A 118,262-nucleotide genomic window follows, 5' to 3' on the forward strand; every position below is an offset into this window, starting at 1 on the left:
TATCATCTCAAGACCTGAGAGAAAAACTGGGCAAAACATCTTGCCTTTTTGAAATACTATATGACGGGGGCGGGGCATCAAATATTGCCTTTAAAATTTCATTTGTCCAGAAAGAGCAAATGCTTAATAACTCCCATGTTCAAGCTCCAAAAAATCTCAAACTTCTCAGGCAACGTAATAGTCACGGCCTGAAAACATCTATATGATAAAATTCAGTTATACATATAGCGCCACCTAGTGGTTACAATAAATGTCATACTTTACGTTTTTAGCTACTGTGCTGAGCTTGTTGAAGGGATCCATTTGAAAATTGGTCAGAAAAGCCTTAAGATGTTGATCATGCCCCACAACGAATATTGTAACTTTTCGCCAAAGGGCGTGGCCGCTACGGTGACGCAAAGTCTGAAGATTTTTCGTGAAAATAAAAGCTGCATTAACTTGACCGAGATGATCCTATCTTCTCAAAATTTCACACATTTGATGAGAGTCCAGCCCTAAAGACATCTACTGACTTATATTTCATCTAACTGATAGCGCCACCTAGTGGCAATTTTTTTTCTTACGAATTTTCTTCTACGTTTTTCTCCAAACACGTTAACTGGACCTACCTCATATTTGCTCAGATGAGGGTTTCGGCCTTCATAATGTCACAACACGAAGTTTGTGAGTTTTCGCGAATTGCTGTGGGTGTGGCTAAGCGCTGTTCGCCAAGAAAACAACGCCAGTTTTGAGGGTCTAAACATGCACAGAAACTCCTGAAACTTGGCACACACATCTGGCCTGGTAAAATGAGCCATATTTTATTGTTGATTGTGCTATTTTTTACAAAATTGACTCAATAGCGCCCCCTAGAAGTTTTTAACAAAGCAGCCCCGGTTGTACGTTTAAGCAAGAACGACGAATATTTTTAGGTGTATGAGGGAGCCCAAGTCCTACAAAAAAGTCTCTTGGACCCATATGCTAAAATGAACAGGAAGTGAGCTATGAATTTTTGAATGTCCCATTTTTTACGATTTTTGCACATTCACAGGGGGCAGACTTTTGCCCACTTCTCCTACACGTTTCATCCGACTGAGTTAAGACTTGGCCTGGACCATGTCAAGACCTGAGCCAACGACAGGGGGAAAATTTTTGACTTTTCGAAATACTATATGATGAGGGCGGGGCATCAAAATTTGTGTTTCGCAATGTAAAAGGATATGCTTGATAACTCCCCGGGACATGCTCCAAAAAATCCCAAATTTGACATCTATGTTTATCGTCAAGGCCTGAAGTTATCTCTATGACAACATTCAGTTATATATGCAGCGCCACCTAGCCCTTGAGGAATGAAAAAAAAATACCCCACATACGGTATTTTGTACAAAAAATGTACACTCATTCTAAGTGTGATAACTAAGTCATTTATGAATATTCTTTTAGTTTCCACCACTCAAATTGTTCACTGGCTTCACACCGATCCAAACGTATGTACGTTTCCATTTTGTTTTATTCATTTTTGATTGCCCCTTTTGACAATAAAAGTAACATTGTGCAATGAGTACAACGAGCGATGATGTGTATATACACTTTTACAAAAAAATACCAATCAGGGCAACTCATTGCCTAAAAATAAAAAAGGACGCTGATTTTTGCAGGTCTTAACAATCACCAAAACCCGTTGAGCTTGACACACACACTGGCAAAAAAATATTCTACATGTAAACGTTTATTATGCCATTTTCAAAGAAATTTTGCTTCCAATATGCCAGTACCCCAATGTGCCAGTACCCCAACGTGCAAGGACCCCAACGTGCAAGGACCCCAACGTGGCCCGGGCTGCGAGGGCCCTTTATAGCTGCTCGCAGCTCTAGTTATTATTATTATTATTATTCTTCTTCTTTATTCTCCGCAAACGATCGCGATTTTGGGTACCTAAACATTCACGAAAACTCACCGAACTTTGCACACTCCTCAGGCCCGGCGAAAAATTTGATATTATTAAGTCGTCCTAACAATGCGACTCGATAGCGCCCCCTAGCGTAGAAAAATAAAAACCAAGCCCGGCACGTTTGAGCTAGAGCAACAAAAATTGGCAGGCACGTGTAGCACCCCGAGACGCACAAAAAAGTCTATTGGGACCATGGAGTTAAAATGTACAGGAAGTGAGCTATGAATTTTTTAATGTCCAATTTTGGCCTATTTTGGCACATTCTCTGTGGTCATGCTTTTTCCCCCTTTGCAAACATTTTTCATCCAATTGACTTCAAACTTGGCATTTATCATCTCAAGACCTGAGAGAACAACTGGGCAAAACATCTTGCCTTTTTGAAATACTATATGACGGGGGCGGGGCATCAAATATTGCCTTTAAAATTTCATTTGTCCAGAAAGAGCAAATGCTTAATAACTCCCATGTTCAAGCTCCAAAAAATCTCAAACTTCTCAGGCAACGTAATAGTCACGGCCTGAAAACATCTATATGATAAAATTCAGTTATACATATAGCGCCACCTAGTGGTTACAATAAATGTCATACTTTACGTTTTTAGCTACTGTGCTGAGCTTGTTGAAGGGATCCATTTGAAAATTTGTCAGAAAAGCCTTAAGATGTTGATCATGCCCCATACCGAATATTGTAACTTTTCGCGAAAGGGCGTGGCCGCTACGGTGACGCAAAGTCTGAAGATTTTTCGTGAAAATAAAAGCTGCATTAACTTGACCGAGATGATCCTATCTTCTCAAAATTTCACACATTTTATGAGAGTCCAGCCCTAAAGACATCTACTGACTTATATTTCATCTAACTGATAGCGCCACCTAGTGGCAATTTTTTTTCTTACGAATTTTCTTGTACATTTTTTCTCCAAACACGTTAACTGGACCAACCTCATATTTGCTCAGATGAGGGTTTCGGCCTTCATGATGTCACAACACGAAGTTTGTGAGTTTTCGCGAATCGCTGTGGGCGTGGCTAAGCACTGTTCGCCAAGAAAACAATGCCAGTTTTGAGGGTCTAAACATGCGCAGAAACTCATGAAACTTGGCACACACATCTGGCCTGGTAAAATGAACAATATTTTATTGTTGATTGTGCTATTTTTACAAAAATGGCTCAATAGCGCCCCCTAGAAGTTTTTAACGAAGCAGCCCCGGTTGTACGTTTAAGCAAGAACGACGAATATTTTTAGGTGTATGAGGGAGCCCAAGACCTACAAAAAAGTCTAATGGACCCATATGCTAAAATGAACAGGAAGTGAGCTACGAATTTTTGAATGTCCCATTTTTGACAATTTTTTCACATTCACAGGGGGCAGACTTTTGCCCACTTCTCCTACATGTTTCATCTGACTGAGTTAAGACTTGACCTGGACCATGTCAAGACCTGAGCCAACGACAGGGGGAAAAATCTTGACCTTTCGAAATACTATATGATGAAGGCGGGGCATCAAAATTTGTGTTTCGCACTGAAAAAGGATATGCTTAATAACTCCCCGGTACATGCTCCAAAAAATCCCAAACTTGACATGTATGTTTATCGTCAAGGCCTGAAGCTATCTCTATGACAACATTCAGTTATATATGCAGCGCCACCTAGCCCTTGAGGCATGAAAAAAAAATACCCCACATACGGTATTTTGTACAAAAAATGTAAACTCATTCTAAGTGTGATAACTAAGTCATTTATGAATATTCTTTTAGTTTCCACCACTCAAAATGTTCACTGGCATCAGACTTATCCAAACATATATATATTTTTATGTATTTTTGATGGCCTCTGTGGACATTAAAAGCAATATCGTGAATGAAGGATATGCTTAATAACTCCACGGTACATGCTCCAAAAAAAATCCCACACTTGACATGTATGCTTATAATCAAGGCCTGAAGGTATCTCGATGACAACATTCAGTTATAAATACAGCGCCACCTAGCCCTTGAGGCTTATATAAAAAAAAAAAAACACATACGGTATTTTGTACAAAAAAATTTAAACTCATTCTAAGTGTGACGACTAAGTCATTTCTGAATATTCTTTTAGTTTCCACCACTCAAATTGTTCACTGGCTTCACACCGATCCAAACGTATGTACGTTTCCATTTTGTTTTATTCATTTTTGATTGCCCCTTTGGACAATAAAAGTAACATTGTGCAATGAGTACAACGAGCGATGATGTATATATACACTTTTACAAAAAATACCAATCAGGGCAACTCATTGCCTAAAAATAAAAAAGGACGCTGATTTTTGCAGGTCTTAACAATCACCAAAACCCGTTGAGCTTGACACACACTGGCAAAAAAAATATTCTACATGTAAACGTTTATTATGCCATTTTCAAAGAAATTTTGCTTCCAATATGCCAGTACCCCAACGTGCCAGTACCCCAACGTGCCAGTACCCTAACGTGCAAGTACCCCAACGTGCAAGGACTCCAACGTGGCCCGGGCTGCGAGGGCCCTTTATAGCTGCTCGCAGCTCTAGTTATTATTATTCTTCTTCTTCTTCTTCTTCTTCTTTATTCTCCGCAAACGATCGCGATTTTGGGTACCTAAACATTCACGAAAACTCACCGAACTTTGCACACTCCTCAGGCCCGGCGAAAAATTTGATATTATTAAGTCGTCATAACAATGCGACTCGATAGCGCCCCCTAGCGTAGAAAAATAAAAACCAAGCCCGGCACGTTTGAGCAAGAGCAACAAAAATTGGCAGGCACGTGTAGCACCCCGAGACGCACAAAAAAGTCTATTGGGACCATGTAGCTAAAATGTACAGGAAGTGAGCTATGAATTTTTTTATGTCCAATTTTGGCCTATTTTGGCACATTCACTGTGGTCATGCTTTTTCCCACTTTGCAAACATTTTTCATCCAATTGACTTCAAACTTGGCATTTATCATCTCAAGACCTGAGAGAAAAACTGGGCAAAACATCTTGCCTTTTTGAAATACTATATGACGGGGGCGGGGCATCAAATATTGCCTTTAAAATTTCATTTGTCCAGAAAGAGCAAATGCTTAATAACTCCCATGTTCAAGCTCCAAAAAATCTCAAACTTCTCAGGCAACGTAATAGTCACGGCCTGAAAACATCTATATGATAAAATTCAGTTATACATATAGCGCCACCTAGTGGTTACAATAAATGTCATACTTTACGTTTTTAGCTACTGTGCTGAGCTTGTTGAAGGGATCCATTTGAAAATTGGTCAGAAAAGCCTTAAGATGTTGATCATGCCCCACAACGAATATTGTAACTTTTCGCCAAAGGGCGTGGCCGCTACGGTGACGCAAAGTCTGAAGATTTTTCGTGAAAATAAAAGCTGCATTAACTTGACCGAGATGATCCTATCTTCTCAAAATTTCACACATTTGATGAGAGTCCAGCCCTAAAGACATCTACTGACTTATATTTCATCTAACTGATAGCGCCACCTAGTGGCAATTTTTTTTCTTACGAATTTTCTTCTACGTTTTTCTCCAAACACGTTAACTGGACCTACCTCATATTTGCTCAGATGAGGGTTTCGGCCTTCATAATGTCACAACACGAAGTTTGTGAGTTTTCGCGAATTGCTGTGGGTGTGGCTAAGCGCTGTTCGCCAAGAAAACAACGCCAGTTTTGAGGGTCTAAACATGCACAGAAACTCATGAAACTTGGCACACACATCTGGCCTGGTAAAATGAGCAATATTTTATTGTTGATTGTGCTATTTTTACAAAAATGACTCAATAGCGCCCCCTAGAAGTTTTTAACGAAGCAGCCCCGGTTGTACGTTTAAGCAAGAACGACGAATATTTTTAGGTGTATGAGGGAGCCCAAGACCTACAAAAAAGTCTCTTGGACCCATATGCTAAAATGAACAGGAAGTGAGCTACGAATTTTTGAATGTCCCATTTTTGACGATTTTTGCACATTCACAGGGGGCAGACGTTTGCCCACTTCTCCTACACGTTTCATCTGACTGAGTTAAGACTTGACCTGGATCATGTCAAGACCTGAGCCAACGACAGGGGGAAAAATCTTGACCTTTCGAAATACTATATGATGAAGGCGGGGCATCAAAATTTGTGTTTCGCACTGAAAAAGGATTTGCATAATAACTCCCCGGTACATGCTCCAAAAAATCCCAAACTTGACATGTATGTTTATCGTCAAGGCCTGAAGCTATCTCTATGACAACATTCAGTTATATATGCAGCGCCACCTAGCCCTCGAGGCATAAAAAAAAAATACCCCACATACGGTATTTTGTACAAAAAATGTAAACTCATTCTAAGTGTGATAACTAAGTCATTTATGAATATTCTTTTAGTTTCCACCACTCAAAATGTTCACTGGCATCAGACTTATCCAAACATATATATATTTTTTATTTATTTTTGATAGCCTCTGTGGACATTGAAAGCAATATCGTGAATGAAGGATATGCTTAATAACTCCACGGTACATGGTCCAAAAAAAATCCCACACTTGACATGTATGCTTATAATAAAGGCCTGAAGGTATCTCGATGACAACATTCAGTTATAAATACAGCGCCACCTAGCCCTTGAGGCTTATATAAAAAAAAAGCCCCACATACGGTATTTTGTACAAAAAATGTAAACTCATTCTAAGTGTGATAACGAAGTCATTTATGAATATTCTTTTAGTTTCCACCACTCAAAATGTTCACTGGCATCAGACTTATCCAAACATATATATATTTTTATTTATTTTTGATAGCCTCTATGGACATTAAAAGCAATATCGTGAATGAAGGATATGCTTAATAACTCCACGGTACATGCTCCAAAAAAAATCCCACACTTGACATGTATGCTTATAATCAAGGCCTGAAGGTATCTCTATGACAACATTCAGTTATAAATACAGCGCCACCTAGCCCTTGAGGCTTATATATAAAAAAAAAAAAATACCCCACATACGGTATTTTGTACAAAAAATTTACACTCATTCTAAGTGTGATAACTAAGTCATTTATGAATATTCTTTTAGTTTCCACCACTCAAATTGTTCACTGGCTTCACACCGATCCAAACGTATGTACGTTTCCATTTTGTTTTATTCATTTTTGATTGCCCCTTTGGAAAATAAAAGTAAACATTGTGCAATGAGTACAACGAGCGATGATGTGTATATACACTTTTACAAAAAAATACCAATCAGGGCAACTCATTGCCTAAAAATAAATAAGGACGCTGATTTTTGCAGGTCTTAACAATCACCAAAATCCGTTGAGCTTGACAGACACTGGCAAAAAAAATATTCTACATGTAAACGTTTATTATGCCATTTTCAAAGAAATTTTGCTTCCAATATGCCAGTACCCCAACGTGCCAGTACCCTAACGTGCAAGTACCCCAACGTGCAAGGACCCCAACGTGGCCCGGGCTGCGAGGGCCCTTTATAGCTGCTCGCAGCTCTAGTTGTTGGTTGAAACCTCTTGCGGCTTTTCTGCGATGTCATTTTTTCCCTTCTCCAGGTTGAGTTTACATCATTGGCACGAGCCAGTTCCGAATACTGTAAATTCCAACCAATTGGCAAATTGTGATTTTGTCATTTCATACACCACGGAACTGGTTACATTACAGTGTGTGCGTATCAACTTGCGTCAGTCCCGAATATTTCCACTTTAATTTTATACCCACACAGTGGTATAAAATAATATTTAATATTGAAATTAATAAAAAAAATACCCCCAAAATGTTCTGCTCGCATATGTGAGTCTTCAGCATGTCCACTCCAAAAACTCACCACTCGCCACTGGACCAGCTGCCGGGAAATTACCATTTATTTATTTTTTAAAAAATTATTATTATTATTTTTTATTTTTTTTTACACAGTATAGACAAAATTTAAAAAAAATATATGTATGTGTCTATGTATTTAAAAAACATTTCTTCTTGTTTCTTAAAACTATTCATACTTGCATTAAATACACAGTATTCTAACCCTTATTGGTAAGTTGGTGCGTGGGTTCTTCTCTTCGGCCTCTCGGCTGTGATGGTGCGCGGCTCCCGTTGTTCTCCTGGCTGCAACGTAGCACCGTGGAGACCGCCGCAAGGTCAGCCAGAACGTTGTACGCAAGCTAATGCCAAATCTACCCACGTAGCTCGCACATATCCAGCAGATTAATGAAACCTTATCGAAGAAGTCACAACACCCGACGACGCCTGCTTGTGATAAATTAGAAAGTAGATGTGAATTTGGACTGGAAAGCTCCGCTAGCTAATGGGAAGGTGAATGTGACAAATGCTTGGTTAATAAGAAAAATTGAATGCATAAGCAACTGAGAGGTGAGGTGTTGCTGTTGGAACCATTCCGCTTAGAAACATGTCCAAAATATAGTGATACCTTGATATACAAGATTCATTTCTTTTGTGACCACTCATAACTCAAAACACTTGCATCTGACATAAGTTTTCCTCATTGAAATGAATGGGAGTGCCATTAATTTGTTCCAGATAAAAAATAAAATAAAAAATAAAATAGTTTTTCATAATAGCACTGTCTTATATTAAATTAAACTTCCATAATAATGTTGTTATATCAGATGAATCGTGAAAGAAGTTTGTAGTTCATTAGTAATAAGAAGTCAAACTATATAATTTTACAGAAAAAAGTAAAAATGCTGTAAGAAAAAAGTAAGCATAAAGTATAAAATTGTAGTAGCCATTTATTACAATAGATAAATACATTGTTTTATTCCTATAATGTACATTAAATATTATATTAAGACATATCATCATAATATGCAGTACTTGGAACAATGTTGGTGCACTTAATTATAGAGGGGAAAATATCAATTAAATTTTATTGATCATGAAAGTTAAAAAAATTACCTAAACAAAATATTTAAACAAGCACTTCTTAAAGCTTAAATGCAAACGTTTTCGACTAAAATATTTAAACAACTGAAATTAAGTTGTATTCAACTTTGAAGTAACAGGACAGTAGAATATATTTTCAGTACAGTAAAACTGTAATCTTATCAGCTGTTTGTTTTTAAACATTCAATTATGGTACAAATTTTATGTAACTTTTATGTGCTTTTTTTTATGTAATTGTTACTTTAGTAGGGTTTTTTTTTCTTTTCCTACGTTTAAGCACAATATGAATGTTCTACTAAATACTGTATGGGAATAAAATTGTATATTTTATGATGAATGCTTAGGTATTACTGTATTTCTAAGTTGGTCATCATGAATGTGATACTTGGTGTAAAAAACTACTTTAGATGTTTACTGAGCTGAAGTTACACACAATTTACTGACTTACTACTTACTTACTGCTCAGTGAATTTTTGAAATCCAACATTTGTTTGATTTTTGAGACACGTTTTTCACTTTGGAAGGTTCCGCTGTATTTGCTTAAGTCCCCTGAAAAGCAAAGTCAATAGTGAGCAAAGTAAGAAAATGAAAAACAAGTCTGGTTCATAAATAAATCATGACGAGGTCTTTTGTGCTCACTTTGTAGCCGCTTCTCTTTCTTTTGTTGTAGGAGCTCTCGGCGTGTCGGAGGACAACGCTCCCTTGTAAAACAAAAAGTCTCTCGGATGGACTGAATCTGTATGACTCGCACTCCCCGTGACCTTTTTGTGTCGGGCGCGTCGATATGGTCTAACTGCTGTTTCCCAGGCGCGTCCCCCGTGACACATGCTGCTCTTGACAAGCGGCGCGTGGGGCGGCATTAAGTAGCAGCCATTGATTTGACATGTTGCGAGACGGATTGGAGATGGGGTACACATATCGCCTTACTTGTCAGCTCTCCACCTTCAAACACCTTTAAAACACCGGTGTGCTCTATTCGGCTCCGTTTGTGCGCTTAACTGCGTGTCGACATCACCCTGGTTAGCAACATTGGGTATTTTTTTTTCAAACCAATATATTTGTAGCATGTACAACCACTGAAAAGTTTAGGGTCATTTAGCAATGACCTTTTTGAAAGAAAAGAAGTAGGCATATCGCAGGGATGCTCATTATTCAGTCACTATTTGTAGCTCATAAACTGTTACGGCTTTTTCCAAGATCAGACGAGATTGGGTGTTGTCATAAAAGGATGGCCTCTAGCCACACTTGACTTTGCACAGCTCAGTGCACATTTCACCGTTGAATGTGTACACCGTTGAATGTGTAGGTGAGGCTTGCAAGCACGAGGTAGGCACCAGTCATGCGAGTCCAAATTGAAAAATGTTTTGGGACTTGTCTCAGTTTGAATTACCATAATTTCTGGACTATAAAGCGCACCGGATTATAAGACGCACCCACTACATTTCCATACATAGGCTAAGCCGCACCTGACTATAAGCCGCATGTGCCCACATTGAAAATAAGATATTTACAAAGAAAGACGGTACTATGTAAGTGAGGACCACTTTCGTTATTGTAAGCAGAAGCTCTCGCTTACCCACTTTCAACTTGCAGAATGCAGGCAAGTCATTCGTCCCCATGTCCTGTACAATCACGGTGTCACGGCAAAATTAAATCACCATGTAGCAACAAACTAGAAAGCACTACCAAAACCAATACAACAACTAGACCACTAACTAGTGGAATAATTATCACAGAACTTCAATCGCCAGTGCCACAAAGCATGCTGGGAGCGCCTCCAAGCTCCCAGCGACGCTACACATGGTAGCATGCCATTAGCAGTATGCTAAAACATACGCTAGCACATGCTAGCGCAAGTTTTTAAAAAGGCAGAGAGTAATAACAATGTACTCACGTTGCTTTTGATCAATCACAAATCCCTCAAAGTCCTCGTCTTCTGTATCCAAAACGAACTGGGCAAGTTCTCCATCAAACACACCAGGCTCCGTCTCATTGTCAGTCAGTCTCGTTGACGTGCGCTCTTCGGAAATCGAAGTTCCTTCCTCGTCGAACGTCACCGTCCCCCTCTCTCTCTCTCCCTCCCCACGCTCGCTGATCACGTCTTCTTCGCATATCAGTGTCAATTAAACAATTAACTTTAAGTGTCTCGTTAAGCTCTAAAACAAGCAAAAAAGAAAAAACAAAACAAAAAGAGGACACATGCTCACTGAACATGCATGCTTTAACTTAATGGCAGAATTTCCCCCCTTCTTTTCATGTATCCTTCCGCCAATGGGCTCGTTCACAGTACAAAATAGATCCCCAAAGATATCAATGTGAAAATAAATCAATTTGTCGATGGGAAATCCTCCCACACAGAAAGAGAAAAAGATCAAATATTCTCTCACTTCCAGTGTTAATTCAATTAATTTTATGACTACAAATGCTTGTTACGGTTCAGGTTGAAAAATTCATATATTAGCCGCTTCATTGCATAAGCCGCAGGGTTGAAAGCGTGTGGGAAAAAAGTCGCGGCTTATAGTCCGGCAATTACGCTATCAGGCTTGGGGATAATACAGTCAAACCTTGGTTGGTTTTGCTCGTGTTTGTTGTCTTTTTTTTCCTTTTGTTTGTCATGATGTTATGTTTTCCTTGTGTCTAACCTTTGTCTCATCAAGTGTTATCACGTCCACCTGTGCTCATCTTCCCTCCCCTTTGTCTCAGCCAATCAGTTCCCTCAGCTGCGTGTGTCTTGTCTTGTCCAGGTGTCCCTAGTTGTGTAATCAGTCAGTGTTTATCGAGGCCCCGTTCACACAAAAGCCCACTTCAGTGTATCCGCACAAGTTTCTTACCGTTTGGGCAGTCCGTCCACATGGCGGCGTGGTTTCGGAGCTTGAAACCGATAACTTTTGGAAATGGGCTGCGGAGTGGAAAGATTTTGAAACACACCCTGTACATTCCAATATGGACACCATAGCAGGACAGCTACTTCTCCCGTGACTGTGCACGAACCGCCAGTCTGTCAACAACAATGGCGGATAGCCATGTCTTCGTTGTTTTGCACAACCTCCTTACCCGGGATTTACACCGGTTGCGTGTGCGGTGCGGCTGCGGTGCGGTGCGTCTTGACTGCGTGCTCCGGACGCGTCAATTTTTTGGCCAATCCACACCGGCTCCGCATAGCTGCGGTCCGGCAGCTCCGTCGCCGACCACTTCCCGCCGTGTCTCGCGTGACCGCGCGCGATCATGTGGCATTAAAAACAACGACAAACACACAAAGTCTGTGCTCAACAGAGAAGCAAAAAGAGAGGTGGACTTTTATTATTTTGTGGCTTTCTACCTCCAATATAAACCTCTCCTCGTCCATGTTCGCTGGTGTCTAAACCGTGAATGAGCACCTCGCACATTAACTCCAGGCCCGTCTACGGCCACATCACGTTTTGCTAGCATGCTTGCGAAATAGGAGCTGGCGAGTGTTTTATCTTCAAAGGTAACCGGAAATTTATTTTGAAACTGCGTCGGTCTTCCTGTCCCGCTCGATGTGTTTTGTGCTAGCTTGCCATTTGCCGGAGGCCTACCGCTGCGGCGTCCGGCAAAAATAGAAAATAGGTCTATCCTTGCGGAAGGGCTGCGGCAAATTTCTGGAACAACTGCAATTCATGTAGCTCATTATACTCTAACAGCATTTTTTCTTTTTTTTTTAGTTAATATGTTCATTTCATGTAGACTTTTATTTTTCTTTATTTCATTTATTCACTTTCATGTACTGTACCTTACGTTCATTGGCCAATGAAGAATTCCTTGTCATTGCAAGCATTTATAATAATTCTCCAGGCTTTTGATGTTTTACATTTCTGGTCATGTAAAATAGTGTTAGGTTAGGTGTCGAATGAACACTGCATGTTGACGGCAAAGGAAATAGTATTTTTTAGTTATTCAAAATGTACAAATTAACACACAACAACAATATACAAGTTATACAAACTACAACAACAAGTGTCAGACATGGACTAATTATATGCCAGGTAAAAAAAACTTTGTATTGTCCTCGAGGATCTGGGAAAGTGTCACTTATTTGCCACAAGTCACCAAGGTGCTGCAGTCTGGGATCCAGGTACAGGAAATCATGGTGGTGCTGATGTGTCAGCAATGTGTCAAAAAGTATTTCTTGGTGTCAGTCTATCAGCTGGACTTGGATATCTTCATGTTCCCCCATGGTCATTTCCTGTACGAGTCTCTGCAAGAAGGTAACAATTGTATGTCAGATGAGGTACCAAACAATGAACTGAAAGTCACTGAGCCAATGAAGTACATTATTACATGAGCAAGACTATTTGTGAAAGCCATGTAAATTCCTGCACATCGAAGTACAAGGAAGCTGTTGTATCTTCAATCAAAACTAATTAAGTTGCTTAGTGATATTTATTAGGTAAAATTGTTCAACATGGTGACAAATCGATATCTGAGTAAAAGGTTTCAAATGTTTTTGTAAGCAGCACTTTTCTGAGTGGTTAGTAGCAACAAGACACGAGTCTGAGTTGCATCTGTGTAGTTCAGTTCACACCATTATTTTGTACGATATACTAAACATATCAGCAAACGATGTAATCTAAATACCACATATTCCAAGCAAAGGTATGTTTTGAGCCATTCACATGCATGCTCGAATGGATTATTTTTCAATGCTGACATAATTGTACGTTACATGACACCGCGTTCTCTTTCCTCGTCGTCTCCCTCGCCCCCTCCACGCCCTCGTTGAGATGGTCCAAATGTCTATAAAACATATAACATAACTGTGTGTTCTCTGTTGCATGGTTTAGTTGCACTAACAAATGTGAACATAGATACCCAGATAGCAAAATGTGGTTGAATCAACGTTGAAATATAGTTCGGCTTAAGTGTTGAATCTACGTTGAGATCTAACGTTTAAATTATACAGAAAGCGCAAGGTTGATAAAATGTTGAGTCAACGTTTGCTTTCCAACCATATATCACTCAATATCAATGTCGTTTCAACCATAATCTAAATGAGAATCTACATGCATCTTTGGTTGATTTTACATTGAATTCTAACGTTTAAATTAAACAGAAAGCGCAGGGTTGATAAAATGTTGAGTCAACGTTTGCTTTTCAACCATAAATCACACAATATCAATGTCGTTTCAACCATCATCTAAATCAGAATCTACATGTATCTTTGGTTGATTTTACATTGAATTCTAACATTTAAATTATACAGAAAGTGCAAGGTTGATAAAATGTTGAGTCAACGTTTGCTTTGTAACCATATATCACACAATATCAATGTCGTTTCAACTATCATCTAAATCAGAATCTACATGTATCTTTGGTTGATTTTACATTGAATTCTAACATTTAAATTATACAGAAAGTGCAAGGTTGATAAAATGTTGAGTCAACGTTTGCTTTGTAACCATATATCACACAATATCAATGTCGTTTCAACTATCATCTAAATCAGAACCTACATGCATTTTTATAGTGAATTAATGTGAGGAATAAATGTTTTAAGTTAATCATCATTTACATTGGAATTTACATCTAAATGTACATTATTATTATTACTATTAGCATGCACATTAATATAGAACTACTTTTTTAAACTAACAAAAAATATTGGGTTAGTCCACTAGAAAAAAAAAAAGTTATCGTATGTTTTTCACCTAGTGTTTCTGCAGATGTCTTACAACTTACTTGGATGTATTATTAGCTTGTTGATTTCCTTAACCATACTTCCCCATATGTATGAAAATCTTAGGACAGAAAATATGTTTAATATTCAAACATTTATTAGAAATCAAAACACAGTACTTTGTAACTGAATTCTGGGGAGAATGGAGGCAAAGAAAATAACAACCGTTTGGTTTCTGCCTCAAATAATGTTTGTTTTTATTGTATTATTCTTTTTCTTGACAAAGGAATGAAATAAACATGAAATGAACTGTAGGAACATCAGTGTATAAAGCGGTAACCATTTCACTTTGACTGTACGTCAGTCCATAAAAAGACACACTAAATTTGACTTGCGTTCGCAGTTGCGTCCAAGGCACTAGCATTGCTTGGGATGCCACCGTTACACTCATGAGCAAAACGCAGCCAATGCTTGACAGTAACACCAAAGTCCTGCTGAGTCAGTGTACGGTCAAGCTGTCGAGCAGCAACTGAAAGACAAGATTACAAAAGAGAAGAGAGTTAGTATCCAATACAATTTATTGTTTTAGAAAAAAAGCTGTTCTGTTGTTACAGTAACTATCAGTAAGTATTAAGTAACACTTTTTTGTTGAATTTGACAATGTTGGTAAATACATGCGATGTCAATATAAAAACCACTGTAGATTTATTTTAGTTAATTAGGACAATTACAGAATGTTGAATGTGCAATGTAACTAGCTACTAGCATGAAAGTGTGTCGTGTATAGTTATGTACATTGTTTATTTTATTTTCTAGTTTTACTACGACTTAAAGAGGGTAATGGTCAGAGGCCATTGTTCAAATTAATAGCACAAAAGAAAAATGAAGTCTGGTTATTTGGAACGTCGTTAACTCGCTGTCTAGCTGGTGAAATTTAGAAGCTTCGGAGCGAGGACAGCATAAAGATGAAAAGGTAAGGGGAGTAGCGGTGAAGAAAAAAAAAATACTGATTTTTACTGAGCTAAAGAAAATAATGTTGACATAATTTATTAGAAATGATTGACTTGTTTTGATAGCCACTGCTGTTGCAGGCAAACCTTGTGTTCCAATAAAATATTTTGCAAATATATCGAGTTGCGTATGCCTAAGCCAGGTCATGCTGCACCTCCACAAATAATGGTGCGACTAAATCCTGTGCTGTGCGAGCAACCAAAAATGTTACTCGCACCAGTGCTAGTAGTGGAAAAGTTAGTGTAGAGCCCTGGCCTGATGGAGTCCATCTTGACTGCAATATATTAATGAAAAGACAAAGATACATATACTAATTGCTGTTTTTGTGAAGTATCAATGATGTGTTTTTTTTTTTCATTGATTTCGGAATTGACCATTCTCTAATTAATAGATAAATAATGTCTATGTGGAGCCGCACTTTTAAAATGTGTCTTTTCTTAGTGTTTTTTTTTTTTTAAAGCTTTTTCTGGGAATTTTCAGTCATTCAAAAATATTTTTGGACAATTCAAAACAATTTTTCAGTTATACAAAAATGTTTTCGGCGAGTCAAACCCTTATTACGAGGTTTCGGGTATTGGAAGGATTCTGACTCCATACCCCAGGTTGAGTGATTTTACACAACAAAAGAAAGCAGCTCAGAACATTCTGCTCAAAAACAACTCTGTGTTGTAATAAGTAGTTTACATAGGCGATAACTCACCAAACATACAGTCTTGCATCACTGTCTCCTTGAATGCCTTCTTGCCAATGCAACACTTGTCTTGCTTCCCTGCCCAGTTGTATTCATTTAACAGCCCAGGGCATTTGTCATCACAGTTGCCATCATCCGTCTGATTAGGTTGTCCAAATTGGTGCCTTCAACGACAGCCAGGTGATTAATCTATGAGAGACGACATTATTATTATTATTAATTTAATTTTTGCACTCAACTTTTGTTGATAGAATTCTCCCGATGCCTGAAGATTTTACTTTTAAGTAAATTACATAGCCTTTACTAAATTTTGCAATATTCATATACATCACCCCCTCTCCACCCCCCAGATGACTAACTAAATAACTAAATGACTAAAACTGAAAATAAAAATAATACATTTGTATTTCATTTTTGAATTGTATATTTTTCATCCGTTTTTACTTTCACTTTTAGTAATTTACTTATTTATTTAGTCATTTATTTATTTAGGCATTTATTTATTTTGAATTTTGGCAGTTTTGGTCCTCCATAATTATGCCTTACAAATTGGTAAAAAAATAAAAATAAAATAAAAAAAGTGTGCTAAGATTTATGATGATTTGGTTCTACAACAGTGACCTTTGAAAAACTTACCAACTACGAATACAGTATTTCCCTTTCTTCCGGTTGGTCCCCAAGCACCGCAAAAAGGGTTGCCTGAAACAAACAGAAGACCCTGTTCAACATTTTTTTTCACAATGTGATTGTGTTCTTTCATAATCATAGTAGTTATTATTACTCACAAGTTAAATTAACAATGGGTCTAGGTACCTGTTGTAGAGCTGTAATTGTGTTTGTAGTCTTGAAAAAGTGAGTTGTGCACCTAAACAATATCAACAACACAGCATGTAAGTTTCAAACTTACTGTACAAGTCAGCAATGTGTTACCGCAATAATATCATCACAATCATGTAGTACAGTGCGCAGAATCATTTACCTGTCTTGCGCTACTCCTCAGAATGGATTTTGTGGACAGAACATTTTGAAGAAACACTCAGAGCCTGAAACCTGAGCACAACCGATATTCTATTAATTATTATGTTATCTTATATTATGAATTCTGAAAACATACCAACATTACCTTAAAAAAAATTGCACTTTGCCCTCTTCCTCCTTATAGGTAAGACAGACCTCTGCATGTTATCCTTCCCCATTAAACCTGTGCCAAGTTATATTCTCTGTCACTAATTTCAACATTTGGATGTGGTGAAAGGTAGTTCACCTAAGCTTTCTTCAGATTCTTAGAAATGAATATTTTGAGTGTTTGTTCACTTGTTTACTTACCAAAGAGGTTCACCAAGCTCTGGCCAAGGTACAACATGCCGTCTTAGTTTGAATAAGTAGTAAATTACTAATTAGCCATCTGGTTTCGAAGACGCTGGCACCACCTGTACGCCATGTGACTCGTCAAAACAGCACAAGTAACCTGTACATCAACAGACAACAAATGATATTAAAAGCAACAAAGTACAACATTTACACCTTTGTTTTATTACAGTGTGAAAAATATGTGTTCATTATAGGCTCAATAATTAGTAATTACTAAAAAATACTTTTACTTCCCTCAACAAATAAATATCCTGAAGCATGATTCGACTAGATTTCGTGATGAATTAAGTTATATACAGAAGTTAAACAAATTACAGATAAACCTTACATTACTATACAAGTGGACTTAATTTACTTTAAAAACTAAACCTAAAAGAAAACGCTATTCAATGTTCTATCTTCAACTGTTAAACCAGCCTGTTAAAAACGACTGAAAAAAGATACATTCTTCATGTAAACGCTCCTGTAGCGCTTCAGTGCAGTTCGTTAGCTTACTAGCATATCAGCAACATAGCACACAGATAGGCTTGTAGTAACTCTCATTGTTAAGAGGCCGTCGGAATTAGCAACTTAGCTTCAACGTTTAGGATCATTCGAAACAATTTCTTCACTAAAACCACATCTAAAGACCAATATGCTTAGCGACCCAACTGACAATGGACATGGTGATACATATTTGTTTTATTTAATGTAACTTTTACCGACCTGAAACACAGAACGTCGACGTTTGGATTCCCGCTCTTAGCACGGCTGTCGGCAATTTGAAATTCTTCTTCTTCTACGCTGTGTATGACTGTGTGTGTCAGTCTGGTTAGTAGCATGTCCCGCCATCTGGTGGCGTACTGTGGAACAGCGATCCAATAACGTTAGAAAGTACAGTAGATATTTAAATCAACTCGATGAAATTAAAATTGTATGAGATATATAATAGATTTTTAAAACATAACCTGGGAAATGTGTGTAACGCATAAGTCATTCCTCTTTTGTATTTTTTTAATATAATATTATGCACACAATGTACATATCACACAGCACTATAAAAAATACATAATTCAAGCTCTGCATATTTTACAATACAAGCTGAATATTATCCCAGAACAATGTAATATTTGGTGCTAGTGATAATTTGGTACCTTTTTATATGATTATACTCGCAGAGTTGCGTCTCAATAAAATAGCTTCATTACAATATTGCCCCCTAAAAGCTTTACCTCTGAATCAGATTTCCACTAAATGTAAATAATTATCTCTTTCATATGAATATTCATAGTTGTTTTTATTTTAGAATTGTTAGACTTAAAGTTTATGCGTTGCAGGTTGAAACAAAACTGGTCAGATAAAATGAGATTTTCTCTGATCAGCCAGTGAGTGCACCTAACTAAATATTATGGCATTGAAACTATTAACGGGAAAATTTAGATAACCACACACGCACGCACGCACACACCAATGTCTGTGAAGTCAATTCAGTAGTTGTGTCAATATGAAGCCATAAAATATCAAATGTAAAACATAGGAAAATTAAATACTTACCCTTGAATCGCTACAAAGAAATGGTGAACGCACGTTCGAAGAACTTCTCTCTGGAAGCTTCATGAAAGTTCGTTCACAGAATTCACACACAAACTTTGATTGTTTGACCAGAAACATATTGAAATGTCTGTGTGATGATGTATTAAAATTCTTCTTAACATCTGTTATGCAAATAAGTATGTGTAAAAAAATGTGTGTAGAAAAAATAAATAAATCTGAAACTGCATTTAAGAGTGGGACAAGACTGGCTATACATATGTGGCTCAGAGTTGTAAATTGATAGCTGGGCCAGATGCGTCACACAGCAACTGGCCCACATCCTGTTTGCCAGAGTCAAGCCAGTGCCACCTTTGCTGCTCCTGGGCCATGTTCGGCCCACATGCCTTATGCCAGTGTCGACTGAATGCCACCTGTGCCGGACTTATGCCGGATGTGGGCACATATTTTTGATGACTGGGCTGAAATGCACAAACTAGAAACTCTAACGTGTACAGTTTATTTGGTGGAAATGCCAGGTGTTTCGAGTACATTCAAATAATTTACAAGTTTTGCAAATACAGTGTTCCCTCGTTTTCCGCTGGGGTTAGGTACCAAAAAATACCCGCAATAAATGAAATCCGCAAAGTAGTTAGCTTTATGTTTTATATTTATTATAAATGTTTAAAGACTCTAACACCCCCCACCCACCAACCTGTCCCCAAAATACTTCCCCTCCCCCTCTCCTAGTCAATTTCTCAGCTGAAGGGGAAAAAAAACGAGAAGGGCAAACATAGATTCAACGTTAATTAAACATTGACCTTTCAAACGTTTTAATTCAACCAAAATACAACGTTGATTCAATGTTATCTTTTAAACACAAACTTCAATGTTAACATAATGCTGTTGAATCAATGTTGATTGACCAATCAATCTTCAACCGTAACCAAAAATCATCCATTTTAACCCTAATTCAACGTTGAATAAACATCTTTTGCTATCTGGGTAGCCATTAGCATTAGCTGACGTACAGTATTTCCTAACAATGCCACAAAAATATTAATTCTGAAATTAAATGACTACATCACACATTTCGGGATCTGTACAGTATGTCTCAACAAATGCAATTCACTTACGTCATCACATTTGCGCTTCTGTTCTGGTGAATTTCGGTGGTAGGCTGGCGAAGTGTGGTCTCTCTGGGACACCGTAGTTCGTGTGCTTAAAATCATTGCATTCTCTTGTTTGACCGATAGATGGCGCTCGTGAGCTACACACTGGGGCTTTAATAATATTAAGAATAGTCATGTTTTCTTTGTGTCTTGCAAGACCTTCAAGACACTGTAAATCAAGCAGATAAAATAGAACCAAAATAAATAAAAGGGCAGTGATGGTGTTCACGATACTGAAAAGATAAGTTTCGACTTTGGGTTTGAATGTAATGAGAGTCTGGGTTGCCGAGGTCAGGTGGTAGAGAGTTCCACAGCTGGTTTGCAGAGTGGCGTAAAGGTCTGCTCCCTATGGTACAGAGACGAGCAAAGGTTGCAGTTAGATTGGCGGAAGAGGAGAGGAGACAGTGGCTATATGGAGGAGGTCAGATAAATATGGAGGGGTGATTTTGTGAATGGCCTTGGAGATGTAACACAGGAGTGTGAAGGTGGATCCTTTGTTTGACCGGGAGCCAGTCAAGTTCCTGGGCGGACACTATTGATGTTGCTTAGGTGGAAGTAAGCTGACACCCTCCCAGACTTAACCTGAAGGGAAGTGGGTGACTAAGGAGTGATCTACTGGGATGGTAAAGCTATCAACTTTGGATCATTGATTTGGTGCCAATTATGAGAATTTTGCTTTTCTTGTCATTTAACACATTCACTGCCAGCCCAGCAAAAATGCCTTATTTGACGTCTTTTTTCCGTCAATGGAAGTCAATGAGTTAAGATGAGATGTAACCAAAATTGACGGATTTTTAAGCAAAATTTACCTTAAAAAAAGAAAAAAGGAAAAAAGGATGCTGCAATATAATCACAAAATATATTGGCACATTGTGTTTAACACATTCACTGCCAGCCCAGCAAAAATGCATTATTTGACATCTTTTTCCGTCAATGGCAGTCAATGAGTTAATTTCCTTAAATTATATGAGACCCAGGAGTTAATATCTGATACGCAGGAGGTAAGGGAAGAGGGTGGAAGTGAGACATTGGGTGTACAGGCGAGGAAGAGCTTGGTGTCATCCGCGGAGTGAAAGAGAATATTAAATTTATAGGAAATAGTGCCAAGGGGGAGAAGGTGTCGTGTACTGAAAGGTTTGGATCCCAAATGCAGACACAAATAAGATTTTCTCCATTTATTCACATCGAGAGGCAGAAACTCAGAGACGCTATGCACAGGACAGTTGGACAATAATCCGGCAAACCACACACAATTCCCAGACTGCACCCACAGACAGTGAATTGTAAAGGACTAAAGAACGACATCACATAGGTCCAGGCATCACCTAAAGGATTAAAGGTTGACATCACGAACATCACATTTTGTAAACAGACACTTGTTACATCAGTACCTAAACAGACACATAACAGGTCGATCTCAGGTCATGAACTCTGGCGCTTGCAACCCAGGCCATGGCAGAAGGTAGATGAACAGTTGGGACCCCAGGACAGAACCCTGGAACACACCTGAAGTGCCTGGGGAGGGGACAGAGGAAAAGTACTTTATCTGGATGGGCCGGAGCATTGTTGTAGGGATTCGCTGACTACATCAATGACCGCACGAACAGCGATGTGACGTCGAAAGATAGGATAGTTTCAACTGTAGCCGGTCTCAGCTTTACATCCATTGTTGACAAAGTCTGTAGAGGATTGAACATGGTATGGGGTATCGCCAACAAGTCCACCTGCCTCTCAAATTTCATGTTTTCATAACAAGTAGACCAACAAAAGAAGTCAGTGAACCCATGCCCAAAAATACACACTAAATCTATCATTTTGTGAAATGCTTTTCACAATTCCTTTCCTCAAATTTGTCCTAAACTCTGATCATCCATCATGTCCACTTGTTGCCACTTGTCCCCATCCAACCTGATGGCACTTGATACAAACCGTAGGAATGGGCAAAACTACCTAAAGCTAAGTGTGCTAAGCTTGTGGCATCACACTCAAAAAGACTTGAGGCCATAATTGCTACCAAAGGTCATCAACAAAGTACTCAGCAAAGGTTATAATACTTGTAGTATATATGGGATTTCTTAGCATTTTTTTGTAATACATTTGAGGGAAGAAAAAAAAAAAGCTAAATAACTTTTTTTAATGTCATTATGGTGAATTGTGTGTAGTATATTGAGGAAAGTATAAAGTCATTATATCATTAATACTTTGTGGATGCACTGTACATAAAAGAATGTATTGATGCATGTTTATACACTATAGTGAAGCTCATTTGCGTATTGTGTTTACTCGCCGGAGGCAACAATGCCACTTTGGAGATGTAAATGGAAGCATGGTTTTCATTTGTAATTTTGTCAAATGATTGAAGTGATGAAAGGGACCACTAATGACTTAACCGACTGGTGCCCTTTGTCGTGTTTGCCGAGTTGTATGTTGGAGTTCCTCTGAGATTCAACTCATGCGTTTGGAAAGTCTCCAGACAGAAAACTTCTATTACTGCATGCCAACATCTTTTTCGAGCTTCTGGCTCGAGTAATGCCCTAGATTAGTGATTCCCAACTAGTGTGCATCCTGGTATGCCATGACAGATTAGTAGGAGTGCTGCAAGAATTTAGCCAATTTCACTTCATTTGTCAGAAAATCATTACCGGTATTAATAAATGACAAATATATCTTTATTTTTTGTGTGTTTAGTAACAGGCAGAATAATTATATGCTCTTCCATTAGCTGGCAGAGACAGAACAATAAGACAGGTGTATCCACCTGTTGCTGTTGCACACACACCCACACACACACGCCCACACACCCCAATCAATGTTTAAAAAAAAAACAAGAATTTGAAAATATGACTACATGCTGCTAAACCAATTCTTCATTCTACTGCAGGAGTGATGTTGACAAAACTTCCAAATTTGAATGATTACAAAATTGCAAGGATGTAAAATCATACTTCTAAAAAGTGATAAATCAAGCCACTGTCACCACTCTCGAATGTTGTGGGCGTGTCCTCTGAATGCACTGAAACCACCCCCTGCTCAACTGTCAATCAAGTACAACACCTTTTTACATCCCTCAATATTTGAACTGTGAAAATATATCCACAAAAAGCTTCCGGTTGCCTGAATAACACAGCGGATCGTCGTGGGATTACCACAATGCGACAACGAGGCACTCTATTAGCGAGGGGGCACAAAGCCTCAGTCACATCAAACTTTAAAAATATTTCACCCATCGCTCCTCTTCCTTCTTTCTGCGCCATGTGTGCACTCGTAGCCAACAATGACGCACTCTGAAGTGTCAATGTCAGCCAGAAGTCCCGAGCCACACATTGAATTTTTTTTCCCTCCCTTCAAGTCCTTTCTGTTCCACCTTTTGCAGCTGTATTTTCTCTGCCAAGTCATACTTTTAATATTGTTTTTGTTGAAGAAATAGAAAATGATGTGTGTTTTCCAAACAAAAGGTTTCATCTCAAAATATGTCTGGAACATGTTTTGTTTTATTTTTATTTTTTTCAATTCATACTAACATATTGATTTTTTTTTTCTTTCTTTTTTGAGGGGTGCACCTCAATTTTGGCAGAAACGCATCCTGTACTGACCTGACATTACTGCTCAGTGGAAACGTGACGGCAGGATATGTTTCCCGGTGGTGCTAACAAAAAGAAAAGTAATTTGCCAGCCAACAAGTGTGGGCTGACACATCACCTCAAAGTGTCTCATCTGTGCGAGTACGGCGGGTAATCAACGGAGTTTTTCCCGTGGGTGAGCCGCTTCCTCGTTTCCACCCGTCACACGGCGCACACCTGAGCTAGCGGAACAAACTCTCAGGAGACCACCGGGAAAACGCTTGACAGCTTTTCAACATGGCCATTGTGAGTCATTACCGCTAAGTACCCTTCACCCGTGATCTGGGCGCCCGCCGTCCGTTTGAACGATGACATTTTTCCGGCATAATTCAGCCGTTTTCCGGGCCTTTCTTGGGGGCGGCGAGGCGGCCACATAATTTGCTGTCAGGTGGTGTGAAGCAAGCGCGAGATTGACGTCTTTGTGGTGAATGTGTGAAAGCAAGAGTGGCGCCATTTCACGGCAGTATTTCCCCTTCCCTAATATGACAGGGAAGGCACTCGGGCCGTAACTGCAACGCTGAAGACTGGACCGGGAAATCAACTTTTGCACTCATGCTGGGAACAGATGATGATGTCCAATACAGGGAGTACCACAAAGGTGAAACATTTGAACATTTGGAGGGAAATGACTGGATATGAAAGAAAGGTTTGGATGTTCTTTGACTACTGTGTTACTTTGTGCTGTTTGACAAGAAGGTAAAAATGCAGACTGTTAACGTTAGCATCTCATACTCGAAATATATACCCTGAATGCAGTGGCGAGCGGTGACCTTTTCAAGTGGGCATGCTGGACTGAGAAAAATGCGAGCGCCCGTAAGGGCGAGCGCTGAAACATTTGGGGGTATTTTTTATTGTTAATTTTAATATTAAATATTATTTACCAAAACAGTTGAACTATGGTATTGTATTTAAGAGGACACTGACAGAAATATTTCCAATGATTTTATTTTGAAGGGGCTTGGGCAAGCGCCGCATTAATATCTTTTAAGACCACACGCCACTACCTGAATGTTGTCCGTTTCTAATCTGATCTTAATTTTTTTTTTTTATAAGCAGTGGTGCCTTGGGAAATGACTAACCCAACGACTTGTTTTTCAAGACACAAGCTTTCGATCGGCCAATTTATGCTTTCATGAAAGTGCAAACTTGAGATACAAGTGCTGTATGATGGCAAGTGACTCAACTGACTTCACACAATGAGCAGCAGTTTGGAAAAAATAATAAGTATTCTTCAAAAAAGGTGATTTTTACCACAATAAAAGTTACTGTTACACTGAAGATCATGGAATGTATTTGAAACAACCACATAGCTTCCACTGCCTTAAAGCTAACGACACAATGGGAAACTCCATAGGCACACAGGCTACTGCTATTGGTCTGCAAATCTTTTTCTTATTTTCTTTTTTTTAAAATCAGAAATGTAAGTAACTATATATATATATATATATATATATATATATATATATATATATATATATATATATATACAGTGGCATGAAAAAGTATCTGAACCTTTTGGAATTTCTCACATTTCTGCCTAAAATCACCATCAAACGTGATCTGATCTTTGTCAAAATCACACAGATGAAACAACAGTGTCTGCTTTAACTAAAACCACCCAAACATTTACAGGTTTTCATATTTTAACAAGGATAGCATGCAAACAATGACAGAAGGGGGAGGAATAAGTAACTGAACCCTCTGCCTAAGGATACTTAAAGAGCAATTGAAACCAATTTTTACCAAACAATTTAAGTCAGGTGTGTGCCCAATCACTGATGAGTGGCTTAAAGCTTCCCTGCCCACTATAAAACACACACCTGGTTAGAATTGTCTTGATGAGAAGCATTGTCTGATGTGCACCATGACTCGCTCAAAAGAGCTGTCGGAAGACCTGCTATCAAGAATTGTTGGTTTGTATAAAACTGGCAAAGGATACAAAACCATCTCTAAAAGTCTGGATGTTCATCAATCGACAGTCAGCGAAGTTGTGTACAAATGGAGAGAGTTTGGCACTGTTGCTTCTCTCCCAAGGAGTGGCCGCCCACCAAAGATGACGCCAAGAGTTCAGCGCAGACCACTCAAAGAGGTAAAAAATAACCCTAGAGTGTCTGCTAAAGACTTACAGAGATCACTGGCACAGTCCAATATCGCTGTGCATGCATCAACTATATGTAAAACATTGGCCAAGAATGGTGTTCATGGGAGGACTCCACGGAGGAAGCCACTGCTGTCTAAAAAAAACATTGTGGCTCGTTTAATGTTCGCAAAAAGGCACTTGGGCACGCCACAGAAGTTTTGGCAAAATATTTTGTGGACTGATGAAGCCAAAGTTGAATTGTTTGGGAGGAACACACATCGTCATGTGTGGAGGAAAAATGGAACGGCTCACCAACATCAACACCTCATCCCCACCGCGAAGCATGGTGGAGGGTGCATCATGGTTTGGGGCTGTTTTGCTTCCTCAGGGCCTGGACAACTTGAAATCATTCATGGAAAAATGAATTCAAAAGTTTATCAGGATGTTTTGCAGGAAAACCTGAGGCCGTCTGTCAGACAGTTGAAGCTAAAAAGAGGATGGATGCTGCAACAAGACAATGATCCAAAACACAGAAGCAAATCGACTTCAAAATGGTTTCAGAAGAAGAAAATACACGTTCTGGAGTGGCCAAGTCAAAGTCCAGACTTGAACCCCATTGAGATGCTGTGGCATGACCTCAAGACAGCGATTCATGCCAGACATCCCAGGAATCTGACTGAACTACAGCAGTTTTGTAAAGAAGAATGGGCCAAGATCAGTCCTGATCGATGTGCCAGACTGATCTGCAGCTACAGGAAGCGTCTGGTTGAACTTATTGCTGCCAAAGGGGGGCCACAAAATATTAAATGTGATGATTCAGTTACTTATTCTTCCCCCCTTCTGTCATTGTTTGCATGCTATCCTTGTTAAAATATGAAAACCTGTAAATGTTTGGGTGGTTTTAGTTAAAGCAGACACTGTTGTTTCATCTGTGTGATTTTGACAAAGATCAGATCACGTTTGATGGTGATTTTAGGCAGAAATGTGAGAAATTCCAAAAGGTTCAGATACTTTTTCATGCCACTGTACATTCTATTTAAATATGTCATCATGATATTTTTAAGTATACTGTATTACAGAATGCGATTTTTCTCATTAAAAAAAAAAAAACATTAGAAAAACTCATAAGTCAGGACACTCATATATCAAGGTCTGTATACCACAAATAATAATAATAATGTTGTTTTACTCACATTTGGTGTGAAATATATGCCTGTTTATTGAACGCAAAGCTATTCTGTTGTAGGTAGATTAAGCTGTGAAAATAAACTAATGAGCAAAGATACATTGTTTGTAGTAAATAAAGTGAAATTGAATAATTTTCTTGCACAATGGATGGAATTCCTAGCTTAGTCTTTTTCGCCAACATTAAAATGGAGGAGATGAGCGGTCGCTGTGACTATGAGGTCAAAATGCCGGATGCAATTTTCACAGTGAACAAAAATGTCAGTGGTACCGTAAATAGCCTTCAGCTCAGGGTTGCTTGTCATTCAAATCCACTTCCTATTTTGGATCGGTTTGTATCTTGACATCACACATTTAGAACCAATGACTCAGAATGAGCAACTGTCCTGTCAAATGAGCCGCGTGATTTGGAAAATGCTTATTTAAATAAATAAATAAATAAAAAAGTCAAATGCACGACATACTGTGATGTATATCTGGGTTGTTGACACTGGGATAACCTGTTTACAGCGGACAACAATATTGAAGCAAAACACCGGCAGCAGTGCGCGGGGCTATCGTGAGGGTGGTGACAACCATCAGATAAATACAAGAGGCCATTTTGTGACGATGCAGCGAGACGGCACAACCGATCCGTCTTCATTGTAAAGGTTGTCTCGAGTGGTAATTGTGTCTGGGAGGGAAGGCCTCAGCTCGGGCTGGATAAGAGTTCCCGAAGCTGCTGGAGGTCTCAGTGGACGCGCTACAGTAAGGGGGGGAAAGACCAAAGGGCTTTTTCGACCAACCAGTAATAAGGCTACACTGCAAAGAAAACTACATATTTTTTCCCCAAGAAAGTAACTTGGAATCTTAGAATGGTGTTTTTTTCCCTTTATTCTTTTTTTTTTTTACTCCTTTGTGAAAGCTACCATTGTTTTCATAGTGCACATATATAGTGCTTTCTACGGTCGTGGTAATGATTGATGTTGACCAGTTGAAGGGGTGTGGTTTCAGCACTTTCAACAGACACGCCCACAGCATTAGACAACGATGTGATTGTTCACCATTTTGAACCCACATTTTATATCCTTGGCAATCTTTTAATTATTGAATTTTATCAGTCATTAACAACACTCTTCCCTGTGGTGTGTCAAATTAACATCACATCCATCCATTTTCTTGACCGCTTATTCCTCACAAGGGTCACGGGGGTGCTGAAGCCTATCTCAGTAGTATGGGCAGTAGGCGGGGGACACCCTGGACTGGTTGCCAGCCAATCGTAAAATAAATAAAGTTAAAAAACAGAGACGAATGACCATCCACATGCACAAGCACACCTAGGGACAATTGGGAGCGCCCAATTAACCCGCCATGCATGTCTTTGGAATGTGGGAGGAGACCGGAGTACCCGGAGAAGACCCACGCGGGCACGGGGAGAACATGCAAACTCCACCCAGGAAGGTCCGAGCCTGGACTCGAACCGGAGTCCTCAGAACTGGGAGGCGGACGTGCTAACCACTCGACCACCCTTAACATGACATCTTTTTATTTATTTATTTACTTACTTTCTCTACAGGGTATGCAATTAATGAAGCACTGAAGTCTGATTCACTCTGCCACTAATCCTTTAAATCAGTGCTTCTCAACACACGGTGCTTTAACTATTCAGACGTGGTGACACTTTGCTCCGTGTGCCTCCTCATCACCCCCCATCTGGCCCAAGCAGATGGCGGGAAACCTCCGTAAGTGTCCCCTGGCTTTGTTTCTAATGTTTGTAGTGTCCCGTCATACGAAAAGTAATTCCCTCATTATGAATAAAACATAGTTTAATAGCTTTGTACAGCATGAAGTAAAATGTTTGAACCACATATATTCACAAAGAAAAATGCTAATGTTTACTGCAGCGAGGTATTTTATTTATTTATTTATTTTTTAACTTTATTTATTTTACGACCTTCCTGCCAGAGATCATGTGTTGCCGGGGCCTTATGTATTTTTCATCAGCACCAGCGTCTCCTTGATTCATCGCACAGTAGCCCCCTCCGGCATCAAACGGCTGACATTATCACAGTCCTGAGGGTGCCGGGGGGCATTACAAATTCATGCGCCCTATTGACTTTGCACGCTACCGCCTTAGAGGAGAAAAAATAAAATAAAAAATCACCTGGAGACGGAAAAGTCACAGAGTTCACCGGTGACGCGACGCTAATGAGATGGGGACAAGTTTGGAATTTTTGTAGGTGACAATAAGGCTGATGTTTCTCCCTGTATGTAATCATTACCTGCCGGAAAGAAAGGGCAATACCTCCAGGTCCAATTAGTACGTGTCACTTTTTCCATATGATGGCAGGTGGAACTCTTTTTAATTGCTTTATTAAAGTGTCAAGTAAAGGAGATGTTATGCTTTTTTCTTTTTTTTTTTTCAATTTGAAACAATTCCCCAGTGTCTGAGTAAAATCATGCTTGCGTCAAAATTCACCCAAGGATCAAGAATTATAGTACAATTTTTAGCCCTCTGTTTTTGGTTTGAGCAGTCTTTTCTCAATCAATCATGTTTGTTTTGTTAATTCACTTTTATTAATTAAATATTTATTTCATACTTTATCGCTTTGCATGCGAAGTATGTCCTCACCTCGGACATCTCTAGATGGTAAAAGTCTTTCCAAACAATCATCCATGCTCCTGCCAGCGCCACTGTACACTTAAATCAATGACGCGGAAGTGGAAATCTTTCATTCCCCTCCAATAATAACATTGCATTGTTTTGCAATACATAATTATATTCATGTTATTAATATATGTGCAGGGTGTTCCAAAATGGTTGACCCCATTCTAAATGCCCATATCTCGGAAACTACTTCATGGATCATAATGAAACTAAATACACTTTATGTTGAAGGTCATAAGTTTTATTGGTTAAATTTACACAGAAAAGAAAATTTGTGAAGAAGGCACGCTGCACTGTCTTCGGTGACTGAGTCCGAGCATACTCTAACATGCAAAATGCCTTTTCTTTTGAAGTGAACGGCATTTCTTAACCTGAAAAGATAGAAATGCCAAACGTTACACACGAAAACTTGAAACGTTTCTACACAAGCTGTGAAAATTTGAGGTCATTCCAATGAAAATTGTCGAAATTATTGGCCTACGAAATGGGGTCAAAACATTTTGGAGCACCCTGTATACCGTATATTCACTAAAAGTGAATTAACAAAACAATCGACGTGTTAATGATAGCCAAGCCTGTTGCAAATGACCCGGAAGTGGAATCTCTGGTTCTCTCACACACAGTTTGCGTTATTTTGCAATATATTTTTCAAAAGTCATTTCAAAACCAAATAGTATTGCAATATAAGGCAATAGGATTGTGTTTTTTTATTGCGAACTATTTGGTGGCGGCGTGGCTCAGTGGTATGGTGGTTGTCTCCCAACCCACAGGTTGTGGGTTCAATCCCATGCCATTGTGACCACATGAAAGTATTCTTGAGCAAGATACTGAACCCCCAATTGCTCCTAATGCTGCGTCATCAGTAGGTGAATGGGTAGTCAAAATGTAAAGCGCTTTGAGGGCCTTGTAAGGTGGAAAAGCGCTATATAAATGAATGAAGTGCCAAGTGCCGTATTGCGTTTCTTAAATGTCAGTCATGGAGTTCCAGCAAGAAATTCTAACCACTTTCACCCCTGGATACTTATGACCCGACATGAGTTTTCAAGGTACAAACCGTCATCCTGCAGATTCTTTTTGGTTTAACTTGCTAGAGCAAGACTGAGATTCAAACTTTGTATGGTGGCAGTGAGCTCAACTTAATTCATAGTAAGTAGCAGTTTGGCAAATAATGACCAAATTTACTTTAAAGTTTATTTTCAAAATAAATATAAAAGAATTAGCTTGGCGCTATCTTAACAAACAGTGCAAAAAGCCGTTGACATGCTAATGGTAGTGTTGGGTCCAAATGTGACGAGGTTTCGAAGCCTGTGCCGAGAAATCCAGGGTGGAATTTCTGAAGCGTGTATCAAAGCGTGATTCAGTTTCGGGAAATTATGTCGTCATTGATGATGTACGAAGTCTTACTGTCTTGACAAGTGGGTCACATGTCAGGAAAATCTGCTGAAATTATGTTTGTCTTCTTGAACCTTGGCCAATATTCTATGACTAATATGTTTATTCATGGAGTAAAAAAAAATGTCTTCCAATGTGTGACAATGCACTGAGGAAATCTCCAAGATATCAGGCAATAATGTGTCTTTATACTGTGAAACATGTTAACATGTAAACAGTAAGTGGTGCGGAGCTCCATGTTACTCATAGTATCACATTTCATAACTTACTAGACTCAGAAGCTCTTTTAAAAATCCAATTTCAAGTTTTTGTTCTTCCCCAGGCGACATGGTGGCTGACTGGTTAGCACGTCCGCCTCCAAGTGCTGAGTGGGTAGAGTTTGCATGTTCTATACCTGTGTGGGTTTTCTCCAGGTACTCAGTTTTCCTCTCACATTTCAAAGACATGCATGTTACGTTAATTGGGTGCTCTGAATTGTCCTTAGATGATTGTGAGTGTGAATGGTTGTTCGTCTGTGTGTATCCTGATTTGAATGGCAACCAGTTGAGGGTGTACCCTGCCTACTGCCTGAAGCTAGCTGGGATAGGCTCCAGCACCCCAGCGATCCTTTTGCGGAATAAGCAGTTAAGAAAATGGATGGAATGGATCTTCTTTCCCAATCATTTTTGGAGTTATAACCTCATTCTTAAAATATTTTCTTCCTCTCAGGTAACAAACAGGTTTCATTTAGAAGTGGAAGTGGAGTAATACCTCACAGGACCCAACATTTCCAAAATTGGTTACTAGGAGTGTAGTAATAAGTAAGCATTAAATACAAAAATAAAACAATTGTTTTCAAAAAATCATAGCATGTCATTTGTTTATATCAAACCACAGAATTAACCACAAATTAATCATAAACACAATACATAAATGAACCTCAGAAGACCTAATTATGTTGTTTTGATTCCAGTTATTATGTTCATGTGGACACTGTTGAAAGACTGAAAATAAAACAAACAAACACACAGTTCAAATGACAAGCAAGGCTTTGGCCACCAGAGGGGTTTGTGTGCACATGAAGTGTCATGAGCTCAACCTTTTTGTGAACAAGTACATGGGATGCTTCAAGGGTTCAGAAGGATTCATCTGCCCATCACTTGGTAACTCTTAGGATAATCACTGTTTTATAAGCAATGGCTATTTCAAGACAAATATACATAGATTATGTAATAATACTGAGTTTATATTTTATTCTCTATTAAAAAAAATATTACAACAGCATCTTAGTCCCACACAGAAGTAGTAGAAGGACTATTCTTCTTTGTTTGTGTCTGCATACTTGATCATGTTATTAATCTGTGTTTTGATGAAGTAAAGTATTATAGAGTGCAAGTTTTCCTCATAAAAACAAATACACTACAAAACATGTTTTCTTTTTTTGGAGGGCTGGCTGGAACATATTGATGTCACTTCCATTCATTTCTATGGCAAAAGCCAATTTGGCATGCAAGTGTTTTGAGTTACGAGTGTGGTGATGTACTGAACTAAATTTGTATATTAAGGCACCACCTGTTGTCTGTTTGGGGTATGGCATTTCTTTATATTGTGAATGCATGCAGTCCTTGGCTTTTGATGGTGTTCCATTCTTCCAGCAGTGACAGAACCTGTATTTATATATAATTAGGAATGTGCCATAGCATATTCCTAAGTTAGGCTAATGCAGTTGTAAAGTCACAATTACAGCGTTTGTAATAGAAACGACTTGTAGGCCATGTGACACAATTAAAAGTGTGGTCGTAACTGATCGTGTCTATCTTACATAATCATTGTTAGCTTCTGACGAATATATAAATCCATTGTGGCTTAGAAATGAACTATATGATAGCTTTTCAAACTGTTAATATTGCGAACTGAGATAATACAGTACTGTATTTAACGTCTATTCAAGTTTAGAAACCTAGTTTCTGTAATTATAAGTTTCATACTGTATGTGAGTATAGAATACAGCATGATTCAATTTTTGCATTACCCCCAGAGTTGCTAAATGTGGTCTTATTCTGATTATAATATACTGTACATTCACATTTCATCCCGATACACAGCAAACGCAAATTGTAAATCAGCAAAATCATACAGGACTTGAAATGCGGCAGCCGCCCGTTTAGTGCATAAATTACTCCTGGCTACTTGCGACAAAAAGCGCTGCGATTCTTTTTGAATGGAAACATCAAAGCAAATCTTCATTTAGCTGCGTCACACTGGCATTCATTAGAAAGCAAGCTCATGCGCTGATTAAAATGCCAGAGTGTCTCCCTGCTAGAGCCAACTGATAGACATAACCTTTAAGTGGGCCATTAGGAATGTATTAAAAAAAAAAAAGACTCATTTCCTGGGGACATGTCACTGGTGAATTATTAAAAAAAACAGAATGGGGCAAACCGATCCCCTCCCAAAAAGACATGGACCTGTAACTAACCTTTCAAACTAAATCATCCCTATTAGTTGGGTATGGATGCGGGTAAGCCCCCACAATCACCTCAATGCCTTTGATATCACTTGAAATATTGATTGTAGGGGAGGAATGCTAAAAGTTCACTGATTCAGGTGAGTGAGCTGTCGTCACACCGGTGTGTTAGACAAACATCACTTGAGGCCGACTCAGAGCAAGGTTCCAAATGATACTCCACACAAGGGTTGCCTTTCTTTGTTTTACTCGAAATTCCTTGTCAATTCACTTCAATTGGTACAGTAGTTCTTCAATCTTCATACATATGTTCATTGTTTGCAGCTTTTGGTTTTAGTTGTTTGTGTTTGTATGTGTGTGTGGGTGTGTGGGTGTGTGTGTGTGTGTTTGTGTGAGTGTGAGTGAGAGTGAGAGTGTGGTTTCCTCAAGACCTACAGAAAATAGGCCAATAAGTATATGTATAAAACGTTGGTTAAGCCACTCACATTAAAAACAAAGCAAATTAAATTAGCGCAGTTAAGTTAGCGACATTTAGAACATCACTTCCGGTCCTCGCTCTTATTGTGAAACTAAATGGTGACACTTCCGGTTTCGGGCTTAGCAGCGCAACATCAACTTACGAGTGCTATGTGGTAACGTGCGGATGAGAAAACACCGCCCAAACATTCGGAACAAACATTTTTAGAAGGAACAAGCTATGGCTGATTCTGGCAAGAAGTTTACAGACAAGAAATAAGGACAACAGGACCCACCAGTCATTGACGCAGACCACTGGACAAACGCACAACACGGCACACGCTAGCGCCAGACTTCTGCTATCACTGCTGGCAAAGACTGATTCTGTTCAAGCGGCCACGCGCACAAACGCGAGGGTAAGTTGTGTCACGTGAACTCACTTTCCAATGAACAGAATACAAATTATGCAAATTAGGATTCGTCTCTTCCGCAGTTAACAAAGTTGAACATATCAGACTTAAGGAATAGACAGCTTTGTAGCCTTTTCTCCATTGATTAATGGGGCGTCTGACCCTTTGACCTGAAATCGATGCAGCTGAGCAAAGCCATGTATGAGGGGAACAAGCCAGACCTTGTAATGGATGATTGGGCAGGAGGGGGTGGTATATTAAAATGCTGCTACTTAAATCAGCGACCAATCAATGTGTGCATCTAAAATGTAAATGTGGGGGGGGATTACTGTCTTGGGAGCCGATCAAAAAAAGAATTCAAATGCAAATTTGGGACAGCCGAAAAGTCGTGACGACTCGAAAAAGGTGTGCCAAAACATTATGCAGATGAGAATGCAAAGTCACAGTCGGGCCTGATGAGTTGCTGTCGCTCCTTTTAAAGTGATTTGCCCAAGTCCTAATGAGGACTTCCAAACAGCTCGCTACATTTCATTTCCAAAACACTCACATAAACCTTCTTACAAGCAGCCTTCACACTGCCTGAATAACAGATGATCAATCAGGAAACAATTTATTAGTTATGGGCATGTCCAAACATGTTTTTATATTACCTGCAATGCACACCTCTTGCATGTTAAAACCAAGCAGTGTATTATATTGATTTTTGCCTGTGATTAGCATACAAAGCACTCAGAAAATAATACCTAGAAGTTTTTGTGCGGTTGGATATTCCATCCATGACATAATGGACACTAAATTATCATTCCATGTTTTTCAGTAGTGTTTTTACAGTAGTGAGCACTTAAGAAACGTTTTTAAGTGTGAGAAAATGTATTACAGGATTTTGTTTTCCATATATTACAGCCATTAACCAGCTTGCATTATCTATTTAAACAGAGTAAAATCCCTCTGCTCTCCTTGGACACTTTTTCTTAGCAGCAGGAAGGCAAACATAAGTAAAAATAGGTGAAACAGCACTCTAATCACCCGAATCAAAATTGAAATAATTGACGCAAATGACCTACTCTTGATATACAGTATTGAAAGCCTGTAGAATGGCTGGCTAGGCTAACTCACCAAACCACCAGAGCTCTGTGCTAGCTAACGTGCCATATGCTATATAGTCTTTTGACGTTTTAGCTCACACATTTTAATTGTTTATGGAGCAGTTATTACATTATTAGCATAATGTTTAGATGACCTAAGAACTAAATTGTGTACATACATGGTTTTGAATCGTTCATTTGTAATAATGTCATGACGTATAAGTGCCTCTTGGCTTTTGTAAGGACATTCATCTAATTGCGTCCAATTTCTTTTCGCATCACACTTTGTAGTTAAACGACATTTTATCACATTTTGAAATCAAAAGAATCCTCTCTAATCAAATTGCAGCAATCCAAAGTTCAATGCTTTTCAATGATCAGAGCTTTCACCGAGTAAGACAGCCATTTTGATTCGTGACGTAAGCCCAGAATTGCCCATTAGTTTGTTGTAGCATTTGTTAGGGGATGTACAGTGGTACCTTAACTTAGAAGTTTAATTTGTTTCTTGGTACAGTAATATGGTGTTTAAATAGTAGAGCTGTAGGTGATTCATGACGTGAATTAGTGAAGTATTCACATATAAGTTGTAGATATCGGGCTAGCTTGCTGCTCCATGGTAACCAGCAGTCTCGATGATTTTGACAGGTTTCTTTGAAAGTGTTACTTCAACAGACCGCTTTAAAACCAAAACATATCCAGTGATCTGCGTCCTTTTGCTTGTTGACCAACAAAAACCTTACATGGCTCCAATAAAGCTTGTTTGGCCAACTAGTTTGAGAGCGGACTCGACTCTCCACATTAGAAATGCAATCCTGCAAAAATAATCTACATTACCACTAAATGCACCTATAATCTGATTGTTTTTTGTTTTTTTGGTATCCTGAATAACGTCGGTACATGTATTCCATTACTCTGCAAGCCTGCTTTTGACCCAGCAGTTAAACGCTTCTAAGCAATTACATGACAAACTGGTACAAGCCTATTTTTAACCTTTTGTCATGAGAACAAAGCCTCATGTGATCGCGTGGAAAATAACTCCCATATATGCGGCAGCCAGCTCGTAGGTGCGTGTCCACCTGCAAATGTTTGCGCTGCGTGAGCTCATAGCAGGGATGCGGGCGTACCCACAGGCAGGTGGAGATGGCGAGGGGAAAAAGGGAATCCAGGCTCGAGCGTCGTGCTTCCTTGAGCAGCTGTGGCTTGGAGGAGCGTGAGAGAGGCCAGCGAGAGGCCCGTGGGGGCCCGCAGATGGAGCCTGTGAACTAGGATGCTGGCGAGGAGGAAGCAGGAAAGCCCGGTCAAGCATTTCAGATGACTCACGCGCCCTCGGCATCCCATACACCTACTACTGGTCCTCCTCTGACGCTCGGCCTTGACACGCAGCTCCCAGGCTTATTGACGTGCGGGACATCGAGACACGGAAATCGTTAGCTCCTTTCACCAACTCGTTGGAGTCTCTCCCGAGATCTTGCAGTGGCACGTTCCGTTTATATTGTCTAATTATGGGATTAATTCATGTTTGCGTTCAATTTAGATTCAACACACTCAAGGAGACGCGTTCAATGTGTTTGGATTTTACAAGATACTGGCCTGAAGATGTCATGGAAATGTATGAGCGTTTGCTTCATGGTACTTTCAGTTATGGGGATTATGAAGTTTATCAAATTTTGAGAGATACGAGTCAAATCAAGATGCAAGTCTTTTGAGGATAAATGAGTATTTCTTAAATACATTTGTTACACGTTGGAATATTTCAAGAAGGGGGGGGGGGGATTCTAGTTAGTTTCAGTATTAGTTTTAGAGAAAATTGTTTTCAGTCTTTTCAGAATAAAGTTATCTTGAAGTGTCATTATTCTTTCAGGAAATAAAGTCATAAACGCTTGAGAATGATGTTGACAATTTTCAAGAAAGTATTTAATGCTTGAGAAATAATTTGGGATATTTGAAAAGAAAAAGGTGAAACATTTCAATGAAAAAGTCATAGCACTAACAAGTCAGAACAAAAAATAACACAATGCTTTTTCTGAGAATATTTCTTCATCTTTGAAGAATATAGTAATAATTACGAATAACGTAGTTTGTACATGTAAAAAATAATAACCTTTTAATAAATGATTTTGAGAGACAAAGACCATTTTCAAGAGAAAAAGCTGCAGCATAGCTGTGGGGGAAAAAAATCATATTCTGATTTTGTTAGGAATGGGATAATGCTACAAATAGTCAAAATTTTTCAACAACAAGAAAGTAACATACATCATGAATGATAAATTGTTCATATCTGGTGTCAGCATCAGGAGTTGTGTATGATGCTTTATTTTCTTTATAAAAGACAAAGCGGCTGTTTCTGATTGACAACGACTCACCAGGCAATGATGACAAGCATATTTGAACGGCGTTTATTTGACCAATGAAAGCTCTCTAATTTGACCAGCATAGATTTTCCGAGTGTATGTCACTGATGCATTTTTGCCGCAAACTGCGACCATGATGCTAAAATCAATATTCATATCTCCTGCTTGTTTTCTGAAATGAGTGTTCCTTTCTCACTCCCTTGTGGTCGTTATAACTCCCTGCTTTGTGCAATAACTCACACCCACCTACACTGTGTATTTATATTCCTCTCACTTTGTCACATAGCGCACTAACAATGCGGACTTCATTCTCCAATAAACACACAATAGCAGGAATCACTTTGGAATTTAATTACAACAAGAAAACAACAAGGATTACAATGTCCATGCGTAAAAAGAGATGTGTAGCACGTAAATATGTTTTCATAATACGTATAGCTCAGAGGTCACCATTGGGGTGCCCGCGGTAGCCTCTAAGAGAACCTGTGTGCCTGTTGTAAAAAATACTACCGGTGAGGGGACATTGTAATTTTCTGAAAATGTTGTTGAAATGATCATTTGAAAATGCAAATACTGCTGGATAGTGTGCCCCCAGGGATCAGGGTTGATAAACACTGTACTAGGGGTCGGACTCGCACCAAAAATTGCCACTCGCACTGTGCACAAATCAAGGGTGATTGGATTGGAAAGGTGAGTATCAAATCCAAATTTTTGCACTTAGATCAGAATCTCATGCTGTTGTGTGCATGCAATGTCCCATTAATGGAGAGCTCAAAGTGTATGACGGCGAAGTGGGGGAGTGCGCATGCGGCGTGTCGGAGCAAGTGGTTTCATCAAGCTGGTAACACATCAAGCTGAATGTATAAGGCACACACACTGTAGATGATGTGTGTCTTTAAGGGGCGTGGCCTAGAGCGTGTCAACAAGAGCTCTGACTCCAGCAGTTTGCTCAGTGTGAAGGTCTCCTGTATGCTTCTTTCGAGTATTTCCATTTTGTATTTATGTGTTTGATTGTCCCATGCAATAAATGACTAAAAGAGCATGAGTGACTTTAATTTATTTATTTATTTATTTATTAGCACTTCTAGTAGTGGCACATCAGAAGCTCGCTCTTATCTTAAAGTTTGGCTCACAACTCAATGCAAACCTATCAAACTCAACCTTGTAACGCAAACGACTCTTTGTCTGGTCTGTCTCCCCTTGTCTCATCACAGTTAACCTCGTCCACCTGTGTGTGTCTTCCCTTCCCAGTATGTCTAGCCAATCAGTACCCTCAGCCTATTGTGTTCCCCAGGTGTGTCATGTTAGTGTCTCGTTAGTGTGGTGTATTTAGTCTGTGCTGTATGTTCATGCTGTGTGGGAGCATTGTTTTGGTCTGTCTTGTCTTGTCTTGTCTTGTCTTGTCTTGTCTTGTCTTGTCTTGTCGTGTCTGGTCGTGTCGTCATCGCTGTTCCCCTTGTCAAGCCAAGTCTCCCCACCACGTCGAGCCAGGTCTCTATGCTCTCTATGTTCACACGGTGTGGGAGCTTTTTGTTCCGTTAGGTTCTGTCTTGTGCGGTCCTGTCGTGTCGTTGTCGCTGTTCTCCTCACCAAGCCAAGTCTCCCCACGTCGTCCAAGGCAAGTCTTCCCACGTTATCCAAGCCAAGTCTCCCCTTGTCTAGCCAAGTCTCCCCACCACGTCGAGCCAAGTCTCCCCATGTCGTCCAAGGCAAGTCTTCCCACGTTATCCAAGCCAAGTCTCCCCACGTCGTCCAAGGCAAGTCTTCCCACGTTATCCAAGCCAAGTCTCCCCTTGTCTAGCCAAGTCTCCCCACCACGTCGAGCCAAGTCTCCCCACGTCGTCCAAGGCAAGTCTTCCCACGTTATCCAAGCCAAGTCTTCCCACGTTCTTTGCCCACGTTTCGTCCCTCCTTTCTCATCCCATCCTCTTGTCTTATTTGTTAACAATAAAGTCCTCATGTTCCCCTCTCGATCATGTCTCTGCACCTGGGTCCATCCATCACAGTCCGTGCACCCCCCATCCTGACACAGGGTACAACTGTGTTTTTTTGTCTTACGGTGTATCATTGCAACGTTTTCCTCAGCATAATTACCTGACTCTAGGGGTGTGAATTGCCTAGTACCTCGCGACTCGATCCGTATCAAGATTCATAGTTTGAGATTCGATTCAATACTGATTAATCCCACTAAGAATTTACAAGTCGATTGTTGCGATTTTTTTTACTCAAATTTAGAAAATACCATTCAGTAAACTTGTACATGTACAATGTAAGATTTGTATGAAAATTTATTATTTATTAATCTGAAACTTCAGTTTTATAACTGTGAGCCACTGTATTTAACAAACAGGTTGTAACCTTTTTCATGTTAGAACAGCATTGAAATAAAATATTAAGGCTTAATGTTCCATTAATATAACGTTCTTCCATGCTTAAGGTGTGAAAGTTAGTCGTTTTGTTGAATATTTTTCCATCAAAAATGGATGTTAAAAAAAATCGATTCAACTGCCCATTGAATCGATTCAAGAATCGCGTGCTGTAGTATCGTGATATATTGCCCAATCGATTTTTTTTAACACCCCTACCTGACTCCATCTAAAAAAAAAAAAAATCATTAAAATTCTGACTGCTTCCTAGAAATTTCTCGGCTTTCCTGCTCTCAAAATGTCTATTTAATTGTCATACAATTTCGACTTTTCACTTGGTAACCACTGTTCAAACAAGCTTGTCATTGTTGCCTAGTTGCCCGTAGCCAGTTATGAAATTTGATCGGTAGTTTATATGTTTAATGGCTCGCTAGGGAAATGCAACATTTCTTTTAGTCAAGGAGTCTTTTATGTTTTAAAAAATGTAATCATCATCATAAACAACTCCTCTGATGCAGGCTGCATTTGTTCTTCGCACTAAATTCTCCCCAAAATGTGCATTAATATTTCACGATGTAGTCCTCTAAATACTCACACTTTTCACTTGAGTGTAAACAAATCAGCCTTAAAGCCTTAAATGTTAAGAAATATGGAAATAAAATACAGAATGAAGCTGAGTGGGCGACTAAAAGCCCACCCATACACAAAGACCTCCATCTTGACTTGTTCCATTTTGTGTGTCCATTGTGCGCGAGGGAAGTGGGGAGGCATCAAATCCTTTATAGACACTTCATGCATATTTCAGCATGCGGCATAAATAGTGGCGCAACTTAAATAATTGACAAAGCATTTGCTGAAAATGTATAAATAGACGTGCGTGTTCAGCATGGCGGCCAGATGTCTCGCGCTCAACTCCATTTAAAGCTTTTCCACTAACAAAGCCCACTTCAAATATGACGTAACACGCGCTTTATTATTATGCGTTATCAGCTTTTGTGGTTCCAATGTTTTTGAGACTTTTTGCTAACACTTACTCTAAGACTTTATTGAGATACAATCAAGCAACCCCAAAAACGATGAGATTAGGATTCCAGCCAAAAGTCCTCTTCCCAACGCAGGTAAATGGCCTGTTCTTAAAGCGTTTTATAAATAAAGTTGAGTTGAGTCTCTTGCTTAAAAGGTTGTAAGTTGTAACACAGCTACATCGATGTAAATCAATGCCTGAGTTAGCATTAAGCTAGCAGACTGAAAGGCTTCAAGAGGGTCAAGGGAACGTTTAGGTTTTTTGCCTTACTAGAATAAAGTGTAATTGAGGATCCAAAACAGTAGGTGGCAGTGGCGAATCCAATACAGTCGGTGGCAGTGGCGATCTCATTGTCAGAGACTGCACAAGGAGTATTAGCGCCTATGCAGAGGTGTACTTGTAACAATTTTATCGACAGATGATACTAATTATTCTCTATTTGCCGAAGTTCTGCTATTTTGAAGTGAGTTCAGTTCATTGCCATTATAAAAGTCTCGTATCTCAAGTCAATTCAAAATATTGTTTGAACAACAGCTCTTATCTCGTGCAGTATGAGCTGCCATTCAGAAGTGGAGGTTCCTCAGGCAGCTGAGAGGATTCGTAAGTGGAATCAGTAACATTTCACTTGACAGGTAAAGTTTTTAGTTTTTAATGACTACTTTCCAAAAAAGTAACACTTAAAAACGAAAATGTTTGGTGCTATAGTGAGATTCCATTATGAAAACGCGACCAAGGAATTAGCTAAAGAGGGCTTGCTGAACAGTGCAGTTTAGCAGCACTAATGCTAACGCAAATTGGCCTAACGATGGCACGCCCCTCCCCGCCCACTAAATGCGACAAGCAGCGCCCTCTGACATTTACCGGTCAGTAATGGCAAAGTTGTCATATCTTCCTTGTGCTTTCTTGGTCAGTCATTTTCAGGATGCTGATATTTCTCTTCGAAGCAAGCAAAGGGGGCTTTAATTTTTTTACTGAAGTGTATCTTCACTCCCTCACAATGCAATTTTGCCCAAAAACAAAATGAAATACGCATCGCTGTCTGGTGCTGCAGAAGTCAGGAAAAGACTCCTCACTCACTTTCGACCGATTGTCGGCAAAACCAAAGTTTTTGGACATTATTCCTGTTCAAGCAGGGTAAGAATGAATTTATATTGCCTCATATGTTCAATGTCTTGTTAGCATTTATAGTAAATAGTAAGTCAACAAATGTGTGGACGGTTAGCGACCCGGAGCTATCATTAGCCTTTGGCTAAAAACAATAATGGAGAATATTACCTTAGTGCAGATGTAGTAGTTTTTGGTCATTTTGGAGGGATTCGACTGGTCGTGTGTGTAGTCTTCCACAAAGTTTGATCCAGTGCAGATATTATTCGTAGTTGTTTGAGGGTTTAGTGAAGAGAATAAACCGGACAGGGGTGTCCAAACCTTTTCATGTGAGGGCCACATACAGAAAATCAGAAGGACGCAAGGACCAAGAAAAGGAGACGCAAGAGAAATTGTGTTTAGTCCTAAAAATTGTACGAATAATTTATTTGTGCTTTTGCATATTTAGAAAAATGCTACAGTATACCAATATACAGTAAACCAATTTGTAATATGACAGTCAGGTTATTATTGGAATTTTTTGTTTTAGTTTTTATTTTGTTTTGAGTTACGTTTTTTTAAATGTAGTTAGTTTTAATTATTTTTCAGGATGGTTCTGTTAGTTTTTTTTTAATTAGTTTTAGTTCTTTAATAAATGCTTAGTTTTAGTTTAGTTAGTTTCAGTATTAGTATTAGTTTTTTTTTATGTGTATTACTCGTGTACAACATTTAAAAAACACTATGGGCGCGACGTCATTATTCCAGTTTATATCAAACTAAATCTACTAAAAGTCACACTTAAAATCATCCCCAAAGGCTCATGTATTAAATTAATTACCAAAGACTAAAATGAAGGACAATTTTATTGTAATTAGTTTTGGAAACCTAAAATGTAGTTTCAGTTAGTTTTCTTTTTTGTTAAAAGTATCTTCATTTTTGTTTTATTTCGTTAACCTAATTGTTTTTCTAATTTTAGTTTTTTCGTTAGTTTTAGTTAACTAAAATAACCTTTAATAGCACCTGTGTTTTTCGACACCTTCCCTTCTTACTTTGACCATCTCCAAACATTTTTGTTTTTATTTTATTTGAACTGAGTCAAATGCCATTTTTAGCATATGTCGCGGGCCACTAAAACATGGACGGCGGGCCGCAAATGGCCCCCGGGCCGTAGTTTGGTTTACTAGGTAATGCGGGCGTGGTTTACGGTAAGGTCAATTGGTAGCACTGCTGTTTTGTCAAACTGAATATGTGTTTTCTGTGATTTTGCCAATCCCGTTCGTTTACGTAAAGTGAAGGCTGTGGCTTTGGTCAAGAGATTCAATGGGGGGTGGGGGTTCGGGGGGGGCGGGGCTATTGATGAAGTGGGGCTACATTCAAATTTTGCATAGGGTTTTAACACAGCAAACTCCTCCTTTCAAATCCCAAGAAATCTGAGGTCCACCAGTATATGACTCAAGTGCTGCCCAATTCATTTCTGGAAATCGCACTTGCGTGCATCTGTGGCCGACTGATTTGAATAATGAAGAGGTTACAATAAAAGGCAACATGCGATGGGTGTGGGGAGGAAGAGGAAGAGCAAAGGGCCTCAGGTGAGCATTGGTTGCAAGCACATGAAGCAACGCACGTCAGCACTCACTTACTCTCTCTCTCTCATAACAGCTGGGTGCCCTTCTCCTTCATCGTTCTTTTCTTTGAGACCGCTCACGTCATACATGCGCAAAAGCAAATTCAAGCCCTTTTGACGCTGGTGTTATGAAACACGGAGAGGGACACAAATTTCGAAGCCACCTAAGAGCGAATAAAAGTGACTGATGGTAATATATCGATTCTGGTACATCTTTTATTCATCTTTCATAATTGTGTATCTGGGTGTTGATGGTTGTTTTTGTAGATGTGTTATGAAATTGGCTTGTGACCTATCTTTTTGAGTATTTTTGCTCAGGCAGCTCTCATGACGCTACCCTTCTTCTTTTTTTTTTTTTCTTTCTAAAAATTAATACTTGATTCTCATTAGATTTCAACTTTTTTTTCTGGGAAACATGATTTATTTATTTATTTTTTGTCCTGTGCCAAACAATTTCTCCAAAAATTAAAACTTTTTCCCCCCTAAAAAAAATACTAAAGAATTCTCTAAAATTACACTTTTTTTTCACAGAAATCTCTACAACTTAATTTTTGTAGTATTCCTACTTATTTTCCTAGAAAACCCATGACTACAATGTTATTGTCTTAACATCATTATCATCATCATCTTTTTTTTTTTTTTCTTTTTTTTTTCTTTTTTTTTAAACCAAAGATTACGGGAAAAATTATCATGCACAGAGCAAGTCTGATGATGTTAAGTTGAAGACCATTTGGAGATCGTCTTCCATTCCCAATTGTAGTGGTCCCAACCACCTGGCCGCGGACGGGTCCCGGGCCATGGGCCACTTTGGATCAGGCCGTGATGGGCCGCACAGTTGAAAGAATAAAAAAACTTACTGTACTTCCGGTTAATTGATTAGCCTAGGCTTAAAAATATTTTATTTTGAAAAGTGACCGGATTCTCTCTGTTTACGATGGACTCTTGTACCTTATTCCTCTAATATTATGACTCTGCTTCATAACTGTACTATAATAATTCACCCGGTGACTTTCTATTACTTATATTTTTTATATATATTTGTTTGGAACCATGTTTTTTTGGGGGGGGGGATTTTGGATGCTTATCAGTAGGGGTGTGAATTGCCTCGTACCTGACGATTCGATTCGTATCACGATTCACAGGTCACGATTCGATTCGATACCGATTAATCCCGATACGAATTTATAAGTCGATTGTTGCGATTTTTTTTCATTCAAATTTAGAAAATACTAATCAGTAAGCTTGTAGAGTGTAAGACTTATATGAAAATGTATTATTTATTTATCTGAAATTTCAGTCTTATAGAGGTTGTAATCTGTTTCATGTTTGAACAGCATTAAAATAAAATATTAAGGCTTAATGTTCCGTTCATATAACATTCTTCCATGCTCAAGGTGTGAATCCTAAAAAAAAAAAAAAAAAAAAACATCGATTCTGCCGATTATTGAATCGATTCGAGAATCGCGCGATGTAGTATCGCGATATATCGCCGAATCGATTTTTTTTTTTAACACCCCTACTTATCAGGTTACATGCGATTGCTAACCATGTATTTCCAGGCATTGCTGTTTCCTGCATCATCCTAATATTCCAGTCACTTTATTTAGTAACATGAGCGGGTCAAAATATTACAAAACACTCTCTGAGGCCAAACCCACACGTAATGATGTGTGGGCTCTCAATAGAAGAGGACGGTATTGTATTTATGTCTCTGGGTGTGTGCAGTGTTGACGTGGTAGTTCCCAGTATGTGCCAGCTGTTCATGTCAAGTCGTTCTGTCAGACAGGCAACCCCGCACTGCTGCATTATTCATGCCATGGAGATAGAGTGTTGGGGGGGAGGGGGGTGGGTGTATTTGGGGCGCTGGGATCGGAAATCCCAAGCAGCACTTTGACATGCAAAGAAGTGAGGCTGCGGTGATGTGAGGTTAAGACTTGGTGCACCGCCTCCATCTGCTCTGTCAAGTGATGCTGAGATTTACACACTCTTATTCAGTCATGCGCGTTCATTCTTCATTTGTTGCTGAGCACAATATGGAGTTTTTGTTTCACTAGTTTCTTCCCTTTGGCTTTGACTCTGCACCCACGGAAGCTCACTGATCAGCGTCACCCTCTGTACTGTAAATATCAGTATACTCATACGGGCCTCATCCCACCCTCAAGGCTTTGTCTGACTAATCTACCCACTTCCATACAATATGTGCATTGTCAACTAATTACATAATCTCAACCTTACTTTATCATCCTTATATTAAAAGCTGCAAATACAAGAATAGACACAAAAATGGGAACACCAGATATTTATCAAACTTTTCAATATTGCCCCATTTCCCCATCAATACCTTGAAATGGGGTGTCGGAGGTAATTTTTTTCTTTTTTCTCAACTATATTTGTCAGGGTTTTTTTTGGGGGGGGGGGCAATGTCCAAACAAAAAAGGGTTTTATTACATGTATAAAAATAAGGTTGTGCACAAGTTGCGGACAGGAAACAAAAACTAGTCCTAAACCAAAGCAAACTCAAATAGCAAGGCAAGACGGGAGAAACTGCAAAACATGGAATCGACAATGGACCAACAAGAAGTGAACTGAAAACATGTGACTAAATACACACAAACTAATTACACAACAAGGGACACCTGGACAAGACACGTGGGTGAGGGAACTGATTGGCTGAAGGGTGTGGGATGACACAGGTGAACATGATCACACTAAAACGAGACACTGACAAACAAGGAAAACAACTGAAGTGATCAACAAAGACAAACCATAACAAAAAACCAACCTAAACCATGACAATATTGAAGTATTTTTCCACACTTTGTGTTTCTGTAAAGCGCTTTGTGACAGCTAAGGCTGTTTGAAAGCGCAATATAAATAAAGATGACTTGACTTTTTTTTTTCTAGACTAGCGCAGTTATAAGTAGTGGGGAATACCACGTAGTGTGAAATGCAATGACTTACACCACACACGGTTGCAAAACCGTGAATATGTCTGCCTGTGCCTCAATCAAATCTATCCAGCAAAACTGCATCACACCACCTGCACCACAACTTAGACCTGTTTTAGCTGGTCTAAATTCTAGTCTACTTTCTGCCCCCAAATTGTCAGGTGTGCCGTGGCTTGTAATAACAAACACCCTCAGTCCACCAGAACGCACAGCATGGCTTAACGCCAAATTCCCAAACATGGTTGGTAGACTACACTTGTTCCAACACAAAAATGAAGACACGAAGATAAGATCTTTTTTTGTTTTTTTTGTTTTTTTACGCCAAGCACGTGTGCATGTCTACGAAATTAGGGCACTTTAACACTATTCTTGTAATATTCTGATTTTATTCTCAGGCATGTTTTTCTCTAAAACATGATTAATTTATTCCAGTGGCAGGCGGTGACTTTTTCGAGTGGACATGCTGAAGTGTCACATATGTGAGTGCCCGCAAAGGCGTGAGCTTTAAAATTTTGGGGTATTTTTATTATTAATTTCAATATTAAATATTATTTTATACCGCCGTGTAGGTATAAAATTAAAGCAGAAATATTCAGGACTGACGCAGGTTGATACGCACACACTGTAATGTAACCAGCTCCGTGGTGCGTGAAATGACAAAATCACAATTTGCCAATTTGTTGGATTTTACAGTATTCGGAAGGGAAAAAAATGACATCGCAGAAGAGCCGCAAGAGGTTTCAACCAACAATAAAGTCTGCTCACCTGTAACTGCAACTAGCCACTGATGTTTCTCGTACGTCCTTTCTTAAAAGTGAAGGACGAAACTCTTCCCCGTTTTTGTGATGATTACTTCAGTAGGACAACCAGCGGAGCTTCCTCTCGCGAGAGACCCATTTATCGCGATGGTTTGCGCGTGCCAACTGTCCGCTGTCAGCTTTCCACATCTCCGCAAGGAAAACAGGACAAATTACACAGGAGACCAAAGCAGTAAAACTAAGGTATTGTATAACTATAATTATTTCAATGATTTTATTGAAGGGCTGAAGGGCTTGGGCATGTGGGCATGCACTGCATTAATAGCTTATTCTTGTAACATTACGACTTGTTTTTAATGGGAGAATTCAGAATTTATTTTAGTGAGATTACTTTTGGAAATCATACTACTTCATGGAAGTATTTCACCTTTTTTTCTAAAATTATGAAGTTTTTTTTATAAGATAAAAATATGTACAACTTAATTCTTGTTGAAAAATAATACACCTTTATTCTCGTATGATTGTGACTTTTCTGATGGAAAAATTTGACTTCTAAAAATCAAACTAAAAAAAAATGACTTTATTGGTGTAACATCTCAACTTTTGTAATATATTTTTTGTTCTTCCAACATGTATTTTTATTGGGTTGCAACTGTTATCATAAGATAGAATTTTTTGTCATTTTTATCCCATTACTACTTCCTTCCAGTAAATTTAAGATTTTAAACAAAAATCTGACTTTATTTTTCGAAAAATTACTACTTTATTATCATAAGATTACAACTTTTTCCTTGAAAGAGATTGACATTTCAACTTTGCTAACAGAAAATGATAACCTTGTTCTTGTAAGATTACGATTATTCTCAGAAGATAACACAAAAATTACAAACATCATTCCAAAAAATATCATGACTGCCGAGCAATCGACTGAGAACACTGTAAATCTAAATATCAGCTATATATCTGAAAGGAAGATGGTTCCTATTTCCAAAATTAGTCTTTGCTCCATTTTTGTCATCGTGCTGGCCTAAAAGAGGTAACGAGGCCAAAGCGAACAATCCAGCTTTAGCCTGGCGGGATGTCAGGAGTGGGAATCTAAAGGAATGAGAGCTGCTGTTTGCAAGATGGTGCCAGTCAGCTTTGCCAGGGTGTTGACTCAGGATGATTGTGTTGGAGACGTGAGCGCGCTTCGCCGCCGGTTCTCCATTTGTCACTATCTCAATCCACGAGATTGGCCGGCGGGCGCCGGTCGAGACCGCCCGCGGTCGCACCCGCCGCGTTCTAAGCTGCTTCTTAGCATGCGCCGACATGCCCAGCGGCCGCCGAGAGCTGCCCGTCTCGTGAAAACTAATCCATTGATCCTTTCAGCGGAGCGCAGGCAGTTAGAGCTCGTCGAGTGCGGGCCCTCCAAGCTCGGGAATCAATGGCGTGAAAGTGATACGCCGTGCAAATTGTCAAACGGCGTCCCCGCGTTTTAGGTGCTGTTGAAACGCGAGCCGCTAACCTGTTGTGTCGAACACAGCCGCCTCCATTTCATTCGAGACTTCAAATACCTCGGCGGCCATTTTTAGTCAGTGCAAAGGAGAAAAAGTCTTTTCTGTATTGTGCGCACGTCAGTGATGAACACTTTGGCTTTTTTTTCATTTGACCAGTCAGTTACATACAATTTGTTTACTTACATACTGACACTGTTTTGCGAGTGGACTTCAACCACACTTATCTCTCATCAGTGCCTCACACACAGGACAGTTAAAAGCAATCTTGGATGCCCACCTTTTTTTCTCTTTTAGTCATCTTTTTGCCCTGTTTAGAAACCCCAAACCAATAGCAAGCAAAGAAAATTAGTTGTGAAAAATTAGCTTTGGCTAGTTAGTGGGAAGGGTCTTCGACTTACCAGTCACAGTTTCATGTCTCCAACTTATTTAGTGTGTGTGCATGCGTGGGAGTTTGTGCTCTTTAATTCATCTTAAAACGATAACCTTCACCTTAATTGGATATTTCAGAGTCCCGCCAGAGTCGTGAAGTTGTCAGGAAACCAGAGGAAGGATCAAAGGAAAGGAAGATGAAACATTACTTTTCCATTAGCCCCGCACGGCACGCTACCACACCACACTGCAAGGAACAGCACTACACGGCCTTCATTGCATTTCCATTACAGCAGGCGTGTGGTGGGAAGGGGGCGGGATCTTGAACTGTCCATGCCAAGCTTGCACTCCCACAGTACTTGCGGCTCTGCCATAACATTTCAAGAGTGGCAAGTTGCGCCAACATTGAACCATATTTATAATTTCATATGGACCACCATGGATGAAATATTACGATATTGATTTCACGACCGGCTCGCGAAGCTATTTCTGAATGGAGAGCTCAGCCTTATTCATGTCACTGCTGCAGGAGCTCTCATTCAAGTGAATGCATGGGAACACATGACCAGGTGAGCAGTGTGCGCTCGTGATTTTTTATTTTATTTATTTTTTTTATCCACAATCATTACAAATCCATCCACAAGTATCTTTTAAATTGTAAATATAGTTCAGCGTTGCTCTAAAATGTGATTATATTTATTGTATATACTGCAATTTTTGGTGTGATGGATCTGGCATGCATTAGAACCTCCCCCAAAGAGGGGAGCCATCGACCTCGGCCCGAAAAGGCAAGCACAGCCCCCCAGGCCGCGGCAGCGCCATGGCACAACCCCCCAACTTTGTGCGCATACTTTGAAGATGGCTCAATTCTTTAAATGACGTGATGTTAGTGAGCAGTGGAAAAAGATTCGGAACCGGCTTAAATGCCCAGTTTGAAAAGGGGATTGAATTTTTCATTGACCAATAGATTTGTTACAATTGCTTTCGTCTGACTTTTTGGAACAGATTCTCTTGGTGACCATATGTCAACTTTTTCTCCTTTTTGGGACCTGAAGCCAACAACAAGAACAATTTGAGGCCGATTAGTCCCCCCCCCTGGTGACCAGATGTCCTCCTTGTTTGAGGAATGTAAAGAGATGTGAAAAAAAGCCAGTATAGATCCATACTATAAAAGGGGCTTTGGTCTATTAACTCATTTGCTCACAATAACGTGTAAATACGTTTTTTTTTTTATATATTCTGTGTCCCAAAGACGTACTTATATGTTTTTTTTTGTTTTTTTGTTTTTTATGCTAGAGCATACAGAAGGCTTTGATGCAGCCTCTCAACTGCAAAGAACGGTTACTGAAATGGTAGTTATTACACAAACGGCCAGCAGGTGGCAGCAGAGCAAAGGAGATCAACCAGGGCCATGTAGAAAAAAAGCTCAATTACTTACAATTTTGAATAAATTTGTGAAAACTGATGAAACTTAGTTCTCTTCTAATGCTAATTGCTGCAAAACGGAAACAGATAGAAACATACTTTTTTCCTTGATGAAAGAAGAGACTTTAATTTTTCTTTTGATAGGTTCCATGTTTTTATAGCAATAGGACACAATATTCTGTGGGCCTTGCAAAATCAGTCAAAATCCAGTAAAACAGCCGGGAGCGAACGGAATTGCTTCTGTGAAAATGGCTGAGTGTGAATGAGTTAACAGAATTATAAAAATGGCTTTTTGAGAATAGTTTGGGGAAGGCTCTTTCTACTTCATGACAATTTCAGTAATGCATTTCAACCTGGTAGGGACCCAAAGACATACAAAATATATTCAATAGAGATTTACAAAATTATTCCGGATCCTTTCACTCACTGACTGACTTGAGATTCTCCATCCGCCCCGCCTTCCTGCGACATAGCTGCGACGTCACTGGCCGCCTTTGGCATTGCTCAAGCTAGGTGCAGCGGTTTCAGCCATCTCGCTGACAATCTTCCCCTGATCAAGGAAAGCCAAACATGATATACACGTAATTGTGGACAAGCGCATGCAGACTGTCTAGGAATGAGATGGGGGATATAAAGTGATATAAAATGATTTATGAAAGAGGCTCAGCGGAGAGCGGGGCAATGAAAATGCCATCCTCCTGAAAATCTAATAAGCTTCCTGTGTGTGTGTGTGTGTGTGTGTGTGTGTGCGTGCGACATTTGTGTGTATGAGAGAGAGAAAGAGAGAGAGGCGTTGGCATGTACAGGAAGCCTTTTCACAGAGCGATCATGTATTAAACAGACTCCCCCTTCCTCCCACCCTCCTCCTTCTCAAATATTCATGGGCAGAGATTTACTCATTAATCTTTCATTATCTCCTATCTGGCTCTTTTGCATACATCAGGCGTTATTGGTAACGCTCACCTCCATTTCGGTGGCGCTTTGCACGTTTGCGCTGACTTGTTGACTTGCGCATGGGCGCCATTGTGGTGACCGCAAGCTCCAAAGTGGTTCCAAAGAGCATTTTCGCTGCACTTTGTGCGGGATTGCATTAGTGCATGTTGATGGTGGCAAGCTAACAAAGGGAAATGCGTCAGGGTGACTTTCGAAACTAAATTTCCCTTGGTCTCTGATTGCACGAGACGCTAGTTTAGCGGTCTACAAATTCACTCACTACTCTATTTTTGCCAAGCGACACAAACAAATGGACTCAAATGCACCACACCAGTCATACAAAATTCAAAACGACAACAGTTCACACAAAGATGGTCAACGCTGGATCTCGATCTGGTCTAGTAGCACTAAAAACAGATGGACTCAAATACACCTAACAGGTCACAGAGGATCCAAAACACATTACCGTATTTTCCGCACTATACGGCGCACCTAAAAGCCTTCAATTTTTTCTAAAGCTGACCATGCGCCTTATAATCCAGTGCGCCTTATATATGGATCAATATTGAGCCACAACAGGTCTTGCTGTTAAGACGCTATCGGTGACCCTGCACGATCGGTGACGCGCATGCGCAGAAGATCGCGCCGTCTTGGATCGCTAGCTAATACTAATACTTTACCTCAGAGAAAATAATAAAACAGCTGTTTATTCATTTTGGGAGTGAATGGAGTTGTCAGAAAGCTGGTTTGTAATCTATTAATAAAGTTGGACTGACCTATCTGACTGTTTTGTTGACATTCCCTTTAGCGCAGCACCATCTAATGGATAGAAAAGGTTTTAAAATATGTCATTCATTGAGGGTGCGCCTTATAATGCGGTGCGCCTTATAGTGCGGAAAATACTTTACGTTGGTTGTCTGAGAGTTCAGTCAGATTAGTGGCAGTACAATCAGCTGAACTCAAATGTACTGTCACGCCATTCAAAGATTCAAATGAAAGGTCTAAACAAAATGATGGTCTGCTGAGTGTACTGTTAAAAGACAGCTGTAAAGCAGGATGTAGACAAAAACAACATAAAACCAGTAACGTCACAAACAGATGGTCACAAATCCACCACACAGTCTGCTGAGAGTTTTGTCAGGCAAACAACAAAGATGACATGGATGAAATTGAGCTTTGCAGTGTCAATTTGCTTCACAGTCCTTCATTTACAAAAAACAAAGGTCTGTACTATCTCTGGGTCCTATCTATCCAAAGGAAATGCGAGCACAAACGTACAGGAAGTAGATCCAAATATGGTGATGTTGGTGAAGCACCAACATAAGAGGAAGCATTCAAATACATTCGTCAATTTTGTTTCGTTTAATAGTCTTTGTGCCAAAGTGTTTTATCAAGCTGAAGAGGAGCCGAGCATGAAGGCCAATAAGAAAGCTGAAAAGCGCATATATTTGCATTGCTCGTATACATTTCAACAGGGAGCTCATGATACATCCCCGCTGCCGCATACAAAACGACAATCAGAGCAAAGTTTTCCCCGACCGGCTCCCAATTGAGCCTCAAGTGTGTTATTAGCGGTGCTTACTTGCTGACTCCGTCAAACATGCTGATTCCGTCTTAATGGACGCATTTGATGACGCCAGTGCGGGTGGAACTTTTCAACTTGAGTCATTTGTAAATTTATCTACTGATGACATAGAAGAAAAGTTATTTTTTGCCCTTTCTTTGACTTATATGCCCTTGAAAAACGGTTCCTGACAGCAGAACTCATTAAAGGTATGTTTGGCAACTTTTGGCAATAGTCTTTTATCAATAGTCACTACTCAACTCAACTTTATTTATAAAGCACTTTAAAGGTCCCCTCATATGAAATGTTCACTTGTTGGGGTTTTTTGGTCATAAATAGGCCTTACTATAGCCTGACAAAGTCCCCAAGTTGTAAGATAAACGATCTATGTTTCCCCTTTCTATGGCCGTTTGTATCAAAGTAGGTCAAATAGCACTTTCAAATGGGCTGTTTTAGCAGGTCGGTGTTACACGTCACTAACCCCACCTTTTTTGGTTTTACACATCACTAGCTTAGCGGGAACTCCACCCTCACAATTTTCAACCCCTCCCGCTGCCGGAGATTTCCAACCCACGAACAAACAGCAGCAGCAGCAGCAGGACAGCATGGCAGCTAAACAACCCCATAGGAACTGCTCTGAACCGGATTGTACAGAGGACAACAAACACATTTTTCTTCTGCTACAGAAAGTCTTGTGGTTTGGACTATATTTATGTATTAAATATGCCCAAGCAACTCCCAAAACGTGTTAGTTCCCGCGAGTGGGGTGGGCGATTTCGCGGTCCTGTATCTGTGGCCCAGATGGTCGTGAAGGGCCGGCACCGACGCCGATGGAAAGCCGAGGTCGACCCGGTTCCGGGGATGTGTTAATTTTTTTAATTTTCCCCGTAGGACTTATGCTTCGACCAGTACAGGGGTGTCAATCCCAGTAGCTATACCCGGAAAATGTGCATCGTGAGGAGGGTTAGCAGCCATGACAGTTTGTGCCAAACATTTTACTGACGACTGCTTCAGGAATTTGGGAGAATACAAACGTGGATTAGCAGAACATCTTTCACTTACCCTGTGATCGGTACCAACTGTTGAAAGTAAAGCATGCAAAAGTATCGCCAATATTCCTTCAGGTGCACACGTGAAGAGTGTTTGTAAACTGGAGCACAAGGAAAAAGATGAGACTTGGCCACGCCCAATTCATTTTGTAGTTAAAAACACACGGAAGTCTAGCGAGCCTTGGCCACGCCCACCAAAATCCGCTCTTTTGAAGCTCGGCTAACAGTAGACCTTCCTAGTGGAGACTGCAACTCTACAGCAAGGTACAATTTTGTGAACATTTCTTTTGATACAGTATTGGGGCGTCCAGAGGATGATGGGTGTCATTGCGGCAAAGCTCATATCAGGTGATCTTTAAAACAAGTATTGCTGTATACAAAGTTCTGTACATGGAACAGAATTCGGTCATGCAGTAAAGAATAAGAATAAAACAAGAACAAAACACACATTTTAAGTGAGTATACAAGTTTACATCAATAAATTAATAACAAGAAGTAGGTGATGAGGATTTTACTCAGATCAGAATTGGCGCAGTCATTGGGATAGAAGACATTACGTCAACAAACTCCCATTCAAGTGAACAATGGCAGCTGTTGTTTACGCACCGGATACGTCATCATGATCACATGACCAGGATAATGGCGTTGCGCACGGTATGTTCTTATTTTGATACTTAATTGGTTTAAAAGAAAATTCAGGGAATAAGATGCCAGAAATATTTGCGCTTTTATTCTTTATACACAATGCCTAATGCAATACTGGGGAAATTAGTTATTAATGAGTCTTAACCCAAAACATTAATCTCTCAAATTGTCTTTGTGGAAGTATTGGCATGAATGGAGGTGCCATTAATCGGTTCCAGCCTTCCCCCCCAATTTTTTTTTTTTTTTTAAACCATTATTATTATTTTTTATTTTATTTACTTGTGCAGTTTCACAGTTTCACTTGATGGCATTTTGAGTGTCTCACTGATCTCAATGTCCTCTTGAATAAAGTGTGTCTCTTTTGCAGAAGTAAACGCAGGTAGCCTTAGTTTTATGCCATTGTTTGTTAGGGTTTCATTCCAGCATATTTTTTCAGTTCTGTTTTGCACTATTTCACTCCTCAGCCTCCACTTGGCCCTTTTTTTATGCTCCCCTCAGCCTTTTCATTATTGTCTCCTTAGTAATAGCCACATGCAGGTAAATAGAGGCGACCCACGTTACCCATTCATTGCCATCATCTAGTCATAAACCACACCTTTAAATGTGTCTGTAAAGGTTTTTTTTTGTTTTTTTGTTTTGCCCAAAAAGCCAAGAATGTATGAATAAACCATGAAGAGTCAGCAGAGTTACGGAGCTGACAGAAAACCTTGACCGGTGACGCTTCTCTGGTAAGCTTCAGCAGGATCAACATCCGTACATCACAGTTCTTTCTCACGGCGTTGGATTTTGTCTGTAAATGCCAAACGCGCTTGACGCAAATACTCTGCGTATCCTCCCCCTTGCTTTCCCATCCTACCAACTCGCGACATGGGCTGGCTTACGAGAGCTAAACAGAACCGACGTTTGTCTCACGGTTGATATTGTTGCGAGTGTACAAATAACCATAAAAAAAAATATCTTTCATTTTCATGACATTTTGACACACTGCCACCGTATGTTTCTGCCTCTAGGGTGGGAAGGGAAAAGTACAAAGTTGCAGAGGTCCACGTTTTTTCTTTTGCCTTTGCACAACCGCCTCCGCCGTGATTAAGGCTGTTCTGTGATCCCAGCGATTAGCCGGCAACACTATAGGAGGCCAAACGCTGCGAGATGATGTGTAGGACGTCACTAGGGGTGGGCGGGGGGAGACACTGGTGGGCAGGGGCTCTTATATCGACCTGTTCCCTTTGGATCCTCGTTAATAATATTCAGCGGCTTAACGCCCACATGTTTGGACAATGTGCAGACAGGAAGTACACGGACAAGCGCCCAGGCGAGGCATCAAAACACACTACAACAATAACACACAGCTAGCGTCCAATCAGAAAAGACCATCGCAAATCCTGCTTGCAAGATGTTAAAATGAGGCAGAAGTCGATGTTTGCCCTCTTTTTAATGAGTCTTCTTAAAGCTTGGCATCGTAGAGCCGACCCTGCTATCCCTCTCTGGCTGTCCCTGTGCTCTGACTAACTTATAATGAAGCAATGCATCACAAGCGCTTGTTAGTTCATTTTATGCAGATGTTATTATTGTTGTAAACAACAACATGCTTGTGACAAAGTTTGCCTTCAAATGGCCATTTGGCACTTTGCTAACACCTAATGAAAAAGTGATGCAATTGCTCAATCGCTCATTAACTTGTAGAGTTAGTGTTAGAATGTTGGGTCATTGGTGGATAAGTTTGTCCGATGATGCCTGCTTTATGAATTATCATGTGGTGCGACCAAAAAGAAATAAATTTGGGACTTTTCAGGGTTTTTCCTGGCTCAAATTGAGGCAGAGTGTTATGGATTTTCTGAGGTTGGACCCCGGAATGCAGAGGCAACAAGTAGTAGAAAACGAGTAACAGTTTATTTTGCTGAGGTCTGGCAAAATCCCAAAACAAAAAAATCAGGCGGCAGGCAATCAGGCAGAATCTTGGTGAAGAAGACCGTAACAAAAAAAAACAAAGATCGAGGGCAAAACAGGTTAAAAAGGCTTCATGGTCACGTAAGGCAAAATGCAAACACGCTCTAGCGTGTTACTAACACATGGGATGGAATTCTCTGGCACCAGCCTGGGCTTCTTATTGAGGATGGTTGATGATCTAATTGAGCCCAGGTGTCCTTTCAGCTGCCAGCCACACCCACCTGCCTGACCTGCCAAGAGAAAAAAACAAAACAAAGACCTGCCATGCACAAAACCCAATCATGACACAGAGTTGGTATCACCCTGACTTTGATGGGTGACTACCGATACCAGGTATCGGTATTGGTGCCAATCTTATTTTATGGTATCGGTATTCACGGAAGTGACCGATACCATTATGGGCTGCATCAGGGACTAGAAATTAGAAATTATATGAATCCAAAGTTGCCATTAAATTTTGCAATTTTTCAACTACAATCATTAAAAATTCATCGACTCGTACATGTTAAATTGTAAACATAGTTCAGCGTTGTTGTAAAACACTGTTATGTTTATTGTTTATGCTGTGTTTTTATGACTTTGGCGATGACTGGAGCACGCCACCTCGCAACCAGGAAATGGGCGTGTGCAACGGTTGCCCCATGATCTGTTTCTCCTTCCGTACATAAAAAAAAAGGGGGGGGGGGGGGGGGCTGTTTCTTCTTCTGTTGTTGCTTCAGGTCTTTCGGGTGCACTGCTGTTGATATAGCGCCTCCAAAATGGCGCAATACTGTTAAAATGTGCTCCTGCCGAGCTCAATCAACACAGCTGGAACGCTGTGCTGAGCGATATCAGTAGCTCAGGCTGGAGGTGGCAAGCAAATTAGGTGAAGGTGGCCGCCTCAGAATTGTGTACACAGGAAAAACCCTAGACTTTTATTTTGAAATACATTTAAACACAGTAGTTTTCATCATCCGCAAGACAGTCAAGAACCAGATGTGTACTGTCTCACAGCTATGTAAAAAAAAGTTGCTGGTATGTAGTGGTCATCTGGACATCATGATAACGACCTGAAAAAAAAACATATATTAAATGTGTTCAACAAATATATTTGATTATAATTTTACTTGTGTGGCTAATTAGCTTGTTTTGTTTAGATCCCTAATTGCTAACTTTGATTTAAAGAGTAACTCAGCAGGACTCACTAAGATTTGAGATGGGATAATGTCTAGCTTACCCATGAACCATAACAAGATCACCGCTTATAGAAAATGGACGGCTGGACGGTTTGTCCGTTGTTCTTCCAGCTCGCTGACTCATGTGACAATGAATCAGTCCAGTCCTCATGCTGTTCCCACCACTCGTCCGGCTTCGAAGAGGTATACGTGCCGCCCATCTGTTGTTATTTGAACACCCACTGGCATCGCCGCGCATCCATTACGTTGATTCGCAATTTAGTGCTGCCAAAGCTCTAATACCCCACGTAAACGTTTGCTTTTGCCATTCCCGGGAACAGGTCGGCGTCTCTCTGGGGGGAATGATCAAATTGGTGTGAAACACAAGTCGAGCTAATGGAACATGTGACTTTGACCTAGCTTGACGAGCGTCCCCAGCGGAGAAACTGCAGCGAATCACAATTGACACGCACCCTAATGAGCCCCCCCCGCCCCCCTCCCACAACAACTGCCTCTCTGACAAAACAAAGAGAGGCCTGGAAAAAGAAACTTGTACCCTGAAATGTGCAATACTGGAAAGACTGCAAGGATACACTTAGCCAAACACTTGACATGAAAACACTTGACTAATAGAGTTGTCAGCACAAACAGATGTGCACATGAAGCACTTGTGCATCTTCATTATTGTGCGCTGGGCATAACGAGCTGACAGCCCTTCTCGACGGACAAAGACTTACCTGCTCACGAAACCTCATTATTAGAAAACAATACAAGTCATGTCAAAACAAGATGATATGACAATCATTATAATTAGAACATTTCTTATCTTCTAATCTAGGAATATGAAACAAATTCAAAGAAAGAAGTCGTGTATATATACAAACAGCATATTTATGATTTGGCTTTCGCAAAGTAATGGAGGAGAAGAATAAATAGGATAAAAACAGATTTACAAAGGACATCTGTCTTAATCCAATCCATCTCCATGTCATGCCATAGTTTGGCTTTCATCACTTGCTCGACATAGAATTCTGGTCTATCTTGAACCATAGTGATGAATTCATCTTCTCGATCTTCTGTCCAGAGAGACATTATAATTACGTCCAAATGTGAAGTGTGATAATGTGCAAAGTGAACGAAAACGTTAAGGCTTTCCATCACTTCCTGTTTATCCGCATTCGTCATGGCTAACAGCCAATCAAATGTCACGACGGGCCGGCACAGATTAAACAATGTTTAATCCGTCCAAAACACAACCCAGACGTTCCCCAACAGCTGCGATGTTACAACTGTGATTTTATATATTCATCAGACAACGCATACCGACTTTTAGATGGCCTTTACACGAGTTCATGTGTAATGGTAGTCCCACAAACATTTCCTGTGCTGAGAAAAGTGCAGTCGGGACTTCATGTCACGCCGCATTGTGTGTTTGTGTACCCTTTGACGATACACATCAAAGTCACGGATCATCGCAGTGATTCCAGGACTCACCCACACTTCGGGGCTTGAAGTCTGTGTTGCTGGTTTGCTTTGGCAACTTGTCCGCAGGCATCTTTGTCTTCCTCTTCTTGGCTCATATCAGTGTCATTGTCATCCGTTTCCTTCTTAAAATCACTTTCTCCATTTTGTATGGCAGAAGTCTGAAGCTTGGACCTCTCTCTCTTTGCTGGCATTCTCAAGTCGAGACTCTAATAAGTAAATAAATACATGCACATTAATAATGCACGTTTTTCACTTATAATAGATTACTTGAAGGAAATGGAGGCTGGTGGAATAAGTGTTCATTCTCTCCGGCGCAGCCTATTCTCATACTAAAAAGAAATGCATGTACCATCTCTTTTCAGATGACAATTCAACAAGCATCTGAATTTCTCATCCAATACTGTCTAACTTAGCTGCTTACTATACGAAAAGGAATACTCACAGCCTACATGCAAACCAATGCAACAAGCATCACGTCACACAATCAATAGATTTCTTGTGACGTCACTCGCCTGTGAATACAAACGTGGCTGACATGTTGGTGGTTGACGCATTGATTAGTGTCCGGATGCTTATCGAGTCCATCCATCCATTCATTGTCTTGACTGCTTATTCCTCACAAGGGTCGTGGGGGTGCTGGAGCCTATCTCAGCTAGCTTTGGGCAGTAGGCGGGGTACAACCTGGACTGGTTGCCAGCCAATCGCAGGGCACACAGAGACGGACAACCACCCAAACGCACACCAAGGGACAATTCGGCGTGCCCAATTAACTGCCATGCATGTCTTTGGAAGGTGGGAGGAGACCGGAGTGCCTGAAGAAGACCCACGCAGGCACAGGGAGAACATGCAAACTCCACCCAGGAAGGCCAGAGCCTGGACTTGAACCCGAGTCCTCAGAACTGGGAGGCGGACATGCTAACCACTCGCCACCGTGCCGCCCGCTTATCGAGTCTTTAAAGGGGCTGTCTGCCGGATTCACTCAGGGAAAATGCACTTTTTAAATACAGGATGTACACACTTTAACTTTCTCTCAGTCTACACATCTGTGTTTATGTTAATCTTTGGTGGTGATTTCGTCCTAAACCCCCACCCACCCCAGCCTGTATTTTGACATTTTGTGTTTGTTTTGTAACACAAAAGAAACGTCCCGCTGTTTACAAAACCAACACAAAATGGCAAAATACAGGCTGGGGGGGGCGGTGGGGGTTTATGATGAAATCACCACCAAAGATTAACATAAACACAGATGTTTAGACTAAGAGAAAGTAAAAGTGTGTACATCCTGTATTTAAAAAGTGCATTTTCCTGAGTGAATCCGGTGACTGCGCCTTTAAAATAAATTAATAATAATAATAATAATGTCCTGCGATTGGCTGGCAACCAGTTCAGGGTGTACCCCGCCTACTGCCCGAAGCCAGCTGGGATAGGCTCCAGCACCCCCTGCGACCCTTGTGAGGAGCAAGCAGTTAAGATAATGAATGGATGGATTAATAATGTCACATGATGAAGAAAAATAAACCTTTCAAAACTATGTTATCTGTGATAAAATGCACTTGCTCCATTCACGGATCAGGACTAATAGCAAGTGAACATTTGCCGCATTATATTTAGCATTTGTCCCTCTGTTGACTTTGTGCTGGTGTGTCTCCAAGCGCAATCTCCAATCTGCTGAGCGTCGATGTTATGGCAATGTTTTCTTCATTTGCTTGTATAAAATCCTGCTGACAGAAAACAATTTAAAAAGGGAGAATTACACTGACCGTGTGATTTTATGCACGTCCTGTTCGACGGAATTATACAAAAGACCATTCTGAATGTGATCTGAATGTAAATTCTTATTATTTTGCTCTTGCTTGCAAGACAATTGGTGTGCACGAGCTCCTGAGACGTTATTTCCGACAAAGAGAGAAAGCCAATAATAGGTGTGCTGCGACCCCTTCCAAATAACACACACAACAAAAGTCGTCTATCTGCCTGGTATGCTAACAAGCTTGATGTCTTAGAAAGCAGCAGCAACAGTAACTTTATCTTGTTGTTCTAATTGTTTTTTTTGTTGTTGTTGTTGTTTTTTACTAGAAATACCAAACTATTTTGTCTTAATTATGATAAAGGGGTGCATTAACAGTAGGCCTCATGTTTGTTGCATAGCATTAGCATTTGGAGCTAACAACGAAATAGCATTATTGTACCGAAAATGCAATTGCGTTGTTAATCTCAGAGCAGACACCGGTGCTCCTGCTCCTGTCTGTCTGTCCTGTAATGTGTCTCCGCATTTGGGTCCACGCACCACCGACCGTGACAGCAACGGATTTTTGACCACAAACGGTGCAGTCACACATGAAGACAAACAATATACTCACACGCATATAATGACTACTATTAATGCAGCCTATGGGTAAGGTTATTATAGTTAAAGAAAACTAACAAGAAATCTACAACTAAAATTGAAAAAAAAAAATAACATTATAGATGAGCATTCTAGGTTAATTTTAAAAGTATTATTTTGGTATTGCTGTACGTTCGTACAGAAAAATGAAGGACAGTTAGAGAATTGTGCTTAATGACTTTTTTTATTTTTTTATTTTGCGATCGACAAATATTTCATGAAGTAAAAAAAAAAAAACTAACAAAAAGTCAACCAAAGTGAAAAATAAAAGCCTAAACTAATAAAACTTGTTCTAAAAATGAATTGACAGTAACTGAATTGAAAAAAAAGTCAAAGCGCAACAAAACAATTTTGAAAACCGCCACTTTCACATTCAAATGGATATGCAGACAACCGCAATGCTTTATTATGCTTTATTCAAAAGTTAGACACCTTTTTTTTTCGTGAGTCAGTAGTTTCTATTTCTGACAAGAAAGTGAGCACATGAAACGTTTTGTGACCACCTGCTGACATCCCTTGAGTGCGAACGTGTATTTCCATACCATTCTCCTCTTTCTTCCTTGCTTGCAGCAATGTGACCTCCCAATATGATCGCGCGCGTCCTCCTTTTTCCCCCCAAAGTAGTGTTTGCACCCTTAGATGGTGTCCTCCATTGACAAAGACTCTCTTTGTTCCTAGCACAGGTTTGAACCCAAACTCTCCGTGTGCTGTTTTGACACTCTTGTCACTCACGCTTTACTGGGCTATGACTTTTTTTTTTTTTTTTTCAAGGGGAGTTGGAGCTCCGCGGGAATAGGATGTGTCACCAGGTTTGACGACGCCTCGCCGTCTCCGAGGACACCGAGCATCTGACATGTGCGTTCGATGTCGTCTGATGAGTTTTAATTAGGACTGAAACCTTGTGGAACGTTTATGACTCAACGCAATGCAGGGGTGTCAAATACCAAACCTGGCCTCTCAGGGGGTTCAATCCAGCCAATTAACATTAACTGCAATTTTTCAATGCAAGTGTCTGTTACTTAATTGGTCTACTGGAGGTCGAACTGATGACCACTTAGTTTTTTTCCCCCACTTTGTTTTACCATGTAAGGCAAAATAACAGTTATTCATTTACAACTATTCTGACTTTTTTCAATTGATTTGGTACGTTACTCAGATCAAAATTGAAATTCACAACCAATTTTTAACTCATTATGCACATCAAAAAAAAAAGAAAAAGTTTTTTTTTAATAACTTGCAAAGGGTTTGTTATATTCATGTAAATCAGGGGTGTCAAACATAAGGCCCGCGGCCCGGATCAGGCCCGCAAAGGGGTTTAATCCGGCCCGTGAGATGATTTTGTAAAGTAAAAAAAAATATAAAAAATTGTAATGTCGGAGTAATTAATCAGTCAGCCACAATTAAAATATCTAAAATTTGTAACTTCACAAGCAGTTCTCAGATGAACAATGCAACTTGTACGGGGGAATCGTCCTGGATGTCATTATTTTACACACAACTTAAAATTAAGGATTAGCGTCCTTATAACGTCATTAACTGTGCCACGCAATGCATTCTGGGAACAACATATATATATATATATATATATATATATATATATATATATATATATATATATATATATATATATATATATATATATGTGCAAAACGGGTAGAATTAACACATCCAGGACTCAGTGTTGCCGCGTACCATTTGAAATTTGAAATTGCTGCACCTAGGAGCCTCCACCCACCACATACAGAGGCGAGACTGTGTACAGAAGGAAAAGCAGACAGAAGCTCCCTTGGTTTATCCTTAGCCCACATTCATCTGGGTCACATTTCACAAATGTTATAAAAGTCACCTTTTCGGGGATTGGTGTAGATTCTTGACAAGTTGCTATCTATTCGGAGAGCTTCAAAGATTTATCAATTGTCTGCATGTATCTACGTTTGTTAAATTGATTGACAGATTCAGTTGACCGTGTTGAATGCCGCATAGCTTTATCCACATCACACGTTGATTTTTGAAAAAAGGTGTGCATGTCTGCATTGCTTTGACCAGAGGTTTCATTCATGTGCAATAGTTGCGATGTTTGATAGATTTGAGTGATGATGTAAACAGTCACATACATTTAGCCAGGGCCCACATTATTCAAGTTTAGGTAGTGTTAAATAAATGACTGAGCGGGACGAACGCATAGCTTTATCCAGAGCTCTTGTTTGTTTGGGTCAGTTCTGATTTTTGACAGATTCACTTGACTAAACAGGTAGCTACATAGCTTCAATCAGAGCCTACATTATTCTGGATCTGTTGTCTCAACTGACTTTTACTATATAAACCACCAAAACTGGATTAACTTGTTTTTGCACTAACATGACAATTATGCTAAAATGTTATGTTATGTTGCTCGTCTCTGTGTGCCCTGCGATTGGCTGGCAACCAGTCCAGGGTGTACCCCGCCTACTGCCCAAAGCCAGCTGAGATAGGCTCCAGCAACCCTTGTGAGGAATAAGCGGACAAGGAAAAAAATAATATATATATATATATATATATATATATATATGGGGTGTTAAAAAATCGATTCGGCAATATATCGCGATATTACATTGCGCAATTCTCGAATCGATTCAATAGGCGGCCAAATCGATTTTTAAACATCCATATTTGATGGAAAAATATTCACCAAAACGTCTTAATGTTCACACCTTAAGCATGGAAGAATGTTATATTAATGGAACATTAAATATTTTATTCCAAAGCTGTTCAAACATGAAACAGATTACAACCTACATAAGACTGAAGTTTCAGGTAAATAAATACGTTTTCATACAAATCTTACACTGTACAAGTTTATTGATTAGTATTTTCTAAATTTGAATTTAAAAAAAAAAATCGCAACAAACGACTTCTGAATTCGTATCGGGATTAATCGGTATCAAATCGAATCGTGACCTATGAATCGTGATCCGAATCGAATCGTCAGGTACTAGGCAATTCACACCCCTAATATATATATATATATATATATATATATATATATATATATATATATATATATATATATATCTCAGAGGAAACTGCTGAATACAGTTACCAATGGGAAATAACATAATTGCTGATGGCAGATTTTTGATCGTGCAACTTGTTCAGTTGTACGAGGCTTTTCCACCCTCGCTGTGATGGAACAAGCAGTGCTCAGACTGTAATGAGGTGCAGGTATTCTCCACCTTGATGTCTCTGCTTTTATTTCCTCTTAGCGTGACGCTTAATATAGACTTGACTCCTTTATTTTCCCCATGCCTTTTGAAGGCATACTTCTATACTACTGCCAGTAGCCTTTGTTATCGTTTAGCCGTGCGAACTTGCAACCATTCTGCATTCGATGAAAGTCAGACGATGGAGCTCAGTATTACTCCAAAGGCGGAAAATTGTAGAATTGTCAACCCTCCATAATTCATTGCACACCACTGGTATAATGTCTCTGCAGGATTGGGCTAATACTACCAGAAACCAGAAAATTGCCAGATCCTTTTTCTCTTCTCATTCTGTCTTAGTGGTGGTAAAATCGTATTATTTTTCCAGCTTCTAGCAATATGGGATGAGACTAATGATGTCTGTCATTAATGACACACCAGATAACAGATGTCGTTCACAGGAATGTAATCTTTTTCCTGCTCTGGAACTCTTGCTCTAATACGACCTGTGAAGGCAGAAGATTGCCAAGTCTACTGACGTCCCCCCATTCTATGTCTTTGACGATTATATAGAACAGCAACACAGTATCAAGCAAATACAATATCTTGTCGGATGCAGCTCTAATATTAACTCAAAAGGCAGAACATAGGTCGACGTTTTCCCCTTCCATTTTACGTCATTGCCGTTCATAAGAGCACATAAAAAAAAAAGAAGAAGAAGAAGAAGGTAAAAAAAAAAGGTCAAGGATTCTTTTTCTGTCATAAAAATGTCTTTTCCACCATCTTGTGTCAGTGGTGGTAAAATGATATTCTCTTACAAGGGGATGTCTCAGCTTTTAACCAATGTGGCATTGGACTAATGATGTCACGAAAGACCCAATGGCCAACAGATGCGCTTCACAGGAGCTTAACCTCTTTCCTGTAGGCCGCAGTGCAAATAAATCATCGTATCTGATCAATGCTACACCTTCATCCATCAGCGTGAACGCTCCCATGCACGGGCGGTCATTAGAGCCATTTCCTGTGTGGCTGTTAGCTCCAGCTGACTAAAGACTGGAAATGCTTTAATAAAATCATTTTGCTGCCGCGTGCTCACTTGCGCGCCGTCTCCACATGTGGCCCGGCGATATGGAGGTACAAATGGAACGCCTTCCTTCCGTCTGATTCATCCGTCTGACAAACTTATGGATCACATCAAGAGAACTGGGCTATGAGGGGCACCATCTGATGCTTATTTTTAGATGAAAAGGGGAGCCGGTGGGGCGGGGGAACCCTCATAAACGCGCTGCACCAATGCCAACAATCAGCAGTCCTGTTTTTCCTCCGCGTTTGGCTGCCTCCTGCGAGGATCTGTTTGTCAACTCACTAGGGAGAGGCGATATCGACTCTGATCTTTCCTTCCGAGTGATGGAACAGCGGCGTTGCGGGGAGGCTTGAATGTTCCCGCTCCAGCACCAGCGACAAATGTGCTCTTTGATAAGAACCAGCAGCGCTAAAGCGGCAACATCTGGAAACAGCTGTCGGCATCATGCAGCGGCTCTCTCAATGGGAGTGGAGTACTCTACTGGGTACCTGTATGACAATCTACTACCTTTGAAGACCGAAAACAGAAACCAAAGCATTAAGAATTACAGTGAAGGCTCTGGAAAAAAAAAATTAGAAAAAGGGTTTAGGTTCTGATACTACCTTCGAAGACAGGAACAAATGGTGAGGGTTAGGCCTCTCACACTACTTCTGTACATGGAAACAAATCATTAATATAAGGTCCAGATTCTACTACATTATCCCATGATAGAAACATTAAAGTATTAAAGTTTTGATGCTGCCTTTGAAAGTGAAAACAAATTGTTATGATGCTACTAAAGGTGGGAAGCAAAAGGTTAAGACCTCGTTAAACTTTTGTGTCAGGCTACGACGGAGGCGGAGAGTTAGCTCATCACCATGGTTTTATCTTTGTATTTTTTTATTTTTTTTTTATCTTTGTATTTTTCAAATTTAACTGTAATTGTCCTGGGTCTGGTCCTCCCAGTTTCCCGTTTGCCAGTCCGATACACACGCTCCAATTCTATCTTCTCCTGAAATTGTAATTTATCTCTGAATAGTTTCATTACTTTATCTTCGGTGTCAGTCCATGTTTCTCCTGGTGATTCTTCAATTCCATCAATAATCAGATTGTTTCTTTTACACTGTCCTTCTAAATATTCCATTTTATCATTTAAAATAATTAAACTGTCACATATTTTGTACATTTCAGTTTGCATGGTTTTACCGTTTTCAATGTGATTAATTTGAGTTGTTTTAAGATCATCCACCTCCTTTTGCGTATATTGCAGACCCCTTCACTTCTTGTAGTTCTCTGGTGATATTGTCAATGCGTGCATTAGTTGAATCCAGTATTATTTTAACGAATCCTTTAAATTGTTCCTGTTGTTGATTTAGGAGTGTATTGAAAAGTTTGTTTTGTTGTTGTAGCATTTTGTTTACCTGTGTGAGCGTTAAGTAGTCCTCCTCCGGTTTTGAGTCCTGTTTCTGTTTTGGTGGCATGTTGTTGTCCAAAGTATCCTGAGATTGAGGGTTCCCCCTCCTTCTCTTCCCCCTCGCCGTACTGCAGTCACGTGTAAATGGCGAAAAACAACGATGCAGGCAAGCCCGGTGAGCAAAACAGGCAAGCCCGCCGAGTAGCAGCAACTGAGAGACGATCAGGCAAGTCCGGTGCGCAACGACGACGGCGGAACTGGGCAGGCCCGGCGTTGAGTAGCTGCGGCGGTCGATTCACCAGGCAAGCCCCGGTGCGTAGCGATGATGGCAGAGCTGGTCAGGCGCCGCGTCGAGAAGCAGAGACTGTCAATCCAGCTGACGAGCCCGGTAGGCAGCTGCAACCAGAGACCCCGGCCCGCCGAAACGGCAGCGACGGCGAAACAGGCTGGCGACAGCGGAACTGGTGGAACAGGCCCCTGAGCAGCGGCAACGGTTTATCGCCAATTTGCAACGGTGTCGGCTGTAATCTCACCAAAACGTAAAAGCCCCGTGCTTAGCGAACCAGTTTATTCCCCCCCCCTCTTGTCACACACACATATCCACAGGTACAATCGTGGTCTCCCGGGCGGGAAGAGGATTTGCGCCACCCAGGAAAAAAAATGCTTAGTGTGCCATTGAACGGACCAATCACGAGTGATGTTACGACCCGCCATCTTCGGCTTCCAAATATTTGAAATATGTGTCCAGCATCCAGCCACGAGCAACGCAGTACTTGTCTGTAATGACTGACATGATCATGTAGGGTTGCCAACTGTGCCGTTTTAGCCGGGACGCCCCGTATTTTGGGCTAAATTGTTATGGAACATCAAAAGTCCCGTAAAAGAAATCTCAGTTCTTACACTAAATGCAGCAAACAGCATCTTCAGCACTGCTGCTCTCGTAGGTTGACAAGTGACAAGGAAGTTGCTCATAGCTAATAAAATGAGTCGCTGGGTGTGACATTATATGTGAAGATCTTGCAAGGTAGAGAAGCAACTAAAAAAAAAAAAGTGGGAGAGGTGCTTCCTGGTTTCGTCACAGCTTCATGTTGCCTACACTCTAAATGCCGATCTTAATACATCGGCTGCGAACATATCAGCGGGAGCAATATAAGATGTATTCTCATACTATTTATGAACAAATACTGCGAGAATTTAGCTTGCTGGCAAGTTTCACAATCAGTGCTTAACACCGCAAACTGCACTCTACAGGTCCTAGATCAGCTAAAACGGCAATGTCACTAAGCACGGCACCTGTCAGCCAACACAGGCATCAGGCATAATCACGTGCATTTGTTGTAGTGGTTTATACTGCGCAAGTGGCTAGAAAATAATAATAATAATAATAATGTGTAGTGTTGTCCGCAAGAGCAAACACAGAAGTATAAACCAAGCTTTCGGGCAGTGGAGGGCAAACCTGGTCCTCGAGGGCTGGAGTCCTGCAGGTTTTAGATGTTTCCCTCCTCCAACACACCCAATTCTAATTTTCAGGATCCTTACCAGGCTTCTGTAGTGCTTGCTGATGTCCTGATGTTTCCAGCTTTGTGAATAGTATATGCACCCTGACCCTTTGTTTCTGGCTTTTGAGAAAGTATAGAAACCGTAAAAATAAAGGCTCAGGGTTCTGATGCTAGCTCAGAAAGTTTTCACAGTTTCCCATTTGTTTTGAAGTGGAAAACCTGACCATCCCAAAGCAGAGCTGAGTTGAATCGACCTGGCAGCTTGCGGTTCACAGCATTAGCAATCCACCAGGGACTGAGTGCTGCCTTCAATGGCACAAAGTAGTATGACTAGACAGTGCTGCAAATTACACATTGCCAACAATGACACGTCTGCCTTGATTCCCATTCTTTTTGAATCTAGCAAAACATTGGAGATCATTTTGCACTCTCAGCGTGCTCAGCGTACTTCCCTGGTAAAATCTTATATTCATCATCACGGACAAAATGTAGAAATCGAAACGTCCCTCCGTCTCGATAACCAAAGATAACGTGCTTTAAGTAAACCTCAGATTCCCAAATCAATCTGAATTAAAGTATTTGATTACCAGTTTCCTAGCAACCCAAAGACCACGGCCATCTGTTGCTTGTGCAGACAGACGAACCGGCACTGGCATAGCCAGCAGGGAGGAATTCCACCACACTTTCAATTTTTCAAACTCTTTTTATTTATTTATTTTTTATTTTTTTTTACTTAGAGCAGGCAAAAGATTGATGGAATTTGCGTCTACAAAGCAACCACACTAAAAGTGTTTTCCAGAGTGCATTCTGTTCAATAATTCACCGTTGGACCGTAGGAAAAAATGTAATATTCATATAGACAAAATGTCCCACTCTATTCCATCCGGGCCCTCGCAGGGATGCTGGGAAGATGCTCGCTCGGCACGTCGGCCACAGATACGCTTGGACCGAGTATCTTAGCGCGGCGTCAACACCTGTGGGAAGGCCGCCGAGCGTGTCAGGTGCCGGCTCGTTTGTCAATAGTGCCTGCTCCCCCCTCCCGCACTCGCTGGGCAATGGAGGATGGCGATGATATAGTGTTGCTTTTTGTTTTGTTTTGTTTTTTTTCTTTTTTTTAAGAGCTCAGAATTGTTCATTCGGTAGTCTTGCCGATTCAACGTCTTGTCATCATTGCTCTTTTTTTTTTTTTTTTTTTTTTTTTTGTGTATGTGTGCGTGCGTTTGCGTGCGTGCGTGCGTTTGCGTGTGTGCGTTTGCGTGCGTGTGCGTGCGTGCAAATACGTATAAATTTATACTCATTCATTCACCTAAAACCTTATAAATATCCCATTACCCTTCGCCTTAACCAGGTATAGTGTTGCTTTTTGAATGTTAACAAGCCAACGGATGAGGAAAAATGCACTCACAATGTGCTTTATGTCTCGCCCTTGATTTCCAACGCTATTCTAACATGAAACCTCCTGGTGCTAATAGACTGTTCGTATTGTACAAGATGTCATGAAGCTGAAGGGAATGCATAAAAACACAGATCCGCAAAATCTCCATGTTCTCCTGCATGTCCTCAAAGTGTCTGGCTAAATAACGAACCAACAAATGTTTTCTACCCTGCCCATGATTTAGAAGAAAGTCTGGGTGAAGATCCTATCAGGCGCTGTCATCAGAAATACGCACATCCTACACAGGTGCTAAGTTGCCGCCAGGGCTGGACTGGCAATCTGGTTTACAGGGCAGATGCCCGGTGGGCCCGCCTCTTTTTGGAACAATGCAGTGATTTTCATGATTATTTTCCTACATTTTACCACAAGAGACTGGCCCACAATTTAGAAGGACCAGTCCATTAATCCATTTCAAAGATAGATAGCAAACTGAAACATCATCAATAAATATCAGTGGCAGAACTACATGTTAGGCAAGAGCCGACCGAAGTCAAAACGATTTTTTTTGTGCCAGGTTGTCGCTGATCATGTCACAGCCAAAAGGTAAGCAGAACTGCTTTGATTTAGCTATTGGTGTTAGCTTCTAATAAGCAGCACTTGATTGTCTGGTGAAGTTGTCAAAACCTTTTTTACTAAGAGCACAGTGGCCCCTAAGAGAAAATAGAAAATGGTGTCACACACATTGCACATTTCCTTTCATTTTCACTGTGTTGTTGATTAATGGACTGAAGTGAAATCTCTAGTCTGTAGTCTTGCACGATTATATGAAAAATGTACTTGCGCTGTCTCAAATTTTAAGGGCAAAATGCCACCATTTATGGGCAGTCTGGACCCCAGCAGGGTGTGGGCAAGCAAAGCCAGACTCAGAGGCATAAATATCGCTGGTGCGACGGCATCGAGGCCCAGACAGAAGGAAGGGGGGGCGGGGAGAGAAGAAAAAGAATATCTCTGGGTGGGTCAGGCACACTGTGGTATGGGAGGTGGAAATGATGCGAGTTGGAGGGGAATGGAGACAGCTAGTGGATGTGCCACATTGTCGTCATCATGCTTTACAAACTTAAAAAAAAAAAAAGGGGCGCACAAAAAAGAAAAGACAAAAAAAAAAAAAAAGACTAAGTTAAAGGTGCTGTGCAACGTTTTTCCATTGCTGTTTGTAAACACAACATTCAGAAATGACGCTGGAGGAAGCCGAGGGCTGCAGCCAACCAAGAATGAGCGTGAAACCAGCCCACCAATCAGGAGCGGGAGTTCTTACCGCCGAATTTGCATATGTAGACAAGACTCAGGACTCAAACTTCTCTAACACATCTGCGGAAACAGTCCACCGATCAGAAGCGGGCATTCGCACAGCGAAATTTGCATATGCCACTGATAGTAGCTTTTGCCTCCAAAAAATTGTGGGGGGGGGCAAAAAGATTTTTGCACTGGGAACACTCAGCATGATTTTACGCCACTGGCTAGACTCTCCATTGGTCTAGCAGAATCTTGGGTGAATTAAATAGTTGGCCACTTGCATGAGTTAGAGAACTGGCTCATTTCTCCAAGACAAGAGATGACTGTCATGTTTGTCATGCCCATCTTTAGGGCAACTACTTTACATATTCTGGACACTTAAAAAAAACACTGAAGTATATTCACTTGCATGGTCAAGCTGCAAAAGTCATTTCCCACAATCCAACTGGATGGATTGGTTCAATCAATGTGTCATTCCAGTTCTCTATGTGAGTGGAACCTTTCCTCCGATGGCTCCATGATGACATCACAAGCCTTTAACTCATTCACTGCCAGCCCAGTAAAAAAATTTGACGTCAATAGCCGTCAATGGCAGTGAATGTGTTAAAGACCAGCTTGGTCAAATCAGTAGGCCTACTCATCCATTGGGGAATAATTTAAAGGGCTTCTTGCATGTACGCATCTTTAAGAATGTGTCTGCTGACACGCTCCCGACAACGGCCTCAATAAAGTGAAAGATAACGTGTTTTAATAAACCCAAAAGATTGTCAGCCAAAGAGCTTTCAATTTTATTACAATAATTGTCCGCTGCTAGAAACCTCAATCTGAATATTGAATTCAAGACGAGCAAACTCCACTGGATTTCATTTTATGGCAGTATTCATTGCAAATGTGTTCACACGCACGCAAACGCTCACTCGCCAGTGTTTCATTTATATTTCATCCTCTTCACTTTTCATCATGCCATAAATTCTCTCGTGCATGCTAATGAAGCGCGGCGTTTAAGTATTTAGCCTCATTTGGCCCAACTTTTTTTGAATGAGTGTAAAACGGAAAAAAAAAAAAAAATACATGAAGGCAGAAAACAGCATGTACCCTATGTCACCATCAATCAAGCATCTTAGAGGATAACAATGCCTGCAAAACCTTGCAATTGCAATGTATAAATCCTGTTCAATTTCAAGCATGACTCCTTGAGACTTTTTATGATAGACACCGTTTCACCCAATGTCATGTGGATCTGGAAAACTGCTGTTGTTTTTTAGCCCCCCCCCCCCCCCATTTTTTTTAATGGAAAACCCTCAATATGATCAATTTTTTTCTCATCCAACTGTCCATAAACCTGCTTCTGATCTTTTTGTCATTCCTTCATTCACAAACCGTACACGTTCATTTCATCTGACACCATTTTCCAAGCGCACTCGATGGATAAGCTGCGATTGGCTGGCAACCAGTTCAGGGTGTACCCTGCCTACTGCCCGCAGCCGGCTGGGATAGGCTCCAGCACCCCCGCGACCCTTGTGAGGAGTAACTGGTTAAGAAAATGAATGGATGGATGGATGGATGGATGGATGGATAAGATTTTTTTTTTCCCCCGAATTTACTGTTGCTCATCTGTAGATGTGTCCAAATTCATAGGCTGGGTCTTCCAAAGTCCAAATTTTTCGACCACTTGACGTACCTTCCGATGCGAGTCGACCGCACTCCAGTGTCCAAACTCATGCGGCCTTAAAATCTAGCTTTTAAATCTGACCTTCTTTTCCATGGAGACGGTTCCGAAGCAAAGACTGCTTCAAAGCACATTTTCTGAGCATACGTTAACTAAGTTTTTTTGTATTTAATCCTAAAAATAACTTAAAATTTAAAGAGATTACACCACAGCACTTTAAGCCCTTCCAAAAGTTAACTATCGGCATATATTGATTAAATGTTACCTCTGACACCATGGCGATGTAATTTTTTATGAACTATTAGGTGTTTTTCTGGTTATTTTTGTAACGCGACGTAAAATGCCCGGTTCAGTAAAACCCCGCCTCTCCCCGTGTGTTTGCCACGCCCCCGGCGAGCCGACTGCAGTCTGCTGCTGGTAGCTCTGCGTTTGAGCACTTCTCTGAGTGCGCCACGCAAATTGACGCAATTCAATTCCTCAGTAAACATTTGAAACTAAACGTCTCTTTGCTGCAAGGAATTGTGGAAGAGGAGGGGTGGAGAGAGAAGAAGAGAGAGGAAAGGAGGAGGGGGAAAAAAATAAACCTGGGCTGGTTTCGAACCGGGGACTTGCTGCTTACAGAGCACACTATCCACTACACTATTAGTTCTGTTAGGTTCAACAGTGCAAAAGTTTTACTTGTAGTTGTCACAAGTGTCAGTGCCAGAACCTGGGATTTTAAGAACCAATTGTCACTGCACTTTGGCATTGCAAATGTGAAGGATAATTGATTGCTTTGAATTCATTTGGACAGAATGTTTACTGCTAAAGGCTACGTTTGTCACTATCCCATGGAGGTCTCAGAGAAAGTGGGCGTGCGTTTAGTCCGCAGTAGTGTTGTGTCGTTCATGACCGTCCATTCAATTTCTTGACTGCTTATTCCTCACAAGGGTCGCAGGGGGTGCTGGCGTCTCTCTCAGTTGGGTCTGGGCAGTAGGCGGGGGACACCCTGGACTGGTTGCCAGCCAATTACAGGGCCGTTCATGGCCGTTTCGTTCAAAAACAACTCATCTTTTCAGTGAACGTGAGTGAACGGGTCACTTCCTGAAGTGATTCGTTCTTTTCTCAGTTCATTTGATATCAGTCACGCTCATGCCGTCAGACTTCACGAACGACCAATCAGTAGCTAGCGTCAGATGTGGGCGGGATTTTACTACACATACAGCCTCGCTATTGGTGTTCAGGAACGAGTCACTGAGGAAAGCTTCCGTTGGCGAAGACGTGAACGGGTCAGTGAGTGAACGAGTCAGGGAGTGAATGTGTTGCCATTAACGATTCGGTGAACGAATCTTTTGAACTGTTCTTCGAAATGAACAGATTCTCGTGATTCAGTTCACCTAAAAGAACTGTAATGCCCATCACTAGTCTGTAGAGGCGGTGCGGGGGTGTGTCCGCATCTTATGACGTCAAAGAGTGCAAAAGTTTTCTCAGGTTGGGAGGGGCTGGTGCTTGGAGAGCAGAATGACCTAGAATTTCTCATAGATGGGCGAATGGAGGAAAACACCACTTCTGTCATGTTTTTGGTGAATTAGCATTTTAACACGACTAAAAGCTCCAAAAATTGGATTTTTCATGTTGCTGTCCCTTTTTGTCAAGGCCTGTCCAAATTTGTCACCAATTATGCGGTTCACGAGGGAGGTGGAGCCTTCTAAGGACCCAGCCTACGAATTTGGACGCAGCTTGTATTGTACATAGTTCTGATTAGAGCTAATTTTGGCAAATTCCCTAGTAGGTGTTTGGAAATGTACAAGCGCTGGAATTTGCCCACGAATGGCTGCTTCAAACAAAAATGGCTGTCTTCCTTTTCAGTTTCAGGTCTAGGTTCTTGACTTTTTTTAAGATGTCCATTATGATCAAGAGGTCTACTCTATCACTTCTTGAACTGGTTGTTGTTGTTTTTTTTCCCTTCAACCTCTTTTATGGTACATCATCATACTGATCAAGCCATGCTGCACCTTCATTTTATGGCATGGGCAAAAAAGATTCACAGTTAAATGTTACCCATCTGTCTTGGATACCTGCTTTGCATTGGGGCTCATTTGGGAAAAGTACCAAGAATAAATCTTTTTTTTTTTTTTTTTAATGCATGTCAGCATCAATCAAGCATGCCAGCATATAAAAAAGTCTGCAAACCTTTGCTATTGCAAATCAGTGTGGTCTACTCCCTTTTCATGCATCCATCTGCTTTGAAGTGTGAACTCAGAGTCATCGCTACATCATCTTTCCTTAATACTTCATTTTTGGGGGCAGGGGCTGCAGGGGGTTTGGGGAGTGATTAGGCATCGCAAGATGTTCTTGAAATTATAAATCCTCCTCTGAGTCTGCTCTTCTGCCTAAAAGGCAAAGTGACGCCTGAGTAAAGCCCAAAGTGTATTGCTGTGCACTGCAGCACTGCGTGTGTATATATAGACCGCATACGCAATAATGTTTTGCTATAATTAGCAGCGAGAGTTGCACACTCACGCTTTGGCTGCTTCCCTTTTTTAATGAACAACGTGACTATTTTAATTTTAAAATAGCATTTTTTATTTTTTTTTTTAGGAAAATTAATGCATACAAATTATTTGAGTGGCCTTATTTTTTTATGTTGTAGTTTTTCTAAATACATAAATAAATATATAAATATATATATATATATATATATATATATATATATATATATATTTATTTATTTATTTATTTTTTTATTTTTTTGCTTCAATCCACAAATTCATGTTGATGGGTGAAACTGGTGATGGAGGCTCCACTTTTTTATGGCATCTTGTTTTTTTTTGTTTTTTTTCTCTTCCTTTTTAATTAACATTTTTATTATTTTAAATTTCCTTACACTAAATGTTTTAAAGTTTTCTGATTAATGTTTTAATGTCATTGTATGTTCTTTTGGTACATTTTTTAACCTACTTTTATTTAGTCTTCTTCCTCTGAATGTTAACTACTGTGTTTGTTGATGCTTATGTGTTGTCTTTCCTTGTGTAAAGCACATTGAGTTGCCTTGTGTATGAAATGTGCTATACAAATAAACTTGCCTTGCCTTGCCTTGTGATAATGAAATCAAAGAGCGATGCTATACTCTGTTCGACCCTACTAGAGATTCCTTATTTAGCGTCGTCCATCTGTCCAGGATCCCGGTTTCCGATTGGGGCTTAATTGGACGAATTGCCCAGTTCGAATTAATCAAAATTGTACGAGCCGTGGAATTCACCCAAAATGTCTGACATCACAAAATGGCTAACTTCCATTTCAATTTCAGGCATGAGTCCTTGAGTCGTTCTCATGCATCCTGTTGTGATAGACATGTCCATACAAATTTACGTACTTTGGTTAAACTGGTTACATTGACTGATGTTATTTTTCCCGAGCTTTACAGGGGGTCACATTGAGTGAGAAAATACATAAATTTGGCATAAGTTGGTTATGGGGCATGTTGAGCTGTTTTTCATCAACTTCTTCCACAGGCACTTGAATAAAATGCTTGTTTGTGTTAGCTTTTGTGTTTTTCTCCTCCCTCTATTGCTCCCCCAAGCCCACCGCTTGCATCATTACACCATTCAGCTGCTCATGCTGGTGTTAAAGGGGCGAAGCGGCCCCCTTTGGAATCCCTCAATGGGCGTTATTAGTAGTCTGTGGGGAAATAAAGTGACCCATCTGTGGTGGTGCTGATGAGGGGGGTGCGTCCGAGGAGGGATTAACTACTGACACATGGAGCCTGTACTAAGGAGGTGTTGGAAGGGCGACTATACATAGAACATAGGTGCAAGCTTTTTCCCCCCCTAACACAATATAGCGGCTTCTTTGCATCTTTATTAAATTTGTAGTGGGGCCACATCTGGTGACAAACACCCTCAGAACAAAAGCCGGAGGGGAAGAGGGTGGGCGGCGGCGGGGCTGAAACGCGGCTTGGAGTATTAATGTGCGTGCGCACGCGTCGAGCATCTGTCACCGTCTAATTGGAGGGTGTCAGGTGCGGACGCAGGAGCCGCAATCCGTCCGCCCACGACATGAATCGACACGACATCTTTATTTATTATCACACGCGCGACCCCGAGGTTTGTGGAATCATATCGGGCCTGGCGGCGGACCAACGACCGAGGGGGCCACCTTGCATTTCACGCAGACCCCTGATGACGTATGCACCATTCTGCGGTGGCCCTTGTCACACGGCCGCAAAATACACAAAATAAGAGTTTGCATTTATTCGCTTGTGTCCAAAATCCAGCAAAGCAGAATATTGCCACAACTTTGAATCTGAGATCACAAATAGTGGCCGCTTAAATGTTCTAGCAAAAATCTGATGCTGTTCGCAACAGGTGTAAACATGTGTATTCCCTTTTAGAATATTTTTAGAATACTTTTAGAATATTTGTATTCCCTTTTAGAATACTTTTAGAATATTTGTATTCCCTTTTAGAATGCTTTGAGAATACTTTTAAAACACTTCTAATCTGTCAGAATACTTTTAGAATGCTTGTATTCCCTTTTAGAATACCTCTATTCTCTTTTAGAATAGTCTACTTTTATAATACTTTTAGGATATTTGTATTCCCTTTTAGAATGCTTTTAGAGTACAGTTAAACCTCGGTTTTCGAACGCTTCTGTTCTCGACCAAATCGGTTTTCGACCAAAAGATTTGAGAATTTTATGTCTCTGAACTCGTCCAAAACATCGTCTCTCGACCAAACTGAAAAAAGCCAAGCTTACCTGAACGCGACTCACTCGGGAGCCGAGCTAACTCGAATGCCCAGGATGCTTCCTCCGTAGCACATTCGTGTTCAAAGTTCGTTCGGAGCAGACCTGTTTATTGTTATTTACGCAAATTTTTTTTTAGTTTTGCATCATGTATTAGCCCCTAATCATGGGTCCAAAGAAAGCAAGTGCATTTTGTTTTGTTTTTTTCATCATTTTAGATATATAGATAGATATCTTCTATTAAAATAAAACTAACTAATAAAACTAAACTAAAAATAAAGTGTCTATTTCTACCCTATTCTATTTATGGTAAACAGTATACAGTGCAGTTTATGGTGTAAAATAGTAAAAACAAAAACTTGGAAAAAGTTTTTTTTAGACTTGGAACGGATTAAAATTATTTACATTAATTATAATGGAAAAAATTGTTTCAGATTTTGAACAATTTGCTTTTAGAACAGCCTTCTGGAACATTCTGTTTAGTGATACTTTCTGTTGACTGTCACATCTCGAGTCATTGTATCTTTGCCTGCGCCTTTCACACAGAACCAGATCTTTCCCCGTCCATGTCAGGGAAGCCTCAGGTTTCCTTCATGGCAGCTAGGTAACAGAGGCGAGCGTACCCAAGGAGTGAGGCCGATTAATGAGGCCAATTAAGTGGCTTGGCAGAGCTATACAACTCCCCTCCTCAGTCAATCTGGCATGCCTAAATTACACTTGAATGACTAGATATCGTGTCGGGCTAGAAATAGATCGCCCGTGATGAGAGAAGAGACAAGATAATGTAACGTCACTCAGCGCAAATCGTGGCTCGTTGGCTTCCTGGTCCGCAAATAGAATTCTGCTAACAGAGGAAGATGTTCCGACCGAGGATCGATACACTCTTACTCGCCCTTGCAGTCTTTGCAGCATTTCCTTCATCTTGTTGACCTGCGAACACGCCGGGTTAGGGTTAGGGGAGATTACTTTACCCTTAACACAGAACCCTAAACTTAAATGTTAAACACGAACGCATAACCTAAACCCATTTCCTGTTTCAGGAATACCAAACATTTTGGATGCTGAATTTATCGTATTTCCCCAAATAGGGATTGTCACTGTAAAGTTGGAAATAAATAGCTCAGAAATTTGACCCACTATGTTGAATAGTCTTAACAACATTACTAAATGTAAATGACTAAAAAACTAAAATGCCAAGTGTATAAATTATGAACTTATATCCCTTTGAAGTCATAAGGCTTTTCAATGCAATGACAACAAGGCACTCTAAAATGGCCACAATAGCGCAGAGCCCATGTTCACACGCTGGCTATCACGTCAGACCTTTTTTTCTTCACTCTTCCGTCTTTTTTTGTGTGATGTGTGCACACTCATGGCAGGTAATGAGGCACTCTAAAGCATCTAAACCAGCAGACTATACTCGGGAAGATGGATTTTCGGCATGTAGGTATAGCTAACTAAATAACTGCGCATCTCAATGGGGAATTGGAGGCTGTTATAGCTAATATCGTGATATCGTGATATTAAAACTTCCACAATATCGTCGTTGTCATGTTCTCAATATTTAATAGGAACACATCTGTTAAAAAAAAGTCAGGATGATTTCCATTTGTGCAGTTCTAGCACCCTCTAGTGGCTAGTTTATTAGTGCAATTTAATTTTCATTAGGGATGTTTTGGCCTTCTATGTTTAAAATCTATGCTAATTGTCAGATGAAGGGGAACCTAATTTGTTTGTGAAGCGATTAATGTGTGCTTGCATTAGCAAGTAAGTGCCTCAATATTGTTATTAGAGATTGTAGGTGGTTTATATGCATTGATGTTATGTACAAAAGCATAATATTGTGCTTTTTTTAGTACGAGCTCTTTTTTTTTTTTTTTTTTTTACAATATTGCCCATCCATCCATTTTCTTGACCGCTTATTCCTCACAAAGGTCGCGGGGGGTGCTGGCGCCTATCTCAGCTGGCTCTGGGCAGTAGGCGGGGGACACCCTGGACTGGTTGCCAGCCAATCGCAATTTACAATATTGTGATCTTTTTAAATATCGCCAACCCACCCACAATATCGTGATAATTATCGTATCATGACCTTCATATTGTGAAAATATCGTATCATGAAGTTTGGATTTCGTTACATCCCTAGTTATAGTCACAGCCCCCCCCAAAAAAATCCTAAAAACTGAAATGGCGTAAAGTTTACTGCTACATCTCCACAAACAAACAATCACCTTCAAACATGTACGATGTATTTAGAAAGCGGTGTGTCAGGCGATTAAAATTTGTCATCGTAATTAATCACATGACTTAAATAGTTAATTCACGATTAATTGCAAATGTTATATATTTTCTAAATGTACAATAAAATGTACAATAAAAAGTGGAAACATGTTTAATATAAATATAGCTGCATCTTTTAGTCATTGATACAGTAATTTCATAATTCATAAAATTGAGTTAAAATAAAAAAAAGTGCTGTACTGTAAAAAACAAGTGTGATATTGATTTATGTTGAGGTCATTTTTCTGCCACTAGATGGCATAATTGCATTCGTAAGACATTGGTGACAGCTCACTGCATTTTTCTTTTCATACTAAGAGCGATCTAAACTTTAACATGAAGTAACTTGTGAAATTCTGCACATTTTTAAAATTGTAAAACACAACTTGACCCCAATCTCCACAAATATATGCATTACTAAATTCATTATTGCTAAAATTTGACGTGGACGTGTCTGCTGTGTTGTGACTGCAATTGCCCCAGTTCAGGCTTTCCAAGTCATTAATTGTGCGTAAAAAATAAAAATAAAAAATAAATAAATAAATAAATAAATAGTGGTGTTAAAGAAATTTAAATTAACTCAAAATTAACTCACTAATTTTGACACCCCTTATTAGAAACAAATCTCTACATGATCCTTTTCTAGGTGTAGACTGCGCGCGCCAATTATCCACTTAGGACCATTAAACGGCTGCCTCAAATCACCGCCTCCCTTAAAAACAGTAATTGTCAATATTGTTCACACCCAGACGTTAAAGACTTTCCGTCACTTAGCAAAATAGCAGCACCGACCATAAACATTCCCTCACATTTTGACTAAGCCGCTACTGTTACAAGCCAATGGGTTAATCAATGAATACGTAAATAGTGTGCAGCATCTGTCTGTTAAACACAGTTGATTCAGCCTCCTGCCAGCACGGCTGAGTCAATCTTTCTCCGTATGGCGGCAAACATGCCGGCAAGCTGCTGTCACTCACCGGACGCCTGCTCCAAATGGACCCATGATGAATATTCTACGTCTGCCGAGAGCCGTTTTGAGTGACAGCCGCTGCTCGGTACGTGTCCAGCCACTGCCGATCAGGAGAAAGACCCTGAGGGCACATTTCGCAGGGGAGGAGAAATAAAAAAATGAATAAGAGAAATTATGGAATCCGCATGCGCCGCAAGGTGTGAGAATTCCTGCTGCACTTGAGAGAGAAAATATTGTGTTCATTCTCGTCCTCCGAGGAACTATAATAAGGTTTTGTTTTTTTTAAACCAAGGAAGGCCCTGTCGAAATTGCTTTTTTTTTTGTCATAAGGCCAATAAATGAATGTATAGAACACATGTTGTGGGTTATCCCATAATAAAATGACACCTTTTTTGCAGGCAGGTTGTATGTAAAAGCCTCAAGCACCCATGCCCGAAAAGACACAGGAAGTCTGCTGTTTTGGTTTGAATCAGTCCTTTTGGCCATTTCCAGTGGTCCTTCAGAGATGGACAACGCTAATAAATCAAGTCCACAAGGTCAGAGCCGGTTTCACTTTAGACCATAAAATTCAGTAAGTACCGGTAGTCTATCTGGAAACCCACACATAAAAGACTCAAGAACTCATGCCTGAAATGGCACAAGGAAGAAACTGGCCATTTTTTGGCTCATTAAGGCCATTGCCATTCAGGTGAGGAGGTCTCAAACTCAACTTATGTCGGGGGTGCGGGAGATACTTGGCAGGGGTGGGGGTCACATCAAGTATTCCACGAAAAAGGGGTTCAAGTGTTTAAAGCAAGATTGGTTACCCAGCTCTCTCTCATCTCCCTGGTACTTGGCATACTCCTCAACATGTTTAGTTGCGTCATGACATCTGATTTATTGAACACTTTCTTGAGCTTTCTCAGTGAATAGGCCCCTGTGTGCAAAAAAAAAATATTTTGTCTCCTAAATTTCTTTAAAATGGCTGTTCTTGTCACCAACATTTTTCTTCACGGCAGGTTTTCAATAGGACATGGCTGGGAATGGGTGAAATAGTATCGTCATGCCAAAACCTTTTTTTAATTGTCACTTTTCAGGGGACCCCAAAAAACATTGCATCATCATCAAAGAGAGCCGGCCATTTTCAACGCTTACAGTCCAAAAATTACGCCCATGAACTGAAAAGTATCGATTTTTTTCAAATATGAAATTTGCCAAATTGTGACTTATGAGGTTTTGTCCTGATGCCATCGATATTTTCCTTCCATGATAAGTCTAAGTTATGGTAGCCCATAAGTTATTAAAGCAAAACAAAAATACAAGATGCCCATTGCAATGACAACAAAAAAGGTGGGTGCCATTCTAATATTAAACTTTGATGTTAAATAGGAGGCTGCAAAATATCGTCCTGTGCCACACGTTTGAGACCACTAAATTTACATACTATAATTTTGTGTCTGTTTGCTACCAAATTTGTTCAATGTATTACACAGATGTACCATGTGGATTTACAAAATATTTTTTGTAAAAAATGTTTTGCAATTGCGTGTCCGTGCAGGATGGCTTCAAAGTTTGAAGGCTCATCACATAAACACAAAATCCCAAGTCCTAATATTTTTTCTCCACGAGCTCAGAGCCACATTTACTTAAAAGTATGAAATTTGGTAAAGATGTTGACCATAAGTATTTCCACAAAATTATCTCAAGAAGGCATGACAGGTTGAAGTTACTTTTTCCACTTATGTGTCCTCAAAAAAAAAAAAAGAAATCAGCCAACAGATTGCCACCAAATGTTAACCAATTGTACTAGACAGATGAACTTTTTTTTGTTGTTGTTATTACTTGTGGGCAGAGCAAAGCAAAGTTTGCTAACTATAAACCACCAAATTTGAAGAGCTCAACTCCATGAGGTCAGATCTTGACCTAACATCTTCCATCCATCCATTTTCTTGACCGCATATTCCTCACAAGGCTCGCGGGGGGTGCTGGAGCCTATCTCAGCTGGCATTGGGCAGTAGGCGGGAGACACCCTGGACTGGTTGCCAGCCAATCGCAGGACCTAACATCTTGACATGTGATAAAAGTCCCTCGCAAAGCTCCTCACTGGGGCCCCCTACTGGCAGAAATGAGTAGAAGCAATAACGATACTCCAAAATGGAGGCCATATGGGCAATTAAATGTGAAATGCTACAATTAATCATCCAGTTTTTTATTTTGGACTAAATCCATCATGTTTCCAAGCCGTTGCGTAATGCAGATGTGCTATGCAGTTGTCGAAATGTTGATTGATGTATGTGAAACGAGAGACGTCGCTAATTACAAATAATGCCTCCCAAGCATGAAGAACCATCTGTCTGATTTAAAAACAGCTATATTAAGTCCAATTCCAATGTATTTTTGTGCCTCTTTGGTCTTTTCTTTTCCTTGCAGAAAATAGCTCTTTGCGAACTGTAACCCCTCCCCGAAGCATTCGTGAGTATTTTGGTTTGCGTCAATCATGGAATTTACATCTTTGTTGGGTTAAGATGAGCAGGAAGGCAAACAAGTGATTGAAGAAAAGTGACTTTTTATGACACGAGGATCAAAAGAGTCAGGGGATAAGTGTAAAAATACCGCTTTATTGAGAGTGACTCATTCTCACGCACGTGGAGTGTGTGAAAACATCACACTTAACAAAGCAGGTCATTTCAATATATTGTAGAGGATAATTTAATAAACGGCTTCAAAACACACAATCAGCGCTGTCGACAGATTTTTATCATCATATTAGTCAGGGGAGTGATGCACTGTTTGTTTTTGTTCGCGGCATCAGAACAGTGTTATTGCCGTGTTCACGTGCCAGTCCAATGATGTCAAACCTCCAAAAAAATCATTAAAAAAAACAAACAAACACACGAGCTGTTCCGACCGAAACGACAACAGCATGGCTGAAATGAAAACAATCTGAAGTGACAAAAATATTTGCAGTGTTTTTGTGCCCAGATTATTGATTTATGCATTTTATTTTGTACTTTTTTTTTTTTTTTTTTATGAAAGCACATGGCTGGCAAAAATCATTCTGCTTACTTTTATGTACTGTACTTAAGCACGTTTCATTCTGCTTTGAAGAGGCACCCTGCAAACTTTGTATCCTGTGTAATTTTGACACAAAATTTGGAGGAAAATATACTATGTGTGGAGTAATTATACTCAAAAATTTGTCACATGGATTCATGTGTGGGAAGATGGGGATGATGGATGATAAAAGGTTACAAGTTTAGATGGAGAGGTATAATTGATTGATGCTGGTAGGATTAAAATGATGGATGATGGGTGGATGATTGAAGGGTAAATTAATAGTTGAATATATTGCAGTGACATATTATGGGTAGCAGGGTTATAATAGTTTTGGATTGTTTATATTGTTAGTTTTTATTTTGGTTTGACTTGTATTTTGTAATTTTAGTTTAGAGCTGGTTAGTTTTTTCTTTTTCTTTTTTAATGTGTCATTTTAGTTTAGTTTTAGTGTTTTTTTTTGTTTTTGTTTTTTTTTACAGATGAACAACATTACTGAAACTAGACTAAGTGCAATTTCTGGAGAAATTGCGTGGGAATGCTGAAAGCTGAATGCTAATAGCTGAATGCTAAGATTTGAATGTGGAATGCTTATGAAGTAAATTAAAATATATAATAAATTATGAAATTATAACCTCCTGGTTACTGGACAATGTGCTTTACCAACTGTGCCACCGAGCAGTATCAGACACCTGTTAATGATGATAAGTTACATGTATGGAAGTGGGCGTGGAAAGTGATACTTGAAAAAAAGTTCAATGTCTGTCCCATTGAAAATGAATGGAGAAAAGTTGATATTAAATGTTAAATTGTGCAAATACTGTATGTAATGTGGAATCACACATTATATACCCTGGGAGGCGTGAATTTTTGAAGCTAGTTGAAATTTTAACAATGTAATTATGTAATTATGTAACAATGTAATTTTAACAATGTGGTATTATGTGGGAGTTGTTATGCGGCAAAAAAGTGTGGAAAATAAAAACATCCCAATAACATATGTGGGAATTCTTCAGCATTCCCACAATAAACATATTTAAAATGAACCCCCGAAAGCTTGTTTATGACATTAATTGACAAAGATGAAAATTTACATTGTCACTGTAATTATAGTTAAGGCTAGTTAAATGTATAAACAAAAGATGTGCAGTAGTTTCTTAAAGTATTTTAACTTTATGTTATTGTGTTGACAAAAATGTTTTTTCAACATTAGTTCTAGTTTGTTGTTTTTTTTCTGTTTAACTATAGTAACCTGGTTGGTTGGTTGGTTGGTTGGTTGGTTGGTTGGTTGGTTGGTTGGTACTTTATAGTGTATATGTCATGGATGTTCAGGTGACTGTAGAAGTGGACAAATTTATGGATGTTGTGGATTAGGGTGGTCAAATGAATGTGTAGGGAAATAGATGGATAGCTGGACAAAAGAGTTGGAAGTGTGATTGAATTCATATTTTCGGGGGATGGATTCTGATGGATAATTGACTTGGAATGATGCACAAGTACAAGTAATACAACTATCACACGACAGGGAAACAATAACAACTTTAACATAAAATACTTGGAAATTTCCGCTTGGCGTGGTGGTAAATTACTTCGTACTTGAGTAGTTCTTATCACTGAATGATTATTTACTCTTATTCATGTAATTATTTAGAGGTCTACGGTTTACTTTTACTTAAGTCGTATTTTCTAAAGTAATCTTATACAAGTAATTTTTGAGTACTCGTTCCAACTCTGCCGTGACCTCAAATGTTCTGTGCGTGGAAAAACAAAAAGAAATCGCTTGTTTACATGCACATGAACCATTCCAACTAATGACTGTGTTTTGCTCTGTCACAGGAAATCCTGATAAACTCTCCTGAGAAAGAACATACCCCTTCCCATTATATTGAACAAAAGAAGCAACAACGACACACCGCCGCAAGCTTGCATGTCGGCTCCAATTTGAGTCATCATCACACCCGCCGTGATGAGCATCTCTCACTCACGCCGCACTTTTCTTCTTCTTAATTAACACTCCTCCCATTCAGGAAATTCTTTGTCAACAGTAAAAAGTAAAGCGTTAGGCGGGAAAGGGTGAGAAATGATCAGGGCGACGGGCAGGTAAGAGGAGGCGGGATAAAAATAGATGATTTCTCTCACTAATTTCACACTGCATATTGGCACCCCTGTTGCCGTGTTACATTATTCAGTGTTTGCACAGTGAATCCTCAATCAATTCTGACACTACCTGAGGTAGGCCTGCTAGACGGCTGTTCGCCCACCACCAGAAAAGGTCATAAAGTTGTTGTCTGGGTTGTGGTGTGGGTTCAAGAAGTCACCCGCAGCTTGCTTTTTTAAGGACGAGGCACTTTAGGAAAAGTAGGATGATGTAAGAGCAAGTAATCTTGCTCCTGGGGGACAAAAGAGCCTTTGAGAGCGTATAGTTCCTAGCAACACACTAACTCACACAAGGCCGTCATAATTGTCTTTCTGTTGAGATATAAAAGAAAGGAAATTGCAGTTTTTCCAAGTTTGTGATTTTGCAGTATTGTATTGGCAAGTGGTTCAGTCAGTTTCCCACCAAATCCAGTTATATGGCTTTAACAACTAAAAACGAGCAATGAACATTAGGTGCGTTTCCATTACCCTTTTTCGTAAAAATAAAAGCGATATTGTACTATTTCGATAAAGTACAATTTCGAATTGTCGGTGTTTCGATTGAAGAGAGTTTCGCTTCTAAGGCGCAATTCTCGGAATGTCCCGTCTCGCGAAACCTCGCTGTTCTGTAGGAGGTGCTCATGATGTTTACGGTAGACTGACGCCCGGTGTAGTTATATTACTTTAAAAACACTCACCCCTCATCACGCGGTTTCGGGCATTTAGTGTTGGTGTTGTTGTGTATGTCCGTCAGCAGTCGGCAAGCAGTTCTGACACGAAAGCGAGTGGCACCGTACTTCCTACTTCCTGTAATCCTGAAATGTTGTTCCCATGAAGAAGCTGGGTAAAAGGCGGGCTACAAATTGTTAAAAGTTTCTGATGTTTTCTGCTATATTAACCAGGCATGGCAGGACAGGATTTCAAGCTCTCCTCTCCTTCAACTTTTCGAAGGCGGCTCGCTCGATTACACCTCTCTCTCTTTTATGCTCATGACGTGCAGTAGCCGATACAAATCACTTCAGCATGGAAAACTAAAATACAAACCCGAAATTAATCATTCTCAAAATAAATAGTAATTGCAAGTTTAATTTAAAAAAAAAAAAACATATAAACAACATGTTACATTCCTTTCCTCCGTGACCGGGCGGGTGTCACATGACTACTAATGCGCAAAAAGTGTTTCCATTACAGTCTTCCCTCGCTATAACGCGGTCACTTTTCGCGGTCTCGCTGTATCGCGGATTTTTTTTTAAGTGCAATTTTGCATATTTTTTTCCAGTAATATACCCATTTTAGAAAATTTATGAAGGTTTGAACATTGTCAAAGTTTGAACAAGAGAGAAATGTGAGAACATGTAAATGCCTCAATGAGAAAAGTGTATAAATTGTGCGGTCGGGGATTTTAGAGCCTTAAAACATTTATTTTAAGAGTTGTAAAACATAAAGCTAACTACTTCGCGGATTTCATTTATTGCTGGTATTTTTTGGAACCTAACCCCAGCGGAAAACGAGGGAACACTGTACACTTTTGCGAAATACTTCTTTTTCGATACGTCTCAAAAACCATCTCATGAGAGCGCAAAAACTTTTTTGCGAAATTTGAGAGTTTTTTTTTTTTTCGCAAATCCGGTGTTTCCATTACCAGCTTACTTTTGCGAAACATGCCTTTTGCGCAAAACTGAGGGTAATGGAAACGCACATATTGACTTGAAAACGGTTACAAGTACCTGAGTTGGAAAACCAGCAAAACATGACTGGCCGTGCTTTTGTTTTGTGGGGTGTTATCCGTCCCCCTACAAGCCCCCTTGGAGTGAGCGGTGGTCCGTGTCTACAAAAGCTTGGCATGTCTCCCTCTTCTGCATCTCCCAGTGGGACTGCATGCCGTCTCCTGCTTAATGAAACATGTGACACCACCAGCTACTATATGGGACTTTAGGGAGGTGCCCCCCACCCCAGGCCCCCTCTTGCCCTCCAGGAACCACACCAACCCCATTCATTCCCTAAAACATGACCCCCGCTTCATTCATTGGAGTACAATTGAGGAGGAGCAGGGCCAGACTGAAAAGAAAAAACAATATTCCAAGAATTAAGTCTTGTTCAAACACAAAAGTACACTATTTATATTAACTCATGAGAGAAAATCATTGAATTTTGTGAAAATGGTTGGGCATTTTTAACACAACAGGTAAACATAGCTTAAATCAGTGACTTAAAACAAAACCAAACAAAAAACAAATAAATAGCGTAAATATATTTTCTTTCCTGCAAAGTAATTTTTCCTTCATTAAATTAAAAATTTAAGGTGTTCAGCGGTCAAACAATTATGTCATAATTTTAAAGAAATATAGTCCAAACTTATTATTATTGTTCTTCTTCTTTTTCTTCTTCTTCTTCTTCTTCTTATTATTATTATATGGAATAATAATTTATTTGTTAAATAAATCACTTAAGATATTAAAAATCACAAAAAATAATACATTTTTATAAGATTTGTTTATGAATTTAGAGTTCAAAAGCAAAATTGGAGGCTTTATAATTTCAGAATTTATTCTTGTAATACAATGTACCCTCATAACTCAAATGATTCCGCAGTCAAACTGATAATTTTGCATATTTTTTGTACAATAATTTCAAAGAAATGAACCCAAATGTGATTGTTTGTAACTAAAAGAATAAAACAATATAAAAACGTATGAATTCAGAATGAAAGAAAAAGTCCATTTTTATTTTTCAAATTTTTTTTACTTTAGATATTACAAATCTCGTTTTTTAGAACTCGATTTGATTAATTTAACATGTAATTTCAAAGCAAATGTGGCACATACTTTGATTTAAAAAATAAGAAATATGAATTACTTACAAAAAACAGCAAAAAATCACAATCTTTGCATTTTTACTTTGCTTTTTGTTAAGCCAATTCCATGACTGTGACTGTGTGTTTAAGTAAACACACGTCTGTTGATGATGTAGGCTGTAAATGAGTTAAATACACACACATCCACGCCTACAAGTAGTGGCCTGGCCTCATCACGCACAAAGAAAGATGGGCGTGTCTTCCCCCTCCTTCCTTCCACGAATACAACCTCCCCTCTGCCTCCCACGTGATGAAGACGTACCCCAAGGCATCTCTCTGGTTTAAAACTCACAAAAATCTCCTCCTTCCACCTCCAAGATGCTGACGATCAATCCCGAAACGGTTTGGCTGATTTTCACAGAAACATAGAGGATCAGGGAAGGCGGGGCTTGGCGCTATTGACTCGGGCATCAAACGGGCAACGTTTACAAATTGGCTCAGGGTTGCTGAGCGTTTGCCTCTGCCTGGTGTGAATTTCAACTTGTTTGTGGTGGAACGTCCCAGTACAGAAACTGTTATTGTCAAAAGCTGTAAAGGTGTTGCATATACTTTTTAATTGCTTGTATACAAATAGTCGTTTGCATATAAGGCCAAAATATATTTCTTTGTTAAAAGAACCCACTTGGGGGTTGCAATACTGGTTGCATTACCTCTTTGCTAATTGGAAGGCTGCATTTTTACTCATAAAAATGCTTCGAAGTAAACAAAGGGACAAAATTAACTTAAAAAATAACACCCTTTCTTTCATGTTTTTATAGCTGGTGCTGATGGCGTTGCTTTGGATTTTTACTCAAATGGGGTCACAAAAACAACAAAAGCATTCTCTATTGCCTTCTCTCCGTGTCGTACGTGCACTCGTGGCCGACAACGAGGTGCTGTTAAGTGAGCGGCCACGCCAGCATAAGGAAAGATCTATTTTCAGGGTATAGCGATAGCAAGCTAGCTAGACAGCGAGCAAATAAAGGCACTCAGGTTCTTACTGAATATAGCCAGTAAAACTGAAGTAGTGAAAAACTGTTGAACACTATAGTTCCACAATTGAGAGCTTCACGGTTCTCACTCTTTGTACGTTTTCAGCAACTATCTCCAAGCATGTATAATTACAGTAATGCCTTGTTTATCTTGGGGGACTTGGCTAGCTGTTAACTGGATAAATGATCTGTCACTCTGTGTTGAGTGACACAGCATTAGTTGTGTGACGGTGTGTGTGAATACAGGATGTGTTGGTGTTTATTTTGTTAACTTTGTTCAATAAAGTGATGGGAGGTGCACTAACGGCTGTTGTTAACTCTCTACTGGAGGGATTACAAGGTCTTTAATAAAACTTTAATATAACTAGCACTGGTATTAGCACTCAAATACCGAGCTAGCTAGCCCCGTTTTAAAAAGTTTAGTTAACGACATAACTAACATGAAAATTGAAAAAAAAAAAAAACATTTTGATAAATGAAATTTGAAAAAAAAGAAGATATAACTAGGTGAAACTGCATTTTACTTTTGTAAAAGAAACTAAAGCTAACTATAATTGTAGCGAAAATGTCCTTTGTTTGTGTCAATTATTTTCACATGTGAGCAGAAGATGGCAGATTAAAAAAATAGTTGTTTAGTTTTTGTTTACTCCATTACGCAACACTTACCCTGCCTTCACGTGCTATGGGAAAGATGAACCTTACTACTCGGAAACTCCTAATTACGACCGAGTTCTGTTCATCTGCTTTAGTTGTTGTAGCAAAAAAAATACACATAGCAACTGATGTACTATTTGCTCGCAAACGGAAGATTTGCAGCAAATGAGTTGTAAAGGACAGAAAATTGAATTGTGTATGCTACGTAGTTGTGTAGATTCTAAAACAAACTGCTAACAGACATTAACGAACTTATGAGTTTAAATATTTCTTGCCATGTTGAAACTTGAAAAGTTCTCTCAGCTCGGAAACTCGGGTATCAAAATAAATTCCCACTTGGCCAGTAGAAAATATAACATGAAGGGGCGTTCATGTGCAATTTTCTACTCGACATTTACGATATGTCATGTCTAGGGTCACGCCAGGGTTAAGTTTGAGTTCGTGACCTGTTAAGTTTGGGTTCATGACCGTGAGGTCAAGTGTCTGTTATGTACTGATGTAACAAGTGTCTGTTTTGAACTGACGTAACTAGCATCTAGTTTCAATTGGTTTTAGGCTATGTGATGTTATGTGATGTCAAGGGCTATGTGATGTCAAGAATCTTTAATCCCTTTACCTGGTCAACAGCCAATCAGATAATTCTGTTACCCACATGTCTAGCCACAACCAATCAGATCGATTCCTTGTCTATATAAGCCTCCTGAGAAGTGTGTGTCTTTGTCGGATTATTACGTCTGTTACCACTGTCTCTCTGTGCAACTCTCTTTGTTTCTTGTCTAGTCAAGTTCCATGCCTCTTGATGTGAATAAATAGTTAAAATCTTATTTGTGTCTGCGCTTTGGGATCCAAACTCTAGCTCATAACAGAATAATCCGGTCAAATGGATCCCGCAGACTTAACTCTTTGACCGCCAAAACCATTTAATAACGTTTAGTAAAATGACGATGTATGCCGCCAAAAACGTTAAGTGACGTCAACTACTTTTTTTTTTTTTTTGGTGAATATATCAGTGGTCAGTGCAACGTCTAATCTTAGTGCAGAGCAGCCGGGTCAATGAGTTGTGAAATCAAAAACACCCACTAACTATGGCCAGCAGATGGCAGCGGTAGCTGCTCGGGCCCTAACTAGAGCTGCGAATTACAATGAAACATGACGCAATCTGATGAAATAGAACATTTTCAAGGCTGACGTGAATGAACAAAGCCTTTGTAACATTAAAACTAATTTGACGGAGCGTCACTAAACAAAAAATATTAGTATCAAAGTCACTGTTGTGGATAAAATGTATCTTTTCTTTTCAATTTTCGCTCAATGTCACCAAAATGACCTATTTTCAAATGGTGATTACTCAAGAACAGAATAAGGTAGAAACATACTTTTTTTTTCTAATGAAAGAATGGAATGTGATCTTTCATGTGGTACCCATGTTGTTTATGTAGCAAAAGAACACAATATTCTGTTTGTGTCAAAAAAAATAGTTAAAATGCTCGAAATCCACTGGCATTGGGGGTTGTTTTTTGATAAAGTGTGGCAGTAAAAGAGTTAAATAAGATGTGCCATGCCCTGGACTCCCAAAGCCGATTGCTTGGACGTCAGGATCCAGCCTTGTCTGGTCTGAGAAATGCGCTAAAGACTTAAGCGCTTTGGGATCTAACTTCCAGCTCATAACACGATAATTTCGATACCACATGAAGCATATATCTTGTTTATTTTGCACTTGACAAATACTCCATATATTAACTCATTAGCTCCCAAAAACGTATAAATACGTCATATTTTAAATGTTTTAAGTGTCCCAAAGTCTTATTTATTTACTATTTATATGTTGTTGTTTTTTTTGTTCTTTTTTATGCCAGAGCATAGAGAAGGCTTTTATGCAGTCTCTCTACTGCAGAAAATGGTTGAGTGGCAGCAGAGTATAAGAGATCAAGCTGATTTCCCCAGAATTGTGAATAATGATGAAACTTAGCTATGTTCTATTACTAATAGCTGCACAGCGGAAACAGATAGCAATATACTTTTTTTTTCCTGATTTAAAAAAAAAAAAAAAAAAAAAAGAGACTAATCTCTCTTTTGGTAGGTTCCATATTTTTTATAGCAATATAACATAATATTTCACGGGCCTTGCAAAATCAGTCAAAATCCAGGAAAACACTTGAGGAAAATGGTTGGGAGTGAATGAGTTAAAAAGAAAAACTAATTCTAAAACTAATAAAATCTAAACAAAAACAAAGCATTGAAAAAAAAACTAACAAACTTGCTCTCAAAATAAATTAAAACTAACTAAATTTAAATAACAAGAATCAAAACAAAATGAAAGCTAACTACGAAGAAAAATCCCAAAATATCATAAACCATGTTTTCTACTCACAAAATGACGGGCTCACATAAACAAGAGGCCCAAAAGGACAACATTCTTTTATCGGCTTTTGTGTCAAGTTGAAAAGAGTGTTGTGCGTAAACACCCCCTTCCGATAAATAAAGGATGTGGATGGCCCCATACATCAGACAGGAAGCACAAACCTTGACAGGCGACAATCTGTCACCCATTCGCGCTTCCTCGGGGGGAGGAAACAAAGATGTCCGCCTGTGAGCTAATTCATTTTTCTGCCAATGTCTTACATCGGTTCTTCCACTCTCTCTTTCTTCCACCTCCGCCGCTTCAGAAAAGAACCCCCCCCCCCCACACACACACACACACACACACACACACACCCCACCACCACCGCCGCCCGCCGAGGTCAAAAGCAACACTCCAAAAGTACGCACTCTTCATCTTCTTCTTCTTGGTGTGTGGAAACATGTCGACACGTGCGTATACAGAACCGTGTCCCCTTTGTGTGCGCCGTTGCCATGCAACATATCTCTGATTGGGTTAGTTGAGCTCTGCTGCATACGCACGCGCACACACGCGGATCAGATCGCAAACACGACGTGGCCACACCCTTTCTCTGCTCCCACAGGATTCGGCCGCGCCACCAAGGCCAAGGAAGGGAGGAGGAGGGTGGGGGGATGTCTTCGAGGCGCTTTCCAGGTTTCACTTGGTTCATTTGAGGGTTTATTTTTAATGATTGAAGCGCCAAAGTGAAGCTTTTGTTTGTTTCCTGCTTTGGCTTTTGAGTCTTTTTCCAAGTACATTTTCTTCTGTGCGTGTGTGTTGGTTTGAGTCAGCGTATCAAGGATTCAGTCAGTGCATTTGAGGTTTTTGTTTGTTTTGTTCTTTAGTTGTTGAGTGTCTTTCAAAGTTCTTCTTCTGTGCATGTACAAGGTTTGATTTGATGCATTCTAAGTTTCATTTTTGAGGAGTGAGGTGCCAAAATAGACCGTTTGTTTGTCTTGCTCTTTGTTTTTTGAGTGTGTTATATTTATCATTGATTTGACATTTTAGGTTTCTTTTCTTTAACCACAAAAATTGAACCACCGGTTCAAATGTTGAATCTGTATAAGTTATAATTAGGGATGTTCGATACCACTTTTTTTCAGACCGATACCGATACTCAGACCCTCAATACTCACCGATACCAACTGCCGATACCAGTAGTACATTTTGACAAATTTAAAAAAAAAATCACTAAAAGATATTTTTTAACAAATAAATTTCCTTTAATTTTGACAAAAAAACGGCACAGTCACTCTTCAATAGTCTTAACGCTCAAAATAAAACACAAAAATGCTCTTTTAGTTTAAGATTCACAATTTTGAAGTATTTCCAATTTTGAAGTTTTGGTGCAAGCTAGCGCCAGTTACAGGCAAGGAGGACTCACTTAACGTCTTCCCCCTCTGCCATCGGTCGCTTGTACTCGTCTGCGTCACGAGTACTCGAGTACTTGAAAAAAGGCTGGTATCGGCCCGATACCGATACCTGGTATACACCAAACTTCCCGAATGCTTCTTCTGTGGTGTTCAAGGTTTGATTCTATGTATTTAAGGTTTCATTCGGTGCATTCGAAATTTCATTTGGTGTTCAGTGGACCTCAATTGGGAGAGCCTGGACCCAAGGATAAATAGTAAATATCTGAGCCTTATAAAGGCCTTTTCACACTACACTTAGTAGGGCACAGCACAAAGTAACCGATTCATTGCCTTAGTGCTGCGGAATGGGCGTTTAGCGTCACAGCACTTCGCCTCAAGTTGAAACATGTTAAACTCGGGATGTAGCATCAGACAGCAATTCCAATAGGAGAGAGTTTGGCGGCGCGATTTCAGAGTGCTATGAGCATTAGACCAAATAGCGGGAGAAGGTTCCATGCTACTTCCTGGTAGGCCGTTGAGCAACCACTTCCAAATATGGGCAAGCTTGCTATTGGCGTGCCATTTTGGAAAACCAAGTGCAGTGTGAAAAGGCCTTAATAGTCTTGCTGTAAAGAGACAAATGGGGAGTTGGGTGATACAAATGTGAATAATTGATAACAATAATAATAATTGAAGAGCAATTCACCAAAATGCACCTTTGTGTGTGTGTTTTTTTTTTCATTCTATGACTTTTCTGTGCCTTTCAATGTACATCTTCTGTGCTACATTTGTGTTCAAAGTTCGAGTCGATATATTCGAGGTTTTGCTTTTGACAGGCAAGACAGCAAGCAAAGCTCTTTGTTTTGTTCTTTGGCTTTTGTGTGTATTCAGCACCTCTGCGGTATGTGTATGGGTGCACATTTGTGTGAATTCAACACCTTACAAATTTACAAATCATAGATTAGACATTGATTGGGAGATGTTGTTTACAAAAATTTATTCATACAAATCTTACAACACTTTCATTGACAATGAGCAAATGTAAACCCCCTTGTCTCCCCCCCCACCACCTTCAAATGCGAAGGACTCTTGTGTGTGGTCACCAAGTTGTAATCAGGTTGACTTTGCAAACACATCGTTTTCTAGTTACGATTAAATTCTACATTGAAGTAAGGCGTTTGGCGCTTTCGGAAAGATAACAACAGGCATTTGTCACCCAACCACCATCACTACCTCTTGTTTTTTTTCTTCTATATAGTGATGCACATAGAAATGATGATAGCGTAGGGCTGTTTTTCTGATTTAATATAGAGCAAAAATTAAAAAATAAATAACAACACCTTATCATCAACAATAACAAACACTGGTCATTGTGTACAACTCTCACAGACATGAAAATACCCCAAAAACATGCACACGCATACACACACACGCGCACACACATTGCCCGCTCCATCGACATATACATTCTATTATTTTATATATATATTTATATGTATATTTATATGTACTTGAACTCAATGAATCATTGGTCATGCTTCAAAAAACAAAAAATAAAGAACGTCTACATCTACGACTCTTGGGCCAAGACCAAGTGATCAAAACAGGAAAACTTTCAATGTAAGCTAATAGACTTGCAGCATTGTAGGGCCAATGAAATTGCCATCTGTCACTTGTGGCGATTTTCTATCTATTTTTTAAACCATTTTTTTTTGTTTTTGTATTTTTTATTTTCACATCGAAGCGAGGCACCAGAAGCTGTCTGCAACTCCGTCCAACAAAATGCACTCAAAAACAATCACACCATATAAAGACTGTCGGTTGAAGCCAAATTTGGGGATGGGCCGTTCTCAAGCACATTTGCGTCATCTTAAATGAACGCACGACGGGAAACATGCCCATTCGACAAACGCGGGTGCGCAAAGCTGTGTTGACACTCTCAGATTGCACTCATCTCTTGTTTATCTCCTTATAGAGGGATTCCCAAATGATGGTGCATTTCCCACTGGGGGAGTCCTTTAGGAGTGCACAGGATTAGCAATGTACTTTTTACTGAAATGGTGATCATTATTTTCTTGGAGGTGCGGAAATCTTTGTCTCTGTTATGCAGCAGTCTTAAAAATTCTCATTTCTTCCTTATCACCAGATAGAGGGATTCCCAAACCATAATGATGTGCACCCCTGTGGGCATAATGATGTAACACATACATGACTGGTGGTGCGCAGCAATAAAGACAAATGCAGCCTGTTTTGTTTTTTTACAACAAAGACTTGTTGAAATTTAAATCCCAAACTCATTAGTATTTCGTCAATTAAATTTTGCTATAAAATCCTTCAAGATTCCTCCAGTGTTGGTGCACCCCCTCTAACCCATTTAATCATGCACTTATGGTTCGTACATATGACAAAATAATAAAAGTGGTCTTGAAATTTATTTTGGAGGATGTGCCGAATGATCTATAGTCCACCCAAAATCTTGGAAATCACTTCCTTTGCCCAAATTCCCACTCAAAACTAGGGGTGTCACAATAAGGGCAATATCGTGATATCGTGATATTAAAACTGCCACAATATCGTCGTCGTCGTGTTCACAATATTTAAAAGGAACACATTTGTTAGAAAAAAAGGTCAGGTTGATTTCCATTTGTGCGGTTCTAGCACCCTCTAGTGGCTAGTTTAATAGTGCTATTTAAGTTTCACTATGGCTGTTTTGGCCTTCTATGTTTAAAATCTATGCTAATTGTCAGATGAAGGGGAACCTAATTTGCTTGTGAAGCGATCAATGTGTGCTTGCATTCTCAAGTAAGTGCCTCAATATTGTTATTAGAGATTGTAGGTGGTTTATATGCATTGCTGTTATGTACAAAAGCACAATAATGCGCTTTCTTTTAGTTTGAACTCTTTTTTTTTCCAATATTGTGACCTTTTTTAAATATCGCCACCCCCCCCCCCCCCACCCCCCCCCAATATCGTGATAATTATCGTATCGTGACCGTCATATCGTGATAATATCGTATCGTGATGTTTGGATATCGTTACATCCCTACTCAAAACTCCCACAATGAATGGCAAATCCGACCTAGTTGGCGCACCCCCATGGATGATCAAAACAAAAGAATAACTGATATTTAACTTTTTTGTATTTTGTGACCTAATCTCACCTGGGGGGGGCACACAATTTAAATGTAAACCCGCATTGATCTTTTAATCTTGCGCACCCCCATCCACCCCGCTCCCGAACACTTTGGGAATCCTGGCTATGTACACACAACATACGCCTTTAGCCAACAATACAATAATAGCATGCAGATTATAAGCAGAATTTCACAAAATGACTACTAAGTAACTCTCCTGTTTGTCCCAAATAGAATCAACACAACCCATGCGCAACTTTGACACCCAAACACATACAAGCAAACGCGCGCGCACGCACACAAACACACACACATATTTTCCACACATGTGCAAGTGTGAGCAGCATTGAGGCATCCTTGCAATAATCAAAACAAAAAACATATTTTTCAATGGAATGTTTAACTCGCACATATATACACACACACTCAGACATAGATATGTTGCATGCTCACCGCTTCTTTGGGCCTGTTTTTGTCCAACAAAACAACAACACTTAAAAAAATAGCTTACAAAAATAAGTATAACATTCAATACTTTGATTGTCTTTTTTATCTATTTATTTTTCTGCATATATATATGTATATATGTATAGATGAAATTTTTTTTAAAGATTTTTTTTTCTTGTTCAAGCGCATAACGTTGAAGGTGCACAATTATGATCTTTTTTTCTGTCTTTTTTTCTTTCATACATCTTCAAACATGAAAATAAATTGATATTGGTCCATGGACTCTGCGGTTTAACCCTCCTGTTACGAACAGTGATCGTTTTGCCCATGGGTCAGTTTGACCCAGGGAGTTTTTAATTAATTATTCAAAATTGTTTGAAATTGGGTTATTAAAAAAAAAAAAAAAAGTATTAGTATGTTTATAACTCATTGTGTGAATTTTGTGAAATTCTTTCCATTTTAAATGGGTCAATTTGACCCGGATCATGTTTATTGAGCCGCATGTGTCCAAAATGGGGGGAAGACAACAAAAAGTATTGTTTGTAGTAATTACTAACTCCACATCTTACAATTTAATTGTAAATATCTGAAAGGTGAAATTATTTCACTTTATAAGTGGGTCAATTTGACCCAGGTCATGTTTTATCATCCCAAATTGGTCGAAACGGGAGAATCATAACCAAATTGTGTTTATAGCTCATTATTAGCTCTATGATTAAAATTGTCACTGCAAATGTGTGAATTATGCAAAATGCTTTAAATTTTAAATGGGTCAATTTGACCCGGGTCATGTTTTTTGAGCTACACATTTCCAAAATGGGTTGGGGTAGTTTGTTGTGACTCCACAAGTAACATTTTCATTGTAAACATGTGAAAGATGAAATTATTTTGCTTTTAAATGGGCCATTTCCTTTAAATGGGCACGTTTAATCAAGAAAAATGGTTCGAAACAGGAAAAAAAAAAAGTGTTTCTAGCTCATTGTGAACTACATTTCACTTTTAAAGGGGTCAGTTTGACCCAGGTCATGTTTAATCATCCCAGATTGATAAAACCCCATGACTAACAATTCAATTACTATTTTTTTAAAATACCTTCATTTTAAAATGAATAAAAATAAATAATAATAATAATAATAAAATAAAATAAATAAAAAATAAATAAAAAATAAATAAAAAATAAATAAATAAATAAATAAATAAATAAATAAATAAATAAATAAATAAATAAATAAATAAATAAATAAATAAATGATTTCTCATTCATTTGAAAATGGGTCATTTTGACCCATGGGCATGCTTGTGTAATAATGCAAAAGTGTCAGAGAAAGAAAAAAAAAATCCTCAAATCATTGATTAATTCTCATAAACTTCACCCCTATACGATTTGATTGCTAATATGAATTTTGTGAAATTCTTTTCACTTTAAATCGGGTCAATTTGACCACAATCTAACAGGAGGGTTAATCATCAAGTGCCTTTTTTTTTTTCCCTCGTAGCAAAAAAAAAAAATGAGGGGGGAAAAACGATATTATTAATAAAATATTGATTTTTAATGGCTTAACGTCATACATAAATACATAATGTTGAAAGAGGACACAGAGGCGCAATCCACTGCGGTTTGCTGAGCTATATTGGATGATGATGTCACTGGGCACTGCGTGTGCGTGTGTGCGGGCTTTGGAACGGGGGGAAGGGGGGGGGGGGGGGGGTTATACATATACTGTATACACGCACAAGGTGTGTGGGTCGGTGGGCTGGGGGCGGGCGGGGGGGGCTGCACTACAAATAGGCGAGCCGGCGTCCTTTAGTGCGCACTCTCTGTCTGTACCTTCGTCCCAGGACGGCTGCCAGGTACTTTTGCACAGCCATCTGCTTCCTGTAGCGGCTGTAACTGTCGGTGAAGATGCCGTCCGAGTGTCTCTTGGACAGGGGCTCACTGTCGTCCTCCATGCTGTTGTCCTCACTGTTCAACAAAAGACATCACATGGAATAGAGTTGAATTTTTGGATTCAATTTAAGATTTTTTGTTGTTGTGTGGTATTAATAATGCATCCCTGGGCCTTATCAATAATTAATTTACAGGCCGATTTGCTATTCTGACGCGTTTACTCGAGCCAGAAAAAAAAAAAAATCAATTTATGGATTAATCACATGAATTTTTCAAGGAAATACAGCCAAGACAAAACAAAAAACAATGACAACGATTGGATTTTAATAAATAAAAAAACAAAAACAAAAAACAAATGAATGATAAATAAGAATGAGACAAGACATGGATGCAGCAAGCGCTTACCCTGCGCGCATTGTCATCAGAGAATGCAGATAATGCCGCGTGGTTAACTGACCCAGGATCTCCCTCAAGGCTCTATCTAATTCCTCCTCAGCATGCCTTTCTGCTCTGAGGTGCCAAAACACACATACATCATCAGTGGACGACAAAAATAAAAAATAAATTACATGTTAAAAAAAAAAAAAAAAAAGGAATAAAAAGATGCAGTTATACACAGACAAAAATGACCACGACACAAATAACGCGTGAAGGGATGCGCATAATGCAATTTGAAGAAAAAAAAATGTAACCATGACAGTCATAATAAATAATGATGATAATAATAAACACCTTTTGTCGGTGGGGTAGTAGAGCGCGTAGCCGCCGCCGTCGTCGTTTAAGGACGGCGCGCTGCGCAAGGCGAGGTGGTCGCCGTCGAAGCTCAGCTCGCCCAACGAATTGGCGTCCTCGTCGAACGCGTCGTTGTCCAGCCTGCACGCACGCCACCGCGAACGTCAATTTAAACACTTCGCAAATAAATTTGACATGATTAAAAAAATGCGTCTTTATTATTTTTCGTTTTTATTCACGGTTTTATTCGTTTCCAGCGTTCATTCATTATTAAAAACTATGGCCAAAATCGGTTTAAAACCCCCCATTAATTATTACATTAAAACAATAAATAAGAACCACACCCAACAATAAAAAATGGCACAGGAAAGGAGGAGACTTAAAAAAAAAATAAACCTTAAATATTTTCCTATTCGCTTCCTCTTCTTGGTGACGCATCTTCCTCCTCCTCCCGAAGGCTATCGATTGCACGCGCATTTTTAATAGGGGCGGACGGTAGTTGGTGACTTCACAGAAGGGGTCCCACTGGACAGATACCTCCACGCAAATTTCCACACTAATACATGTCTCCATGATTTTGTTTTTGATTTCTTCGCGCGCAATTACGCAAATGCACTTTGATGGTGAATCCACACGTGGTGCACACGAAATCATTTAATTGGCGAGCATATTTAGATCATGCAAAACAAACAAACAACAACAACAAAAAATGGACTACCTGATTTTGGGGTAACTTAGTCCAAGAGGTGTGCAGAAGACGCTATAGTGCATTAAGATCCCGTAGATGAGCAAAATTAAAGTGGCTTTGCTCGAACTGGCCATGCTGTAATGTGAGACAAAATGTATTTTTATTGTTAGTACAGTTTTTGCACACAGCGGGGAGGAAAAATCAACAAACTTTTTATCTTGACTTTTTTTTTTTTTTTTTTTTTTTGTGGAGGATCCCAGACGAGGGGGTTGCGCCTTACCTCCAAGCCGGGAAGCGGAGGCGGCTGCTGGGATGTGATCCGGGCGCGGCTTGCGTGGTGCGGTGCGCTTGTCTCCTGCCTGTTCTTCGGTCCCCAGTCTCTCACACTTCTGTCTTCCTCCAGATAATAATGAAAAAAATATATAAATAAAAACGCGCAACGAAGCGATCTGCGGTGCAAAAATATCGTGTTTCCAAATTAAAAAAAAAAACAAAAAGCAGTAGCAGCAGCTCCTCTGTATCTCCTCGAAACTTTTTTTTTTGTCCCGATCGCCTTGGATTTTTATCTTTAAGTATTCCTCCTCCCTCCCCCCCTTCCTCCCTCCCTCCGTCCTCATCATCCTCCCTCCCTACAATAAGTCACGTTAAGGATGCTATGGACGTCATCAAGCCTTCCTCCTGCACGAATATAATGGTACAGTTCCTTCCTCGTGCATTGCATTCGTCACACATGCACTTCTCCACCCACCCTGCAAACGCAGCTTCAGTCTACAAGTTTTCTTCGAAACTTTCCTGATTTATTGATGTACTTATTTTTTTATTTAGTTGTTTATTTTTTTCATTCATTCATTCATTCATTCATTCATTCATTCATTATAATTAATAACTTTTTTTTATTTGGAGTTAACATTGGTGGTCGAGCAAGAATGATCAGCTGTTTTGCACTAGCCAAATTCGATATAGGCAACAGTATTATTCAAAGCAATTGAATATTTGTGTTTTGGGGCTTTTTATAACATAATTGCATGGCAGGCTAGATGAAATCCGCTATAGATGGCCACACTTCATCGTCATCATCATCATCATCATCATCATCATCGTATAGTAGTGTAATTTTACGATTGTTGTTTGGTTTAGATGTATTTTTGTCACAACATTTTTGGTATACATTTATTTATTTATTTATTTATTTATGGGGTTTTTTAAGTTAAATTTTATGTATTGTTACCGGACTGCTATATTTATTTTTGTTTTATTTTAATACATTTTAATCATGACGGTTATTTTAAAGAAACAATTTTAAAAAATTATTGTAATTTTTTTTCAAAATATGCACTTGTATTTAGTTTTCATGTTTTGCGATACCGAGTCATTTTATTGAATTTTTTAAATATTTTTTTTTTTTATCAGATTAAATTCATGGCACTGGTACATAAACTGATTTTATGTAATTTTTTTACATTGTAAATTTGTTTTAGTATTTAAATTCAAAAGATTATTTCTCTATAACTTATGCACGTATTTTGTTTTTTCATTTGGGAGTTTGTTTTTTTGTTTTTTTGAACATACTGTAATATAATCAATCAAATAAAGTATCCAACCACACATTTGCTTATTCAGATGTTTAATTTGTTTTTTATTATTATTTTATCAAATTAAAGTAATTGTTTGTTGTATTAATTAGAGTCTTTTTATTACAGTATTTAAATGTATTTAAAAGTTTTATTTTAAGATTTTTTAAAATCGAACTAAACTAATGTTTTGTTGCATCTTAGTTAAGTTACTTTGTTTCATTTTAGTAATTGTATTTTGGATCTTTTTTTTTGTTTTATTTTGTTTTTGATAATTACATAATAGGCCCTATACTAAACTCAAACACTGTAATAAGATACCACATCACGTCATCAACATTATCATCTTCTTCACCAGTAAGTCCAATTAGGTGTTTTATCTCGAGTGGGTATTCGTGCATCCTCGTTTTGTGTGGGCCTAAAAGCTGTCCCGACAATCACCATTCCCATGAGAGTCCATTTCTTGGAATTTACACGCACTTTTCCTAATAATATTGATAATGACCCCGCACGGATGAGGAATTAGGCCCGATCGGTGCGTGGGTGTGGAGAAAATTGCGCGGAAGGGGGGTTCAGATGTTCATTCATTCATCCGCCATGTAATCGGATTGGAGCAGGCCTTTGACGTAGGGTGCTTTTTGCAAGAAACATTCAATCAAAGTTGTGTGAATCATCCGAATGGACCCATTGATGTGTCACAAGTTACCAACAAAATAATCGCGTTCAAACCAAATGTCATTACGCAATACTAAAAATTCACTAAGTGAATCAATAGAATTCGATGTTTCATTGTTGTTATGACCTCCTACGGGATGCTGAATCCTATAGGAACCGAACGACTGCACTTTGCGGGGCAAGAACGTCATTACGTTCAGTCTGACGCAATGTGACGAAGAAAGAACGTCACCGAATCGGGAGGTGTGGGGGGGGGGGGGGGGGGTGCTTTGTGGGGAGGCTCATATCCCACCCCAACCACCACCACCCAACTTGGCCGAGGGCTGGAATGAAAAGTGACTGCACTCACACACTTTAAGCGCACACAGTCGAGGAATGAGGACACGGTGCCACCATCAGGACAACAAGGGAATAGATAGATAGATAGATAGATAGATAGATAGATAGATAGATAGATAGATAGATAGATAGATAGATAGATAGATAGATAGATAGATAGATAGATAGATAGATAGATAGATAGATAGATAGATAGATAGATAGATAGATAGATAGATAGATATTTAACCAGTCACATTGAAATTCATGTTAAATGGGAGTGTGCACATACCTTGACAATTTAAAGAGCCTCTTATTAACAGGGAGACTGACAAAGGCCGATACCAACATCAAAGGAGTTGCAGGAATTTATTGCAAGTAATGGATGTTTAACCTGTGACAACAATCACCTTTCTACAGATTTCTGGCATATGGGGTAGAGTTGCAAGTTGAAACACAGTATAAATGTACAAAACATATGTGGAGGAAAATGTTTTGTGGTCCGATGAAACCTTGGGTTGAACTTTTTGACCATAGTTCCAAATGGTATGTTGGGTCCAAACAAAACCGCTCACCAACAAAAGAAAACCATCTTCAACTGGCACTGGGGCCTTTGTCAAGGTGGAGGGAAATATAAACCATTCCAAATACCAGTCAGTGTTGGCAAATACCTTCAGGCTTATGCTAGAAAGCAATATATATCAGTCTTCTCCGGGCACTCCGGTCTCCTCCCATGTTCCAAAGTAGGGGTGTTTAAAAAAAAAAAAATCGATTCGGCGATATATCGCGATACTACATCGCGCGATTCTCGAATCGATTCAATAATCGGCAGAATCTTTTTTTTTTTTTTTTTTTTTTTAGGATTCGCACCTTGAGCATGGAAGAATGTTATATGAACGGAACATTAAGCCTTAATATTTTATTTTAATGCTGTTCAAACATGAAACAGATTACAACCTCTATAAGACTGAAATTTCAGATAAATAAATAATACATTTTCATATAAATCTTACACTCTACAAGCTTACTGATTAGTATTTTCTAAATTTGAATGGAAAAAAATCGCAACAATCGACTTATAAATTCGTATCGGGATTAATTGGTATCGAATCGAATCGTGACCTGTGAATCGTGATACGAATCGAATCGTCAGGTACTAGGCAATTCACACCCCTATTCCAAAGACATGCATGGCAGGTTAATTGGTTGCTCCGATTTGTCCCGAGGTGTGCTTGGGAGTGTGGATGGTTGTTTGTCTCTGTGTGCCCTGCAATTGGCTGGCAACATGTTCAGGGTGTACCCCGCCTACTGCCCGAAGCCAGCTGAGATAGGCTCCAGCACCCCCCGTGACCCTTGTTAGGAAAAGCGGTCAAGAAAATGGATGGGGATAAATATATAAAAAAAAAAAAAAAAAAAAAGTTTTTAAATTTATTTTGATCTCATTTTTTAATAGCATTACAACCTGGCCTATGGATAGATTTAATGTGACAGTCTGTCTGTCTGTCTGTCTGTCTGTCTGTCTGTATAGCTAGCCGTCTTCTAGGCCGACCAAAGCACTGTTCTTTTTATTTTAACTTTGTTGGTGCGTGATTTATTTATTTATTTATTTATTTATTTATTTATTTATTTATTTATTTATTTATTTATTTATTTATTCACTTATTTATTTATGTATTACCAGTGTATTCAAATATTCCAAGTACTTCACAAACCCAAACTTTTAATGCCTCTAGGGGGTGCCAGATGATTGGAAATTGAGTGTTCAGTCAAGGCACACGCATACAAAAAAAAAAAAACTACAAGAAACCTGCGGTGAAAGTATGACGCTTGTGTTCATATCGAGAAAGTAAGCTTTTTAAATGATTTGATTCCTATAAAAAACTAATTGTTTCTGTTAATTCCATGTCTTAAAGTATTTAACTACTTTAGCGTCCACGCACGTCGGCCATGTTTGGCGCAAGGGAGAGTCGATCCTGAGACGTTCAAATTTATGCTTGGGAATATAATTGCAAAACGTAATATTATGCCTTTCATTTTTTTAAAACTTTGCTAATATTTGTAAGATCATTTAGAATTAGTAGCTGCAATTGGCAGGATAGTGTCTCCTCGTTGTTAAGGTGTAAGTTAATGTGTTTTAGACGTATGAAATAGAATTACCGATTTTACGACTTTGAAAGTAAGCACATGAACGCATCGTGATTCCTTCTCTGGCCCTGGTGGCTACTAGCCGGGCTATTGTGCTGGGACAACTCACTCACCCTCGGTCATTTTAAGATACGTTTTTCGCCGGCTTTTCTCGCCTTTTTACATAAATCTGTAAACCGAAAGTGACGGTTCCACCTTCCTTTTCCGAAGGACTATCCGAGGGGTCCTCTCAGACGACTTTCGAGCTGCTGGCGCAGGAGTTTAGTAGTCAGCATGGGACGTACAACTGAGATTTGATTGTGCGTGCGTGTGATTGTCCTCCAATTTCGGACGTGAAAATAAGAAAAGGGAGGAAGACAAGACGCATGTAGCCGGAGTACGACGCTGCTGAGGTCGCTTGGGAAAAGGTAATGTAAGAGACGAGGGAAAAGTCTTCTTTGGGGAGTGTTGGGCGAGCGAGCGAGGCCTGTTAGTTTTTGTGTTGCCTGACACACAAAAAGTTGGGGATTGTGTAGTTTTTCTAGCTTGTGTGTGGTTGGGGGTTCACGCCGGTACGGCTACTTGTTGAGTTCCTCAAAACCTGGCTAGGACGAACTAATGCTGTTGAAATTGTGTTTTAGTGTAGTTATAAAACAACCAAAGAAGATGTAAATGTGATGTTTCTTAGCTAAATTTACACTACCAAATGTTTTGTGCCTTCCCTAGTGAAGGTCTCCTCATCTGTTGCAAGCATTTTCTCAACTCTGGCATTATAAACTGAACACATGTAAAGTATTTCTATTGCAATTGTTTATGCGTGCAAAGTACTCATGTTCCACTGTTGAGGAAGCTACTGTCCTGTAACATCCACTGTTCCTGTGTTTGGACACTCCACTCCCACGGTAATCCTCCTCCATGTTAATCCATCTGTGTGTACTGTACAGTCCCATTTGGCTGGACTGCCATGACACACACACACAGCTGTACAAGGAGGTGAGGAGGACTAACAGGTGGCACTGACCCGGTGTCATGTACTTAAAGAGGTGTGAAGGATCCTCTGGGCAGATCAAACACAACTTACAGTCTCGTGATGTAATGCAGCCGAAAGGCTGGATAAACACACTGCAGCACCAAGTGCCCAATTCTGATTTCATGCTTATATCCGGTCTAGTTCCATGCACTGCTCAAGTGACACGTATCACACAGAGCTTTGTTTACATTGACAGAGCACATGAAACAACACCCAAATTGCACGTAAATAACTCCACAAGCGTCAAATGATATGAATAACTGACAAATTGATTTACACGGGCAGTTTAGTTCATATAGCTTAACTGGACTGTTAAAACAGACGGTTAAAATCAAATGCATGTTAAGTTTACCCCCATTTACAAGTACCTTAACTTACGTTAACGCGATGTTCCAGGCAGCCGCAGTTTAAAAAATAGGATGGTTGCAGGACAATGTGGAGGAGAGGGAAGGCAAATGTGTAAAAGCTGTGATTGCCGTGGATGCCCGGCGAGATTTTTAAACTGTGAAAAAAATTTTCCATGGGAGGCACAGTGCAGATGAAAAATTATTTGGCCAAAGTAAAATGGAGTGAATGAACCAAAAACTATGTAAAAGGGTCTATCGAAAATGAATATTGAGGCCGTCCCACTGCCATGTTCCACATACCACCTGCAGCTCTTCTGAAGCTAAATCATGTTTAATTTACTCACAATGTGCGCTGTGGAGTATGTGAGAGAAAACTGGCATTGAATGTGCAATATGTATCGGTCAATAACAACTATGGAGCCAGGCTAAGTTACAGGCACTTCATTTGACTCCTCCATCCATAGAATAAGATTACTTTGACAGACTGTCACAAATGTGATCAATGTCAGCAAAGGCCCAATTGTTAAAGGTAGAGATAGACCGATATGCTTTTTTCAGGGCCGATACCGATTCCGATTATCGGTAGTCAAGGAGGCAGATAACCGATATTTGAAGCCGATATTCATTTGCAGTAAAAGTTAAAATGTTGGCACCAAATTTTTGAATAATGCAAACCCTAACCGTTCTTTACAATGGATTCTCACACTACACTTTTCATTTTACATCCTTCTATCTGCAATAAGACGTTGGTGGCGGGGGGAGTTAAATGTGGGGGCCAATGTGACATTACCTTTTATAGCATTTGGGATACTTGTAGTTTTATTCTATAAATGTTATATTTTTATATTTTTAAGTAATAGGAGGAACCCTGTCATTCAAAATGTGCATCAGCTGTGGCATTACTTATTACTACAGCAAAAATAAATAAAAAAATTCCATGAGAAAAACTATTCATTCCTGAACACCATACAGTTCTTGTAGACCTTATTATGATTATTGTTATTGTTACCATATAGACAGTTTTGATAAGCTGAGGATCTTAAATCGAGAACAGCAATATCATGCTACTCCTCTCTACAAGAGAACTGTCAAAAGTAGGGGTGTTAAAAAAAAATCGATTCGGCGATATATCGCGATACTACATCGCGCGATTCTCGAATCGATTCAATAATAGGCAAAATCGATTTTTTTTTTTTTTTTAGGATTCACACCTTGAGCATGGAAGAATGTTATATGAACGGCACATTAAGCCTTAATATTTTTATTTTAATGCTGTTCAAACATGAAACAGATTACAACCTCTATAAGACTGAAATTTCAGATAAATAAATAATACATTTTCATATAAATCTTACACTCTACAAGCTTACTGATTAGTATTTTCTAAATATGAATGAAAAAAAATCGCAACAATCGACTTATAAATTCGTATCGGGATTAATCGGTATCGAATCGTGACCATTCGTATCGGGATTAATCGGTATCGAATCGAATCGTGACCTGTGAATCGTGATACGAATCGAATCGTCAGGTACTAGGCAATTCACACCCCTAGTCAAAAGACACTTCATCATGTAGTTTACTGCCACTTAGGATGCACCAATCAACGCAGAAAAAGGTAGAGTAAAATAACTTGGTTATAATAATAGTAAGAATAACTTGATTAAACAGACATTGTTGCGGTGGACCGCTGCCAGTTTCTGCTGTTTAATGTGTTTTACACTTATAGACACGTGTGTGTATATGGGCCCACTATTCTCTCACTACTGTACTGTACTGTATCACTTAATGGCACAGATGTACTTGTCTAAGTAATAACTGGGCTGCAACATTGCTAATTCACATAACAAGCACTATCTTAGCTGTCCACATGAATAGTTACTAACACACGAGAAAGTTATACAACACACCAAACATGAGCTCATTATTCAAAGTATGATGCACGTAGCGAAATTACATCACTGAACATTAATTGCAGCCGTGTACGGCCGTAGATGTTACATATTAGTGGCATCCATTGAGAGGATAATGTCCCAAATGACGGCAGACATGACGTGAAAAGAGAGACAAAACGAGCAAATAAGCACACTATACTTTAGTGCACTTCTCTACTAATGCCAAACATACGGAAGAGAACACGTTCGTGTAGTTAAACGGTGTTTGAGAAACTTAATTTGTTACGGAGCGGACTTTAACGAGGTGCACAACGAGCTGTCAATCAAATCGACGTCGAAGCTTACGGCACACAATGGCAAACCAGTGCGACAAATAAACACAATATAAAGTAACTAAACGCTATTTCGTGTCACTGTGGCATCTCACTGCATAATAACCGCTATGCAACAAGTAGTGGACGTGACGAGAGGTAAATATAATGACATTACTCTACTCTTAACATGGAACTAGACAATATAATAATGACAACTGTTAATATTTGGAACCTTTCTAACAAACATTATTTACTTAATTAAGTGAAAATGTGTGTGATTCCCTCCCCGAGTAGTTCAAGTAGCGAATTAGCTACTGGGTGTTAGCCTACATGCTAAGCTGAACACACCACTGTTAGCTAGCGGGGATTCAATGCAAGGCACTGCAGCTCCATTCATATAGTGCATTTAATACACAACATAATTCAATGTGTTTAGCTTATCATGGTGAAAAGTTTGGCGGAGTCTCTTCTCTTTTAACTTACCTTCGAAGCATGTGTCTCGCCTTGTGTCCGTGGGTGCGTGTGTGACCGGCTACTGTGATACACGGCATACACTACTGATTGGTTCTGGCTCTTGCACGGCTAACCAATCAAATGCTGCTATGGGCGTTACATTGCTGGAGTTGGACTCCATAACAGACAGAGACGCTCTGGGCTGCATTCGAAGCGAAAAGACGGAGTTTTAAATGGATCGCTCATATCGGCCGTCAGATTAATAAAACGGACCGATACCGATATGTACCAATATGTCAAATATCGGCCCCGATTATCGGCCCGACCGATTATCGGTCTATCTCTAGTTAAAGGTCTCTAAAATATTATCCTGAACACTTATATTGTGGGGTGGTGTGTGCAAAGTGTCCCCCCCAACACGATCTGCTCATAAAATGCTCAGTTGTTAAACTTGTTTAAAATTTGCAAAGTCTTATTAACCATACCACACACCATAAGAACACACTTAGATTTTTTTTTCTTATCGTCTGTGGGGCCTCACACTGAAAAAGTCGGTTAAAAGTGTTAAGTGTGTGTGTGCGTATACTGGTTAAGGGTGCTACTCAATCCCAAAGTGTCAACAAGGGGGTGCTTTGCTGCGTTTACGGCGTGAAGATGCCTCTGCAGGTGGCCTCAGTGAATGTGAATGGGACTCGGAAGGAAGTCCCCTCAGCTAGCCTCCCCCCCACCCCTCAAACTAACCACCACCACCTTCCTGGGTGATTGGCTGGCAAAGAGAAGACGTCTCAGAGCGCGTGCCAGGGCGATTACTGAGTTACGCTTCAGCGATGCTCTTATAGTCGCCGCGCCCGTGTCGTCACCCCGAGGATGTCATCTTAGATTTCAAGCACAAGCGCCGGTTTATCTTCCATTGAAGCGTGGCTGTAGACCTTGAGCTATTTTACTAGAGCTACTTTACTCCAAAAATCACAATTTAGGATCTACCTTGGTTTTAAGGCATCTTGGTTTACATAGAACAAGATGTAAAGAAAAAAAAAGTGCTTGACAGTTGTGGAGATTGATACACATTTACACTAAAACAGCGCAGAATCTCATGCTGAGTCAAAAGCCATGGAGTAAAAATGTGTTTTAAGATGAGTTTTGAAACTGGACAGAGAGCAGGCTTGTCTATTATTCTAAAGATTGGGCCCAACGCTGTCTGACTTCTGGCGTCGGATTGTTGTATCTAGGCCTTTACAGGAAACAACAATACATGTTATCAATGCAGGTGTATAAACAAAAGTTAACCTTGGCAATGTCAGCAAGTAATCATATGCAACTCCAGTTTTGGGTTAATTAGTAATATGTTGCAATAATTTCATTTGGGTAAGACATAATCCACAATTTAATGTTGTGAGTTACTGATTGTAGTTGTTCTCTCTGAAGTTCTGCCAGTTCTTCCACTCTTTTGATGATTCGTGTTTTCTTTTTACCAGATGAGTTTTCTTTTGTTTTGTATGAAAATTCGACAGTCTTTGTCCACGTGTTTTCAATAAGTCCGTTCTTTCTAAGTTGTCCCACCTTTTTGACAATGTCTTCATTTTGTTTAGTGAGATTTTCATTGACGTACTGTAGATATGTTTACCTTGAAGCTTGTGGCGGTCTCTCAAAAGAGCAATCGTTTTCTTCCTGTCAACAAACCTGATCAGAACTGCCGGTGGTTGTGTCCCTCCAGTTGTAAGCGAAAAGCACATCTGAATGTGCGCTGCATAGAGTTAATCCCAAATCTCTAAATTGAGTTGTCACTTCTTGTTCCACAGTCTCGTTCACTGAAGTTTGGTCAGAATCATCTACGCTTGTGCTGGCCGCAGCTCTCACCGGAGGTCTGCGGCGCCGCTTGATTTTGATATCAGTGACTATCACGTCGTTGATACGAAGATTCTGTTCCAAATCATCCTCTTTTTGTTCCAAGGCGACAATGTGTCAATCTTTTTTTTTTCTTGTGTCTTTCTCTGCAATTGCTGAATTTCCTGTAGAAGTGGCTCAATGTTCTTTTTCATTTCAAGTAAATCGGTGACCATTTTGTTGAGTTTTGCAAGAGAAGATTATCTTCAATCTCGTCAACTCTTTTTCCGCAAGGCATGTATGTTGCAACAATGTAATTAAAAATCTCAATGTAAAAATCAGCAGATAGTTAGAAGACGCAAGCAAGTGCTGGAGCGAATACAGATGTCCTTGAGTCTTCCCCTTATTGGGTTGAAAATGAGCACCATTGTAGTTAAACACGCTCTGAGGCACAACTTGAAACAGCAATACACAGACACATTCACTGACCATAAAGCTAACCGTAAGCCCGCGGCTAATGGCTGATAACAAAACAGCGTTTACTAGGGGTGTTAAAAAAAAATCGATTCGGCGATATATCGTGATACTACATCGCGCGATTCTCGAATCGATTCAATAAAAAAAAATCGATTTTTTTTTTTTTTTTGCGCTCAGAATTGTTCATTCGGTAGTCTTACCGATTCAACGTCTTATCATCATTGCCTTTTTTTTTTTTTTTTTTTTTTTGTGTGTGTGAATCGATTTTTAAACTTCCATTTTTAATGGAAAAATATTCAACAAAACGTCTGACTTCGGGTTAGGATTCGCACCTTGAGCATGGAAGAATGTTATATGAACGGAACATTAAGCCTTAATATTTTATTTTAATGCTGTTCAAACATGAAACAGATTACAACCTCTATAAGACTGAAATTTCAGATAAATAAATAATAAATTCTCATATAAATCTTACACTCTACAAGCTTACTGATTAGTATTTTCTAAATTTGAATGAAAAAAAATCGCAACAATCGACTTATAAATTCGTATCGGGATTAATCGGTATCGAATCGAATCGTGACCTGTGAATCGTGATACGAATCGAATCGTCAGGTACTAGGCAATTCACACCCCTAGCGTTTACTTAGCATAACTGCAGCAGCTAGCTAATGGCTAATAAAAAAAAAACAAAGCATCTTGCTTTCTCTTGCCCACAAGAGACTGGCTGGTTTGGCTCCTTCTGTCTCCGCACTGGCCACACTTAAAGCAGCTGTAACGAAGCTGAGCAAGCGAAGTTGCGGTGTGGATTCTCCGGCCGGTGAAGGCTGTGCAGAGTAGGCTGCTCGTTCTGTTATTTGTGGCGCTTATTCAGAGCTCGCAGCGGAAGGAGGATCGCCGCCGCAAAGAAAGGGATAGTTTTTCGTCGGAAAGCCCTCGAGGCTATACACGCTGATGGCAGGGCGAAGAAGACGACGAACACTTATCGAAAACGACGCGGCTGGTAAGCCCACTGATGACATCACAGGACCAACCACCCAATCAACTGCCGTGGCGTTTTACATCATGTCCTGGGCTCGCTCTGGCCCTGATAGCTGAGAGGGCTGGGAGCAGCTTGGCACGGTCCACTTCCGACACGGTCAGCTGTAATGGAAACGCTCGCTAACAGCTAACACCGTGCTGGCTTCGTACGGTGCGGTGCTGGGCTGCAGTGGAAAAACGCTATAAAGGTTTGCGTAGCTTTTGAGCGGGCACTAAGCGGTAAAAATGGAGCAATTCGAGAGAGTCTAACCCACTAAACACGCGCAAATGGGCAAATTAATCATTAACTGCCCTGCCAACCAGAATGCGCCCCGTCGCGCCGGTGGTTTTTGCGCGTACGTAAATGAGGTCATTTGCATATGTTTGGCCGAGAAATTACCCACCTCTATTTAAATGAGGCTCATTGATAAACAGCGTCTAATTCACTAACGCCAGAGCTAATAGCCACACGGAGTTTGAGTGACGCAAATGTTTTTTAAAAACGTGTTTTTTTCCTCAGGCTATAATCATACACCAAAATCTGAAACTGTCACACCCCTTTGTACAACCGTGTTTTCGTTAAATGTGGAAATTGGATGGATGTTCAATTCTTCAATAAACATTTGCCACAAGAAATCGTAGTGGAGGAGGTGAGGAAATAAAACTGAGTGGGACGCAAACCTGGGACCTTCTGCTCACCAGGTGAACGTGCTAACCACTACACCGTTTGTTCAGTTAGGTTCAACAGCGCAGAAATTTTACTTGTAGTTTACGCACGTGTCAGTCACGGATCCTTTCTGGGAATGTAAGATGTCCAGTTGGCATCGCACTTTGGCATTGCAAATATGAAGGATAATTGATTGCTTTGAATTCAGTTGAACAGAATGTTTACAGATAAAAGCTACTTTTATCACTACCCTGCGAGCATGGAGGTCATGGAGAAAGTGGGTGTGTTTAGTCCGCATAGGCGGTGCGGCGGTGGCTCCGTACCTGATGATGTCATAGAGTGAGCACCCACTCGTTTTCTCTGGTTGGAAGGGGCTGGTGCTTGGAGAGCAGAATGTCCTAGAATTTAGAATTTCTCTCAAATGGAGGAAAACACTTCTGTAATGTTTTTGGTGAAGAATTGGCATTTTAATTTGGCTAAAAGCTCGAAAAAGTTGATCATCCATTTTATAATCGCAACAGAAGTGCTAACTCACCAATTGCTCTCTAGCGGGCCACCACCGGCAAATGTAAACAATGCATCATACTGTAGGCTTGACAAGCAACGTTACGATTACACCAATCATGTGCGTCCCTAGCCGCATGGAAGTTTTTCGGGCATACTGGATGCAGTTTGCATATGGATATGCTTTTTTTGTGTATGCCTGATAGCCAGGTTTCCCCAATGCAATTTTGACAGACTAATGTGGAGAGCATGGGAAATATCTACCTTGCCATTTCTCCTCGTGATTGACAAACGGAGCGCACACTCACCAATGGCTGATGGACTAGATTGTGAGACAGTTACACCCATACAAATACTACTAACAATGTAACTTTTTATCCTAATAATCAATCCATTTAACATTTGGGTAAACTGCACTAGCATTTACAGTATGCGAATTGCACTGTTGAAAGGTCGACTGGCCGCTCCCAGCTTCACTCACTGGCGTCTTATCTGATTGGTCATAAGTGCAGAGTATTAAGATTATTTGCCAGCATGCCCTATTCTTCACTCAAAAACAGTATGCATTTTTCAGTCAAGATCATGAAATTAGCTTGCGTTTTAAGCTTTATCAATTTGCAGTTCAGAAAATGGATGGATGGATGTTTTGAAGAAAGCAGTAAAACAAACAAACAAACAAAAAACCTATTCTGGTTATACCTCTATTTCCTTTCCAATATGGACTCCCATGTTTTGGTGGGAGTCAGAGGAGGAATTGGACACAATATGACCATTCAATAATAAAGTGTTAAATGTGCAAGAATGAATAGGAATTGGAGGGATTGGTGTTGGGGCAATAGAGAACTATTTGAGTTTTTACAGTCTTAACAGAGTCTTGAAAGAAGCTGCCACTCAGCCTGGTGCTATTGCTCTGGATGCTCTGTAGCCTCCTGATTGAGGGGATGGAAGAGGGTGTGCGTGCATGTGTGCATGTGTGTAGGACGGGTTCGGTTCTTGATGATACAGAGCCCTCTTCATCTGCTGTCCTTTCTGCATTGTGAACTACATACACTGATACCTTGCATTGCTGAGCCGATTGGAACACACGCTGCACAACAGGGTAATTCAAATTGGCGGAGAATGGCATGGATTTAGTGTTTTATTTTTACATGAGTTGTTTTTATACAGAGTGAGCTTTTTCCCCCCCCCAATAATATCGCCATTCACTTCACAATATTGTGATAATTATTGTATTGTGATGTTCATATCTTAATAATATTATATTGTGATATTTGGATATTGTTACATCCCTAGTTGTTACTAGCATTCTTGTTCTGTGGTTTGCCAATTTAAGGCATTTACTTTCACTTTACAGGGACTTTATTGCACTGGCCCTGTTTTTTGTGGAATTCTAGTACAGTAAGTCATGTACAAAAAAAAAACAAAAAAAGCTGCTGGATTTTCGACGCTCGTTTAACTTTTGGACAGGAGTGTTCTTTTGTATTTGTCACTAGAAACTCTGAATGAAGACCCTTTCATCCAAAATATTCTTGGTGATTCAGAATGGAGGCAACAATGTGCCACTAAAGCAAAACCTTCCCTGAGTCCGTCTTGCCGCTCTTCTTGTGGTAAGTGGCAGCATGTGTCTCCCTAATCTAGCATGGCAAACATCTAGTCAGGTGGCCTTGGACATGGGGCATTTGAGTATACAATGCAGTTTATGGTGTAAAATAGTAAAAAAAAAAAAAAAAAAAAAAAAAAAAAAAAAAACTTGGAACATTTTTTTTTAGACTTGGAATGGATTAAAATAATTTACATTAATTAGAAAGGGAAAAGTTGTTTCGAATTTCGAACAATTCGCTTTTGGAACAGCCTTCTGGAACGGATTATGTTCAAAAATAGGCCTGTGATGACACTTCTCTGGTGAAAAACGACCTTGCAGCACTCAACCTTGCCATGAACGGAATGAGGAGAGACCTGGCCACAAGGTTGCTCGAGCTGGAGAACAAAGTCGCGATGAGTCAAAATCGTGATGAAGACGGATCTGAGTGACGGAGGTGTCGGACACATGGTTTTCACTATGCCCAGTTATCTAAAGCTGCTGGACTGTGATAATCCACATGGTACTAATCAACAAGTGATCAACAATTAATTTGAACGAATCTTCTCTCATGAACTACTTTCGATCAAATCACTGGTGAAGATGAACTGATTGAACTTTCTATAATCCATTTGCCTGAATCAAAAGTTTCCGAATGTAATCAACTGGATAATCAACTTCATGGACTTGATGAACTGTGTGAAATTTTATCATCTCTGCTGATCCTTAACTATTACTCTTGATTTTATGCGTCCTAGATTAGTATGGGGGCGGGAATTTATGAGCTTTTTTGCTTTTTCCTGCCAGCCCTTTTTCTTTTCGGTTATCATATGTTAAAATTGTATGTTGAAATGTTTGTCACAATGCTGTCCGAAAGGAAAAATGAACAAATAAATCAAATCAATCAAAAACCGAGGTTTGACTGTATGTCAATCCTCTAGTTCAGTAGCATAGTTAGTGATAGTCTACGGAGCATTCCGGAAAATTATTGTGGTTACGTCACCGCCATAGGAATGGAACTGAGGATAACCCCTTTTTGTTGTTGTTGTTGTTGTTGTTGTGTGTTTTTTGTTTTTTGTTTTTTTGTAATTCATGAAATTACAAAGAAGGGGCACATTTGCCTGATTGTTCAGTCTTTGGAAATAAAATAAGATAATTGAATATATGAACATAAAGTTGTTGCGGTTGAGTTCTAGCAGTTACTGATGATAATGGTGCGAGAGAGGAAATGGGCAAGAATAAAGGAGAGAGTGGTGGGTGTTTTGAGAGGCTATTGGCAATGATCGAGCACACAATTCACTAACTGCGTAGCGATGTGCTCCACTACTACCGAAGAACTGACCTGGCTTCTACTGTCACTATTTGACCAGTATTGTCAATGCAACGCTACAGTTTCAGCTTCCCTTTCTCATGTGTTGTATCATGCGGCGATCTCCAACCTTTTTTTGCACCACGGACCAGTTCAAACAAGTACATGTTTTTCGCCGACCGGCAATCATTTCCGCACGTGGTTATGCTCAAAAGATGACACGATTGATTGCTGCTTTGGCCCAGTGGCTGCATGGCTACTTAGTAGCAGCAAGACTACTAATGA

The 118,262-nt window shown here is 39.7% G+C and overlaps 2 protein-coding genes and 2 long non-coding RNA genes across 7 annotated transcripts in view; 1 reads left to right on the forward strand and 3 right to left on the reverse strand.

The window, feature by feature from the left end:
• Positions 1–14,682: 14,682 nt before the first annotated feature.
• LOC144019571 (uncharacterized) lies at positions 14,683–17,355 on the reverse strand. 2 transcript variants are annotated; one of them, XR_013283715.1, is made up of 6 exons: positions 17,281–17,355; positions 17,137–17,207; positions 16,971–17,022; positions 16,794–16,856; positions 16,167–16,346; positions 14,683–14,984 (listed from the first exon to the last, which is right to left on the reverse strand). It is a non-coding gene; the product is annotated as an uncharacterized LOC144019571 (long non-coding RNA). The 2 variants fall into 2 exon arrangements; XR_013283713.1 differs by lacking the exon at positions 17,281–17,355 and having other exon boundaries at positions 17,137–17,280.
• Positions 17,356–57,695: 40,340 nt separating this feature from the next.
• LOC144018070 (uncharacterized) lies at positions 57,696–87,664 on the reverse strand. Its single transcript, XR_013283332.1, has 4 exons — positions 87,469–87,664; positions 81,609–81,722; positions 59,761–59,957; positions 57,696–58,161 (listed from the first exon to the last, which is right to left on the reverse strand). It is a non-coding gene; the product is annotated as an uncharacterized LOC144018070 (long non-coding RNA).
• Positions 87,665–99,721: 12,057 nt separating this feature from the next.
• Positions 99,722–102,436, reverse strand: adcyap1b (adenylate cyclase activating polypeptide 1b). 2 transcript variants are annotated; one of them, XM_077522734.1, is made up of 5 exons: positions 102,151–102,436; positions 101,901–102,005; positions 101,183–101,323; positions 100,856–100,960; positions 99,722–100,525 (listed from the first exon to the last, which is right to left on the reverse strand). In XM_077522734.1, exons 2-5 carry the CDS (start codon positions 102,002–102,004, stop codon positions 100,342–100,344), a joined length of 534 nt encoding a protein of 177 aa, XP_077378860.1. In that variant the 5' UTR covers position 102,005; positions 102,151–102,436; the 3' UTR covers positions 99,722–100,341. The 2 variants fall into 2 exon arrangements, with proteins under 2 accessions (XP_077378860.1, XP_077378870.1); XM_077522744.1 differs by lacking the exon at positions 100,856–100,960 and having other exon boundaries at positions 102,151–102,427.
• Positions 102,437–106,638: 4,202 nt separating this feature from the next.
• yes1 (YES proto-oncogene 1, Src family tyrosine kinase) overlaps positions 106,639–118,262 on the forward strand; it is a 35,688-nt gene continuing 24,064 nt past the window's right edge. The window contains exon 1 of one of the 2 annotated variants that reach the window (XM_077522753.1): positions 106,639–106,986. The gene's annotated coding sequence lies outside the window, so the exon portion shown is untranslated. Of the gene's footprint in view, positions 106,987–116,346; positions 116,697–118,262 lie in introns of those variants that run through there. The other variant, XM_077522760.1, reaches the window with a different exon arrangement.

This window comes from Festucalex cinctus, chromosome 1, assembly GCF_051991245.1.
Source record: "Festucalex cinctus isolate MCC-2025b chromosome 1, RoL_Fcin_1.0, whole genome shotgun sequence".
Classification (NCBI taxonomy): Eukaryota; Metazoa; Chordata; class Actinopteri; order Syngnathiformes; family Syngnathidae; genus Festucalex; species Festucalex cinctus.

Bases quoted from the DNA above. Each gene is read 5' to 3' on its own strand.
- adcyap1b (XM_077522734.1), bottom strand. From the start codon at position 102,004: ATGGCCAGTTCGAGCAAAGCCACTTTAATTTTGCTCATCTACGGGATC. The intron at 101,324-101,900 runs GTAGTCCATTTT...GCGTGCGTGCAG, and splicing joins CTAAGTTACCCCAAAATCAG to GCTGGACAACGACGCGTTCG. The intron at 100,526-100,855 runs GTAAGCGCTTGC...TTTGTTGAACAG, and splicing joins CTGATGACAATGCGCGCAGG to TGAGGACAACAGCATGGAGG.